This window comes from Salvelinus alpinus, chromosome 25 (genome assembly GCF_045679555.1).
Source record: "Salvelinus alpinus chromosome 25, SLU_Salpinus.1, whole genome shotgun sequence".
Taxonomy (NCBI): Eukaryota; Metazoa; Chordata; class Actinopteri; order Salmoniformes; family Salmonidae; genus Salvelinus; species Salvelinus alpinus.
Genome location: NC_092110.1, coordinates 3,090,627 through 3,201,953, shown reverse-complemented (window position 1 = coordinate 3,201,953; position 111,327 = coordinate 3,090,627). Strand labels below are relative to the sequence as shown.

Here is a 111,327-nt window from a genome sequence, read left to right as displayed (position 1 = left end):
TGGAATATTAAATCCACAGAAGATTAAAGCAAAAAGAAGTTCCAGCCACCATCCCAGAGCAGAATCATCCTAACAAATACATGTGGACAAGCAGACACATGCACTAACAAACAAATACACACGCAGTTTATGCAAAGGCTTTGTGTGTGTGTGTGTGTGCTCAAACCCCTAGAGATATTATCTTACACACTGTTATCATTTTTTAAATAAAATATGCGCCGTTCTGGCTCGGACAAGGCTTACTTACTTAGTTATTCTTCATTCCCCAGACCTTGTGTATCCCACATTTTCTGTGAATCACCATTTCCTCAGCTCCATTCATGCTGATGTTATCCTGTGTGGAGAGTTGCACATAGCACACACAGAGAGAGAAAGGGAGAGTTTTTTTAAATTCAAGTGTAGGCTATTCTTATTATATGTTTATAGGCTTCATTTAATTTAGCCTAGATGTGTGCATTTCTATTACATATTTGTATATCTATTATTCAAATATTGTTAAATTGTAATACATTTTTAAAGCACTGTAGGTAATTTGAGCCATTCATTTATATTACAACATTAAGTGGACGGTGTTGTTTTCGTGCTTATTGATGCACATGTGTAGCAGGTTAGGGTTCCATAGCCGCAGGCAGAACAGTTGAAACTGGAGCAGCAGCATGACTAGGTGAACTGGGGACAGCCCGGAGTTATCAGGCCAGGTAGTTCTGAGGCATGATCCTAGGGATCAGGTCCTCCGGGAGGGGAGGGAGAGAGAAATAGAGGGAGCATGCTTAAATTCACACAGGACAAGAGACAGAAGAATTACACGAGATATAACCCCCCGGTACATAGACAATTGCAGCATAGATACTGGAGATTGAGACAGTCTGACGATGCCCCCAGACAGGGCCAACCAGGCAGGATATAACCCCACCCGCTCTTCCAAAGCACAGTCCCCACACCACTAGAGGGATATCAACAGACCACCAACTTACTACCCTGAGACAGGGCTGAGTATAGCCCACGAAGATCTACTCCACCGCACGAGCACACTACTCAATAAAAAAAACAATACACAAACGTAACCCCCTATCAAAATATAGCTACAAATGTTTTACTCCATCATCCAACCAATCCTCCTTTATTTTTTTAAATATTTATTTATTTATTTATTTTAATCCATTTTTTCATGTGACGCCCGTGGGCCTCCCGGTCGCAACAGAGCCTGGACTCGAACCCAGAATCTCTGGTGGCACAGCTAGCACTGCGATGCAGTGCCTTAGACCACTGCGCCACCCGGGAGGCACCAATCCTCCTTTATGGCAGTGAAATACGGGGCGCATATTACAGTCAAAATACACATCATGGGGCAAAACACCCACAGAAAAACTGCAAATTACACATCATGGGCCAAAACAATCCTACATGTAAACAGAAATTCAACCAACCACGCATGCAGAGCAGAACTAGGAAGACTTCCTCTTTTACTGCCCACTGAAAAAAGGGCACGGGAATGATGGGTGCACCTAGCCCAATCTGACGAATGGTCATACAAGCACAGAGTATTTATGGACAAGCGACTGCCCAGAGAGTGACCCCTTAACAAAACTAGCCCCAAAACACAAGATTAAAATTAACACAAGTGATCTGACCCCAAGGACAAAATGTACAGCTGGAGGTGAACAATATGAACGCATACATTAACTACTGGTGGCGTGAAGTTGAAGGTCAGAGAATGATGGAATGCTGCCAAACATTGGAAAGAGACTTCACTTCAGCTGAATACGTAACCCATTTAAAAGATCCCCAAAAAATAAAAACCTTGACCAAATGCAGAATTAGGGATCATAGCCTGGCAATTGAAACTGGACGGCATCAAAAAACATGGTTGGCCAGTGAGGATGTCCTCACTGTGGGCTAGGAGAAATAGAAAGCGAAGGTAACTGCCAAATTAAAGGAAACACTAACATAAAGTGTCTTTATAGGGCGCTGAGCCACCACGAGCCAGAACAGCTTCAATGCACCTTGACATAGATTCTACAAGTGTCTGGAACTCTATTGGAGGGATACGACACCAGTCTTCCACAAGAAATTCCATAATTTGGTGTTTTGTTTGATGGTAGTTGAACATGCCGTCTCAGGCACTGCTCCAGAATCTCCCATAACTGTCCAATTGGGTTGAGATCTGGTGACTGAGACAACCATGGTATATGGATTACATCATTTTCATGTGGATGAGGGCATTGTCTACCTGGGTCCATAGCATGGTAGCCAAAATAATGGCCAAAATAATGGCCTGCCCAGAGTTTTTATACAGTACATGACCCTAAGGATGATGGGATGTTAATTGCCTAATTAACTCAGGAACCACACCTGTGTGGAAGCATCTGCTTTCAATAGTCTTTGTATCCCTCATTAACTCAAGTGTTTCCATTATTTTGGTAGTTACTTGTATATATACAGTGCCTTCAGAAATTATTCACCCCCCTTGACTTTTTACACATTTTGTTGTTTTACAGTCTGAATATATAATTCATTAAATGTACCTTTTTTATTTTAATTGTATTATTATAGCAACACTTAACAAAGAGCTGCAGTTAGTTTCAGAATGGGTGGCAAGGAATAAGTTAGTCCTAAATATTTAAAAAACTAAAAGCATTTTATTTGGGACCAATCATTCTCTAAACCCCAAACCTCAACTAAATCTTGTAATGAATAATGTGGAAATTGAGCAAGTTGAGGAGACTAAACTACTTGGAGTAACCCTGGATTGTAAACTGTCATGATCAAAACATATTGTTACAGCATTAGCTAGGATAGGGAGTAGTCTGTCTATAATTAAGTGCTGATCTGCGTTCTTAACAGCACTATCAACAAGGCAGGTCCTACAGGCCCTATTTTTGTCGCACCTGTACTACTGTTCAGTCGTGTGGTCAGGTGCCACAAAGAGGGACTTAGGAAAATTGCAATTGGCTCAGAACAGGGCAGCACGGCTGGCCCTTGGATGTACACAGAGAGCTAACATTAATAATATGCATGTCAATCTCTCCTGGCTCAAACTGGAGGAGATATAGACTACTACATCACTACTTGTATTTGTGAGAGGTATTGACATGTTGAATGCACCGAGCTGTCTGTTTGAACTACTGACACACAGCTCAGACACCCATGCATACCCCACAAGACATGCCACCAGAGGTCTCTTCACAGTCCCCAAGTCCAGAACAGACTATGGGAGGCGCACAGTACTAAATAGAGCCATGACTACATGGAACTCTATTCCACATCAAGTAACTCATGCCAGCAGTAAAATTAGATTTAAAAAACAGATCAAAATACAGAGGTAGATGTGGTAGTAGAGTAGAGGCCTGAAGGTACACACTTAATATGTTGTGAAATCTGTTATGAATGTATTGTAATGTTTGTAAAATGTATAACTGCCTTAATTTTGCCTGAACCCCAGGAAGAGTAGCTGCCTTGGCAGCAGCTAATGGGCATCCATAATAAATACAATACAAATCTTTTGTTATGGCAAATCTAAATAAGTTCACAATTAAAAAGTTGCTTAACAAGTCACATAATAAGTTGCAGGGACTTTGTGTGCAATAATAGTGTTTAATATTATTTTTTGAATGATTACCTCATCTCTGTACCCCACACATATAATTATCTGTAAGGTCCCTCAGTCGAGCAGCGCATTTCAAACACAGATTCAACCACAAAGACCAGAGAGGTTTTCCAATTTCTCCCATAGAAGGGCACCTATTGGTAAAAATAAAGGAGACATGAAATATCTCTTTGAGCATTAATTACACTTTGGATGGTGTAACTCACTACAAAGATACAGGTGTCCTTCCTAACTCAGTCGCCGGAGAGGAAGGAAACCGTTTAGGGATTTCACCTTGAGGCCAAATTAAAACAGAGTTTAATGGCTGTGAACGGATAAAACTGAGAATGGATCAACAAAATTTTTGTTAATCCGCAATCCTAACCTAATTGACAGAGTGAAGAGAAGGTAGCCTGTACAGAAGAAAAAATCATCAAAAACATGCATCCTGTTTGCAACAAGGTACTAAAATAATAACACAACAAAATGTGGCAAAACAATTAACCTTTTGTCCTGAATACAAAGTGTTATGTTCTAGGCAAATTCAATACAACCACTCTCCATTTTTTCGAGTATAGTGGTGGCTGCATCATGTTATGGGGATGCTTGTAATCGTTAAGGACTGGGGAGTTTTTCAGGATAAAAAATAAATGAAATGGAGCTAAGCACAAGCAAAATCCTAGAGGAAAACCTGTTTCAGTCTGCTTTACACCAGACACTGGGAGAAGAATTCACCTTTCAGCAGGACAACAACCTAAAACACAAGGCCAAATCTACACTGGAGTTGCTTACCAAGAAGACAGTGAATGCTCATAAGTGGCCTAGTTACAGTTCTGACTTAAATCTACTTGAAAATCCATGGCAAGACCTGAAAATGGTTGTCAAGCAATGATCAACAACCAATTTGACAGAGCTTGAATAATTTTGAAAATAATAATTGGCAAATGTTGCACAATCCAGGTGTGGAAAGCTCTTGAAGACTTACCTAGAAAGACAGCTGTAATCGCTGCCAAAGGTGCTTCTAGAAAGTATTGACTTAGGGGTTTGAATATTTATGTAAATGTTATATTTCTGTAATTCATTTGTTTTAATGACGTGAATGCAGTGGCGTCTATTCATGGATGCCAAGGGAAGCCAGGCTTCTGTGTTTCATAATTCTCCTTCAATTCAAGAGGCTGAATGTATCTCACAAGAGAAAACATCTGAGCGAGCATAACAGCGCCCATCTGTCTCTCTACGTGTAGGCCATCTTTCTGATGCTGTCTGGTCCAAACGAGTATGACATTGTTGCTGCCCGTAGCATTGAAGGCAAGGGAAGCCAGCGAGCATCTGGCGTCCCTTGACAAAAAAAGTGTAAAACATTTTCCAATCAGCGTTGATCTAAACTGAGCGAGCTCTACTGTGAATGATCGTGGTTAAGGGAAGCCAGTTTGGATTTGGTGTCACTCCTATCAAATCCCATTGAGAGCATACGTCATTGACAGAAACACTTGAATTGTTTCATCTTGTTGTGTTGTTTTCCTCCACTGGCTAGCTAGCTAAAATTAGCCCTTTCCTAAATTAGCCATGGATGGAGATAGCGATTTGGACTTGTGGTTTTACTTAATTCTTCATTATGGCCAATGATTATAATGGCGATTCTGATCCAATCATTCATTTGTACATTGTTGTGCCCCTGGCCTGAGAGGATGGAAGTTAAATATGTAGCTAGATGTAGAGGGCTAATGTTAACTAGCTCACGTTGCCCATGATTGGAAATTAGGCTAGCGAGCTAGCATTTTAGCCAGGTAGCCCTAGGACAACAGAAAAATAATTGTGTACTGTATGACAGAGTGATAGACTGTTTCGTCAAGGAGGATGGCATTGGCGTTTCTCTACAAGTAGGGAGAGTCAACATGTTTTTCTACTTACACACACACACACGCACGCACGCACACACGCACGCACGCACGCACACACACACACGCATACACACGCATACAGAAATCAGAACCATGGACAGCCACATCATATTTAGCTTACGTTGATTGGACTAAATCGTTTTTGGTATCTTTTAGTTGTCACTGTATTAGACTAAGCAGAGGTGATTTGATGATGTTGAGATGTTAAAGTTGAAATTATGCTGGAATAGTGGAGGCAGCTCCTGTTTTCTTTACATCATGTGGCGCAGTGGTCTAAGGCACTGCATCTCAGTGCAAGAGGCGTCACTACAGTCCCTGGTTCGGATCCAGGCTGTATCACATCCGGCCGTGATTGGGAGTCCAATAGGGTGGTGCACAATTGGCCCAGCACCGTCCGGGTTTGGCTGGAGTAGGCCGTCATTGTAAATAAGAATCTGTTCTTACTGTAACTGACTATCCTAGTTCAATAAAAATTAATATATATATATATATATTTTTACAAAAACTTCTCTGTGGTTCTAAATCAATAGTTTAGATATAGGTCCGAAAATGTCAGAAAAATTAACTTGCATGACCATCATGTAGGTCATGTAACTGTTTGTTACTGTACATGCAAAATGCTTAGTGGACTTCACTGGACAGAGGTTGCTATCCGGTTTTGTGATAAAAAAAAAAGGTGTGGTTGAATTTATTCTGCCACTGTGTCTTGCATATGAATTAACAGGTTTAGAGCAAGCAGTGGTGCCACCCCACTCAGTAGTGGGGAGGGGGGGGGCACCACTACTGAGTGAATGACAAGGTCAATGTTGCCAAAGTGAAGTGATAACAAATAAAATTATGAAAACAACAGCGACAACATAATCTTCATAATTGTTGTGTGTATCACTTCACTTTGCAACATTGACCTTGTTATTCATGCCATTAAACCATATTGGATTTGAGAGAGAGGGGGGAGAGACACACAGAAAGAGAGAGAGATGAGAGAGAGATTTTTATTAAAGTGTAGGCCATTCTTTTTATATATTTATCGGACGCCTTTTTATTTAGCCTAAATGTGTGTATTCTTATTACATATTTGCATATGCATTATTAAAATATTGCTGTTTCGGCAACAGAAAAGACGGGAGTACTAGGGGAGACCAGAGAGTATTTTTTGTTAGCTAGCAGGTTTGGAGTTGATTCCATTTTGATTCAGTCAATAAACTGAATATTTCCTCAATGCTTTTCAGTGACAGAAACTGGAATCAGATTCAGAATCAACTGAATTAAAATGGAACGGACCCGAGACCTGGCGAGGTGGTGTGTAATTCACTCAGTAGTGGTTGCTCTGGAAGAGGGATTGTTTAAAGCCAGGTCCCAAATGGCATCCTTTGCGTCCCAAATGGCATCCTATGCCTATTCTCTATGTAGTGCACTACTTTTTAAGAAATGCCAAAAGTAGTACACTACAGAGAGAAATAGGGAGTCATAAGGGACACAACTGCCAGAGAGAGACATCAAAGTTATAGGCCACAACCTCCACGGAATACAACAAGATAAAGCATGAGATTTGTTGATTTGTAATCTGATTATCGTGTCTTATTATCGGCTCAAGGGATCATCTCTGAACCCTGTTTCGGTGTCACTGAGGCTGTTTTAGTTAATGAGCTAGTTTAATAAGCACTGGATTACTAATCCCTCGGATAGAGGACACTCTCTCCCAGATATGGCTATTACAATTATACATTGGTATAGTGAGGGTAGACTAATGTTTGTGACAGAGGAGGGAGAGGGGAGAAGAGGAGCAGAAACAGTTCCTCCTTCCCAGATATACTACAGGCTTCTGTTTTATTTTCATAGTTATTAGGATACTGCAATTATACATTGGTATGGGGTGGTAGGCTAGTGTTTATGGCAGAGGAGGGAGAGGGGAGACAAGCAGCAGAAACAGACATTCCTGAAACATAAAAAACCAAAATAAGAAGAAGCTTTGACAGAAAAAACGCTATCCGAATTCTAAGAGATAGTAAGAGGATGTATGCTTGAATGGGTCTCCTGTTGAAGAGTGTGAGTGTGTGGGCAACAGGCCATGGGGCGGGGTTGGTTTGGTTGGCATCAGGGAGGGGGTAGAGAGGGGGTTGGGGGATTTCAATTCTGCTTCGTGACCATCTGGCTCCAGCAGCAAGCGGTTGTCCAGGACACGGTAGGGGAGAACGGTCCTGCCCTGATGCCCCATGGGATTAATGAGAGGTCAGTCAGCACGGTTGGACTGGAGACACTACAGTCACCTAAACACACAGACATGCACACACACACACACACGTCTCTAATGATCTGCCAGCAGCCTTTGTGCTGAATTTCGGAATCATCCTGCGCCGCGTAATCATATAAAAAATATATGCATGTTTAGTAAGAATTACATATTATTTGGTGAGACAAAAGACAGAGAAAAGAAGAGAGCGAGAAAGTAATCGAGACATGGGGAGAGAGAGCGAAAGAGAGAGAAAAGGAGAGAGGCTGATAAAAATTGATTTCCCCGTCTGTGTTGCCGTGGCGACAGTGGTGGATGGTGGATGACTGATTTCCTGTACAGCTGTGTAGCTGGGGGAGAAAGGGGGGAGCAAAGCATGAGGAGGGGTGAAGAGAGAGGGGGACACTATTGACGTCATAGGCTGGGGGAGGAGCTTAGATGTCCATGTTTCCTGTAGATTTGAAACCACATCTGATCTCTCCACTCCTCTGTGTTGTTGCATGGAAGGATTGGCTTCTTGAATTGACAGTTATTACAATTCACGACGGAATTTGTCGGATACAATAGTGAATATACAAACAATTGGGAGATGAGGTTGAAGATGATGTTGAATGGAGGGTTATGATGTTCCAACCATCATACTGAGAGAGGAGAGATAGAGGGAGAGAGAGAGAGGGGGGGGGGGGGGTGTCCCTATTGTGTACAATGTTATTCATGTTCTCTTTAACCTATCCACCCACACACAGCATCTCTCTCCACGAGAAACACTCATCCAAAGCACAACACAACTCTCCATCCCACTCAAGTACTGTAGTGTAGAGCAAAACTCAACTATTGGGAACCCTTGCTCATATACTCTTACGCACAAAGTGTGCTATACACAGTTCCCTCATATACTCATATACACATGCTTATAGTTATAAGAAACCAATGTAACTTTTTATCACACTCAAGTAAATAGTATACTGTACAGAAAAGCCAACCACTCTCGTACACTCACACATGTACACACTATTCCCTCTTACACATAGGCTATACTAAAGTCATACTACCTCTGAGGAAGTACAGTTCCCGCTCAGCCCAGTCAAAACTGTTCGCTGCTCTGGCACCCCAATGGTGGAACAAACTCCCTCACGACGCCAGGTCAGCGGAGTCAATCACCACCTTCCGGAGACACCTGAAACCCCACCTCTTTAAGGAATACCTAGGATAGGATAAAGTAATCCTTCTAACCCCCCCACCCCTTAAAAGAGTTAGATGCACTATTGTAAAGTGGTTGTTCCACTGGATATCATAAGGTGAATGCACCAATTTGTAAGTCGCTCTGGATAAGAGCGTCTGCTAAATGACTTAAATGTAAATGTAATATAAGTAACAACTATGACTTATATCCTTGGAGCCGGAGCACATAGGGAGGGACTAGAGAGAGATAGGCATGTCACATCTATGTGCAATGTGTGTGTGATGATGTTGCTTCATGTTCCCGCATCTCCATTCGACCCTTCTACAGACCGCACTGCTCTGCCTTGGTGTTATAGGAACACAGCCAACACTGTCACCTGCTGGCTAACTAGGGTATGACAAGGTAGAACAACTGCTGAGGTAAGCTCTTCTCTGTGGGCAGCAGAGGGCAGCATGTCTTCATGGATACAGCATCTTGGCTTTTCCCAGTCTTCTCAGAATGTCGATCGGGAGAGCAGAGGACTCAGTTTGAATCCTTTAAAATACCCTACTTAAAGTAATTAATGATCTAACATTATTTGGACGGGTGACTCTACTACATAGCTTTGCTTCGATAAACCAACTGTTAGATCAGTGAATACTTCACGGAAGGGTTAAACTATTCACTGAACCTAACAGTTGGTTTACATTTGAGTCATTTAGCAGACACTCTTATCCAGAGCAACTTACAGTCATTGCATTCAACCAAGTTAATTAAGTAGGGGAATCATAGTCATTGACAGTAGATCCATCTTCGAAATAGCCGCTATCAGAATTGGTTTCAGGAAGAAAATAAGGTCAATGTTTAAAGTCTTCAAACAGGGCCAGTGTGTTTGACTGTCTGCTGTTTTTATTGCTCTGTCTGTTATATAATAATGGCTTCCACAAGATTGACCAAACATCAGAGAGGACAGGACAGCTCGATTTTGGCAAATAAATGTACCTTTTTATTGAATATTGTTATGGGTATTATTACCAAGACGGCACGCACCAGACTTCATATTTAACAAAACATTTTCACTACTACAGGGTTTGACCCCAAAAAATGTTTTTCCAGAAGGGAGATCCTTTCACAGAAAGGACTATGGATACTTAGTGCAGATATACAGACACTTCCTCAGTGTCAGTATGGCCGTGTATATACAGTGCATATCATAAGCATTCACCCCCCCCCCCCCCTGGATTTTTTCACATTTTGTTGAGTTAACAAAGTGGGATTGAACTGGATATAATTGTGATTTGTTGGTACATTTTTATCACTACCCCACACACACAATTATGTGTAGGGTCTCTCGGTCGAGTAGTGTATTTCAAGCACAGATTCAAACACAAAGACAAGGGGGCTTTTCCAATGACTCACAAAGAATGACACAGATGGGTAAAAAGCAGACACAGAATATCCCTTTGAGCATGGTAAAGTTATTAATTAAGCTTTGGATGGTGTGTCAATACACCCAAGACACAGGTGTCCTTCCTAACGGAGTTGCCAGCAGAGGAAGGAAACTGCTCAGGGATTTCACCATGAGGCCATTTAAAAAAAAGTAACAACGTTTAAAGGCTGTGATGGGAGAAAACTGAAGCTAGACCAACAACATTGTAGTTACTCCACAATAGTACCCTAAATGACAGAGTGAAAATGCTCTAAACAATTCATACTGCAAAAAATGTGCCAAAGGAATGAATTTTTTGTCCTGAATAAGTTTTATGTTTGGGGGAAATTCAACGCAACACATCGCCGAGTACTATGCTCCATATTTTCAAGCATGGTGGTGGCTGCATCATGTTATGGGTATACTTGTCATCGGCAAGGATTAGGGAGTTTTTCCAGGATAAAAATAAACAGAATGGAGCTAACCACAGGCAAAATCCTAGAGGAGAACCTGGTTCAGTCTTCTTTCCACCAGACACTGGGAGACAAATTCATCTTTCAGCAGGACAGTAACCTAAAACACAAGGCCAAATCTACACTGCAGTTACTTACCAAGGAGATGTTCCTGGGTGGCCTAGTTACAGTTTTGACTTAAACCTGCTTGAAAAGCTAATGGCAAGACTTGAAAATGGCTGTCTAGCAATGAACAACAACCAACTTGACAGAGCTTGAAGAAGTATGAAAGAATACTGGGAAAATATTGCACAATCCAGGTGTGCAAAGGTCTAAGAGATTTACCCAGAAAGTCTCACAGCTGCAATCGCTGCCATAGGTGTTTCTAACATGTATTGACTCAGGGGGGTTACATATTTATCTAATCAAGACACACTGTCCATGACATAGACTGACCAGTTGAAAGCTATGATCCCTTATTGATGTTGCCTGGTAAATGCACCTCAATCAGTGTAGATGAAGGGGAGGAGACAAGTTAAAGAATAATTTGAGACAATTGAGTCATGGATTGTGAACGTGTGCAATTCAGAGGGTGAATGGGAAAAACAAAAGAGCCTTTGAAGGGGGTATGGCAGTAGGTGCCAGGCGCACTGGTTTGAGTGTGTCATCATGAACTGCAACGCTGCTGAGTTTTTCACACAACAGTTTCCCATGTGTATCAAGAATGGTCCACCACCCAAAGGACATCCAGCCAACTTGACAGCACTATGGGACAGCATTGGAGTCAACATGGGCCAACATCCTTTTGGAACGCTTTTGACACCTTGTAGAGTCCATGCATAACAAATTGAGGCTGTTCTGAAGGGGAAAAAAATAGGGTGAAACTCAATATTAGGAAGGCGCTCTGTTTTGTACACTCAGCGTATATGTGTGTCCTATTTTCCGTTAATTGAAATGTACATGAGTATTTTGTGTAGATCATTGACAACAATACATTGTGAAGAAATCCACGGGGGCTGAATACTTATGATATGCACTGTAGCCTAAGTCACCAAAGTAGAGAGTTTATCCGAATGCAAAAGTTTTCAGGTTGTGGTTCTGTTTTTATGGCTATGTACCTGGACACACACTGGGTTAATATATCACCAATAATCTACCAGAAAAATATTCATTTCAACATATCTTTCTGTTTCTCAGATACCCATTATTAATGAGTAGAAATAACAAGTAACATCTTGTTGGAAATAAAGTGTTACAGCATTAATTTTTGCTTTGAAATTACACGACGATATCAAATTCATAAGTGTATTAATTATTACACATTTCTTTCCAACAATTGTTTCTTGCTGCCTTGGCCTGATCTGTGTTTCTAGGCCAAGATGCTTTGCTCAGTATTCTAGGCCAACGTGTCCAGCTGATGAGACCAGCTGTGAAGAGAAGTGAAAATGTCAGGTCTCTCCATTGTACCACAGCAGAGCTGCTTCTGAAACATTCTAAAGGTTCTAGAAGGTTCTTTTAGAGGGCTCTAGAATGTTCTAGAATAAAGCTCTCTGGAGCAGCAACGGAAAAGCTCAGCTAGAATGTTGATCCACACTAACAAATTATTGCTTAACTGAGGCACACAGTAGTTTTGAATTCCAAATACATAATGAAGTAGTAATTTGTTTTGTTCGTTACTCTAGAGATATTAGACCATGTGAATGAGGTTTGGAATACAACTGTACATGCCTAATGTACTATTACTACACATAAAATGAGGTCACTGAAACGGTCTTCTCAATAAGGTTTACTGACTGGGGTAGAAATGCAAAAATAGTGAATGCAAGACAAATTTGGAAGACAAACGCTAGATCCAATTTACATTGAGTAGGTACGGTTCGGAGAAATCTCTATGACGATAGCGAATAAAAGAGGCAAGAGAGGGCAGTCTTGTCTGTTTCCACACCTTAACGGGAAGTAATGTATAAGAAATCTATATTTGTGTAGTGTTGGGTTTCACACCTTGGCTCTTGGCCAATTAACTGAGCAAAGCAAAAAATGATTAGGTATCAACGTTCTTCAGCTACTGTAAATTGAAATTACGACTATTCCTGGGTAAAAAGGGGCCCAATATTGAAAATAAGTGAATTTGGTGTCACAGGGTTGAAACACTGTCACATTACACTCCCCGGACAGTTTATTAGGTACATCACAGCGTCTAAGGTTTACATCCAGTCAGAGGAAGTCCTGTGGGCGAAAACAGCTTGTTGATGACGGAGGTCAAAGGAGAATGGCAAGAATCGTGCAAGCTAACAGGCGGGCCACAAACAGATAAATAGTGGCGCAGCAGTGGTGTGCAGACCGGCATCTCGGAATGCACAACTCGTCGATCCTTGTCACGGATGAGTTGGAACAGGCTGTTTGCAGCATAAAATGTACCACCATCCAATCTACAGCGTGATGCCATTGCGAGAACCAACATCTCTGTGGAATGTTTCCGACACCCAAATAATTCAGGCTGTTCTGGAGGCAAAGAGGGGTCTGACCCGGTATTAGATGGGTGTACCTAATAAACTCTCCTGTGAGTGTACTTTGCGTATAATACTGACACACACCAACTGCACACAAAGAATACCTTTTCAACATATACAACAAATCTCACAGTTCTAAAACACTCCATACAAAAAATATGACACTTTCTACTTCCAATCAGCTAAAATTATGAAATGAAAACAAACAAATGTAACAAGTTCCAATTTAAAATAATTATCGAGACAAAACAAACAAAAGACAGTTTTAAAGGACTAACAAACACAGCCGAGTAAAAAAGAAAAAAACTACCAACATATAGAAAGAACTAAGTCAAAATGTCAGTGTGTGTGTGTGTGTGTGTGTGTGTGTGTGTGTGTGTGTAGATTACATCTAAGCGCTTTCCTCAGCTCTGTACACAGACAGACAGGTGAGGGCATGTAGAAACTCATCTTGCTCCAAGCATCAGACCTGGCACAGCCAATGATGTAGTCGGGAAGTCTTGAACCAGCCCATGACGTCATCTGGGCTACATTTCACATGACAGGTACCTGACTACCACAGATTTAAATAACTCTGACACGTTTAACATAAAGCTAGGCTAGGGATGGTAGATGACATTAGAGTAATCCCCTTCAATGATTATTGGTTAATCTGCTAAAACTGTTTGAATAACGATGTTTAAACTCTGAAGTCAATGATTAAAAGGTCCAATGCAGCCATTTTTATCTCAATATCAAATCATTTCTGGGTAACAGCTAAGTAGCTTACTGTTAGCAGTTAAAATGGTGAAAAAGAAACAAAAATAGCTTCTTAGCGAAGAACAATAACTTTGCTAGGACTGTGGGAGTGTTCTGAGTGGGGAGGGGAAAACTAACTGTTATTGGCAGAGGTTTGGAACTCTTTCTTATTGGTCTATTAACTAATTTACCGCCTGGTGATGTCACCAGGCAGGCTAAAACTCCATCCCACCAAAACAGGCTAAAATATCAGGCATTCTTTTTAAACAGCTTACACTAAAAGGGCATTATCATAATTTTCACAGTATTGTTCCATCACCATAGTGTGGCAATGTATAGAAAAACACAGAAAAATCAAATTTTTTGACTGCACTGGGCCTTTAAATACCAATGTACTTCTGACCAAGAATAAAGTTACAGATGAAGAGCTTAAAATTGACATTAAAACTGATCTCTGTGACTCATGTGGGCGTGTTGCGTTGCTTAGGGAGAAGCTGTGATTTGATTGTCAAGGCATGGTTGTGGTTCAGGGCCTGCATAGGTGATGAAGGCACATTGGGTGTGTTCATAATATCAGTCTAGTCGTTACACTAGGACACAACTCTACAGGGGAACTGTTGACACATTGCACTTCCTTGTAAAGAGAGGAGCGGTGGCGCGTCACTTCTAATCCCTTGTGACAGACTAGCGCACGCTGGATTTGGTTCTGGGCTCCCAGATTATGTCACATCATACATACTTCATACTAGAGACAGAGGGATGGAAGGGAGACACACGAGAACAAGGACATCATTAGCGTTCCTTGTTCTAAAATATTCTGAGACCAATCCAAATTCCCTCCTCTGGATCAACCTCTAGATTCTGAAACGATACAGAACCCGCTCATGGTGATGTCATATCCTGTCATGGATTCAGGAGGCTGTATCATTTCATTGGTTGGTTGGTTAAACACTAAAATAGTAATAATGTGGACATGAGGACTTGGAGCCAAGTGGCTTTTCTTTTTGTGTTTAGTGTAACTTGTCTTTGGTTCATAGCACATCTAGCTTGACTATCAATGAGAGTTCCCTTCTTTCTGTAGGGAAAGAAGAGTGGGATCTACTCTCCATGGCAGAATATTTTGATATGTCGGCTGTGTGTGTGTTTGTTTGTTTGCACTGCATTAGTAAAGTCGAAGTAGGCACACGCAAGTGTGTTAACATCAGAACTGAAGTATTATAAGAATCAGATCCAGAAAACATCTGGAGAGAGTACATGCTTTGGAAACGCAGACAGTCAGAGTTTGTTTGAATAAAAAAGTGATGGTGAGATATTTCGACATTCCCTTACTTTTCCTTTTACACTCCATTCCCAACCAGCATCGGTCCAATTAAGGCGCAGATAGGTTTTCTTGAAACCCAGCAAAGGTTGATCCTTTTTTATTTATTGCCGTTTTGGCTAAAAAAATAGCTCAAAGGGCTTTCACTGTCAGTTATTTGTCTCTGTAGTGTGTTATGTATGTCGTCTCAGGTGGTTACATGGTTATGTTGACTGGTGATGTCAGTCTGGTGGATGTAGGGCTTTTACAGTCCATCTGACTCTTCCCAAGTCTGGTGCTGACAGGTTATGGCTGACAGGTTATGGCTGACACAGGTTATGACTGATAGGTTAGGGCAACAGATAGACAACCAAGTATCACCTCTCCAAACCTCCAACCCTCTTCTTTCGTCCCATTCAGTTTCCTGAGGCACCTCCAAATCTGAGATGTGGAGGCAGGGGAGCAGGGGTCTTGATGTCACCCTTTCTGCCTCATCCATTCCTCTTCATCCCCGTCTCCCCCTGTTCGGCCATCACACCACAAATTCTGGGACCTCTTCACTGGTCAGGTCCAGGGAAAAGTACTTGCTGGTCCTCTTGATGGGGAAGCAGTCAAGCTGGTCACCGCGAATACCAGCGCACTGCTCGGCCAGGTTGCCCTGGTAACCACTGCTGTCGCTCAGCTCCTGGGCGCAGCCGAAGGTGTAGCTGTGGGCGGTGTCCTGGCATAGCTCGGCCCAATGGAGACATCCCTTCTGGTAGAGACGCACGTCATCTAGGGATTGGCTGTGACGGTCAGTTGACGTCTGAGGCTTCCTGCACACGGAGGTCTGGGGAATGGAACAGAAGCAGAACAATCAGTAAATGTATTAACTTAAACAAATTACGTAAAAACTGCTGTTCTGTTCTGCTGTACCTTTTCCTTTATTCTTTCTAGCAATGATTTTGCAGAGAGCAGGTACAGTTGAAGTCGGAAGTTTACATACACCTTAGCCAAATACATTTAAAAATCCCTGTTTTAGGTCAGTTAGGATCACCACTTTATTTTAAGAATGTGAAATGTCAGAATAATAGTAGAGATAATTATTTATTTCAGCTTTTATTTCTTTCATCACATTCCCAGTGGGTCAGAAGTTTACATACACTCATTTAGTATTTGGTAGCATTGCCTTAATTGTTAAACTTGGGTCAAACGTTTTGGGTAGCCTTCCCACAATAAGTTGGGTGCATTTTGGCCCATTCCTCCTGACAGAGCTGGTGTAACTGAGTCAGGTTTGTAGGCCTCCTTGCTCGCACACACTTTTTCAGTTCTGCCCACTAATTTGCTATAGGATTGAGGTCAGGGCTTTGTGATGACCACTCCAATACCTAGACTTTGTTGTCCTTAAGCCATTTTGTCACAACTTTGGAAGTATGCTTGGGGTCACTGTCCATTTGGAAGACCCATTTGCGACCAAGCTTTAACTTCCTGACTGATGTCTTGAGATGTTGCTTCAATATATCCACATAATTTTCCTCCTCATGATGCCATCTATTTTGTGAAGTGCACCAGTCCCTCCTGCAGCAAAGCACCCCCACAACATGATGCTGCCACCCCCGTGCTTCACGGTTGGGATGGTGTTCTTCGGCTTGCAAGCATTCCCCTTTTTCCTCCAAACATAATGTCATTACGGCCAAACAGTTCTATTTTTGTTTCATCAGACCAGAGGACATTCCTCCAATAAGTATGATGTTGTCCCCATGTGCAGTTGCAAACCGTAGTCTGGCTTTATGGTGGTTTTGGAGCAGTGGCTTCTTCCTTGCTGAGCGGCCTTTCAGGTTATGTAAATATAGGACTCGTTTTATTGTGGATATAGATACTTTTGTACTTGTTTCCTCCAGCATCTTCACAAGCTGTTGTTCTGGGATTGATTTGCACTTTACGCACCAAAGTACGTTCATCTCTAGGAGACAGAATGCGTCTCCTTCCTGTGCGTATGACGGCTGCGTGTTCCCATGGTGTTTATACTTGCGTACTATTGTTTGTACAGATGAACGCCGTACCTTCAGGCGTTTGAAAATTGCTCCCAAGGATGAACCAGACTTGTGGAGGTCTACAATTGTTTTTCTGAGGTCTTGGCTGATTGCTTTTGATTTTCCCATGATGTCAAGCAAAGAACCACTGAGTTTGAAGGTAGGCCTTGAAATACATCCACAGGTACACCTCCAATTGCCTCAAATTATGTCAATTAGCCTATCAGAAGCTTCTAAAGCCATGACATAATTTTCTGGAATTTTCTAAGCTGTTTAAAGGCACAGTCAACTTAGTGTATGTAAACTTCTGACCCACTGGAATTGTGATACAGTGAATTATAAGTGAAATAATCTGTCTGTAAACAATTATTGGAAAAATTACTTGTGTCATGCACAAAGTAGATGTCCTAACCGACTTGCCAAAACTATAGTTTGTTAACAAGAAATTTGTGGAGTGGTTGAAAAACGAGTTTTAATGACTCCAACCTAAGTGTATGTAAACTTTCAACTTCAACTGTATGTTTTATGAAGGTTTTACTTGATCGTGTAAAGGAATCAATGATCATGATTGTTTTATCTACTTTAGTTGAATGCACTCATTCTAAGTTGTTCTTGATAAGAGTGTCTGTTAAATAACTAAAAACGTAAGTACCAAACAGGAGATGCCATCACTGTCACTGACCTGAGGGAGAGACACAATGCTCTGGCCTCTCATCTTGACCACGGTCTCAGAGGAACTGGAGGTGGATGAGCTGACGTCCTTCACTATGAGCCCTACGGTACAGACAGAGAGGATGACATTTATTACTACTACTTCTTACTACTACTTCTTACCTCTACTACTACTTCTAACTACTACTACTACTTCTAACTACTACTACTACTACTACTTCTAACTACTACTACTACTTCTTACTACTACTACTACTACTACTTCTTACTACTACTTCTTACTACTACTACTACTTCTTACTACTACTACTACTACTTCTTACTACTACTACTACTACTTCTTCTACTTCTTACTACTACTTCTTACTACTACTACTTCTTACTACTACTACTTCTTACTACTATTACTACTTCTTACTACTACTACTACTTCTTACTACTATTACTACTTCTTACTACTACTACTACTTCTTACTACTACTACTACTACTACTTACTACTACTACTACTACTTACTACTACTACTACTTCTTACTACTTCTTACTACTACTTCTACTACTTCTTACTACTACTACTACTACTTCTTACTACTACTACTTTTTACTACTACTACTACTTCTTACTACTACTACTACTTCTTACTACTACTACTACTTCTTACTACTACTACTTTTTACTACTACTACTACTTCTTACTACTACTACTACTTCTTACTACTACTACTACTTCTTACTACTACTACTACTACTACTACTTCTTACTACTACTACTACTACTTCTTACTACTACTACTACTACTTCTTACTACTACTACTTCTTACTACTACTACTTCTTACTACTATTACTACTTCTTACTACTACTACTACTTCTTACTACTATTACTACTTCTTACTACTACTTACTACTACTTCTTACTACTTCTTACTACTACTTCTACTACTTCTTACTACTACTACTACTACTACTACTTTTTACTACTACTACTACTTCTTACTACTACTACTACTACTACTACTACTACTTCTTACTACTACTACTACTACTACTTCTTACTACTACTACTACTACTTCTTACTACTACTACTACTACTTCTTACTACTACTACTACTACTTTTTACTACTACTACTACTTTTTACTACTACTACTACTTTTTACTACTACTACTACTTCTTACTACTACTACTTCTACTACTACTACTTCTTACTACTACTACTTTTTACTACTACTACTACTTTTTACTACTACTACTACTTCTTACTACTACTACTACTTCTTACTACTACTACTACTACTACTTCTTACTACTACTACTACTACTTCTTACTACTACTACTACTACTTCTTACTACTACTACTTCTTACTACTACTACTACTACTTCTTACTACTACTACTACTACTTCTTACTACTACTACTTCTTACTACTACTACTTCTTACTACTACTACTACTACTACTACTACTACTACTACTACTACTACTACTACTACTACTACTACTTTTTACTACTACTACTACTACTTCTTACTACTACTACTACTACTTTTTACTACTACTACTACTTCTTACTACTACTACTTTTTACTACTACTACTACTTCTTACTACTACTACTACTTCTTACTACTACTACTACTACTACTACTTCTTACTACTACTACTACTACTTCTTACTACTACTACTACTACTTCTTACTACTACTACTACTACTTTTTACTACTACTACTACTTCTTACTACTACTACTTTTTACTACTACTACTACTTCTTACTACTACTACTACTACTACTTCTACTACTACTACTACTTCTTACTACTACTACTACTACTTCTTACTACTACTACTACTACTTCTTACTACTACTACTTCTACTACTACTACTTCTTACTACTACTACTACTACTTCTTACTACTACTACTACTACTACTTCTACTACTACTACTACTTCTTACTACTACTACTACTACTTCTTACTACTACTACTACTACTTCTTACTACTACTACTTCTACTACTACTACTTCTTACTACTACTACTACTACTTCTTACTACTACTACTTCTACTACTACTACTACTACTACTACTACTACTACTACTACTACTACTACTACTACTACTACTACTACTACTACTACTACTACTACTACTACTTTTTACTACTACTACTACTTTTTACTACTACTACTACTTTTTACTACTACTACTACTACTTTTTACTACTACTACTACTTTTTACTACTACTACTACTTTTTACTACTACTACTACTTTTTACTACTACTACTACTTTTTACTACTACTACTACTACTACTACTACTACTACTACTACTACTACTACTACTACTACTACTACTACTACTTCTTATTACTACTACTACTTATTACTACTACTACTTCTTACTACTACTACTACTTCTTACTACTACTACTACTTCTTACTACTACTACTACTTCTTACTACTACTACTACTACTTCTTACTACTACTACTACTACTTCTTACTACTACTACTACTACTACTACTTTTTACTACTACTACTACTACTTTTTACTACTACTTCTTACTACTACTACTTCCTACAACTTCTTACTACTACTACTTCATCCAATGACTGCCCAGCCAAATTACAGTTCAACCAGTCTCAACGCACTGAGATAGGAGGCTATCCTAAGACAGGGGGAATGAATACAGTGAGGTAGTAATTGTATACCTGAATATCCATTGGTCTGGTCAGGGGTCATGGTCAGCATGTCCTCAGTGATGTGGATGCACAGGTCCTGGTTCAACTCTAGGGCCAGCTCATGGAGCTCCTCATAGTCTTTAGGGTCGTCCACTAACATCTCAATCTCTGGAGAGACAGACAGACAGATAGACACTACTATTATTCTCTGGAGGGACAGACACCTAGAGGGTTAGTGATGATCACTAGTTGAGCAGGCATGACCAACAGAAGAACAATGCCTTGCCACATTGAACAAGAGCAGAATATCATTTTCTAAGAGGGGAGGTAGATTCAGTCTTGCTCTCAGTGTGTGTCTGCATGTGTGTGTTCCATGTGTAATTGTGAAATAGTTTGCCTTACCATCATCGTCCAACATGCGCTCCTTGCCTCCACTCTCCACCCCCGAGGTGTGTGAGCTCCCATGGCTAGTCGTTGAGGAGCTGCAAGTCCTCAGGGCTCGGTGTGGGGCCCCTCCGGGGGCCCGGAAACTGTCTGTCTCAATGCCCGAGGTGTGTGAGCTACCGTGGCTGGCGGTAGAGTGGCGAGACAGGTGTTTGAGGTGAGACACAGTGCTGCCGGCACTGCTACCGCTGGCCCGGGAACGCTTGTCCAGCCCGTCCATATCCAGCTCCAACGCATCGCTGATGTACGACTCACGGTACTGCTTCTTCTCTGGAGAGGAGGGATAGACACACACAGAGGGTTAGATACAGCAGTACCAACGCTGTTGTTGGTCAGAGAGGCCCACACAACACATACACCATTACAATTGGCTAAGTTGAGGTAAGCTGAAAGACACAGAGAAGCAGAGACAGGATATAAGAGCCAGTCTGCTCTAGTATGGAAGCATGGCCATGTAGGTAGCCAGAATGCTCCAGTATGAAGGATGGCCAGGAAGGTAGGTACTAGGTACAGGTTATGACCAGGTATGACGAGGCAGGTGAGTACCAGGTGTGTCCAGGTAGTTTACCTTCGTTTTCCTCCAGCCTGCGGACCTGTTTGAGGACAGGCTGCAGGTTCATGTAGAGGCGATGGCTGTTACTGAGCAGCTGCAGGAGGTGGCGGGAACGCAGGGGACAACCGGTGTAGTAGATCAGCTTACGGGCCGACGGAAGACCATCAGGCAGGATCTCAAACTTCTTCCCCTGAAACAGACAGACAGAAGACTTAGAATCATTATAGGATATCTTCATGCTATATGCCATCCAGATGACGTTTTAACTCTGCAACTGATTGATTGCTTTATTTATTGAAATCATTGATTGATTGATGTTTAACTTTATGATTATAGAATATTTTTGAGCCTGAGAAACAACCCTGTCTGATTCCAGTGTGAGTGCTGCATCTTTGTTCATTTTCATAGTCTTTGTTCATTTTCTGAATCTTTGTTCATTTGCAGAGGGGATGCATGAGAAGATTCAGACCAGGCCAGATACATAGCCCACACGCAAACCACACAATAGGAGGGAGAGCAATGAGAGAATGGCATCTTCTTGAAAACTACTTCTGTTGTACTTCTTTACAACCAAAACACACTCTGGAGAAGTATTTATAATATAGATAAGAGCGTAGTCTACTGATTGAGGGACACAAACAAAACTGCGTTAGCATTTCAACATTTTTGTATTTATAACCAGAGAGCAAATTCCAAAGGCTCTGTCCCAATGGCACTGTATTCCCTACATAGTGCACTACTACATAGAGCCCTATGGGCCATGGTCAAAAGTAGTGCACTATATAGGGGAATAGGGTGCCATTTTGGCAAAACCAAAGAGTCAGAGCTTTGAGAAACCCTGACTAAAACAGTGGCCAAATCATTTCTCTAAGGACCTTGGCAGAAGTTTAACACAATAACAGCAGTCTGTAGTGTCAAGAAACAGTTGTATTTTCTATACCACCATATCAAATATTTCTGCTGGGGTTTATACTTTGAAAATACAAGAGGTGGTTTGATGCAGTGTACGAATGCACAAGAGTTGCAGAATTTTCACTCTAGAATTGAATTTTCCATCTACACTGAGTGTGCAAAGCATTAGGATCACCTGCTATTTTCATGACAGACTGACTCGGTGAATCCAGGTGAAAGCTACAGTATGATCCCTTATTGATGTCACCTGTTAAATCTACTTTAATCAATGTAGATGAAGGGGAGAAGGCAGGTTAAATAAGCATTTTTAAGTCTTGAGACAATTGAGACATGGATTGTGTATGTGTGCCATTCAGAGAGTGAATGGGCAAGACAAATGTTTTAAGTGCCTTTGAACGAGGTATGGTAGTAGGTGCCAGGCGCACCACTTTGAGTTTGTCAAGAACTGCCACGCTGCTGGGTTTCTCATGATCAACAGTTTCCCGTGTGTATCAACAATCGTCCATCACCCAAAGGACATCCAGCCAACGTCAGACCAGTGGTCGAAAACGGGTCATTGATGAAAGAGGACAAAGCTGGCTGTCACAATTTGTGCAGAGCAACAAACGGGCTACAGTTAGTCAACTGACAGTCCAGTACAACATTGGTGTCCAAACACCAATAAAAGAATGCACAACTCGTCCTACCTTGACACGAATGGGGTATGCCAGCCGACAACCTTACAGAGTTCCACTTCTTTCAGCAAAAAACAAGAAACTGGAGTTGAAGTGGGCTAAGGAACGAAAACACTGGACACTGGAGAATTGGAAAAACATTGTCTGGTCTAATGAATCCTGGTTCCTGCTGTTTCACACTGATAGGACGACTAGGGTATGGAGAAAACCACATGAGTCCATCCATCATGCCTCATCTCAACATTACAGGCTGGTGGTGATGGTGTGGGGTGTGTTTTCATTCCATACATTGGGTCCCTTGATAAAAGTGGAGCAACGTTTGCCACAGGATATCTGAACATCATTGACAATCAGGTGCATACCTTCATGGCAGTGTACCTGTAACGACTGTCTTCGGGTGAAAGAGAGGAGGACCAAGATGCAGCGTGAATATCATCCATATTTAATGGGAAATACTTAAACACCGAACAAAACGACAAAAAGGAACGAAGACGATAAAGTCCTGTAACGTGAACACTAAACACTGGTACACTGGAACAGGAACAATCACCCACAAACAAACAGTGAAAACAGGCTACCTTAATATGGTTCCCAATCAGAGACAATGACAAACACCTGCCTCTGATTGAGAACCATATTAGGCCAAACAACAAACCCAACATAGAAACACAAAACATAGAATGCCCACCCAGCTCACATCCTGACCAACTAAACAAAGACTAAACAAAGGAAATAAGGCCAGGAACGTGACAGTACCCATCTGCAAATTTAGTTTTTCAGCTGGATAATGCCCAATGCCACAAGACATTGTCCAGGGATGGTTCCACGAACACGACAGTGAATTCAGCTTACTGCAGTGGCCTGCCCAGCCACCAGCTCTCAATCTAATTGAGTATCTGTGGGATGAGACGGAACAAGCTATTTGGAGTAGAGATCCACTACCAGCCAACTTGGCACAACTGTGGGAAGCATTGGAGTCAACATGGGCCAGCATCCCTGTTGAACGCTTTTGACACCTTGTAGAGTCCATGCCCTGATGAATTGAGGCTGTTCTGAGGGAAACAGGGGGCGCAACTCAATTTTAGGAAGGTGTTCCTAATGTTTTGTACACTCAGTGCATGGCGGTATAGCTACCCATAGAGGGAAAAGTGGTTGCACAGTGGTTGCATTATCAAGCATGGAAAAGCTAAATTAGCCCCGTCTGGATAGTAAACGGATGATGACGATCCCACATGAATACACTCTGGGGCTGTACAGTTGAAGCCGGAAGTTTACATACACCTTAGCCAAATACATTTAAACTCAGTTTTCCACAATTCCTGACATTTAATCCTAGTAAAAAATCCCTGTTTTAGGTCAGTTAGGATCACCACTTTATTTTAAGAATGTGAAATGTCAGAATAATAGTAGAGAGAATGATTTATTTCAGCTTTTATTTCTTTCATCACATTCCCAGTGGGTCAGAAGTTTACATACACTCAATTAGTATTTGGTAGCATTGTTTAACTTGGGTCAAACGTTTTGGGTAGCCTTCCACAAGCTTCCCACAATAAGTTGGGTGAATATTGGCCCATTCCTCCTGACAGAGCTGGTGTAACTGAGTCAGGTTTGTAGGCCTCCTTGCTCGCACATGCTTTTTCAGTTCTGCCCACAAATTTTCTATAGGATTGAGGTCAGGGCTTTGTGATGGCCACTCCAATACCTTGACTTTGTTGTCCTTAAGCCATTTTGCCACAACTTTGGAAGTATGCTTGGGGTCATTGTCCATTTGGAAGACCCATTTGCTGCCAAGCTTTAACTTCCTGACTGATGTCTTAAGATGTTGCTTCAATATATCCACATAATTTTCCTCCTCATGATGCCATCTATTTTGTGAAGTGCACCAGTCCCTCCTGCAGCAAAGCACCCCCACAACATGATGCTGCCACCCCCGTGCTTCACGGTTGGGATGGTGTTCTTTGGCTTGCAAGCCTCCCCCTTTTTCCACCAAACATAACGGTGGTCATTATGGCCAAACAGTTCTATTTTTGTTTCATCAGACCAGAGGACATTTCTCCAAAAAGTATGATCTTTGTCCCCATGTGCAGTTGCAAATCGTAGTCTGGCTTTTTTATGGCGGTTTTGGAGCAGTGGCTTCTTCCTTGCTGAGCTACCTTTCAGGTTATGTCAATATAGATACTTTTGTACCTGTTTCCTGTATATATCATTGATCTATACAGAGAAAAGAGTCAGCCCGAGAATTTAACCCTGTGGTACCCCCATTGATCTATCATTCTGACCAGCTCATTTGAGATAAACAACTATAACAGATCCCTGGTCCAAACCAAAGCCACACAAAGAGTGGAGCAGTGTCAGATATCAGTTTATTAAAAGGTTAGCCTGGCACTCCTTAAGTGTCTCTCTCTCATTCTGTCCATCTGCACGATCAGGACCATTTGACCTCTCAAGAGTGTGACAGTTGTCAGAAGAAATGTCTTCCTCTCCCCTTTCTGGACCTCCCAGACTGAGCCCACACACAGTGGAGTAGGAGATACCCTGCTAATGACTGTAGGGCCATACCCCCGAGGCTCTGCCCTAGCATGCGCCTGTCCCGCCCTACTCTACTCGGAGACCTTGTCCATCCAACCCTGGGATCTCCAGAGACCAGACCTGGGGCCAGGCCCAGAAACCTCCTCTCTGTCCATCAGATTCACACCCCCAACATTAGTGGGTGTCCAGGAGGAGCCAACCTCCCCCCTGCCAATGGAACAAGCCCTGGCCCCCCTTAACCATCAAAACTCAGACCCTGCCAATAAAACAAAGCTTATCCACCCGCTAACCATGACAACATCTGGTGGTATTTATTGACACGTCCCTCCACCCTTCCCTCCCTCCGCTCCCGCCCACTGCTGCGCCGGACCGGCTGACGTGCTCAGGGTGGAGCAGCAGTGGAGTGAGAGAGAGAGTCTGTTATTCAGAAGAAGGGTGTGACTGACGGTCCCCGCTGTAAGAGGCCCCTTAGGTCCCTATACAAACCACATCCACCACTACTCCATGCTTTCGTCAGTCTTACTATATGAATAGAAAGGCTATACAGGGACAAAGACAGAACAAAACAGGATCTCTTATCGTAAGTGGCAAAGCATTGCGGTGGCATTGATAACTGTACCACTAGATGAACTTATACGGTATAATTCGTCATTACACAAGCTATACTAGAGGAACCAATTCACTGAGACATCCTGACATTTACGGTGTGATAGTTGTAAGAAGGGAGCTGTTACATTTTGGACACCGCATCAACGAACAGTTCAAATATTATTATTATAATTTGGTGGGTGTGTATATTTGTCCTATTTCACATATATACAAGTGTGTATTGGGAAGGTGTTTTTTTGCATATCCCAACTCCCCCTGAGACACCCTCAGTGGCTGCGGTCAAGGCCAGGGTCTGCCTGGAGTAATTAGGGTTAGGTGCCTTGCTCAAGGGCACTTTAACAAACTTTTCACCTTGTCGGCTGGGGGATTCAAACTAGCAACTTTTCGATGACCGGCCCAAAGCCGGTCATCGCTACGCTACGCTACTTGTCGCCACGGTAAAAGCAGCGGCTTGGTGTCAATGAGCGGTGGCTGTTTGCGCCGATTCAACATGTAGAATAGCTGAAACATGTTGGCCAATATTCTGATCAGAAGCACTCAGTTGCACTCAGCCCGTTCCTCATTGTGGTGTGTGTTCTGCTTAAGACTGAAAAATGGAGACATGGTAAGCTGCTCTCTCTGATAATAGACCCTAGGGTAAGAAGACTAACTAGCTTTCGTCAAGGAAAAATACACACACATAAATCTGGTCTGTTAAGAATTAAATGGAGAAAAGAGAGAAGACTAAACGAGACAGAAAAAGGAATTGAGATAATGCTACTGATTTTGTGTGTGTGTGTTTTCTGGCCAAGGGGAGAGTCTTCCTAAAGCCCTGATTAGTTCCAGTGGGCCATGGTAGCATGCCGAATGGCACCCTATACCCTTTGTAGTGCACTACTTTTGACCAGGGCCCATAGGGGACGCATTCCTAGCTGTAGCTGTAGCAGGGGTAAGAAGACCCAACTGTAATACGGACAAGAGGAGATCTGCGTCACAATTTCCACAATTGTTGCCTGCGTAAGAGCTGAACTAACCACTGCCATAAGACAGGACTGGCTCCAAGCTCCAAAGACGTCACCACCGCTGGAATCACGAGTGAAAAAACAACAGATCTTCCAGAGAGAGGGATTCCCCTGAGCCTTCTAAGTGCCAAAGGACATCCAACTTCTGACATTTCTGAACGAGGGAAACAGGGAATGAGAAGATGTTCTACTCATAGAAAAATTAGTAAAACACTATATATCAGTGTTGTAGGACTTGAACTCGAATCTGACCCAAGTCACAATTTTCATGACTTATATATTCAATATGTATTATCTCTATGGCTCTACTCACCACAAATACCAGTTTGCCCACGTTGCTCCAGGGAAAATCATACAGGAGCTGTCTCGCTGTCCCCGTGTTCTAAAAGAAACACAGAAACATACAGTACGTGATATTAATCATCATCTAAACCATATACATGAACTGTGTATTCCAAGACACAAGCCATCACAACCACTTCCTTCTTACTCTCGTACCTGGAATATTTGGATTCCACGCAGGGTCAGTCCTAAGGTAAGAGAAGCCTCCACTTCCTTTTTGTCCTGTGGAAGAGATAGAAGTTTACTGGTAAGTTTATTGTGTGTGTGTGTGTGTGTGTGTGTGTGTGTGTGTGTGTGTGTGTGTGTGTGTGTGTGTGTGTGCGTGTGTGTGTGTGTGTTTGTGTGTCCAGGTCGATTGCTGACCTTATAGAGTCTGTAGTAGTGGACTGTGACATCATCCAGAAGGGAACACTCCTTGATGTATTTGAGATAAGCCTCGGAGGCGGTGAGGGCAAACTGGTCTTTGTGCATGTTGGGGATGTGTCTCAGGATGTAGTCCCGGCCTCGCTTGGCTATCACCTGGAAGAGAGCGACAGAGACAAAGGCTGAAAATACATTTTCTCTTAAAAGCATCTCGGTGGAGTGTGATTACTGGCTAATGGTTCTAATTTCAGCTCAATGACAGAAGGCAGGAAGGAAGGCTTGCAGGTGGGGATAATGGAGCTAGATGAAGCCCCTGCCCAGGGGAGGACAGATGTCTCACATACTGAGATGACGTCCCAAAAGGCATCATCCAGCTGGGCACTAAAGGCATCATCCACCCTATTCCCTATATAGTGCACTACTTTTGACCCAAGCCCTATCGTCAAAATTGTGCACTATATAGGGAATGGGGTGCAATTAGGGAGGGGCCCCCAATCCCACTGGTATCTAGAAAGCGGTCAGTGTCAGGTCTGGATTCGGGGTGCTACTCCTGAACCAGCCACTCACCCAGAACCAGTTAGAGAACATCCCAAGAGGAGGTATTTATGTACCATTCGTGATCGTACAACCATTTCCGTCCCTGTGGCTTCAAAATGGAGATTGGATGGCAACAGGCTAATCACAGGACGCGGTTGGTAAACAGAGGGGTGGACCACCGTTGTGTCTGGGAGGGGGGGTCAAGTCGAGTAGGGGAGTAGCCGGATCGCGTTCAGATCCTTTCTCAAAAGAGTCAATCGTGCTGCGTGCCACTTCCAGGGACCAAAATAAAACTAGTGTTCTAGATCCAGCTATCCCAGCATGCACCAATGAGGGAGCGTGTCAAAGTGTTGGAGCACAGTGATTACTAAAACAGGCTATAGACCTACATTTGGACTGTGTGTTAGACTGCACTCAGTTGGTCCCAATTCGCGCCCTACCCCTTCCTCTTGGCCCTAACCCTTCCATGTTTGCAGATCTGTAGCAATATGTTGGATACTTCACCTCTACTCTGATTATACCTATCCAGCCGAGGGGAAGGGGAAGGGGGAGAAAGTGAATTGGGATGGGCTGAATACTGCCTGGGAAACCACGTGGTACCAGTTAGGTTAGAACAGTGGTATTCAAACTTTTTCAGCGGGGACTCCATTGTTTCCCGTATAATTTATTGCGGCCCCACCGCACCCCAAATCGAATGATTTGTACGTGATACCCGGATCTCCCGGGTGGCGCAGTGGTCTAGGGCACTGCATCGCAGTGCTAGCTGCGCCACCAGAGTCTCTGGGTTCGCGCCCAGGCTGGGCTGGGTTCGCGCCCAGGCTCTGTCGCAGCCGGCCGCAACCGGGAGATCCGTGGGGCGACGCACAATTGGCATAGCGTCGTCCGGGTTAGGGAGGGTTTGGCCGGTAGGGAGGGTTTGGCCGGTAGGGATATCCTTGTCTCAGTATGTAAAAATGTAATAAAATGTATGCACGCTACTGTAAGTCGCTCTGGATAAGAGCGTCTGCTAAATGACTAAAATGTCAAATGTAAATGTAATGACAGAACCTTAAATTCGTCACATTTTGATTTTTACATCAACAAATAACCTTCAATTCTTTCCATTTTCATCTCATCAAAATAAAAATAAACCAATAAACACATTTGATCAATAAAATTGAATTGTTCTAATTATCTTTCATTTTATTTTGGCAACAATTACTGCAGTTCCCTCGGGGTCGCGACCCCGACTATGAATACCAAGGTTAGATCTACTCACCCATGGGGGGAAGTAGGCCTCAGGTTCAAAGTACTTCCCAAAGTGCTTGTTGCGTTTGAAGTTGCCCATATCGGCTTGGAGGGCGAAGGCTGCCAGCAGAAAGTAAGCCTCCTCTCTCTGGATACACTGAGACAGCAACACCTGTTTCCTCAGGTGCCAGTAGTAGTAGTACCTGGCCGAGCGGTCACTATGGGGGAGAGACGAGAATAACCTTTAGACACATATAGCTATGTAGTAGTAGATCTACATAACTAATATAGTAGTAGTACCAGGTGCCAGTAGTAGTACCTGGTAAACCTGGGACGATAAACCGAAAATTATCGACACCGACTATACCGATCACTTATCGCAGGCATTTTGCTGATATACTAGAGAAAGGTCAAGTTTGAAACAAGATAAATGAGCTAATATGGATGAAGGGACAATTGATGGCTACAACCATCTAACTAGTAGTAGTAGTAGTTTAAAGGATCATAACATAAAAAAAAGAAACTGTGGTGTACATTCATGTTCTAAACTTATTGTTCTATTTATTGTTATTGCATCAACTCAGGCAATTTATTGCAATGTGGATTTTCATCCATATTGCCCAGCTCTAGCACCTAGCAGAGGCTCTAGTACCTAGCAGAGGCTCTAGTACCTAGCAGAGGCTCTAGTACCTAGCAGAGGCAGAGCAGTCACTAAAGGGGAGGAGAGAGAATATTATGTTACTGATCTTTGCATGGTATTAAAGTAGTAGTAATACCTGGCTGAACAGTCACTGCGGGGTGCAACATAATGACATTATATTAGTACTACTATTTATATACTACGGTAGTGGAGGTACTCGGTGCCAGTAGTAGTAGTACCTGGCTGAATGGTCACTGATAACAACCTCTAGAGACACAGCCCAGCACACTAGGGCTGGGACTCAATCCGTAGAGCTGTTTAAATGAGATGGCATTCACGGTGAACGCTGCAGATGACGGCTCAATCGGAAATGACCTTTACGTGACGAGCGAGCCTGCTACAACACAGTCTTGGATTGAATCCAGGCCTAGGTCTCCATTCTATTCATGCTGTAGTCTCAGCATCTATCAGAATCAAATTGCACATTACTATTGCTAATAGTAATTTCTAGGATCTCTGGGGGATTACTTGCCTTATTAATCTCCCATTCTCAACGTAATACTGAGCCCTGAAGTGGATAATCATGGGAGGCCCAAACTGGTCGATGCCCTGAAAACAACAAGATACAAAACAAACATTGTTTGGTTATTTTCGAGCAAATCAAACCATCAGGACAGTGTATTCATTCTATCAATACAATATCAAACTACCATCCTGACAGTGAAATCAAAAGCAGTTGCTGACATCGAATTTAAGTGTACTATGTCTGTTGCGGTAATCTTGCAAACCTTGAAACCCTGATGAAGACAGCTTAGCTGTCGAAATGTTGGTTAAATCAATCATTGCATCGGAGCCCTTGGTGTGCGGCTTTTCCTTTTCTTTTCTAAAGGGCTAATCTTACAAGCCATATTCCACGTCTCTAGAGAGATACTACTGTTGTCTTGTACTGTAGACCGGTGGTTTACAACTTTTTTGGTTACTGTACCACAAACTGATTTTTGCTCTGCAAGGAGTACCCCTGAAGTGTCCATTCTCAAGTACCCCCTGTGGATAGGCCAAGTATCCCCAGGGGTCCTAGTATCCCCAGGGGTCCTAGTATCCCCAGGGGTCCTAGTATCCCCAGGGGTCCTAGTATCCCCAGGGGTCCTAGTATCCCCAGGGGTCCAAGTATCCCCAGGGGTCCTAGTATCCCCAGGGGTCCTAGTATCCCTGGTTGGGAACCACTGCTGTAGATTGACTCACCTTGCTGGCCTCTCTCTTCCACTCCTTGGGACAGTACTTGGACAGCTTCTGGCCCAGCTCCATGTAGATATGCTCATTGTCTGGAGGGGGAAACAAACAAACCAGAGTTACATACAGAAAGCGGCTGTGTTAGAGAGCATTAAATATGTGATGCATTGTGGGTAATTGCGACGGACTAATCTATAAAAAATAATGAGTAGTGAGTATGATGCAAGGTAATTTGTAGACCAGTCAGTTGGCAGTCGACTGTAACGTCTAACAATGGGTGCGTTCCTCTGCCCAGGTGTTGCTGACCCATGCCAGATCTTTCAACACCTGGATAGTGATACATCATTTTACGTATCGGCAAAACACATGTGGATCAAGCCCATGGGCGCGTTCGACATTTACTGATCTACAAATCACTTTGCATCATGAATAACTACTCAATATTATTTGTAGATTAGTCAGTCACAATTGACCCATAATACATCACGGTTTTGATGCTTTCGACCATGGCCCAGGATTCATCTAAGTTGCTTTTGATGACACAGAGAAGGGTTAGATGGAGATATCACAGAGATAGATAAATAATATTTTCTTTATATATATGTCCCATTAAGGTGTATTTGAGTGCACAGGCAGCGCCACTGAGACAATCTCCATTTTGAAGTAGTCCATTTTCTTCTTCTACTACTTTGATGAGTTGGAAAACAAACTGAAAGTGTGCATACTGCCACCTAGTGTTTGCTCACAAATATAATTAATTGGCTGATCCCTCCTGATGACCCGGATGGAATCACGTGATCCTTCTTTAACCCACAGGATGTCCCACCGAGTTGACTACTTTAAAATGTTGTAAGCCCTCAATGGCAATGTCCATGCCAAAATGGGTTTACTCCTTCTAGAGTCCTCTATATAACTCTATGGGGTTAACCTAAGTCGCTTTATGATGACAGAGTGGTCGTATGCATGGAATGATTGATGCCCCGTTCAAAACAACTGTGAACTCGGAACTGGGAAAACTGACTTCCGAGCGTTTAAGACAACTGGGAACTCGGGGAAGAAAAAAATAATTGCTCAAACTGGGAAAATTATTTTTGAATGGTCATCCAAGTCGGAATTCCAAGTCAGGAACTTTCTGACCTGAAGATCACTTGACGTCATGATACGACCTTGTTTTTTCTCCAAGTTCCTAGTTGGAACTTGGAGAAAGCACCATGAGTCACACATTGACTCCTGTGTAGCAGACATACAGGTTCAGGTTGACAGACAGACAGCAGGTGACAATTGCACTGTAAAAAAGTGGGACGGCACTGTTGTTAATCTGAAGTGTTTTTTCTGATTGGCATGATCCAAAATTACACTTTGGTTCGTTCAACCTATTCTATTGGTCTGAAATCAAGTCACGAATTTGACAGATCAAGGTGATTTTTTTTATTGAATGAAAGCTTCTAAATTGCTTTACACATCTCATGCGCATTCACATTGCATAGCGGTGGGTGCAATGGCAGGTTGACGTTTATTGTGATGAGTCTTGTCCTGGAGGCAGCACTGAGCGATTTCCCCTTAGATAACCCAGCTGCAAAGTCAAAATTGCCTATATTGTAAAAATTCACACCTTTTAGTCTTAATTTAAGGTTAGGTTTAAGAATCAGATTTTATAAATTTGTGGCAGTGGTAGCTAATGACCTCTGCAGAGCTGCCTCCAGAACAGGGCTCTCCAACCCTGTTCTTGGAGAGCTACAGTCCAGCAGGTTTTTGCTCTAACCCTAAACCTATTTGGGGCGTGGCTTTCCATTTGTTATTTTTGGCCACCTGAGAGAGTGAATGTCCTTTCAGGTAATGCGTTCTGTTTTTTTGTGATTACATGCTCACTGCCAGCACGGAATCTTAAATGATATATGTGTAAGTACTGTGATACTAAACAGGCTGGAAATGTTTTCATTGATGAGATGGTCACCATTTAGTTACAATATTGTAACCAGTTAATGTGAAAGTCTAACGTAAAGAAGGTGTTTGGAGTCATTATTTCATGTTATGGAACCAACTTAATATCTTGATTAACAGGAAATGTATTTAACTGTTAATCCAATTGAACAAATGGGTTGTGTATATATATTTATTTGTTTGTATTTATGTTATTTATTAGGTTTTAAGAAAGGGGAAAAGTAAGTTGACTGTTGAAAGAAGTCAGTTGCAACTTGAAATACAGGGTTGTTCATAATAATCAAATATAACAGCTGGCATTGAATCATGTATTTGTTTTCAACAAATGTAGTTTATTTTTTTCAATTAAGAAAACCTAACTTATTTACTTGTAACCATGCAATTGTTTTAGGTTGATCCAAAGAGTAATATTTTTATAATGTCGAAACAACTACAAAGGAAAGCACATCGCAGCAGTGCCAGTCAGACAGATGGCCACCAGATGAGATGAGCCACCAGATGAGATGAGCCAATGTTAAGTCTACAGGACAGGTCTCTGAGCCAATGGCATGCCTGCAGGTCTTCAGTATGAGCCAATCACGTGCCCTGCACGACAAGTCTATTGACCAGGAGCCAGTGGGGCTGATTTAGGGACATTCCTGAGCTGCTTGTCTGAACAGCGTGAAATCACAAGGCAAACAGTGACTATCCACCCCCACCCCCACTCTAACTCATACCCCGACCCCTAGCCCTACCAACCACCCCCAGCCCCAGCTCCAACCCCCTCAGCCTCTGTGTCCCTCGCACTGACCAATCGTCACTCCGTCCCCATGCCTCTGTCACCCCACTCCACCTCTCTCCAGCACAACTAGGGAGCAGACCAGTCAGTTAGCTAAGCTCTGATTTACCAGTCATCATCACTCCTTTTTCTCTCTCCCTCTCTAGTCAGACTGCCTGGTGAAATGTGTAGTTAATCATCTGTCATCTGTACTGCAGGGCTTAGAGTCAGCAGAGTCTCCATACTGGCATACTCGCCTGTCAGACTTCTTCCTCCTTTCTTTTCTGATCCTTGACTTTTCCAAAGGCTTTTAAAGAAGAGACAAACCTGTTGGTTCAGCAGGGAAACTCTCAGCTCATAACACGTATGACTAACAGAGAGGATTAAGATGACAGAGAGACAGAGAGACAGAGCGAGAGAGAGCGATAAAGAGAAAGAGACAGAGAGAGCGCGCACCAGAGGGACTGGTTCAGCCCAGTCAGTAGAACGTCTGACATAATGAGAGGCTGCCTAAGAGAGTCTAATTCTCTGTTCTAATTATCCATCCTTCTGTCCCAAGTGTGCACTTGTTCACTTCCCTTAATTGATTTATAAGGAAAGTACTGGTATGAGACATATGGAAACCACAGGAGGCTGCTGAGGGGAGGACGGCTCATAATAATGTCTGGAATGGAGAGAATGGCATCAAACCCCTGGAAACCGTGTGTTTGATGTGTTCGATACCATTCCATTTATTCTTCTCCAGCTATTACTAAGAGCCCGTCTTCCCCAATTAAAGGTGCCACCGGCGCCTGTGGTGGAAACTCCCTCTAGCCCATGTATACACACCAATCCAATGCTTTTAAATGTGCGGGGTGAAGTACACAAGTGCATACCTCCGGAGAATTGAGGCGTAACTCATTGGGACCTTTCTGTACAGAGGAAGGCTCATGCCTTTGATATGACACACACTAAGCTATGCGGCTACTTTAACCACAGAGACAAGTGGGCTGATATGGGCGAGATATGTCACATATCCATGGACGATGGACACGTGCAAACACACAAACACACAGGCAGACATGCACACAGCGACAACGGTAAACCATTCTTACTCTGAATGACACTGAGTCCAAACAGGTGACAGTCCTTCAGTCGGAGAAGGTCACACACCTGGATGAGCAGCTCCTGGCACAAAGTCTTCACCTGAGCAGAGAGGGAGAACACACAGCAAGAGGTCAAATGTCAGGATGTACAGGAGGAGATCGGAGGTATTTTGACTAGGTCTGACCCCAATTATTCGACTGGTCAATTGTTTCGTCGTTAGGCTGTTGGCCGACCTAAATGGTTTTAGTCGAGCAGTAACACACATACACTACCTTCAAAAGTTTGGGGTCACTTAGAAATGTCCTTGTTTTTGAAAGAAAAGCAACATTTTTGTCCATTAAAATAACATCAAAGTGATCAGTGAAGAGGTGTCTCCGGGATGCTGGCCTTCTAGGCAGAGTTCCTCTGTCAAGTGTATGTGTTCTTTTGCCCATCTTAATCTTTTATTTTTATTGGTCAGTCTGAGATATAGGTTTTTCTTTGCAACTCTGCTTAGAAGGCCATCATCCCGGAGTCGCCTCTTCACTGTTGGCGTTGAGACTGGTGTTTTGCGTGTACTATTTTATGAAGCTGCCAGTTGAGGACTTGTGAGGTGTCTGTTTCTCAAACTAGACATTCTATGTCCTCTTGCTCAGTTGTGCACCGGGGCCTCCCATGCCTCTTTCTATTCTGGTTAGAGACAGTTTGCGCTGTTCTGTGAAGGGAGTAGTACACAGCGCTGGCAATTTTTCGCATGGAATAGCCTTCACTTCATTTTCGCATGGAATAGCCTTCATTTCTCAGAACAAGAATAGACTGACGAGTTTCAGAAGATCTTTCCATCTCTCTCCCTTTCTATAACCACTCAGTGTGAAAGCAAAAAATGTCATGCTCTGATCCAATGGAAACGTCATAAAATCGGCCTAACTGATTACCGCTTATTAGTGCTGACTTGGACGGAAATAGGTTCCAGTACTCATTTTTGGGTGGTGGTACTGTTTATATTTAGGTGCAGGAGCTCCACAATACTTTTGAGCTACTATTCTATAAGAAGAACAGGAGCTCAAGCAGTAGAACATTTGAGGTGCCGGTACTTCGCTCCAGTGAGCTCCTGCCCAAGTCATACCCTGCTTATTTTTCCTTTGCGCAAATAGCCTACAGCTGTGCCTGTCCCGAGCTCACTGGCTAAACTCTGAGGGCCCAGAATATTTTCGCTAGCACTAACTTTGGGGCTGGACCCAACTTAATAGTAGATACAATGTTTTAAATTCGTTGCAGACAGGCTAGGCTATGTGTAGCCAATGGGATTTTTTTAATCAGGATATTTTCTACCTGCAGGCTGCAATGTTTTTATTTGTTAGCTTTATGTAGGATATTTGTACATAGTTGGCAATGGCAAGAGAAGTTCATTTTTAGGTTTGTATAATTTTCATTTAGATTTGGATAGAATTTTGATTTACCACATGACAATGATTTTGTGATTTGAAGACATTATTAGAAATGTTTCACGAAAATGTGCAAATGAAACCCATAACTGGCAAGCAGATCGGTACAAATGTTAAGATAAATTGGCATTCAACATGAGAAAGGTTGCCGACTCCTCCTGTAGCCTATTACCAGCAACTTAAAGAGAGTAACGGCAAAATCTGTGAAAGCCAGGCGGAGCTGTTTTTTTTCTTCTGGTTATCTTGATCTCTGGCGCTCTCGTGAGGCTCTCGTCTTATTTCATCAAAGCTTTAAGCATCAGACAAGCTCAATGCATACAGTTTATTTTATTAAAACACATAGGGTGTGTCTATATATGGAAAAATACACGCGTAACATTTTCGAGCAATCGATTGGTCGAAAGAACAGATGACTTTCGGTCAGGGACAGCCCTAAATTAGACACACTGTGATACAAGGATGAATGGAATTGCCAGTTTGAAAGTCAAATAAAACAATTACTGCAATTCCTGACCCTTGCTTTTGGATAATACACTTTGTCTTAATCACAAATATAATCCCAACATAGTGAGAACAGTTCCACTACAGTCTTGATACCAGTGGTCTGACCTTATATACACCGGAATACTACTGAGAGCCTATATACATGTATATTTATATTATACTCATTGATCAGATGCTCTTATCCAGAGCAACTTACAGTTAGAGCATTCATCTCAAGGTAGCTAGGTGAGACGCAGTACTCACATTGACGATGACGTTAAGCGTGTCGTCACTGGGAAGAAAGACACAGACACAGCGGCGGTCCTGCATAGCTTTGTTATTGTGGAAGCCGGTCAGCTTGTTCATCTTCGTGTGGCTGGGAGGTCGACAGGGCTCCTCCAGGCCCCCGGGTTGGGACACCCACCACCACCGGTACAAGTAGCGGTACCAGTACCAGCAGCAGTAGTACCAGCAGCAGCCCTGGTTCAGCTATTGCCCAGGCCCAGTGAGGAGACGCGAGGCTTAGCAGGCCAGGACATGGGAGGCACCAGAACACAGTGCGGGGCCACACACTGTAGAGGACAGACAGAGGAAGGGACATCACATTAGCACTGTTGCATGGACACACTGTAGAGGACAGATGGACAGAGGAGGGGACATAATATTAGAGCTGCTGCATGGAAATACTGTCGAAGACAGACTGGAGTGATCTTCGTGGGTTATACTCAGTCTCAGGGTAGTAAATTGGTGGTGTGTTGATATCCCTGTAGTGGTGTGGGGGCTGTGCTTTGGCAAAGTGGGTGGGGTTATATCCTCCATGTGTGGCCCAGTCCGGGAATATCGTCGGACAGGGCCACAGTGTGTCCCCATCCCCCCCCTGTCTTCAGTATCTATGCTGCAATAGTCTATGTGCCTGGGAGCTAGGGTCATTTTTTCCTATCTGGTGTAATAATTCTGTCTTCTCTGGTGTCCTGTGTGGTCCCTCCCCCTCCCACTGTTCTGCCTGTGGCTATGGAACCCTGACCTGTTCACTGGATGGCCTACCTTTTCCCATATCTGCTGTTTGACCTGCTCTCTCTCACTCTCATCCGCACCTGCTGTCTCGACCTCTGAATGCTCAGCTATAAAAAGACAACTGACATTTACTCCTGAGGTACTGACCTGTTGCACCCTCGACAACCACTGCGATTATTTTTTGATCCTGCTGGTCATCTGTGAATGTTTGAACATCTTGAAGAACAATCTGGCCTTAATGGCCATGTACTCTCCACCCGGCACAGCCAGAGGAGGACTAGCCAGCCCTCAGAGCCTGGTTCCTCTCTAGGTTTCTTCCTAGGTTCCTGCCTTTCTAGGGAGTTTTTCCTAGCCACCATACTTCTACATCTGCATTGCTTGCTGTTTGGGGTTTTAGGCTGGGTTTCTGTATAAGCACTTTGTGACATCTTCTGATGTAAAAAGGGCTTTATAAATACATTTGATTGATTGAACTGAAGCCAACTGAAGACAGACTTAATAATATCTCACATCAGGAGAATGTCATCATGTTGCCATAGTAGTCCCTGGCTGATTTCTGGGTAACATCTGAACATCTGTTTGCCTGTTTCTGTGTGGAGAGGTACTGAAGGAATGTGGTGGTGATGATTGTGTGACTGGGAGGGAGTGAGATGGGGATGGGCGTGTAACTAACTAACTGACTCCCCTTCTCAGCAGCGATAACACAACTGTGCTTGGTGATCTATTTCATGCGCACGTACACCTAACACCTCAACACCACACACCTAACAACAGCTCTCTGCTGTATCAGGCTCTCATCACAACAAGACGGGAAAGCAAGATTAGTATCACACACAAAAAAGTTGGATGATTGGTACCATTTTACGATGAGGGGGGAAACTCCTGAGAGCGAGTGTGCGAGAGAGTGAATAACAACAGTGGTAAAACACAAGATTGATTATCCTTCATGTCTTTCCTCTTCTCTTCCTACTCTAAGATCATGCCTCTCTCTTCCTACTCTTATGATTAAGATTATGCCTCTCTCTTCCTACTCTTATGATTAAGATCATGCCTCTCTCTTCCTACTCTTATGATTAAGATTATGCCTCTCTCTTCCTACTCTTATGATTAAGATCATGCCTCTCTCTTCCAAACTCTTATGATTAAGATTATGCCTCTCTCTTCCTACTCTTATGATTAAGATTATGCCTCTCTCTTCCTACTCTTATGATTAAGATTATGCCTCTCTAGCACGGCATAATTAAGTTAACTGAAATCAATGACTTATGTAATCAAATATTTTTCTTTGTGCCCAACTGTGTATATAAATGTATCTGTATCATTAGAAATTATCTTAGGTCTTAAGATGTTTCTCTGTTTTGTCCTCCATTGAAATCATATCCTATTATACTTTCAGGCAGGAATATAATCCTCACTCCCAAATTAGTAATAACACTGCTCAGCACAGTTGAGCTAAATGGTGAAAGAGGATGCCAGTGTTGGGCGGGGTGAGGAGGGATAGGGGAGAGAGGGGCAAGGTGAGCCATTTTTTGCATTCAGCATCACTGTTCCAAGGGAAATATAGTATTCTTTCTAACAAAGACATTCACATATATTTCAGGATGTTGTGTATCCCTGGAAATAATCAGAATTCATGTAAAAATGACAGTTTTGAAAATATAGCTTGTCCCCCCCCAAAAAGTGGCATCTTGGCACAACTTACCCCCGGGTATGGGGTAAGTTAAGCTGCTTACAAATGTCTGTACTGAATTAAATATCACTACCTTTTTAAAACCATATCTATCTTTATTTTCCGAACACAATTCAAAACAATCACAATCATTTTGTCTTTTAATACTTTTATGCAGAGGCTTAACACTGTAGCCTAGCGGTTAAGTGTTGAGCCAGCAACCAAAAGTTCGCTGGTTCGAATCCCCAAGCCCCATGGCCATTGGCTCAACTTACCCAAAGGCAAACATGTTGACTATATTAGCCCACACAGCTACAAGGATGCACTTTCATGCTAGGTTTAGGACTTCATTTTAAAGCTTAAAGAGACCCCAACTGATGGCGAAACTTGTCTAAATAATCTTAAAATGGTTTACTTTGGTTTAAATACAAGCATCATGAAAACTCTAACACAAATTCATTTGACTTGGTGATTTGTATTTTTTTTACTGAACTTCCTTACCTAATTTTCCATGTGGTTTCTTCCTTCACAGACTCCATGAAATAGTGACCTCTTCCTAAATATTTGGTAAAAGGATTCATTTTGTGTATGGTGGCTCAACCTACTCCTTTGGTTCAACCTACCCCACCTCTCCCCTACTGTAATTTAGCAGTCAGACTGAGGGAGAGAGTAGTCATCAGATCACTAATGGTTCAGACCCAATAGTGTCATGTCTAGTGAGACATCATGACTACTATACGAGACATCAATGTTCCATAGACTATTCTAGCTCTTGACAGATACCCCTCTCTTATTCCATCTAGCCTGGGATCCACAGTGATATGCTCCTTTTTTCCATGGCTTCAACTTGGCTTCCAGGCTGGGGATCTTCCATCCCCGGCATGAAGGCTTTGTGTGAGGGAGAGGGCTGGATAATAACATTACTGCTGCCTTCCATCACCTATTCATCCACAGCCCAGTAGAATAGTGATGCAACACCAAAGCTGTGTCCACAGCAGTCCAGCCGCCAGACAGAGATAGACCCACTTCCTGCCGTCAGCCCAGGATAGCGGCAGGAACGGAGAAATTCTGTCAACGTGGCAAGCTAGCCTCAGAGGCAGGCAGTCTCATGACACAGAAAAACCACCCGAAATACAAACAGAAAGACAGAAAGTGAGAGAGAGAATTAGAGAATGCCTCTGAGTCTGTAGGTCTCTGTCTCTCCCTCCCAACTAATGTAACATCACAGGGGTGGGGTGCTCCTATGTGAACCTTTCCAGAACTAAAGACGGAGGCTGCGCCAGACCAAAAACTCCGCTGGAACACGTAGAGAGAGAGAGACTGGAACCAGGGGGAGGTGAGAGATGGGGAGTGGGAAAGACATTACGGGAGAGTGGGGTAAGTTGAGCCACCCCTTGTTTCGAGAAAACCATACACTAAATTAATCATTTGACAAAATATTTACGCTGTCATTTCATGGAGTCTGTGAAGGACTAACATCAGTTGGGGTCTCTATAAGCTTCAATATGAGGTCCTAAACCTAGCATGAAAGTGCATCCGTGTAGTTGTGTGGGCTAATTTAAACTCAGCAAAAAAAGTCAGGACCCTGTCTTTCAAAGATAATTCGTAAAAATCCAAATAACTTCACAGATCTTCATCGTAAAGGGTTTAAACACTGTTTCCCATGCTTGTTCAATGAACCATAAACAATTAATGAACATGCACCTGTGGAACGGTCGTTAAGACAATTAAGGTCACAGTTATGAAAACTTAGGACACTAAAGAGGCCTTTCTACTGACTCTGAAAAACACCAAAAGAAAGATGCCCAGGGTCCCCGCTCATCTGTGTGAACGTGCCTTAGGCGTGCTGCAAGGAGGCATGAGGACTAAATTGCAATGTCCGTACTGTGAAAAGCCTAAGACAGCGCTACCGGGAGACAGGAGAGACAGCTGATCGTCCTCGCAGTGGCAGACCACGTGTAACAACACCTGCACAGGATCGGTACATCCGAACATCACACCTGTCGGACAGGTACAGGATGGCAACAACAACTGTCCGAGTTACACCAGGAACGCACAATCACTCCATCAGTGCTCAGACTGTCCGCAATAGGCTGAGAGAGACTGGACTGAGGGCTTGTAAGCCTGTTGTAAGGCAGGTCCTCACCAAACATCACCGGCAACAACGTCGCCTATGGGCACAAACCCACCGTCGCTGGACCAGACAGGACTGGCAAAAAGTGCTCTTCACTGATGAGTCGCGGTTTTGTCTCACCAGGGGTGATGGTCGGATTTGCGCTTATAGTCGAAGGAATGAGCGTTACATCGAGGCCTGTACTCTGGAGTGGGATCAATATGGAGGTGGAGGGTCCGTCATGGTCTGGGGCGGTGTGTCACAGCATCATCGGACTGAGCTTGTTGTCATTGCAGGCAATCTCAATGCTGTGAGGGAAGACATCCTCCTCCCTCGTGTGGTACTCTTCCTGCAGGCTCATCCTGACATGACCCTCCAGCATGACAATGCCACCAGCCATACTGCTTGTTCTGTGAGTGATTTCCTGCAAGACAGGAATGTAAGTGTTCTGCCATGACCAGCGAAGAGCCCGGATCTCAATCCCATTGAGCACGTCTGGGACCTGTTGGATCGGAGGGTGGGGGCTAGGGCCATGCGGGAACTTGCAGGTGCCTTGGTGGAAGAATGGGGTAACATCTCACAGCAAGAACTGGCAAATCTGGTGCAGTCCCTGAGGAGGAGATGCACTGGTGGCCACACAGATACTGACTGTTACTTTTGATTTTGACCCCCCTTTGTTCAGGGACACATTATTCAATTTCTGTTAGTCAGATGTCTGTGGAACTTGTTCAGTTTATGCCTCAGTTGTTGAATCTTCAGACAAATATTTACACGTTAAGTTTGCTGAAAATAAACACAGTTGACAGTGAGAGGACTTTTCTTTTTTTGCTGAGTTGAGCCCATGGCAAGTTGAGCAAATTGAAGTATTTTCTTCCCAAGTTCTTCCCAACTGGCCTATGTTAAAAGTATATATTTTTTAATTACATACTGTTTGTTTGGTTTTGTGCCTGTGTTAAAAGATGCTTAAGATGGTTAAAAACAAAAAAAGTGATTGTGTTGAATTGTCTTTGGGAAATAAAAATAGACATGGTTTTAAAAAGGTAGTGGCAATATTTCATTCAGTACACAAATGCGTAGGCTCCTTGTACCCTGCCCTTATGAATAACTCACCCCATCTACGGGGTAAGTTGTGCCAAAAGAGCACTTTTTTTGGACAAGCTATGATTTCAAAACAGTAATGTTTATATGAATTCTGATTATATCCAGGGATACACAACATTCTGAAATATATGTAGATATGTTTGTTAGAAATAATACTATATTTCCTTCGACGGAGAGATGCTGAATGTAAAAAATGGCCCCATTCAACCCCAATCTCCCCTAACATATTAGAGAGGAAAAGAGAGTGACTCACAACAGGCCAGACTGGAGAAATAGAAACATGTCAGATTAAATACATGTATAGAATGAGAATGAGATGGAGAATGAGAGAGAGAGAGCGAGAGAGCAAGAAAGCGAGGGAGCACTCAAAGTACAGCCGTGAAAAAATCTGCTGCAGTCAGGAGAATTCCACACTAACATCTGCTTCTCATTCCAACAATGGAGGCCTTTGATTCCTGGCTCACACACACACACACACACACACACACACACACACGGTTGGAGAGAAACAGACTACCACAAAAAAAATTGTTTAATCTGTTACGTTATCAGCAAAAAACATTGTAATCAGATTACAGATACTTTTGAAGAACTAGATTACTTCTAGGATTACTTTTAAATTCAGAAAGGATGTTCGTGAATTTTTTTTGACACCTTTCTGTTTCTCAATGACATTCAGCAATGTTCAGTTTGTTCCGCCTGAGCGAGTCTGACCACAAGTCAGAGACCACTATGATGACACATCAAATGTGTTTGATGGATCGCGGGAAAAGAGCAGGAATATGCTTTTGTAGGCTACAGTCCAAGCTATGTCTTCCAATGGTGCGACTGCTGTCGGCATCCAAAGATTATCTAACTTGAATAAACACTCGTTACAATTACCGTAAAAAGATTAGTGATAGTATTGGTACTGTAAAACTGATTACAGTAACATGCTGTATAGGCTTACTGTAAATGTACAGCATTATACTGACAGCGGTTGCCAGCACATTACTGTCATTATATATATAGCTGTATCGCTGTAATGATTACAGTACGCTCATTTACAGTATAATGCATTATTGCATAATACTGCATAGTTTTTCTTACTGTAAACACTTTTACAGCATCCCTGCTGTAAAGCAACATGTTTTATATACTGTAGCTTGAAACTCTGCCAGTATAATGCTGTATATGTACAGCGAAAAGTTTTACAGTTCATCATATGAGCCATTGTGATGCAACACTTTGTAATAAGGGAACTAGGGTGGGCGAATAATGTCCTATCGTGATTACGTACCTATAAACCATTGAAATACGACGGTATCAGTCCCTATTGGCCAACCCAAATAGGGGGCTATGGCGTGAAATCGAATGCTACAACTGGACGAATTATAACAAAAGATAACGTTGTTGAAAGCCTGGGCAGAAGCTACAGTAAGTGCAGTTTCAGCATGGAACAGGTTACTTTTGAAAAACGTAATGATTACTTTGAGGATTACTTTGAAATTCAGAAAGGATGTTAGCTAATCAGATTACAGATACTTTTGAAGAACTAGATGATTACTTCTAGAATGACTTATAAATTCAGAAAGGATGTTTGTGATTTTTGTTGTTGTTGATCAATCAGCATTGAAAAAAGGCGCAAGTTGAAGTTTGTTCTGCCTGAGCGAGTCTGACCACAAGTCAGAGACCACTATGATGACACACCAAATGCTTTTGATGGATCGCGGGAAGAAAAGCAGGAATATGCTTTTGTAGGCTACAGTCCAAGCTATGTCTTCCAATGGTGGGACTGCTGATTACCCAACATGAATAAACGCTTTGAGGTAATGACGACAGCAGTGGTGTAGCCTACGAGCGATCCGGATATAACTTATTGATATCTACATAGCGCATTGAAGTGAATCACAATGCTGCTCTTTCATTTAGCTATTTGCGCCTTACGGATTGTGGTTGTTGTGGATGGCTGTTCACAAATGTATATGTGTATTTTTATCAAATAATGCTTGAATTGAAGTTTAAGCTTCCTAGCAATCATTGTTTATGTGACCAGTGGATAGCCAATGAAAAATGCACTCTTGCAACAGCTGCATAGTAGTGTGGATCCCAGCCTATGGAATACAAAATCTAGACTCCTCTCTGGTATTGTGCTCCACACTGTCAAAAACAAGTTGATTTCAAAATCTAATTTGTACTGCTTCAACCAAAAAAATATCCATAGGGCTAACAGACACATGCTCAAACTCGCCCACTTTTGATAGACTTACTGTAAACGGCTGCAAATCATCGAGATATCGGTTATCAGTGTCAGCAACATAAACTAAAACAATATGCCTATAAGAAATGCAGCGTATGGCATACATTTTTCACATGCAAATAACACTTTTCGGTAGTTCTCCAAAGCATGCCATTGCATTTATGTTTCAACCATGTTTTGAAGCAATGAGCCCAATCAGTCACCCATGACAACTAAATCATCATTCATGAATTCATAAATAGAGTAGGCTAATAAATCCTTAGTTTTGGGGTTATGCTCAGGTTAAACAATTTGGCTAATCTATATTTCCATATTTCCGAGTCGTATTCTTGCAGATCAAGGGGTATTAAATGAATTGGAATGACTGAATCTGACAGACTTTTGGTTTTTAATTCAAAGATATAGCCTAATCTTGTCATTATCTGTAGTAGGAAGCGATGGGTTAGAAGAAGCCTACATAACCAACCCATAAAGTAAAATATGGCCAGCTATGTGAACTCTAACATTGATTTATCTTGCAATAGATGTCGTTCAATTCGTAATACTCATTTTTGTCTTCTTCTAATGCCTCTTAAGGGGAAAGTACCCATAAAAGTAACTGAAAGTAATCAGATTACATTACTGAGTTTGGGTAATCCAAAAATGATGTATCGATTACAATTTTGGACAGGTAACCAACCTAACCCTACGCACGCACGCACACACGCACATACACATACACACATATCTCCATCTCCATACATCCAACTCCAGCACACAAAGGCTACTTGCTAGAATTCCTTACAGCTCCAAGCGATAGAGAATGGTATATTAGGACTCAAACAGCAATGTTAGGGATCTAAAGGCACACGAACATTGAGGGGGAGCTAGATAGCGGGAAAGGAAGACCAGAATGTGGCCAATGATGGACGCATATCATGTTTCTACTATCCCTCGTCAGTGCATTCAGAAAATATTCCACATTTTGTTACATTGCAGCCTTATTCAAAAATTGATTAAATTGTTTTTTTCCCCCTCATCAATCTACACACAATACCCCATATACAGACAAAGCAAAACAGGTTTAGAACATTTTGCTAATTTATTAAAAATAAAACAACTTAAATATCACATTTACATAAGTATTCAGGCCCTTTACTCAGTACTTTGTTGAAGAATTTTGGCAGCGATTACAGCCTCTAGTCAGTCTTCTTGGGTATGACGCTGCAAGCCTGGCACATCTTAAAAATTGGGGAGTTTCTCCCATTCTTCCCTGCAGATCCTCTTAAGCTCTGTCAGGTTAGATGGGGAGCGTCGCTGCACAGCTATTTTCAGGTCTCTCCAGAGATGTTTGATCGGGTTCAAGTCCGGGCTCTGGATCAAGGACATTCAGAGACTTGTCCCGAAGCCACTCCTGCGTTGTCTTGGCTGTGTGCTTACGTTCGTTGTCCTGTTGGAAGGTGAACCGTCATCCCAGTCTGAGGTCCTGATCTCTCTGGAGGTGGTTTTCATCAAGGAGCTCTCTGTACTTTGCTTCGTTCATCTTTCCCTCGAGCCTGACTAGTCTACCAGTCCCTGCCACTGAAATACATCCCCACAGCATGATGCTGCCACCACCATGCTTCACCATAGGGATGGTGCCAGGTTTCCTCCAGAAGTGACATTTGGCTTTCAAGCCAAAGGGTTCAATCTTGGTTTCATCAGACCAGAGAATCTTGTTTCTCATGGTCTGCGAGTCTTTAGGTGCAACTCCAAGTGGGCTGTCATGTGCCTTTTACTGAGGAATGGCTTCTGTCTGGCCACTCTATCATAAAGGCCTCCACAGAGGAACTCTGGTGCTCTGTCAGAGTAACCATCGTGTTCTTGGTAACCTCCCTGACCAAGGCCCTTCTCCCCCGATTGCTCAGTTTGGCCAGTCGGCCAGCTCTAGGAAGAGTCTTGGTTGTTCCAAACTTTTTCCATTTAAGAATGATGGAGGCCACTGTGCTCTCGGGAACCTTCAATGCTGTAGACGTTTTTTGGTACCCTTCCCAGATCAGTGCCTCGACACAATCCAGTCTCGGGTTTCTCTACGGACAATTTCTTCAACCTCATGGCTTGGTTTTTGCTCTGACATCAAATCAAATGTTGTTGGTCACATACACATGGTTAGCAGATGTTATTGCAAGTGTACTGAAATTCTTGTGCTTCTAGTTCGGACAGTGCAACAATATCTAACAAGTAATCTAACAATTCCACAACAACTACCTAATACACACAAATCTAAGTAAAGGAATGGAATAAGAATATATACATATAAACATATGGATGAGCAATGACAGAGTGGCATAGGCTAAGATGCAATAGATGGTATAAAATACATACATATGAGATGAGTAATGCAAGATATGTAAACATGATTAAAGTGGCATTATTAAAGTGACTAGTGATCCATTTATTAAAGTGTGCTATGATTTCAAGTCTGTATGTAGGTAGCAGCCTCTCTGTGTTAGTGATGGCTGTTTAACAGTCTGATGGCCTTGAGATAGAGTTTTTTTCAGTCTCTCGGTCCCAGCTCTGATGCACCTGTGCTGACCTCGCCTTCTGGATGGTAGCGGGCTGAACAGGCAGTGGCTCGGCTTGTTGTTGTCCTTGATTATCTTTTTGGCCTTCCTGTGACATCGGGTGCTGTAGGTGTCCTGGAGGGCAGGTAGTTTGCCCCCGGTGATGCGTTGTGCAGAACGCACCACCCTCTGGAGAGCCCTGCAGCTGTGGGCGGTGCAGTTGCCGTACCAGGCTGTGATACAGCCCGACAGGATGCTCTCAATTGTGCATCTGTAAACGTTTGTCAGGGTTTTAGGTGACAAGTCAAATTTCTTCAGCGTCCTGAGGTTGAAGAGGCGCTGTTGTGCCTTCTTCACCACACTGTCTACTGTCTGTGTGGGTGGGCCATTTCAGTTTGTCCGTGATGTTTACGCCGAGGAACTTAAAACGTTCCACCTTCTCCATGCACTGTCAACTGTGGGACCTTATATTGACAGGTGTGTGCCTTTCCAAATCATGACCAATAAATTGATTTTACCACAGGTGTACTCCAATTAAGTTGTAGAAACATCTCCAGGATGATCAACGGAAACAGGATGCACCTGAGCCCAACTTCGTGTCTCATAGCAAAGGGTCAGAATACTTATGTAAATAAGGTATCTGTTTTTTATTTTTAATACATTTGCAAAAAACAAACCCGTTTTCGCCTAGTCATTATAGGGTATTGTGTGTAGATTAAAATTCAACAATTCATTTTAGATTAAGGCTGTAATTTACCAAAATGTGGAGTCTGAATACTTTCTGAATGCACTGTATACTGTAGGTCAATGGTAACAGAGGTTTATAGCAATACAGTACATAATGCTAATTCACAGATATCTCTGACAGTAAAAGTACAGCTGGACAGAAATCTCTAGCCTGGTCCCAGATCTGTTTAGCTTTTGCCAACTCCATTGCTGTCATCAATAGACGTTTGGCACAAACAGATTGGCACTCAGGTTAGAAATCTCTTCTGGACCCACAAAACCACTTCCTACTCCTTCCTAGTTTCTATCTCTCTCAACAACAGAAAACGACTGGCAGAAGTGGAAATTATCTTTGTGTCCCAAATGGCACCCTATTCCCTACATAGTGCCCTATGGACCCTGGTCAAAAAACAGTGCACTACATAGGGCAGGGTTACCCAACTGGCAGCCTGTAGACCGAGTTTGACCCGCTGGTGGTTTTATTTGGCACCCCATGTTTTCTGAAGAATTTTTTTTTTTAACACGAGGGAATTTTCATTGTTAGACATAAAAAAAGCTAAAAACACCATGAAATCAGCTCCAAGTGATTTTAATTTGGGAAATCTGTTCCCAAGCATTTCCACGCATAATACAGAGAGACCTGTGATCATATACAAATGTAAGCAAGGTTTGAAATTATTATGTTTTAGTCAAATATTATATCTGTTTGGGCTTCTTGCGGTCCATTAACAGTACAAATGATTTGCAATTATGCCATTTGAAAAATACTTTATGACTATGCTATTTATTTACTGCTGTCTTCTAGCCCACTCTGGTTAATCAGCTGAATACAGTCTGCAGTAGGTCCGTTTGGCTGGCAGCGCTTCACTGAAACAGGGGGAGAAGGAGAGCGAGAGAGTACTTGAGAATGAGAGACAAATAGATATAACAATTAAATAGATTGTAGTATATGTGATCTGCATCTGCCTATATTAGTTACTATGCTGTTAGTTCATTTGATTATTATCCTAAAAAAGTAGATTTTCAGCCCAGGCCTAATATTCTAAGAGTTGATTCGGGTTGGGCCGGCACGGGTTTATGGTTTGCGCAACATTGTAACCTATGTTTGAGAACAACCCGTGGCCGTCGCTGTGTAAGAAGCGCGCCAGTATCTCACATAACTATAATGAGATTCACTTTCTAGGATCTCTCTCCCTCTCCGCTCTGATAGACATGAGCCTGCAACTCTCATCTCTCCAGCATTACACTTCATCATTTATTTCCTTATAGAATCATAGCCGCACGAAGGGTTCGGAAGGAAATGCAGCACACCTGATACATTTGCCAAAGTTCTAGAATTACTGCTGTCTTGTTCAGAAACAAATGAAATCATTCAGAATAGCCTACTCCAACATGAGAGGGCCTATAATTTAGTCACAGGGGATCAATAGCTTCTTTTAGCAGTGGATTGTAGCCCGATAACAAGGAATAGCTTACACTCGGGAACGTGCGGCAAATCTGTCAGTGAAAATACTGCATGCAGACAAAACAGGCCTTTCACAATATTTCAAATACAAATCGAGGGGAAACACAGGATGGAAAGCAAATGGCTCCTACTGAAAAGAGAAGACTATGCTGTAGGCTACCAAAATATTTGATCAACTACCAAATATTGTTTTACAAAAGAGAGAGAGAGAGATAGGCTTCTGGTATGAGCGCATCGGCCATCACCGGCTGGTGAGTTGTGCATCATTGGGTGAGTCAGTGAGTCAGTGAAACTGGAGAGGATTTTTAGGACCATAATTTCCTCCTCATATTGTAGCCTACAATATGTGTCTCCACACACCTAGGCCTAGGATATTGATGGACTCAAGACAAGGTCGTTTTTATTGATCTTTGATTCTCAGTTTGTCAGTGTCAAAGTAGCCTGCCATTATTCAAAAATATTCTGCCAAAAGTAGAATTGCATGAAATGCACTTATAAAAAGGCCACATTTTCCCCAGACCCCAGACTATTAAAAATGTGCAAGAGTGCCTCTACTCTTCTGCTCTATGCCCCTACTCAAATGTGATGATATGAATGCAATGCATTATTGTAAAAGTGATTTTCAGAACTCTATTTTTCTCCATTTCCGCCTGACTAACGTGCCCAAAGTAAACTGCCTGTTACTCAGGCCCAGAAGCCAGGATATGCATATAATTGGTAGCATTGGGTAGAAAACACTTTGATGTTTGTAGAAATGTTAAAATAATGTATGAGACTATAACACAATTGATATGTCAGGCGAATATCCAAAGAAAAACCAACAGGATTTCTTTTTTTTTTAGCTCCCTGGTTCTTATAATGGAAAGCTATGGGTTCTATGCAATTCCAGCTACCAGATTGCAATTCATATGGCTTGCACTAGATGTCTTTGTTCATTGTTTCAGGCTTGTTTCTTCAAAAACGAGCAAGAATTTTGAGTTTTTGTACAAAATCAGTCTGTTGGCACGCGAGGAAGAGGACGCGCGCTTACTCATTTTACTTTTCTATTGAACATACTTCTTTCCATATGAAATATTATAGTTTATTTACATTTTAGGATATCTGAGTATTAAATAGAAATGTAGTTTGACTTGTTTGAACAAAGTTTAGCGGTAGCTTTTTGGACTCCTTTACCTGCATGTTGAATGAGTCGATTACTGAAATCGATGGCGCCAACTAAACTGACTTTTTGGGATATAAAGAAGGGTTTTATCTAACAAAACGACCATTCCTGTTGTAGCTGGGACCCTTGGGATTGCAAACAGAGGAAGATCTTCAAAAGCAAGTGAATTATTCAATCGCTATTTGTGATTTTATGAAGCCTGTGCAGGTTGAAAAATATGTTGATGTGGGGCGCCGTCCTCAAACAATCGCATGGTATGCTTTCGCTCTAAAGCCTGTAAATCGGACAATGCAGTTAGATTAACAAGAATTTAAGCTTTTAAACGATATAAGATACTTGTATGTTCATAAATGTTTAATATTACGATTATTTATTTGAATTGCGTGCCCCCCAATTTCACCGGATGTTGTCGACAGGTGTCCCGCTAGCGGGAAGCCTTAAGAAGTAGATTTAAAAGGAATAGTGACGAAACTGGTGCAAAAAATATGGTATAAGGAAAGTCTCTCGCTCATGTTTACAACAATACAATGCTTTTTAACTTTAGTGGTACATGTAAGATACCCCAGCAGATACTGACCACATACAGAGATGATAATCATGTATTTCGCTAACTAAGTAACAATAACTGCAAATTACCCTATGCATGCTGTAATGAATTCCAATAGAAAACCCAGCCTCATTTGAATGCTCATTGTGGTCCATCGCCCTCCTAAACCAAATTACTGCTTTTTGAGTGACCTTGCAGAACTACTCACTCAGCTAAGCTCTGTATCTACTTCTATTCTTCTCATGGGGGATTTTAACATACGCATTGATTACTCCCATAGCAAAATTGCAGATTACCTTTTGTCTGTACTGGACTGTTGTGATTTTCCAACATTATCGGGGGCACATTATGGATCTAGTATGCTGTTCTGGAGTGGGAACTGGGCATCAGCGATCCGACCTCAGTGGACAAGGGCTTATCTGACCGCAAGGCCATTCTCATGACTGCCTCCATCTCAATACCAGCACTTTGTAAAAACAGACTGACAACCTTCCGGAATCTGAAATCTTTCACCCCCAGAAACATTATCTGATGTGCAATGACTCAATCTCACTTGAAATGGAAATTGAACAATATATAACCGGGGACTATGCACCAGTTCTTAACAATATTGCCCCTTTAAAAAGATCTCCTTCAAGCACTCTGCACCATGGTTTAACAAGTACAGTATGTACGTTCTGGAGAGAAGATGGAGGAAAACAAACCTAACGGTGCATGCCCAGGCCCTGGCATATCCTCAGACTGCTTACAAAGAGGCACTGAACACTGCACATAAGGAACCCAGAATGCTATTTTCTGTTGTATAGAAATTTGTTCAACCCCCAGATATATCCCTCTGTTGAGCAATTGAACAGTTTTCTTGAATTTTTTCAATCCAAAATCAAGGGCATCTACTGCACTATACAATCTAGACCTTGCTTTGGTCCTGCCCCTCTGCTTCATACAGAGCCTCCCAGCTGCAGTTTCACCAAATATTAAATTGACAACCTCAACATCTGTCAACTACCTGCCCCTTGGACTCTATTCCCTCAGGACTCATAATATCCAGCCTCCTTCTCAGGCCAACTATAACCAAGATCATAAATTACTCTCATAATTCAAGCACTGTGCCTTATTCCCTGAAAACTGCCTCCATTACACCAACCTTGAGAAAACCTGGACTGTACTCCAACGCCCTAAGCAATTACAGACCAATTTCCAACCTGCCCTTTCTATCAAAGGTCCTTGAACGTGTGGGCTCAACACAGCTACAGAAATGATTTGATTTACCTCTCAAACAACAATCTGCATGAACCCTTCCACTAGGGCTGGGCGATATGACGATATATATCGTGTGACGATAGAAAAACATCTATAGTTTCATATTATGCTCTATCGTTTATTTCGTTGTGTCGCAAATCACACTCTTTACGGAAATATTTTTTTGTCAATTGGACGACACTTTGCGTTCTTCCACACGTGACGTGTGGAAGGACATTTGCAACACAAACATGGAGGAGAGTGACCGTGACACAGAGCACGGAGAAACGGAGCTCGTACCTAAAAAAGGGGCTACTTCGGCCGCATGGACGTGGTTTGGGTATGAAAAGTCTGACACGTACCAGAAAACCACCCTCTGCAAAATATGCCGCAGGCCGGTCAGGCTCAAACAGCACTAACCTCTTTCACCACCTACGCAAGAATCATGTGAAACAGTACGGAGAGAGTCTACAGATGAGACCCCAAAAAAGTACAGTCGGGTGCTCAAAACAAACCCCTGACTCAGACGTTGCAAGAGGCTTTTGCCCATGGCACACTATATGGCAAAGAATCATGAAGATGGAAGGAAATAAGAGCTGCCATTACAACTTACATCTGCAAAGACATGGCCCCAATTTACACGGTCGAGAAACGGGGGTTTCGAGTTGGTGCTAACACTCGACCCAAGGTACCAAATGCAAATTGATATGTGACACACATTAATGCCAAAATAACATGCAAAACAGGCAAGCCCCCATATATATATATAATATATATTTTAGGCCTATATTTATTTTGTTTGCAACTATAGTTGAAGTGTTTTCTATTTACCTTTTTAGATTTTATACATTCATATTTTATATTTTGTTACATGCTTAACTGAAAATTTGCACACAGGTTCTAAATAAGAGGAGAAATAGTTAAAAATGAGTAGGTACCTTTTATTTGTTGAGTATAATTCAAAATGTAATAAGAAATAGGCCTTTACATGTGGTCATTTTATATAAACTATTCATTCATTGAATTTACAGAAAATGTGCTATATCGTGTTATGTATCGTTAGCGGGATATGAAATGACCTATAAATCGGGATATGAGATTTTGGCCATATCACCCAGAACTACCTTCCACCAGTCTGACTTCTGTGCACGCTACAGAACAGAAACAGCCCTGGGCCCGGTTTCCCAAAAGCATCTTACGGCTAAGTTCATCATTAGAACCTTCGTAAGAGCCTCGTTAATTCTCTGAGTGGTTTCCAAAAGCATTGTTATTAATATTGCCCTTGAAAACGCTCGTATTCTAACGCCTGCCTCAGACCACTCGTAGAACAGCAAAGTGCGTTGTTAGATACTTTTTTGCCCTCCCGCGTCACTTTATACACAGATCTCTGCTAAACATAAAATCACATGGTTTATCGTCTCTCTGTGACCGGTGATAACGTCAGAACAAAGTTGAAAACAAACAATGTTTACAATGTCTTGCCAATTGATACAAACAAGCAATGTATAAAAATATGCTTCAAATTAAAGCAGAGATAAATTCATTAAAATATAAATACAGTAAGCTATAGGTCTATTTCAATCATATTGAAATACATGTTCAACAAACAGTTCTAGTTTGCTACTTTTAGGCGACGGTCTGTAATTTGTCTCAATATATTTTATGATGTGTGCACAATAATGTGCCAAATCTGTGAATTAGGCCATTTTTATTGGGTAAGCGTTAGAATAAGCCGCCTCAATATTTGCAGCCGTACGTGGCAATATCTCTCTAGGAGCTGATCCTGAATGCTGATTGGTTAAAACCACATTCCAGCCAGTGACTATTCCACAAGTTACCACCGGCTAAATCTATTCCATCTGACTGTGCAATTCACTGTCTCATCAGCCCAGCCAGGCAATTTATAAACTTGATCTCCACTATAAAAAGAATCTAGACATTATTTCACATTTCTTTTAGACTAACATTTGGGTTTCAACAGCAGAGATTTGTATAAACCTTCCTGTCTGTCTCTCTGACATTTGCAACATTGTTTCAATATTCAAATTCGATCTCCATAGTAATGAACTTGTCGGGAGTCGTGACGAGACAGACAGGCAGGCAGCGTTTCTCTGCCAGTTGAAATCATGAATCAGCTGGCATAATTTTTATGGATATATAAAAGTGCAGCGAGTTAGCAGTCTTTCTAACTTCAGTTTGAAGTGATTGTGTTCACTGTGTTGTTGACTAGCTCCTCTAACCAACAGTGTCCTGGCGCGTGAGCACATTTTCTATGACAGGTGAAATCACTCCTCATTAGCTCATTGTTAAGGATGTATCCAAATAAATGTCACTAGAAAACAGCTTAAACAAATGAAAATGCGCCTGCTTGGCTGTTATTCTGGCTTTTTGACGTGACTAAGTCAGCCGTAGTTGGCTAGCTAGCAAGCAATGGATAAGAACGTTGCCAGCCAGTATGGCAATGGAACATTTAGAACGAACGACTGGGTCGCGTCTATAGATACAGAACAAAAAGACTGAGTGACTGGGTCACATCTCTAGCAACCGAACCGATAGAACGACCAGCCGGCTTGGATAGCAACCCTAGATTTGTGTCGGGATTTTATCTTGTGGATGGATGAAATAGTATAAATAGTATGTTTGGAGGATATATTGGCACGGTTTGCCGCCCCTCGACTTCGTCCCGGGGCTAACAACACCCGTGCCAATATATCCTCCAAACACCGGCTTCTCGGGCATTATCACTTAATTACGTTCCGGGCATTTTTTTCTAGTCCCACAAAAATCGCAACAAAGCGCCCATGCAAAGTCCTCACTGTCATTCAGAAACGTATTCCATTAACTGCATGCCAGCTGGAAATCTTTTCCAGTGGGTGTGCATGTGTGTAGGTTATCTGCACCTTCCCTCTGAAGTATAGGTTATTGTAGCCCACTGTGGTTCATAAATTAGGGAGAGATGTTTAATTAGAGAAGAATGGATTTGTTTTTCAACGCTTGTTAAGTATACTATAGTTAACACGTTTCACATTGGATTTATTAAACTACAAAAAAGTAATTAATTCTAGTGCTGCTCTGCACACACAAGCTTGTTAGTTTTCTTGTTTGCTCTGGTCCAACGTTAAACCAACTCGGAAGTTCAAAGATTCACTGTTCCTCCATAGAAGCCGCTCCTCTGTTGGTATAATTCAGATAAAGCATGTCATAAGATGCCCAGAGCTTCAAGGCAAGCTTCCTCCATCCTCTCTCACGCTCTCCTCAACCGCAAAATTTCAGTTGCATCTCACGCCTTACACTGTGACTGGCAGCACAGTGTGTGTGTTTGTCTTTCATTATGATTAAACCATGCTGTTACGGCAAAATACTATTTGCTCTTAACGACTTTCCTATGCAGATTAAATCGCTTACCCGCTCCATAGCAAGCTGCTCTACCCGCACTGATTGGTGAGGTAATTTAATGTTGAGCTAAATGTAAAAAAAAAAAAATGGTTTCAGAGGTTTAAAAACAAACAGTAAGGAACAATATATACCGCTACTTTTTTGGGTTCGAACCGGTTCAGAACTTTATTTTGTTGATCGGAACACTGGAACGAAACAAAAAAAAAACGGTTCTGTTCAGAACAAACGATTGGAAAATAATTTTGTTTCCAACCCCTAGTTAAAACACTCGTAAGCCTACGTTCCATGGCTATCGGGGAACCAGGCCCAGGTAAGAGTAACAAATGACTTGTTGGTGGCAGCAGATGAAGGTGATACCAGCATCCTTTTACTATTAGACATGTTAGCAGCATTTGGCACAGTGAATCATGAGATTCTCATCAGCAGACTGAAGAACTTGCTTGGATTCTCTGGTAAAGTACTCCAGTGTTTTTGCTCCTTTCTGACTGACAGACAATCATTTGTGAAACTTGGCAAAAACAAATACAACCCTGCCAGTCACTCAAGGGTTGCCACAGGGCTGTTTTTCCTGGGACCACTCCTGTTTTCTATATACATGCTGCCACTTGGTATACTACTCTGAAGATTTGGACTGAACTTTCATTTGTATGCTGATGACACAGAAATATATGTGAGGACAAAGGGGGACTCAGACTGTAAAAACCAGACTGTCTAGATGTATTCAAGAAATTGATGCAGTTGATCTTCCTTAGACTTAATTGTAACAAAACAGAGCTTGTGCTTAGATTAACACTTTCTCACTTTCTCTGGATGATGACACACTCAAAGCTTCCCCCACAGCCAATAACCTTGGTGTCCTTTTTTACTCTAGCTTCTCATTTGAAGCACACATCCGCAACATCAAGAAAGTGTAATTTTTCCACCTGCGTAACGTCGCTCGAATCAAGTCGTTCTTGTCCACTGGATGCTGAGAAGCTTGTGAATGCCCTGGTAACATCTCGACAAACCATCAAACAGGCAAAGCGTCAATACTGGACTGAAACAAGCATGAGAGCATCAGCTGTTCTGGACGACTGTGTGATCACGCTCTCCGTAGCCGATGTGAGTAAGATCTTTAAACAGGTCAACATTCACAAGGCCGCAGGGCCACACAGATTACCAGGATGTGCACTCTGAGCTGAGCTGACCAACTGGCAAGTGTCTTCACTTACATTTTCAACCTCCCTCTGTCTGAGTCTAATACCAACATGTTGTTTCAAGCAGACCACCATAGTCCCTGTGCCCAAGAACACTAAGGTAACCTGCCTAAAAGACTACTGACCCGTAGCACTCACGTCTGTAGCCATGAAGTGCTTTGAAAGGCGGGTCATGGCTCACATCAACACCATTATCCCAGAAACCCTAGACCCACTCCAATTTGCATACCACCCCAACCGATCCACAGATGATGCGATCTCTATTGCACTCCACACTGCCTTTTCACACCTGGACAAAAGGAACACCTATGTGAGAATGCTGTTCATTGACTACAGCTCAGCATTCAACACCATAGTGCCCTCAAAGCTCATCACTAAGTTAAGGTCACTGGGACTAAACACCTCCCTCTGCAACTGGATCCTGGACTTCCTGACGGGCCGCCCCCAGGTGGCAAGTGTAGGTAACAACACATCCGCCATGCTGATCCTCAACAAGGGGCCCCTCAGGGGTGCGTGCTCAGTCCCCTCCTGTACTCCCTGTTCACTCATGACTGCATGGCCAGGCACGACTCCAACAACATCATCAAGATTGCCGATGACACAACAGTGGTAGGCCTGATCACCGACAACGACGAGACAACCTATAGGGAGGTCAGAGATTCCTGGCCGTGTGGTGCCAGGACAACAACCTTTCCCTCAACGTGATCAAGGCATGATTGTTGACTTCAGGAAAAGGAGGACCGAGCACGCCTCCATTCTCATCGATGGGACTGTAGTGGAGCAGAATGAGAGCTTCAAGTTCCTTGGTTTCCACATCCCCAACAAACTAACATGGTCCAAGCACACCAAGACAGTCGTGAAGAGGGCACGACAAAACCTATTCCCCCTCAGGAGACTGAAAATATTTGTCATGGGTCCTCAGATCCTCAAAAGGTTCTACAGCTGCACCATCGAGAGCATCCTGACTGGTTGCGTCACTGCCTGGTATGTCAACTGCTCGGCCTCCGACCGCAAGGCACTACAGAGGGTAGTGCGTACGGCCCAGTACATCACTGGAGCCAAGCTTCCTGCCATCCAGGACCTCTATTCCAGGCGGTGTCAGAGGAAGGCCCCTAGTCATAGACTGTTCTCTCTGCTACCGCATGGCAAGCGGTACCGGAGCGCCAAGTCTAGGTCCAAGAGGCTTCTAAACAGCTTCTAGACTCCTGAAGACTCCTGAACATCTAATCAAATTGCTACCCAGACTATTTGCATTGCCCCCCTCTCTTTTACGCTGCTGCTACTCTGTTTATTATCTATGCATAGTCACTTTAATTCTACCTACATGTACATATTACCTCAATTACCTCGAACAACCGGTGCCCCAGCACATTGATTCTGTACCGGTAACCGCTGTATATAGCCTCACTAATTGTTATTTTACTGCTGCTATTTAATTATTTGTTACTTTTATTTCTTATTTTTTTAGGTATTTTTTTCTTAAAACTGCATTGTTGGTTACGGGCTTGTAAGTAAGCGTTTCACTGTAAGGTCTACCTACACCTGTTGTATTCGGCGCCTGTGACAAATCCAATTTGATTTGACTTGACTACTGTAATGCACTGCTGATAGGCATAACAGTAAAGCTCGTCTAAACTTCAACTCTCACAAGATTCACACAAAACCCACATTACCGATGTTCTATTCAACCTCCATCGGCTTCCTGTTCAATACAGGATAAAATGTAAGATTCTGCTGCTCACCTTTTAAGGCACCAATATAAATATTCCAACTTCTAGAGAACTACTGGCTTGCCTCTGAAGCTAAGCACGGTCAATCCCTGGATGGGAGACCAGATGCTGCTGGAAGTGGTATTGGCAGTAGGAGGCATTCTGTCCTCTGGTCTAAAAAAATATCCCAATGCCCCATGTCAGTGATTGGGGAAATTGCCCTGTATAGGGTGCCATCTTTTGTTGCTGTAAATGAGAAATGTGTTCTCAGTCAACTTACCTTGTTAAATAAAATAACTACTCCCCAGGATGCACACCTACGATTGTCAGACTTAAAACAGCCTGGTCACAACAGTCACAAACCTGTCCATGTGCAACCTGTCCATCTCACATGTGGCCCCTCAGCTCTGGAATACTCTACCTGCATATGTCAAGGAGGCAGCTTCAATTTCCTTGTTTAAAAAACCCAAACCTATTCAAGCTAGTGTTTGATTGCTTAATCTGCTTACAGTCTATCTTTTGCATTAGTGGGTTGTTTTGTCGACTGTGATAAGTATGTATTGTTGCCGTTTAGTTTAGTTTTCTACCTTAAGCGTGGGATTCAGTATTATTATTATTATAAGAAGAAATAAGTTAGCTACCTAGGTGAAAAACTAAAACAGAATTCATGATGGATTTTATTTTTGTTTATTTTGGATTCAAAGACAGTTTCAGTATAGTTTTAGTTTTTCTAAATAATTTGTGAATCATTTTATTTCAGTTTACTGAATTGTTTTTTCATGATTAGTTTTCATTTTAGTTTCAGTTTCATTTACTATAATAACTTTCGTAGGCAGGGCATTGGGCAGGCTGTATCATACACTAAGACTTTCCTGTAACTTCAACAGTAAAACACTGTAGAATGCACAGTAAACTACCTTAAATGTGTTTAACAGAATCAATGCTGTAGATTTTATGGGTAAAATGCAGAAAAAGAATTGTATTAACTGTAATTTTGAGACTCCTGTAAAAATAACTAACATACAGTATTTCCTTACAGTAATAGCTTATGCCTACTGTAGATTAAAACGTTCAGTTTCAGGCGCCAACCGTGCTGTCGGATGAGACACGACGCTCAGACTATTTAAGTTAAAACATTTTTTATCAAAACATCTCCCAAATAATAACTGTTGTAATGATTAGGCTTCGCTGTGCCGCAGCCTCGGTGCCATAGTGAATAAACTGAGTGCCGTTATGTTTGCACCATTACCACAGAGAAAACTAGCACAAACAGTTCAAAAGATGCAGTACATGACCAAAAGTATGTGGACACCTGCTCGTCGAACATCTCATTCCAAAATCATGGGTATTAATAAGGAGTTGGTCCCACCTTTGCTGCTATAACAGCCTCCACTCTTCTGGGAAGGCTTTCCACTAGATGTTGGAACATTGCTGCGGGGACTTCCATTCAGTCACAAGAGCATTAGTGAGGTCGGGCACTGATGTTGGGCGTTTAAGCTTGGTTCGCAGTCGGCGTTCCAATTCATCCCAAAGGTGTTCAATAGGGTTGAGGTCAAGGCTCTTTGCAGGCCAGCCAAGTTCGTCCGCACCAATCTCGACAAACCATTTCTGTATGGACCTTCCTTTGTGCACAGGGGCATTATCAGGCTGAAACAGGAAAGGGCCTTCCCCAAACTGTTGCCACAAAGTTGGAAGCACAAAATCGTCTAGAATGTCATTGTATGCTGTAGCGTTGAGATTTCCCTTCACTGGAACTAAACAAGCCATGACAAGCAACAGCTTTACAACTTTACAGTTGGCAATATGCATTTGGGCAGGTAGCGTTCTCTTGGCATTCGCCAAACCCAGATTCGTCTGTTGAACTGCCAGATAGTGAAGCTTGATTCATCACTCCAGAGAACGTGTTTCCACTGCTCCAGAGTCCAATGGTGGCGAGCTTTACACCACTCCAGCCGATGCTTCGCAATGCGCATGGTGATCTTAGGCTTGGGTGCAGCTGCTCGGCCATGGAAACCCATTTCATGAAGCTCCCGACGAACCGTTCTTGTGGAACTCGGTAGTGAGTGTTGCAACCGTGGTCCTGTTCTGTGAGCTTGTGTGGCCTACAACTTCTCGTCTGAGTTGTTATTGCTCCTAGACGGTTCCACTTCACAATAACAGCACAGTTGACCGGGGAAGCTCTAGCAGGGCAGAAATGTGACACACTTACATACTTGTTGAACGGTTACATCCTATGACGGTGCCATGTTTAAAGTCACTGAGCTATTGAATACAGGCCATTATACTGCCATTGTTTTCTATGGAGATTGCATGGCTGTGTCCTCGATTTTATACACCTGTCAGTAACAGATCCACTAATTTGAAGGTGTCCACATACCATTTTATGACCCATATTATCGGCACAGGTTGTTTTTTTTCTTTCTACAAAATCTTAAATTGCCATGCACTCTGGGTGATTTTAGGTATAACTGGTGAATTGTACTGTAAATGCCACTGAAAAGTTGGTTTAACAGTAAATTTGTTTGTTTTTTAGCTTTTATTTAACTAGGCAAGTCAGTTAAGAACAAATTCTCTATCTGCCTTGTTCAGGGACAGAACGACAGATTTGTACCTTGGGGATTTGATCTTGCAACCGTTCAGTTACTAGTCCAACGCTCTAACCACTAGGCTACCTGCCGCCCCAGTAGTAGTCTATTTCAAATGTTAATGTAATGCCACTCCACAATACAGTACCCCCACCATATTTTGAGTACAAGGTATTGTTGTCTCTGGTTAATTAACATAAACTTTTTCAGGACCTTGTCTTTCAAAGATAATTCGTAAAAATCCAAATAACTTCACAGATCTTCATTGTAAAGGATTTAAACACTGTTTCCCATGCTTTCTCAATGAACCATAAACAATTAATGAACATGCACCTGTGGAACGGTTGTTAAGACACTAACAGCTTACAGACGGTAGGCAATTAAGGTCACAGTTATGAAAACTTAGGACACTAAAGAGGCCTTTCTACTGACTCTGAAAAACACCAAAAGAAAAAAGCACAGGGTCCCTGCTCATCTGCGTGAACGTGCCTTAGGCATGCTGCAAGGAGGCATGAGGACTGCAGATATGGCCAGGGCAATAAATTGCAATGCGAGACGCCTAAAACAGCGCTACAGGGAGACAGGATGGACAGCTGATCGTCCTCGCAGTGGCAGTCCACGTGTAACAACACCTGCACAGGATCGGTAAATCCGAACATCACACCTGCTGGACAGGTACAGGATGGCAACAACTGCCCGAGTTACACCAGGGACGCACAATCCCTCCATCAGTGCTCAGACTCTCAGCCTATTGCGGACAGAGGCTGGACTGAGAGCTTGTAGGCCTGTTGTAAGGCAAGTCCTCATCAGACATCACCGGCAACAATGTTGCCTATGGGCACAAACCCACCGTCGCTTGACCAGACAGGACTGGCAAAAAGTGCTCTTCACTGACGAGTCACGGTTTTGGTCTCACCAGGAATGATGGTCGGATTCGCGTCTATCGTCGAAGGAATGAGCGTTACACCGAGGCCTGTACTCTGGAGCGGGATCGATTTCGAGGTGGAGTGTCCATCATGGTCTGGGGCGGTGTGTCAGCATCATCAGACTGAGCTTGTTGTCATTGCAGGCAATCTTAACGCGGTGTGTTACAGGGAAGACATCCTCCCTCCTCATGTGGTTCCCTTCCTGCAGGCTCATCCTGACATGACCCTCCAGCATGACAATGCCACCAGCCATACTGCTCGTTCTGTGAGTGATTTCCTGCAAGACAGGAATGTAAGTGTTCTGCCATGGCCAGCGAAGAGCCCGGATCTCAATCCCGTCTGGGACCTGTTGGATCGGAGGGGGAGGGCAAGGGCCATTCCCCCCAGAAATATCCGCAAACTTGCAGGTACCTTGGTGGAAGAGTGGGGTAACATCTCACAGCAAGAACTGGCAAATCTGGTGCAGTCCATGAGGAGGAGATGCACTGCAGTATTTAATGCAGCTGGTGGCCATACCAGATGCTGACTGTTACTTTTGACCCCCCCTTTGTTCAGGGACACATTATTCAATTTCTGTTAGTCACATGTCTGTGGAACTTGTTCAGTTTATGTCTCAGTTGTTGAATCTTGTTATGTTCATATAAATATTTACACATGTTAAGTTTGCTGAAAATAAACGCAGTTGACAGTGAGGACGTTTCTTTTTTTGCTGAGTTTATTTTGAGATGTGCCTTGTTAGAGGCTACATTTGTTGCACCCGTGAATGAGAGTGCTGTACCAATTTAACTGGTATGTGGTAATAGTGCCCCAAGCCTTTGTTTAGGCCTCTATAGACAAATACATACTATATATATATACACATACATATATATACACACACACACACAGCAGGCACTAATCCCATGCAATTACAGTACAATACAAACCCTGCCTCCCCTTAATACATGTAATTAATTAATTCATGAATTTATTACAATTACTGTAAAAAGATTACAGTAAAAGTATTAGTACCATAAAACTGATTACGTTACCATGCTGTAGGCCTACAGTAAATTTACAGCATTATACTAGCAGCAGAGATGTCAGCAAATTACTGTAATTATATAATACTCCCGAGTGGTCAGCGGTCTAAGGCACTGCATCTCAGGGGTAGAGGCGTCACTACAGACCTTGGCTCAATTCCAGGCCGTATCACAACCGTCCGTGATTGGGAGTCCCAATCGCACAATTGGCCCACCGTCATCTGGGTTAGGGTTTGGCCGTAACTGTAAATAAGAATTTCTTCTTAACTGACTTGCCTAGTTAAATAAAAGGTTAAATAAATAAGTAAAATACAGCTGTGTTGCTGTAATGATTACAGTAGGCTCATTTAGAGTATAATACTGTATTGCAGTGGTTCCCAAACTTTTTAAAGTCCCGTACCCCTTCAAACATTCAACCTCCAGCTGCGTACCCCCTCTAGCACCAGGGTCAGCACACTCTCAAATTTAGTTTTTTTGCCATCATTGTAAGCCTGCCGCACACTATACAATACATTTATTAAACATAAGAATGAGTGTGAGTTGCCACAACCCGGCTCGTGAGAAGTGACAAAGAGCTCTAATCAAAAATGTTGCTCTTTATTTCGCCATCTTACATATAAAACCTTATTTGTTCATCGAAAATTGTGAATAACTCACCACAGGTTAATGAGAAGGGTGTGCTTGAAAGGATGCACATAACTCTGCAATGTTGGGTTGTATTGGAAAGAGTCTGTCTTAAATCATTTCCCACACAAAGTCTGTGGATGTATTTAGTTTTCATGCTAGTGAGGGCCGAGAATCCACTCTCACATAGGTACGTGGTTGCAAAGGGCACCAGTGTATTAACAGCGAGATTTGCCAAGGCAGGATACTCTGAGCGCAGCCCAATCCAGAAATCTGGCAGTGGCTTCTGATTAAATAAAATTTTCACAGAACCGCTTGTTGCAATTTCGATGAGGCTCTCTTGTTCAGATATCGGTAAGTGGACTGGAGGCAGGACATGAAAGGGATAACGAATCCAGCTGTTTGTGTCATCCGTTTCGGGAAAGTACCTGCGTAATTGCGCACCCAACTCACTCAGGTGCTTCGATATATCTTATTTGACATTGTCTGTATTCTTGAGTTCATTTGCACCCCAAAAAATCATACAATGTGTTGTCCTTCTTAATGCAGACAGAGAAGTGCTCCAACTTTTAATCATAGCCTCAATTTTGTCCCGCACATTGAATATAGTTGCAGAGTCCCTGTAATCCTAGATTCTGATTATTCAGGCGAGAAAAAACATCACCCAGATAGGCCAGTTGTGTGAGAAACACGTCATCATGCAAGAAGACAAGTGAAAATTGTGGTCAGTAAAGAGAACTTTAAGCTCGTCTCTCAATTCAAAGAAGCGTGTCAATACTTTGCCCCTTGATAACCAGCACACTTCTTTCTGTATGTTGTAAAAGCGTTACATGGTCGCTGCCCATATCATTGCATAATGCAGAAAATACACGAGAGTTCAGGGGCCTTGCTTTAACAAAGTTAACCAGTTCCACTGTACTGTCCAAAACGTCTTTCAAGCTGTCAGGTATTCCTTTGGCAGCAAGAGCCTCTCGGTGGATGCTGCAGTGTACCCAAGTGGCGTCGGGAGCAACTGCTTGCACGCGGGTTACCACTCCACTATGTCTCCCTGTCATGGCTTTTGCGCCATCAGTACAGATACCAACACATCTTTACCACCAAAGTCCATTTGATGTCACAAAGCTGTCCAATACTTTAAAAATATCCTCTCCTGTTGTCCTGCTTTCCAGTGGTTTGCAGAAGAGGATGTCTTCCTTAATTGACCCCCCATAAACATAACGGACATACCAGGAGCTGTGCCGCCACATTTGTTGACTCATCCAGCTGTAACGCATAGAATTCATTGGCTTGTATGCGAAGCAGTAATTGTTTCAAAACATCTCCTGCCATGTCACTGATGCGTCGTGAAACAGTGTTGTTTGATGAAGGCATTGTCTGTATAGTTTTTTGGGCCTTTTCCCCCAGCAATGTCCGCAGCAGACTCTTCTAGACCCTTCTTATTAATGGTATCTGTTGCTTTTATATGTCTTACTACTCGAAAGTCTTCTTAATTCTCGCTCAAAAAACTGCCTTGGCATATTTTTCAAATTGGCATGTTTTGTTTCTAAGAGTGGAGGTTTAATCGAGTTGTGAGATAGTACTTTTGCACATATAACACACTGTTGCGGCTGAAGAAAGGCACTACTCCCAATATAAGAGAATCCCAAATCAATGTAGTTCTCATCATATTTGCGCCTCTTCGATGGTCCAACGTCCCTGTCTGTTGTTCGGCGCTTCCCGGGTAAGGGGGCAGTAGCTCTTTGGCTGTATCAGATTCACAACTGTCAGTGTCCATGCTAGCTGGGCTAACAACAAATGTAGAATTACTGATGCTAGCATTGGATGTGCTCGTGGAAGCAGAACAACTTGTGTTATCGACAGGTGCTGGTAGTAGCAGTACTACTAGTAGAGCTCGTATGTGTCTAAGGACGCGGGCCTTATTTTTTTTTTACCATATATCAAACGGAATGAGCAGCAGCTACATTTGGCTACATACAGACTGTTAGCGGAATTCCCGCGAGAGAGTAACGGTTAATGTGATTGGATGTTAATTATTTGACTAGGCTACCTGGTATTTGACATTGTTCGCTAACCACTACATGGTTTAATTGTATTTTTGGCAGTGAAACGAGGATACTCAGGCGAGAAAAAAGCCTCACCCAAATGTATAGCCCCGTTGTAAAATATAAATGGACTGTTTGAAAATGTGAGGAATTAAAATGTTTATTTCTTAAGATAAAAAAATATATTTAAAAAAGTGAATCACATTTTTATTTGGCATACCCCCGACGGCATTGCACGTACCCCCAGTACCCCAGTTTGGGAATACCTGCTGTATTGTATAATACCGCACAGTTTATCTTACTGTAAAACCTCTTACAGCATCCCTGCTGTAAAGCAAAAAATTGTATTTAGCTCTGAAACTCTGCTGCCAGTATAATGCTGTAAATGCACAGGGGAAAGTTTTTGCATGCATCATATGGTCCAACGTGATGCCACACTTTGTAACAAGGGAACTAGGGTGGGACAATTTCAACCTTTGTCCTATCGTGATTATGTATCCATAAAACATTGTGATATATGACGTTATCAGTCCCTATTGGCCAACCCAAATAGGGGGCTATGGCGCGAAATCGAATGCTACAACTGGACGAATTATAACGAAAGATAACGTTGTTGAAAGCCTGGGTGGAGGTTAAGTGCAGGCAAATCCTTTCTAATATTCATTTCTGGTGGAAGAGCATTTAGCACGGAACAGGTTTGTGTGTGTGTGTCGCGCTCATGATAGAGCAGTGACAGAGTTAGGTTATACAGCATGGTCTGGATTGAAGCACTCTACCATCTTGAGAACTGGATAATAAATACTTTATTTGCGACATAAAATAATAGTAAATAAATCATATTGTTGGTTACTTCTCGAATGCAGTTGTGATTGAGAATAGCTTAGGCTATAGACGTTCATTCTTAATTTTGAAAGTGGCAACTTTAGGACAACCCCTTCTTAGGCTAGAATTTGTGGGAAATAAGCTACTGTTCATAACTTGTCTTAAATCTTTTATGATAGGCCTAGTACGGTGATAGGTTATTGGCCATTTGGCATTCAACTTTGCATGGAGGGATTTTCCAGGCCCGCAAGGATAATTTATCTTAATAAGCTTAAACTTGTCATTTAATTTTTCTATAGGCTATTTTGTTCTTGTTTGCTCTCTTATTATTAGTCCTCTGGCTACTTTTTAGGCTATTCAAACAACTTTTTGAGATGGAACTCAGTTACATTCATTGTTTGATCAAGAGAAAGCCATGCATAAAACAATGAAAGGGTAGCCTATAGCCCAAAGTCATATTCATAGCCTATTGAATGGAGAGAAATGTGCATTCCTCTCTTGCTAAAGCAAATAGGAATAGGCAAATTACTCAGAATGTCACTTGTGTGCCGTCCTGCTGTGCGCTGCGAGATTCCGTTCTTTACTGCGCGGGGCCAGTCAAGTTCAAATAAACTAAACCATCGTCTGTCGCATCACAATGTCATCACCATCGACGATGGATGTCAATCATTGTCGATAAGACTACGCTATTGTAATATCACCCAACCCTATAGGGAACACTACATCACTCATTCCCTATGCCAGCCTGCAGGCATGGTCATGAGAGTATGCACTTCAGGTTGTCCTCTCCTCTTCTTGTCTTACTGATATTGATCTTCTACACCTCAGACAATCAAGATAGACACTGTATCTTATAAGCCTCAGACAAATAATTGTAGACATGAAAAGAGTTGTTGTAGGGCTCCCGAGTGGTGCAGTGGTCTAAGGTACTGTATCGCAGTGGTAGAGGAGTTACTACAGACCCGGGTTCATTCCCGGGAGTCCCATAGGACAGTGCACAATTGGCTCAGGGTTGTCCGGGGTATGGGAGGGTTTTGCCGGTGGGGCTTTACTTGGCTCATCGCGCTCTAGCGACTTCTTGTGGCGGGTCAGGTGCCTGCCACAGTTGAACGGTGTTTCCTCCAACACATTGGTGCGGCTGGCTTCCGGGTAAAGCTGGCGGGTGTTAAGGAGGGCGGGTCATGTTCCGGAGGAAGCATGACTCCACCTTCGCCTCTCCAGAGCCCGTTGGGGAGTCGCAGCAATGAGACAAGATCAAAAATTTGAGAAAACGGAGGTAAAATACAACAACAAAAAAATACAAGAAAATAAAAAGAGTTGTTGTAAATGTTGATAGAAAGTGTTTCCTTGGTAACCAAATAGGGCTGACCCCAATTAATCGACTCGTCGATAGGCTGTCGGTTGACCAAGATCTTTTTTATATATATACACACACACGAGACACCTGTCTGATCCATTGCAGAGGCCGAGACTAAGCCTTTGCGGAGGCCGAGCCTAAGCCTTTGCGGAGGCCGAGACTAAGCCATTGCGGAGGCCGAGACTAAGCCATTGCGGAGGCCCGAGACTAATCCATTGCGGAGGCCGCGGGGATGGCACAGTCCAAGAAGAAGGGGAGTGTGGATAAGATGCACATCTCTCTCCAGAATACGCTCTCTCCCAACAATTTGTGCACATTCATTGTTTCATAACTGCATTGTGTGAATCGTTTCCATTTGATTGTTAGTGTATATCAATTCCCCAGTACATATATCACCAGTAATACATTTACCAGTAATTCCTATCATTTCTAATCTACAATGTTTGTGTGGTTATAGTCATTTCTGTTAATGCAGTCACTAATGAGCTGAGGAGCTTCTCAAAGTAATGTTTTCTTCACCTCAAACTGCAAGCAAATGGACTCTGTTTTTCATCCATTGGGAATGACAACGGTTCCTCAATGTATTTGAAAAATGTTTCAAACTCGATAACCACTCAGCGTGAAAGGGAAAAATGTCATGCTCTGATCCAGTGGAAACATCATAAAATAGGTCTACCTGGTGAGCTCTTATCCCTTACGCAAAATAGCCTACAGCTGTGTCTGTCCCAAATTCACTGGTGCTGGAAACTCTGAGGGCCCAGAATATTTTATACACTGTTGCAAGTTTGCTAGCTCAAGAGCAAGATTCTGGCCAGACTCAAGATGATAATTGATAAAATGATTCAAGTTCATTGCAGACAGGCCATGCGTAGCCAATTTTGATTTCTAGGATATTTATTTTTAGCAGGATATTTTCTACCTGCAGGCTGCAATGTTCTTAATTGTTGGCTTAATGTAGGCAATTTTTTACATAGTTGGCAATGGCAATAGAAGTTACTTTTTAGGTTTGTATCATTTAGATTTGGATAGAATTTTGATTAACCACAGGACAATGATTGAGATATGAAGACATTATTAGAAATGAAATGAAACTGTTCCACAAAAATGTACAAATAAAAACCATAACTGGCACGCAGATTGGTAGAAATTATAAAATAAATTGCCATTTAACATGAGAAAGGTTGCCGACGACTCGTGTAGCCTATTACCAGCAACTTCAGGTGAGTAATGGCAGAATCTGCGAAAGCCAGCAGGAGCGGGAGGAGGATGGCCGGGTCGGGTTAAGTTTTTCTTCTTCTGGTTATCTTGATCTCTGGTCATTTGTGTATTATTTCATAAAACAGTGCACTTAAAGCATCAGACGGCATATAGCTGATTTATTAAAACACATAGGGTGTGTCTATATATGGAAAAACACACGTTTTAACATTTTAACCAATCAATTGGTCGAAAGAAGAGACGACTTTCGGTCGGCCAAGATTTTTTTTATTTTGGGGGACAGCCCTATAATGAAATATAATTATCTCCAGCATCTAACAATCTGCTCATGATTCAGAGTGGAGGTGGAGGGGCATCTCTGCCTTTGCAAAGCATCCTTTGAATGTTGTTCAATATACAACTTTGTAACTGTACTATTACCATGTTATTACCACTTTATTCCGTGCTGTAATATAAAGTGCTAGCCTGCTGGTATAAAGACATTCAGGTCAACATAAGGGTAAAATGCCCTTACATTCCACTCCATTAAGATCAGCCTCCAGAAATCTCCATGTTGACTGTTACATATCCTCCTCCACTTAAACTATGCTCAGACAGGAGAGAGTCAACAGTCTGTTCTGCACTGAATCAGTCTGACTGAACAGTCTGTTCTGCACTGAATCAGTCTGACTGAACAGTCTGTTCTGCACTGAATCAGTCTGACTGGAAAATAAAAGCCTCAGGCTGTATCCCAAATATTCCCTATTATAGTGCACTACTTTTGACCCAGTTTCAGTCTGTTTTGGAATGGGTGGCCAACAATAAACTGGTCCTGAACATCTTTAAAACTAAGAGCATTTTATTTGGTACAAATCATTCCCTAAGTTATAGACCTCAGCTGAGTCTGGTAATGAATGGTGTGGCTGTTGAACAAGTTGAGGAGACTAAATCATTTGGTGCTACCTTAGATTGTAAACTGTTATGGTCAAAACATATAGATGTAATGGGTGTAAAGATGGGGAGAGGTCTGTCTGTAATAAAGAGATGCTCTGCTTTTTTGACACCAAATTCCAAAAAGCAAGTCCTGCAGGCTCTAGTTTGTCTTATCTTGATTATTGTCCAGTCGTGTGATCAAGTGCTGCAAGGAAAGACCTAGTTAAGCAGCAGCTGGCCCAGAACAGAGTGGCACGTCTTGTTCTTCATTGTAATCAGAGGGCTGATATGAATACTATGCATGCCAGTCTCTCTTCACTAAGAGTTGAGGAGAGACTGACTGCATCACTTATTTTTATAAGAAACATTCATGTGATTAAAATTCCAAATTGTTTGCATAGTCAACTTACACACAGCTCTGACACACACTTGCCCCACCAGACATGCCACCAGCGGTCTTTTCACAGTCCCCAAATACAGAACAATCTCAATAAAGCGTACAGTATTATATAGAGCCATTATTGCATGGAACAACCGTTGCTTAAACCTAAGCAAAGCTCCTTGGTTCAGTCCCTATGACCGTTCCCTCTAAGCTGCGCACTTCCTCCAGGACTGCCACGCAGAAGAAATACCATGCCGCGCAGAGGCGCAAGAGATTGAACTTCACGGAGTTCGCCCCATTAGTTTGCAGTATATAGATCAATGTTTTTTCTGTGATCGAATCAACATTATATATCAGCCCCTTTCCAATGCAACAAACCAAAACAAAGCGAACTTTGCAAGATTGAATCTGTGATTTTGTTGTTAGCAGAGCCAGAGCGCAATGGAGTCGAATTATATTGGCGGTGTAGCCCAGGTGGGGTCTTTCAATCACCCGCAAGTGAATATGCTTTTCAGATCTGACGATCAGAGCGCAGAGCCGCACGTGTGTGCACATTTGTTGATATTATTCGCTAGTTGGCGAGTTATTAGCCCAGTTATAGATAAGTATAGGTCATCAATGTGAAGTTACTGCTTCCTACAACAGCACAAAATGTGTAGGATACATTTCAAGCTGTCTTTGAAAAGCCAGTCAGGTAAAAAGCTTACGTCTTAATTAAATTGGGCATTTTGTATTTTGAGACAGGCTTGAATATGCAAATAAGCCAACAGGCAGAGGGGTAGCCTACACGATCTAATTCTCTGTATGGTAATAGTAATTCATTTTATGTTGTAAAGTGGTTTCTTGCATCATACAACCCAATACAATGCAATTTACAGTCATCTATTTGGCCCATGGTGTTACAGACCAAGTAAAAAATAATGAATTAATGTAAAGCCCTTCATAATGTAAAAACGTTTTTTTTTTTTGTCTCATGCAATGTAGGCCTGCATTGAACACCACATATATCATATAAATCAAAATGTTATGGGATCCGGTCCAATGGTTTTGTTGGTAGGCCTAAATTATGCTCAAATAGCTACAATAGCCTATTGGCTACTGTCTAAAACTGTAACGTTACAGCTTCCGTGTTTACTGTAAACATTCGCACAATGTTCAAGTGTCTGCTTACAAGACCAGTGCCCCCGAAAATGTGAGGGAACACTGGTCCCTATGCAGCATTAGCGACAGTGCGGCTCAGACAAAGCTGCTTTGTCTCCACAATACTGATCTGAGAAGATTGAAAGCGTAAACGCTTAGCTAAGAGTCTTATTGGATCAAATGTCACGTCCATTATCAAAGCTCAAGTCTGTACACAACAAAGCCACAACCTCATTGCTGTAGTACGACCACATCTGCGACAACATGCACATCTGCGATAAGCAGTTGGCGGGAATGGTTCAAAGCAACAACTGTAACACTTATATTAAATGATAGGCCTATAGTACCTCAACTAATCCAGCGTAGCGTTAGCCTATAGGCAACACAAAGTTTCAAGTGTCTGACAACATCGTAAGTCAACAGGCATTTTGATCTCATCTGGATATGCATGGTGGTGTCACTATGCTTGATAATGATGTGTGTTATTCAAACACATAGCCAGTTAAACAGGTTAAGGAAACCGGCCAGGGCATCGACAGGCAAACGTCTGTGGCAGCAGTCAGTACACCTGGCTTGTGTCCCATATGACACCCTATCCCCTATATAAATGCACAGCAAAGTTTACTTTCAGATTTTCTTTTAAAAGTACTGACTAGCGCACACACACAAATTACTATACACACACACACATACCTCAAAGTACTACACACACACACCTCAAAAAACTATACACACACACCTCAAACCGCCAGTCGCCAGACATGTTTGAACTGTCAGCAGCAGTCTCTCTCTCTCTCTCTCTTCTCGCTCCCTCCCCTCTCCCCCTCCTTACTCCAGCCCCATGGAGCTCCGCACTCAGCCCTGTGACACGCATGAGTAATCCGCTCAACTATCACTGGTAGCTCTGAGAAACCCTCCCCCCCCACAACCACCCCGACCATTATACATCCGCTCAAAACAGAAGAGGATGTGGCTGCAAAGAGAAAATGGTTGGGAAAAACAGACGTGTCATTCATACACACCCAATGGCTGACGTTTTCAATGAGGCTAATCCTGTCAGAAACAAACTCAGCGGATGAAAGATGTTTTAGAACGCAACAGAATATGCAGAGTCATATCAACAGCAACACTAAACCGGGATACTCCCCCGGTTATAAAGATCATGTTCACAGCTACAGTGAGTTGCACGTGATGTGAGACACTGTCCGCGTCCCAAATTGCACCCTCTACCCTCTGGGGTACTGTGCTAAATACGGAATAGGAAGGACGCAGTGTCCGATTTGCCTTCTTCTCCTTATGTAGTCCCGGTGATAGATTTTTCACAAATGAGGATAAGTCTAACCACAGTGTTGGATAAAGAATAGACAAGGTACTGCAGCATCTTTCTGCAATACAACTTTACAGTGAGAGGGAGGTTGGAGTGTGTGGGTGCACGTGTGTTGGAACCCAACACAGACAGGCAGAAGGGACAAGATAGTATTTCTCCATGTCAATAACAGTAACCCAATCCTTTCTCATGGTTGCTATGCAATATTGTCCTCAGACACTAATACGATTCCCTCAGACACTTTATACTCCAATAACACAGTTCACTGATATGATTTGTACATAAAGGGTAAAGTAGACTCATGGGCTGTGTTCCAAATGACACCCTATTCCCTATATAGTGCAGTGGGCCCTGATCAAAATGAGTGCACTACATAGGGAATGTACTGGCATTTGGGATGGAACTATGGTCAGGGAACAGGTCCCAGATCAGAATACCTTTACATACAGTTGAAGTCGGAAGTTTACGTACACTTAGGTTGGAGTAATTAAAACTCGTTTTTCCACCACTCCACAAATTTCTTGTTAACAAACTATAGTTTTGGCAAGTCGGTTAGGACAAGGCTAATTGACATAATTTAAGTCAATTGGAGGTGTAACTGTGTATGTATTTCAAGGCCTACCTTCAAACTCAGTGCCTCTTTGCTTGACATCATGGGAAAAACAAAAGCAATCAGCCAAGACCTCAGAAAAAAAATTGTAGACCTCTACAGTCTGGTTCATCGTTGGGAGCAATTTCCAAACGCCTGAAGGTACCACGTTCATCTGTACAAACAATAGTACGCAAGTATAAACACCATGGGACCACGCAGCCGTCATACCGCTTAGGAAGGAGACGCGTTCTGTCTCCTAGAGATGAACGTACTTTGGCGCGAAAAGTGCAAATCAATCCTAGAACAACAGCAAAGGACCTTGTGAAGATGCTGGAGGAAACAGATACAAAAGTATCCATATCCACAATAAAACGAGTCCTATATTGACATAACCTGAAAGGCTGCTCAGCAAGGAAGAAGCCACTGCTTCAAAACCGTCATAAAAAAGCCAGACTACGGTTTGCAACAGCACACGGGGATAAAGATCGTACTTTTTGGAGAAATGTCATCTGATCTGATAAAACAAAAATAGAACTGTCTGGCCATAATGACCATCGTTATGTTTGGAGGAAAAAGGGGGATGCTTGCAAGCCGAAGAACACCATCCCAACCGTGAAGCATGAGGGTGGCAGCATCATGTTGTGGGGGTGCTTTGCTGCAGGAGGTGCACTTCACAAAATAGATGGCATCATGAGGAAGGACAATTATGTGGATATATTGAAGCAACATCTCAAGACATCAGTCAGGAAGTTAAAGCTTGGTCGCAAATGGGTCTTCCAAATGGACAATGACCCCAAGCATACTTCCAAAGTTGTGGCAAAATGGCTTAAGGACAACAAAGTCAAGGTATTGGAGTGGCCATTACAAGGCCCTGACCTCAATTCTATAGAAAATTTGTGGGCAGAATTGAAAAAGCATGTGCGAATAAGGAGGCCTACAAACCTGACTCAGTTACACCAGCTCTGTCAGGACGAATGGGCAAAAATTCACCCAACGCATTGTGGGAAGGTTGTGGAAGACTACCCGAAATGTTTGACCCAAGTTAGACAATCTAAAGGCAATGCTACCAAATACTAATTGAGTGTATGTAAACTTCTGACCCACTGGGAATGTGATGAAAGAAATAAAAGCTGAAATAAATAATTCTCTCTACTATTATTGTCACGTTCTGACCTTAGTTCCTTTGTTTTGTCTTTTGTTTTAGTATGGTCAGGGCGTGAGTTGGGTGGGTTGTCTATGTTAGTTTTTCTATGATTTTCTATTTCTGTGTTTGGCCTGATATGGTTCTCAATCAGAGGCAGCTGTCAATCGTTGTCCCTGATTGGGAACCATATTTAGGTAGCCTGTTTTCTGTTGGGTTTTGTGGGTGGTTATTTTCAGTCTTTGTGTGTCTGCACCAGATAGAACTGTTTCGGTTGTTTCTTTGTTGTTTTGTTGTTCAGTGTTCAGTTTTGATGATTATTAAATATCATGAACACTTATCATGCTGCACCTTGGTCCTCACCTTCTTCCACCGACGACAGCCGTTACAATTATTCTGACATTTCACATTCCTAAAATAAAGTGGTGATCCTAACTGACCTAAAACAGGGAATTTTTACTACGATTAAATGTCAGGAATTGTGAAAAACTGAGTTTAAATGTATTTGGCTAAGGTGTATGTAAACTTCCGACTTCAACTGTAAATATGAGATGGCAGTAATTGATAATAACAGACAGTTCCGGGCCTATCTGTCGTTAAATTGTGCATCATTCAAAACCAGATGATGCTTCGAGTCAGTCTAAATGATGACATTGTTTATTAATTATGTCATCTCAGATAAACAATGTAAAAACAGGTTATTCCTCAAGGGGGGGACACTACATGTCATTGTATAAACAAAGTGTATGAAAATGCAGTGAGTCTCTCTCCGCATCTGTGCACTGTCTGTGTCACATGGATGGAACTAAAGATAACAGAGTCAGAGAGATGAGGGAGAGGTACAAAACAAAAACAAAAAGACTTGAGGGGGAGATCAAGAGAGAGTGAAATAGAGAGGGGGACAGCGAGAAAGGAGAGAGAATAAAGAAGAGATAAGAGAAGACAGAGAGTGACATATTGTGAAAGAGAGAGGGGACAGAGGTGTGAGGGAGAGAGAGAGACACTCCATAACACGTTGCAAGGGTCTCTCGGTCAGGCAGCTTAGCTAGCTACAGAAGCAGCATACAGAACTATTTGTCTAAGGTAATCACTGCAGAATGGATTATGACAACAGTAGTGGAAGAGAGAGGGCCCTGAGGCTATGGTCTTTGGGTGAGGCAGTGGTGGTGAGGAGGAGATGATCAGTGAATCAGTCAGGTTTTACACACAAAACCAAACAACAAGAGTAAGTCTGGACTGAAGATCCTCAGGAGGACATTAGAGAGAAAGTCAGAGACAAGACTTAGGAGAAGAACAAATATAGAATAAACTCACAAGGCAGGTAGGTTGCTTCCTCCCACAGATCGTCACCAAACTAGGTAGGATGACATGGGCATGGGCAAAAACAAATTGGTTCTCAAGCGAAACAGCACAAACAGCTGCTCAGAGGAAAAAAAGGTCTGTCTCAGAAAGACCTACTTAATATTTTTACCAGCTTGACTGACGGTGATGTTTTTGTTTCGTTTCCTGCTCAGGCAGGGGACACTTCCTTCCTGTCCAGACAGAGACAGCACCTGCACCATTTACTTTTCTGTGTGTTTCCTGTGTGCCTGAGTCTCTACACACTGTGTCTACTCCCTACACTAACTCTACTGTGTCTCTACTTTCTATAATCTTAGAAAAAAAGGTTCCAAAAGGGTTCTTCAGCTGTCCACATAGGATAACCCTTTTTGGTTCCATGTAGAACTCTCTGTGGAAAGGGTTCTACATGGAACACAAATGGGTTCTACCTGGAACCAAAAAGGGTTATCCTATGGGGACAACCGAAGAACTCTTTTAGGTTCTAGATAGCACCTTTTTTCTAAGAGAGTGTGTCTCTACCGTGTCTCTCGTCTTACCAGAGGACATCAGTTTGGAGCACGGGAGCCGCTCTATTTCCTCAATCAACTGGACAAATAAGCACAAAAACAGGCATTGTTTTTCTTCTGCTTTCTTCCAACAGCTGGAGAAGCTACAGAGGAAAACAAGCATGTACAGTGGCTTGGAAAGTATTCACCCCTCTTGGCATGTTTCCTATTTTGTTGCCTTTTGGGGGGGTTTGTATAATTTGATTTACACAACATGCCTACCACTTTGAAGATGCAAAATATTTTTTTATTGTGAAGAAAACAAGAAATAAGACAAAAAAACTGAACTTGAGCATGCAGAAACTATTCACCCCCCCCCCCAAAGTCAATACTTTGTAGAGCCACCTTTTGCAGCAATTACATATGTCTCTATAAGCTTGGCACATCTAGCCACTGGGATTTTTCCCCATTCTTCAAGGTAAATCTGCTCCTTCAAGTTGGATGGGTTCCGCTGGTGTACAGCAATCTTTAAGTCATAACATAGATTCTCAATTGGACAGAGGTCTGGCCTTTGACTAGGCCATTCCAAGACATTTAAAAATGTTCCCCTTAAACCACCCGAGTGTTGCTTTAGCAGTATGCTTACGGTCATTGTCCTGCTGGAAGGTGAACCTCCGTCCCAGTCTCAAGTCTCTGAAAGACTGAAACAGGTTTCCCTCAAGAATTTCCCTGTATTTAGCACCATGCTTCACTGTGGGGATGGTGTTCTCGGGGTGATGAGAGGTGTTGGGTTTGCGCCAGACACAGCGTTTTCGTTGATGGCCAAAAAGCTCAATTTTAGTCTCATCTGACCATAGTACCTTCTTCCATATGTTTGGGGAGTCTCCCACATGCGTTTTGGCGAAAACCAAACGCAAAACACTTTTTTCTAGCCACTCTTCCGTAAAGCCCAGCTCTGTGGCGTGTACGGCTGAAGATGGTCCTATGGACAGATACTCCAATCTCCGCTGTGGAGCTTTGCAGCTCCTTCAGGGTTGTCTTTGGTCTCTTTGTTGCCTCTCTGATTAATGCCCTCCTTGCCTGGTCCGTGAGTTTTGGTTGGCGGTCCCCCTGGTGCCATATTTTTTTCATTATTAAATAATGGATTTAATGGTGCTCCGTGGGATGTTCAAAGTTTCTGATATTTTTTTATAACCCAACCCTGATCTGTACTTCTCCACAACTTTGTCCCTGACCTGTTTGGAGAGCTCCTTGGTCTTTATGGTTCCGCTTGCTTGGTGGTGCCCCTTGCTTAGTGGTGTTACAGACTCTGGGGCCTTTCAGAACAGGTGTATATATACTGAGATGATCATGTGACAGATCATGTGACACTTAGAATGCACACAGGTGAACTTTATTTAACGAATTATGTGACTTCTGAAGGTAATGGGTTGCACCAGATCTTATTTAGGGGCTTCATAGCAAAGGTGTGAATACATATGCACACACCACTTTTCCATTTTTTATTTTGGGGATAAAAAATAAAAAAATTGCCCTTTGTGCTGTTGTCTGTGCCCAATAATGTTTGTACCCTGTTTTGTGCTGCTGCCATGTTGTGTTGCTACCATGTTGCTGTCGTCATGTGTTGCCGCCATGCTGTTGTTGTCTTAGGTCTCTCTTTATGTAGTGTTGTGTTGTCTCTCTTGTCGTGATAAGTGTTATGTCCTATATTTTTATTTCATTTTTTAATTATTATTAAAACAATGTAATCCCCCTTTCCCCGCAGGAGGCCTTTTGCCTTTTGGTAGGCCGTCATTGTAAATAAGAATTTGTTCTTAACTGACTTGCCTAGTTAAATAAAGGTTAAATATTTTTTTTTATAAATACAGAAGATAGCCCTATTTGGTAAAATACCAAGTCCATATTATGGCAAGAACAGCTCAAATAAGCAGAGAAATGAGAGTCCATCCTTACTTTAAGACATGAAGGTCAGTCAATGCGGAAAATTAAGAACTAAGAATTAAGAAAGTTTCTTCAAGTGCAGTCGCAAAAACCATCAAGCGCTATGATTAAACTGGCTCTCATGAGGACCGCCACAGGAAAGGAAGACCCAGAGTTACCTCTGCTGTAGAATTGCAGCCCAAATAAATGTTTCACAGAGTTCAAGTAACAGACATCTCAACATCAAAGAAACCACTACTAAAGGACACGAATAATAAGAAGAGACTTGCTTGGGCCAAGAAACACAAGCAATGAACATTAGACCGGTGGAAATCTGTCCTTTGGTCTGATGAGTCCAAATTTGAGATTTTTGGTTCCAGTCACTGTGTCTTTGTGAGACGCAGAGTAGGTGAACGGATGATCTCTGCATGTGTGGTTCCCAATGTGAAGCATGGAGGAGGAGGTGTTATGGTGTGGGGGTGCTTCCTAGTTACACTGTCAGTGATTTATTTAGAATTCAAGGTACACAACCAGCCTGGCTACAACAGCATTCTGCAGCGTTATGCCATTTCATCTGGTTTGCGCTAAGTGGGACTATCATTTTTATTTCAACAGGACAATGACCCAAAACACACCTCCAGGCTGTGTAAGGGCTATTTGACCAAGAAGAAGAGTGATGGAGTGCTGCATCAGATGACCTGGCCTCCACAGTCACCTGACCTCAACCCAATTGAGATGGTTAAGGATGAGTTGGACCGGAAAGTGAAAGAAAAGCAGCCAACAAGTGCTCAGTATATGTGGGAACTCCTTCAAGATTGTTGGAAAAGCATTCCAGGTGAAGCTGGTTGAGAGAATGTCAAGAGTGTGCAAAGCTGTCATCAAGGCAAAGGGTGGCTACTTTGAAGAATCTCAAATATATTTTGATTAGTTTAACACTTTTTTTGGTTACTACATGATTTCATATGTGTTATTTCATAGTTTTGATGTATTCACTATTATTCTACAATGTAGAAAATAGTAAAAAATAAAGAAAAACCCTTGAATGAGTAGGTGTGTCCAAACTTTTGACTGGTACTGTATATGTGACCGACCTCCTTGATTCAGTCTTATGTATCAACATCTTAAATTGTGTGCTTCACATTGGATAAAACCAGAGACACAGAGCTACAAAATGGTATATCATAAACTGCATTTGAGGAACATTAGGAAAGTTATTCTGCTTTGAAATTTGAACAACTTGTAACCTCACTTTTGAGGAAATGGCCTGCTGGAAAATGACCTGCTGGACAGCTCTTCTTTGTCTACACCCATTCAGCATCATTCACACCCTCTTAAGCCTTAGCCCCACCCAATCTCTGACCATTTTACTCGCCCTAGCAAAACTGGTTAGGCTGTTTTCATGTTATCCAGAGCGTTGGTGACTACCTGTGCTGCTGGCAACTAATCCAAACTCATCTCTCGGCATGTCCAACCCACTCATTATCTCAGCCAATCATGGCTAGCGGGAAGGTTGCTGGCTTTTTTTGTGGCTAAACCAACTAGGCTCGTAATTTAACAATTTTATTCCTATTTACAGATTGCATACAAGTTTGTTATCAAGGCACATGAAAGATCACATGTTCCATAAGGCATTTCTGCCAAAAAACACATTTTGATTAAAAAAAAGTTTACGTTCAAATGGCTCTCCTGTGAAGTAGTGACCCGCGACGTACGCCTAGTTTCCTTAAACGGGTCACATATACAAATACCCAGATCAGCAGAATAAACTCAAATAACATTAAGGTATACATTTTTTGCTATTTTGGCGCAGATTAGTTACAAATTAGTTACAAAAATAAATGTTTTGGGGTATGAAAAATGTACATCTGGTAGAAAGATTGTGATTGAATGTAGGAAAATATACATAAGGATACAAATGAAAGTGCAGCCATATAGTCATTCAGACCATACAAAAATGGCATGCACAAGAAATCATAATTTAGACCTCGAGGATGCATGGTATTTAATCTATCAGTCCAAAGCATCTCTCGTTGTGAGAGCATTTTAGAGGTTGCCACTTCTGATGGATGTGACCTGTTCCATAAAGGGATTTTCCACCAGAGGCTGGCGCATCAGCTCTGTTTGTAGAATTGGCCAGTGTTTTAGGATTGCACTTTTGATTTTGTTTGAACGCTGATTGTTACAAAGCACAGCCATGACGTGCTGTCCTTTTGGGGCTTCTGAGCTAGGAGGTGGGAGCGCTGAATGACAGGACTATAATATCCTCTGTTAGCAAACTTGTGTGTCATTTCCTTTGCCAGAGCGTCAAACTCTTTCAGTGTAGAGCAGTTGCGTCTCAGGTGTAGAAACTGGCCAGTTGGGATAGTGGTTTTGAGATGTCTCGGATGATAACTGTTGAAGTGGAGGACAGTATTCCTCTGTTGGTTTACAATAGATCGTAGTTTGGATTTTGTTAGCATCAACCTTGAATATTTTGAGATCTAGGAAGTTAATACTGTTGGGGCCACTTTCAACAGTGAATTGATGGAAAGTCGTTGTGTTGTTCAGATAACGGACAAAGTCATTAAGATTCTCTTTGGATGAACCGCAAAATAAAATTGTAGTCAACGTAGCGCTTCCAAAACTTAATATGGGGAAGAAAAAGTTTAGTCTTTATTTTTAACATAAACTGCCTCCCATTCTCAAGAGCTCCAACAGAAAGTAATCAGGGGGATTTACAGAGTCGTCACGTGACTTTAGGAATCTGGCAATCAATTGTAGGCCTTCCGCATGGGGAATAACAGACTGGCCACATCTAATGTAACAAGTAGTACATCGGAATCAATTTGGCAGTCATTTAAGCAGTTGAGTAGATCTTTTGTGTCTTTTAAAAAGGATGGCAACTTGAAAACCATAAATTCCAGAAAAAAAATCTCTGAATTTCGAAAGGGGCTCTGTGACTGATCCTGTCGCTGATAATAGGTATGAGTGAAGGCTGAGTCCGGCTCTTATGTACTTTCAGAAGGGAATAGATAACTGGGGTGACTGGATAGGTGACATTTAGGAACTCGTTTTCACGCCTGGTGATGCAGCTTTGGTGAGACGCATGTTGTAACATGCTATCAATTTCTGATTTTAAAGAAGCAACAGGGTCACTTCGCAAGGGTTGATAGGAACAAGACAGTTTCAGGTGCTTTCCATTTTCAGAATTATAATAGTTCATGTCCATAACAACTATCGCGCCACCTTTGTCCTCAGGTTTTATGACCATGTCCTTATTCTCCTGGAGATCTTTTAATGCTCGTCTTCCGGCTGGAGGAAGATTGTGATATTGGGGTCCCTGGTCATTTTTTTTTATATATACAGTTTCCCATTCATTTTCAACCAGTCTGCCAAACAAGGTGACAAGTGGGCTTGTATGGGTATGGAGTACAAACGATGAGGGTTTGGAGAAAGAACGAGGAGTAGGGGAGGGAGCGCTGTGTTGGGGTTCCCCTTTCTTTGTAGGGTCTTCCGATATGTAGCTTGTACTGGATCTGTTCAGAGGGGAAAATAAACAATGCAGGTGCAGTTGTTGCATGAATTTGTAGGTATCCACTTTCAATTTGAAGGCTTTCATGTTTTGAGTGGTGGAGAAAGACTGTCCCTTACTTAGCATAGACTCCTGCGTCAGTGTCAAGAATGTTTTGTAGAGGTTCAGGACAGGAACTTGCCAGTCCTGGGTGACCACCTTAGTGGACCCCATGCCCCATCTGCCCCTCCTGGTCTTCTTCTTCTTGGTGGTTGGTGTCTGGCTGGGTGGGTGGATAGCTCGGTCTTCCGCAAAAGGGGGTGCATGGTCTCATTGTCTGTGTCACTTGGAGTGCTCATCTGGTCATCGGTTGAGAAGAGATTGCCACCTGCCTGTCTGCAGGTGTATCTTGTGTTTGTTCCCTGGCGGTTGTTGTTATTCCAGTCATAGACTGTTGTCTTTGTAGCCCTTTAAGTCTCTCATTTTATCCCCCAATACTGCTGTAATTGTTTTTTTAGCATCTCAATAGAGGTGGTCATTTCTCAAGCAAATTCAGCTGCCTCGTCTGATTTAGGGAGTTCTTTGATTTTGCTCTATACCATCTGTATAGCTCTCGAAAACTTTAAGCGGCATTCTGCCTTGTCCATACAGTTTTCAGGCATTCGTTTTCAGCCATGAACTACAATCCCGACGCTGGGATTTAACCTTTAGAAACTTAAATAATCGTTGCTTGCGATGCACCTTATCTTTGATCAATGAGGAAGAATGCTTAAATAAAAAAGATGCACTTACTGTAGTAGTTTTGCATAGATCCATATAGCTATGGGTGCCTCCGTCCGACAAAACTACACTTCCCAAGTTACACTTTCACACGTGTTCAGAGCATGCTAGATACCTTTTGTCATGTAGTGTATGTGGACACCTGCTCGTCAAACATTTAATTCCAAATTCATGCGCATTAATATGGAGTTGGTCGCCCCTTTGCTGCTATAACAGCTTCCACTCTTCTGGGAAGGCATGCCAATACAACATTGCTGCAGGGACTTGCTTCCCTGCAGCACTATTGTTGGGCGATTAGACATGGCTCGCAGTCGGCGTTCCAATTCATCCCAAAGGTGTTCGATGGAGTTGAGGTCTGTGCAAGCCAGTCAGGTTCTTCTACACCAATCTCGACAAACCATTTCTGTATGGACCTCGCATTGTCATGCTGAAACAGGAAAGGGCCTTCCCTAAACTGTTGCCAGAAAGTTGGAAGTACAGAATCATCTAGAATGTCATTGTATGCTGTACCGTTAAGATGTCCCTTCACTGGAACTAAGGCGCCTAACCTGAACCATGAAAAACAGCCCCAGCCTTATTCCTCCTCCACCAAACTTTACAGTTGGCACTATGCAGTTGGGCAGGTAGCGTTCTCCTGGCATCCGCCAAACCGAGATTTGTCCATCGGACTGCCAGATCATGAAGCGTGACTCATCACTCCAGAAAACGCATTTCCACTGCTCCAGAGTCCAATGGCTTTACACCACTCCAGCTGATGCTTGGCATTGCGCATGGTGATCTTAGACTTTTGTGTGGCTGCTTGGTGATCTTAGACTTTTGTGTGGCTGCTTGGCCATGGAAACCCATTTCAGGAATCTCCCGACGAACAGTTATTGTGCTGACGTTGCTTCCAGAGGCAGTTTGGAACTCGGTAGTGAGTGTTGCAACCGAGGATATACGTTTGTTTACGCACTACAGCCCTCACCTGTCCCGTTCTGTGAGCTTGCGTGGCCTACCACTTAGCTGACACGTTGTTGGCCCTAGACATTTCCACTTCACAATAAGAGTACTTACAGTTGACCAGGGCAGCTCTAGCAGGGTAGAAATTTTGCGAACGGAATTATTGGAAAGGTGGCATCCTATGACCGTGGCACCTTGAAAGCCACTGAGCTCTTCAGTAAGGCCATTCTACTGCCAATGTTTGTCTATGGAGATTGCATGGCTGTGTGCTCGATTTTATACACCTGTCACCAACGGGTTTGGCTGAAATAGCCGAATCCACTCATTTGAAAGGGTGTCCACATACTTTTGTATATATAGTGTAGCTAATTAGCACAGGTGGACGCCTCGTCTTCCGCCTGTTTTCTTTAAACAAGCCCTGTAACATGGAGATAAGGCTGTGTGGGAACACTAACCCTAACAAGGTGTGTATCAATTTAACCTTCTGTTTTTTGAAAATAATTTCTTGTTGATATGAAAGATAAGATCCTTATGCTTCCAAAACAGTACCGCAAGTGACGGGTGTTGATGTTCAGATTGAGCGTCGGGGCTCTTAACAACCCCCCCCCCAAGAATTTGAAATTATTTTTATACTTAAGTATATTAAAAACGAAATACTTTTACTCAAGTAGTATTTCAATGGGTGACTTTTACTCGAGTCATTTTCTATTAAGGTATCTTTGCTTTTTCTCAAGTATGACAATTGGTTACTTTTTCCACCACTGACCACAGGGAGGAAATTGTTGGCATTCCTCAATACTGAAGCAAATATTGCAGTTTGTCCATAGTGGCACAAGAGGGGGGAAAGTACCCAACAAGCAAACACATATTCCCACACCCACACACACACACACACACACACGATTCACGGGCTAGCCTCTTCTACCGCCTAGTTATACTATGCTACTTCTACCTCTCTATATTACTCCTATACGGTCTACCATTCAATAGCCTACATGTCCCTCCGTGCAGTCGTTTCATTACAGAGCAGTAATAATGGTATGCCAGATTCCATTCAGAAGGAGAAGAAGCCTAAAATAATTCGTCCAAAATAAAGGAGTGTGTGACCCGTTTCAAAATGGAACAGCGATAATGTTATAGGGAAGACATTTAGCAATGCGCAACTTAATCCAAAGTTGTGCATGCTGGCTGATGTTCTTACGTTGATTTACAAGACTTCCACATACTAGCCTACTTCCAGATGCCATTTGATTTGACACGACCATACTATACCACAGGCAGACAGTGACAACATCCTACAGGACACTTGGTGTCAGTCAGTTTTTATGAAGAGAGAACGACTATAGCCAACTATAACAACAACAATACAGTAGGTACTAGAAGGCGTATGGAACCAAACTGGAAGGGGAGAGACGTAAAACAAAAACCATACGTCGAATTAATAGATGAGCATTAAATAACGATGAACATATGGTTAAAGGGGTGGTCACAATGTGCAGAGTAAACATCACCCATAGTGAGAAAGGAAGATCGACACATTGTTGCAACAAAATGCATCCCGTCTCAAGTGTCAGGTCCATAACGTAGCCTAAAGGATAACAGCAACATTCTGACAGCATCGCTACATTGTAGACACAATACTTATTCTGGTCCGGGTTGTTATGAACAACCAACCGTTGACCAAACATTGAAATGTTGTTTCACTAACTGTTTGAAAACATATTTTAACCGTGGAACAAGTGAATACATGTTATAACACTCATGTAAAATACTGTATTAATGAAAAATAACTTCGTACATACGCGCAGAGGAGGTGGACCAGTTCAAGGAATTAGCAGCGAGGGAAATTACAGAGATGTAAAATGTACACTTTTTTAATATAACGTACCTTTCATGTGAAAAACAAATCCCAATTCCTTTTCAAAAACAATGAATCCGACCAAGTTGTATCAAAACGCTGTAGTACATCCAATTTGTCGTCAGCAAATGCAAACTAAAGTTTTAAATATAAACGGAGATTACACGCATGTGTCGAGCGCCAGACCTCTTTCCCTTTGGAACAGTAATAAGTAGGAATACATGTGGAAGGGTGGCTTCAAACCATGGATAGGGGGGTTAGTACAGATTTTATATACTTTAGTAGTTTGTTTTAATAACGACTGTTCTTCAGTGAAAATATTCGTAAATGCATGTCTATTTTAATAGTCCAAGTATTCTCCTAGAGATATTTCGTTGCTCTTTTGATATCTATAAAGACTATGTAGATCGTAGGCTACTGCTCCCCCCTCAACGACTACCAGTTGGTATCGCTCACGGCTGCCTGTCATTCCATTCCTCCGGTCCCATAATTCCACACTGTAGCAGTGCAGTAGTATTTTGGAAGCCTGGTGGCACGGAGGGGGTAATACTGTATTTAGTAGTCTATTCTTGAAGGGAATATCCACTCAAAAACGAAATGTTGGTATTTTTTTCATTAGTCCACTGTTGATAGTCCCTAGATGTTTGACTTTCAAGAAGCAAAGTGTCACGGGCCACATCATCACGATAATGCAAAATTACGTTTATAGGTATAGAGTTTGAAACCGTTAACGTTTCTGCTTGATTTTAGATGTATAAATCATAGGCTACTGGAATCATACTATGGATAGGGAGAAGATAATAAATACACCACATTTTTTAAGTAGGGATCATCCAAGAATGTCATCAGAATTTAGACTACCACAGTAGACTATAGGATAGTAGGCTATAGGCTGCACATGTCTAAACATTGCAGAACTGTTTCGGTTTTAGAGAGAAGCTGCTTGTCTGTATTTTCCCATTGTGAAGAAATTACATGTGGTGTGGCCCTAAAAATCTCCTGATACAATGGACTCTAGAGGACCATAATACTTAATCCCAAATGGCACCCTATTCCCTATATAGTGCACTACTTTTGACCAGGGCCCATAGTGCAGTAAATAGTGCACTACAGGGGATAGGGTGCCATTTGGAATGTACAGGTGATCTCTGATCTGCCCCTCTTTGTTGCTCTGTTGACATGTAATTAGGGCAACCATAGAAATATAATTACTAGAAAAGAAAAAGCCCCTCAGACAACAATTAATTTATACTTGAATGGGAGTGCTCATTCTAGTAATTTTATTTATATGGACCCAACCCAGTGCAGACTGCCTTCCTGTCAGTGTAGAGAAATGGAGTGGCCAACATGAAAAGGGGCATGGTCGGAAGTGTGCCTACTCAGGCCATGCTAAACCCCCTTGGCCCTGCTCCTAGTGCTTTGATGTGACTGTAGAAAAGCTGGGCCCTGTGAACTACAAAGCCACCGAGACCATTCACCCCGGGACCCATAGACCACAAATCCCCATTCCCTGTCCTGTCTGTCTCCACCGCAGAGCTACTCAGGTTACCAGGCCTACTCTGAGACATAGAAGTAGGGATCGTAGCAATCGAGGAAACACAAGCTAATTCATTAGGACAGGATCCAGTGGAAAGCTGAGTCACCTGTCATTACTGTTGTTTATATCATATTCAACAGACTATTACAACAGGTAGCCTGGCTTACTGTACATCACAGGTGTTGACTACAATGCACACACACACACACACACACACACACACACACACACACACACACACACACACACACACACAAATATACCTGGGCATCACTTATCTTGTTACCTTGTGAGTGATTAAACTCTGTTACTAAACACATTCTATCCCAGAGCCCCCACTAATGTGATAGTCCTAATGTGCTACAGTCATCACACATCTCCCCCTCACCACCCTACTCCAACCCACCCCTCCTGTCCGCCTCCCCCACCCTCCTGCCCGTGTCTGAAAGATTTGTCTTGATTTGATTAGTTGCTCCAAGCCAGGCTGTGTGTGGAGGGAGAGGAGAGAGAGGTGGGCTTTTTGTTGGGGCATAATCACACTAATTGATATGAGAGAGAGAGAGAGAGAGAGAGAGAGAGAGAGAGAGAGAGAGAGAGAGAGAGAGAGAGAGAGAGAGAGAGAGAGAGAGAGAGAGAGAGAGAGAGAGAGAGAGAGAGAGAGAGAGAGAGAGAGAGAGAGAGAGAGAGAGAGAGAGAGAGAGAGAGAGAGAGAGAGAGAGAGAGAGAGAGAGAGAGAGAGAGAGAGAGAGAGAGAGAGAGAGAGAGAGAGAGAGAGAGAGAGAGAGAGAGAGAGAGAGAGAGAGAGAGAGAGAGAGAGAGAGAGAGCTCATGGTTGGGTGATATGATCTGAATAATTTCACTTGTGGTGAGGCGTTGGTTATCTCCCTTTTATTATCTTCTCTTATTTTAGCTCTTCTCCGAAGATCTAAATACAAGTGCTGTCCATCGCAACACATTCAAAATTCTCAGTACCACAGTTATTATGTGTTCCATATCACACCCTATTCAGTCTTTCCTTTAGAATAACACCATTGTCACCAAGCTACCTGCTTGAAGTCATTCTGCTTTACGTAACACTTTGTGTCATTGCCTTGAGTGGAATGCTTTGGAGAATGCTTCTTTTCTACTCCGACAACAACGGGCATCTGTTTTTCCAAACCCTTGGAGCCTACTTTGAAATCAGAGAAGGCAAGCAGTATAAAAATGAACGCCGAGCAGATGTTCTCTAATTGCTGGTCTTTGGGGCTGAGTCTTATGTAAGAACGATGTGGATGCTACCATGATTACGGATAATCCAATATAAATGAATGGTAAATAATGTTTTGTGTCATATTGTAGTCACTTTTATTGTAAATAAGAATAAAATATGTGTCTAAACACATATACATTAATGTGGATGCTACCATGATTATGGATCATTCTGAAAGAATCGTGAATAATGATGAGTGAGAAAGTTACAGAGGGTCAAAGATCATAACCCCAAGACATGTTAACCTCTCACCGTTACAATAACAGGGGAGGTTAGCATGTCTTGGGGGTATGATATTATTCACGATTCATTCAAGATTATCCGTAATCATGGTAGCATCCACATTAATGTATAAGTGTTTAGAAACATATTCTATTCGTCTTCCTAATATTGAGTTGCACCCCCTTTTGCCCTCGAAACAGCCTCAATTCATCGGGGAATGGACTCCACAAGGTTCGAAAGCGTTCCACAGGGATGCTGGGCCATGTTGACTCCAATGCTTCCCACTGTTGTGTCAAGTTGGCTGGATGTCCTTTGGGTGGTGGACCATTCTTGATACACGCTGGAAACGGCTGAGAGTGAAAAACCCAGCAGCGTTGCAGTTCTTGACACATTCAAACCGGTGCACCTGGCACCTACTACCATACCCCGTTCAAAGGCACTTAAATATTTCGTCTTGACCATTCACCATCTGATTGGCACACATACACAATCCAATAAAGTCTCAATTGTCGTAAGGCTTAAAAATCCTTCTTTGACCTGTCTCTTCCCCTTCATCTACATTGGTTGAAGTGGATTTAACAGGCAACATCAATAAGGGATCATAGCTTTCAACTGGACTCACCTGGTCAGTCTGTCATGGAAAGAGCAGGTGTTCCTAACGTTTTGTACACTCAGTGTACATTTTACATACATTTATATATATGTTGGAATGTATTTAAAATATATTAAATATATATATTTTTAAATGCATTATTTTGCCAATCCTAAAATGTTTTAGCAAAAAATATATTTTACATAGATTTTTTTTCCATATGGGTACCACCAGAACTTTTATGGGCCTCTTGATCTAGATCTTAAAGTAGTCTCTGAGCTCCAAAACAAGCCCAATAAAAATGGTCCTTGTTTTGGTTGGGGTTTGCTAATTGATTTGAAAGCAATTTTTTTCCTGTGTGTTCCACGACAAGGTCCCCCTGTACTCCAGCCTGCTTTCAAATGGAATGGTTTCATTTCACTCCACAATATTGTGAAGGGAAACAGAACAATTATGTCTCTAATCTAAGCTACTTGTACTCACCAAGTAAGTCACAGTCCAACCATTCCAAGTATTTTCTAAAATGGCATCCCTGCATGACCCCAATATAGGATATAATATTTTTTGTCCCATCTATTGTGGCAGCAGTACCCATCTCTACTCATCTCATCAGGCAAACAAGGGGGCAGATGGTCAGTCAGCTGAGAATTCAATCCACCCCATCATCTTACCCCTCTGGGGAGTAACAGGAGGTTAGAGGGGGAGATGGGGGAGAGGAGAGAGGGTGGAGACAGAGAGAATGGAGGAAGGTAGGAGAGGGAAGAGGGGGAGGCAGGTAAGAGGGTTGAGGGGGAGGCAAGGAGGGTAGGGGGGAGGTGGGGAGGTTAGGCAGGAGAAAGGGAGGAGGGGGAGGTTCAAGAAGGAAGAGAGGGAGGCGGCAAACTACGGGAGGGGGGAGGGGAGGACAGAAGGAGAGGATAAACAGTGTCCAGGGGTGAAAAAGGGTCATTGAGCTGATTGAATACAACTCCACACTAAATGATCTGCTGTTATTGGGTTTCTTACATGATCATGACATGGTAATGGATTTAGCCATCTGACTAAAACGATCAAAAATGTGTCTAACTGACTGGTGGCCATTAGGTGCTTAGAGAGAGATGCACTCATGGAGAAGCAGTGTCACTACGTGATCGAAAAGAGTAGTAGGAGCAACGTAGAGATTTCAAATCTACTCACAATAGTATCTTGTTAAGTTAGCCGTAGTTGTGTACAAAAATCCTCATCTGATGGAGATAAGAAAAGATGGTGATGATATCTGTGTGCGCAGAGGCCCCGGCGCATTGTACAGTCTGTCTTACAGAGACACACAGAAGTGGATCCCTGCATAAAGAAAGAAAATAAGAAAGAAAGGAGGGATGAGGAGACATTGATTTTAGTCATTATGCCAAAGCCTTTTTCCTTCCACTGCTGTCGGCAGAATCCATTTGTCATTAGTCTCCCTCCACAGCACTGATGCCATAATAATGCTGTAAGTCATCAGGCATACGTTATCTAGCCTCATGACATCTAGCCTCACAAATTCAGCCTGTTTTTACTGTGGTTATATTAAATGTATATACCAGTATTTATATTATTATTTGTAAATGTATGTGCTATTAATATTATGTATATAATACTACAGTCTTTTTTGAGTAAGCCCTTTGCCTTAAAAACTGCATCATCACTGGTACAGAGTACTGAGTACAGTACTGTACAGTGCCTGGGACATTGGGCAGAGAAACCATTACATTACTTAAGTGTAGAGTAAAACATTTGAGCTGAAAGACGATTGTTCACCAATAAAAGACTCATTCAGGAAAAACAATAACTACCTTGATGGTGTTATTGTTAGGTTCAGACAATTCCCTCTGTATCGCCAAGACAAAGAGGTCAGGCATCGCTAGTGGAAGCCATGCCACACACACACGCACACAGACTGTCCTCAACATCATTCTATCTCTCCTCTCTGGAGAATGGCACCACAAAGAGCCAGAAAGCCCAGCACCAGACGGTACAGCAACACTGAAGAGAGAATGGACAATGGGCACCTCTGAACCAGTCCTTTCACCACCATCAGTGCCCATGTACGAAGGCCTGAGGCTGTATCACAAATGGCACCATATGCCCTATAGTGTACTGCTTTTGACCAGGACCCATAGGGCACTATATAGGGGTATAGGGTGCCATTTGGAATGCACACTGAGTCAGCCCAGACCCTCGTACTGCACAGAATGTAGCGTTTTATTGCATCAGGATCCAGTCCTTTCTCTTTTCATCAAGCCTAGGAGCAGATAAAGAAGGCCTGGATAGAGATGATGCCACTGTCTTGTCCTTCTTTATGTCATCCTTGCCTGTGACCGTGCACGAATAGGCCTGAGTCAGCCCAGACCCACTAATAAAGAATATAGTGCTAGGCTCCTTTTCATTGTACTGTGAAAGTAATGTCATACCTTTCATCACTGGGTTAATTAGTAAAACAAAACATTTAGTTTATCTGTGTGTGAGACAGAGCGACAGGACCAGGAAGGCGACCTTAAGGATAGGAACAGTCATGAATCAGACGCATTCCAGCTAGAATAAAATATAACATAATCACAATCTGGAAACCCCAACTTCCTTTCTCCTTGAATCGTTGATATATACTTTCTAAGGCTGTCAGAGTTATGATGTAAAACACATTCTCCAAAGATTTGTAATCTACACGGAACAATAATATGAACACAACAGTGTTGGTCCCATGTTTCATGAGCTGAAACAAAAGATCCCAGAAATGTTCCATACTCACAAAAATCTTATTTCTGTCAAATTTTGTGCACATATTTGTTTACATCCCTGTTAGTGAGCATTTTTCTTTTGCCAAGAAAATACATCCACTTGACAGGTGTGGCATATCAAGAAGCTGATTAAACAGCATTATCATTACACAGGTGCACCTTGTGCTGGGGGCAATAAAAGGCCACTCTAAAATGAGCCGTTTTGTCACACAACACAATGCCACAGATGTCTCAAGTTTTGAAGGAGCGTGCAATTGGCATGCTGACTGCAGGAATGTCCACCAAAGCTGTTGCCAGAGAATTGAATGTTCATTATTCTACCATAAGCCACCTACAACGTCATTTCAGAGAATTTGGCAGTACATCCAACAGATCTCACAACCGCAGACCACGTTGTATGGGCGAGTGGCTTGCTGATGTCAACGTTGTGAACAGAGTGCCTCATGGTGGTGGGGTTATGGTATGGGCAGGCATAAGCTACGGACAACGAACACAATTGCATATCATCAATGGCAATTTGAATGCACAGAAGTACTGTGACGAGATCCTGAGGCCCATTGTGAGGCCCATTTTTTTCCCAAAGGTATCTGTGACCAACAGATGCATATCTGTATTTCCAGTCATGTGAAATCCACAGATTAGGGCCTAATTCATTTATTTCAATTGACTGATTTCCTCATGTGATTTTGTTTATATTTGTGTTCAGTATATATAAAGGAATGGAGTGATGGAAACAGAGTCACACACTTGAAGACCTGAGTGAATAGGTCATCAGATACTGTAAGTCCTCCACATGAAGGTGTTCTAGTGCTACTAGCCTAAAATGTGTATTTTATTAGTATTTATGTTGACTTTGTGTTCTAAAACTCGATAAAGAATCAAATGTAAAAAATGCCCTCAAGACTCGGTTCTAGGACCTTGATTGTTCTCAACAGCTTATGTTACCTTGTGTATAACAACCCCTACCACCCTTATCCTCCAACTCTACTAGTATTACCCTCTCATGTGTATCACGCTCCCTTCCCCGCCCCGTCTCCTTCCTCTCCCAGTCACAAGTCCTATCTCAGCCTGTGGAGACACAACACGAGTGGTGAGGACGCACGGGGGGAAGCTGGGAAACACAGGGGGGTGAAGACGGTGGGAGGAACGTGAGCTCTCTATGATGACACTGAGAAGACAGGAGAGATTTCCCAGCCACCCCAGCCATTGTCCCACGTGCCAACGTGACTATTAAGCCTAAGCACAGAGAGACAGAAAGAAGGGAGATAAAAGAGAGAGGGAGGGAAGGAGAGAAACAGAGAGCCAGAGATGGAGCGAAAAGGTGAGAGAGAGAGAGCATCCTATCTGTCATCATCTTATCCCGTCAGTAGAGATGACATCACACCTGCAGGAATCCAGGTCACAACCAGACCTGCAAGAACACTTTTGTCTTGGGAATACTGACCTTGACACACACACGTGCATGCACACATGTGCACAAGCACAGACGCTGAAATTCACAATCACGTGTGTGCGCAGCCACTCACACACAAACACACACGTGAAGTCACGCAGGGAGTGAAATACAGTGCATGTTTTCGTTTGCGGTCACTGACATCGTCTATGAAATGTCTGATATAGGGAGGCCAGGCAGTTTGGTGGCAGGACAACAAACTCTCCCTCAAGCTGATCGTGGACTACAGGAAAAGGAGGTCGGAACAGGCCCCCATTAACATCGACAGGGCAGTAGTGGAGCGGGTCGAGAGTTTCAAGTTCCTTGGTGTCCACATCACCAACAAACTATCATGGTCCAAACACACCAAGACAGTCATGAAGAGGGCACAACAACACTTTTTTCCCCTCAGGAGACTGAAAAGATTTCGCATGGGTCCCCAGATCCTCAAAAAGTTCTACAGCTGCACCATCGAGAGCATCCTGACCAGTTGCATCACCACCTGGTATGGCAACTGCTCGGCATCCGACCGTAAGGCGCTACAGAGGGTAGTCCGTACGGCCCAGTCCATCACTGTGGCCAAGCTTCCTGAAATCCAGGACCTACAAACTAGGCATTGTCAGAGGAAGGCCCAAAAAATGGTCAAAGACTCCAGTCACCCAAGTCATAGACTGTTCTCTCTGCTACCACACAGCAAGCAGTACCGGAGCGCCAAGTCTAGGTCCAAAAGGCTCCTTAACAGCTTCTACCCCCAAGCCATAAAACTGCTGAAGAATTCATGAAATGGCCACCCAGACTACTTACACTGACCCCCCCACCCCTTTTTTTTTTTACACTGCTGCTTCTTGCTGTTTATTGTCTATGCATAGTCGTTTTACCCCTACCTACATGTACAAATTACCTCGACTAACCTGTACCCCCACACATTGACTCGGTACCGGTACCCCCTGTATATAGCCTCGTTATTGTATTGTTTTATTTAATTTTATTTTTTACTTAAATATTTTCTTAACTCTATTTCTTGAACTGCGTTGTTGGTTAAGGGCTTGTAAGTAAGCAATTCAAGGTAAGGTCTACACCTGTTGTATTCGGCTCCGTGTGACAAATACAATTTGATTTGATTTGATATACCTTAGAAGAGATCAGAGAAGGGTTCAACCAGTTTCAAACCTGCTCTTTTCATTCTCACGAGTCCCGTTTGGGCTTCATCGAACTTTGGACTACAGATGCAGCCGAAACCCAAACACTTGTACAGCAAAAAGGCAAATATTTACTTTAACCTTCTTTTCTATTTCCTTTCTCTTACATATAACGGTCACCTCTATAGCCTAAATCTATTTCAGATATAACCTTCCCTTCCCTATCCTGTCTCCTCTACTGTTAAGGTCATGTGTGTGAATTGTGTTGGTTATGGTTTTAGATTTAGTTGACAGAATCAGGGCAGTAAGCCCGTGTGCGGGTGTGTGTGTGTTTGATTATAATATCCTTGTGGCGACCAGAAGGCCTCACAAGGATAGTTAAAGAAGAAGAATTGTGACAAATGAGGACATTTCTCCATTCCCCACGAGGAAAAAGGCTATTGTAGGCTTAGGAGTTAGGGTTAGGTTTGTGTTAAGGTTAGGGTTAGGGAAAATAGGACTACATTTTTTGGCTCCCACAAAGATAGTAAAACAAACGTGTGTGTGTGTGTGTGTGTGTGTGTGTGTGTGTGTGTGTGTGTGTGTGTGTGTGTGTGTGTGTGTGTGTGTGTGTGTGTGTTACTATCCTTGTGGGTACCGGAAATCCCCATTTACATGTAGTCCCCACATGGATAGTAAAACAAGGAACGTTTTCCCTCGTGGCGTCATGTCCAAGGTCCCCACGAGGACAAAGATTATTTTAGGGTAACATTAAGGGTTACAATTATGGTTAGAGTCAGGGTTTAGGGTTAGGTTAAAGGGTTAAGTTTAGAGTTACAGAAGGGTTAGGGGAAGGGTTCGCTAACGTGCTAAGTAGTTGCAAAGTATCTAAAAAGTAGTAAGTAGTTATCCACCCACCCATCCATTTCAACCAACTACCCTCCTTGGTTGGTTGAGTAACGTTCTGTCTTATGTAACCACACCAATCATAACATATCATACTGATCTGAGTGTCCCGGATTTTTATTTACTATGTTACATCTAGTCTATAAGAGCAGACTGGAGTGTGTGTGTGTGTGTGTGTGTGTGTGTGTGTGTGTGTGTGTGTGTGTGTGTGTGTGTGTGTGTGTGTGTGTGTGTGTCTGTCCGTGTGTCTGTCCGTGTGTCTGTCCGTGTGTCCGTGTGTCTGTCTGTGTGTGTCTAACAGTGTGTGTGTGTGTGTGCCTTGTGCTGCACACTATGTTCCCTGAGTGAAGCTCTTTCATAGTGATCACACAGCAGGACCAATGGTGCCCCTCTCTTTCAACCTTGAAGGGCTGAAAACTTTTCATCCATGCTGCTATATTTGGAATCTCCTTTGTTAGTGTGAAACGCATTAGAGGAATGCATAAGATGATGAGATTCAGGCTCTCTTTGTATAGAGACCTAATGGGCTTTACAGAGCAAGCGGAACAGAACAGAACAGGACATCCCCGGTATTACCCACAATGCCCTGCAGTGACCAGAGTTCTGACCTCCACTAATACACCAAAAGTTCCTTTCATCCATTTGAAGCAAAGACTTACAGTACAGTGAGCGTATACGTTTTAAGTATGTGTATGTGATCCCTGTGGGAATTGAACCCATGGCCTTAGAGTTGCAATCCCACACTAACAACTGAGCGACTAAGCAACACACAAAAAGTCCAGCTAGTACCAGTACCTCGTGCCCTACCTTAGGGAACCGAAAACTCACACTATCTGTGTGTATTGTACAGTGAAATATGCCATGCGAGGCTTCATTCCTTCACATCCACAGAAACCATATGCTGTGTGTGTGTGTGAAGTGTGCCACAGAGAGTAGAGTGTTTGTGTACGTGTGTGTGTGTGTGTGTGTGTTTCATGGAAATTGAAAGGAAGTGTAAATGAACCATCTGATTTGGCAACAGACAGTTGAGATGTGTTGTTTTGATAACATGTTAGCGTACAGGCTAATGTAACAACCTGGGGTCACACCATGCTGGTCTGGTGACAGCCTGACTCAGAAATAGACTGGACGATTCTGTCCGTGTGTGTGGTGTGTGTTTATCATACCAAGTGTGATCACACCAGATTGACTTCAGTATTCAACGTTTGTCCAAGTGCCCAGGACGTCGGGAGAAGCCTTCAGTACTGTGCACTAGGGGCAACGTCAGCACGTATTACCATGTAATACGCTCACGGCTTGCTATGGTGTTGTGAATGGAGTTAGAGGATGAGCTTAAACCGTACGCTTCGGCTCCGGGAATTGTGGGTTCAGTCCAAGTGTTTTAACCTTATCCCAAACCTTAACCAGTCGGAGTTAATGCCTCAACTTAACCATCAAGTTTGACCTGTTTTAACAACCTTAACTTCACCCATAGACATGTATCCCCCCTGGACAAAGGTTGAATACTGAAGTGAGACCATGAGGTCATACTGTACCTGGCCTTGTACCCATTCCTCAGATCTAATATAGTAATAATTTGGTGGGTGCTTATATTTGTCCTTCACATACAGTACCAGTCAAAGGTTTGGACACACCTACTCATTCCAGGGTTTTTCATAATTTTTACTATTTTCTACACTGTAGAATAATAGTGAAGACATTAAAACTATGAAATAGCACATATGGAATCATGTAGTAACTGAAAACGTGTTCAACGAATCAAAATATATTTTCTATTTGAGATTCTTGAAAGTAGCCACCCTATTCCTTGATGATAGCTTTGCACTCTCTTGGCATTCTCTCAACCAGCTTCCTGAGGTAGTCACCTGGAATGCACTTCAATTGACAGGTGTTTTCACGACTTCCGCCGAAGTCGGCCCCTCTCCTTGTTCGGGTGGTGTTCGGCAGTCGACGTCACCGGCTTTCTAGTCACCACCGATCCATGTTTCATTTTCGTTTTGTTTTGTCTGTATTACACACACCTGGTTTCAATTCCCATATCATGTTCCTTATTTAACCCTCTGGCATACATTTCTGTTCTGTCCGTTATTGTTGGTGTCTTAGTGGTTGTAGTAGGTGTTAGTTTGTATGTATTTTCCTATTTGGAATATTGCTTGAATTTTTGTGAGTAAACTCAGTTGTGTTGCTCAAACCTGTGTCCTGCGCCTGACTCCACTACATCTCTGCACCCAATCGCTGACAGGTGTGCCATGTTAAAAGTTAATTTGTGGAATTTCTTTCCTTCTTAATGTGTTTGAGCCAATCAGTTGTGTTGTGACAAGGTAGGGGTGGTATACAGAAGATAGCCCTATATGGTAAAATAACAAATAGGGCTTGCTTGGGCCAAGAAACTTGAGCAATGGATATTAGACCGGTGGAAATCTGTCATTTGGTCTGATGAGTCCAAATTTGAGATGTTTGGTTCCAACATCTGTATCTTTGTGAGACGCAGAGTAGGTGAATGGATGATCTCTGCATGTATGGTTCCCCCCGTGAAGCATGGAGGAGGAGGTGTGATGGTGTGGGGGTGCTTTGTTGGTGACACTGAAAGTGATTTATTTAGAATTCAAGGCACACTTAACCTACCACAGCATTCTGATGCGATACGCCATCCCATCTAGTTTGCGATTAGTGGGACTATCATTTGATTTCAAAAGGACAAAACACACCTCCAGGATGTGTAAGGGCTATTTGACCAAGAAGGAGAGTGATGGAGTGCTGAATCAGATGACCTGGCCTCCACAATCACCCAACCTCAACCCAATTGAGATGATGTGGGTTGAGTTGGACCGCAGAGTGAAGGAAAACCAGCCAACAAGTGCTCAGCATATGTGGGAACTCCTTCAAGACTGTTGGAAAATCATTCCTCATGAAGCTGGTTGAGAGAATGCCAAGCGTGTGCAAAGCTGTCATCAAGGCAAAGGGTGGCTACTTTGAGGAATATAAAATACACTTTTTGGTTACGACATGATATTGCGTGCCCAGCGGAGACAAAGAGATGAGAGGCGGCATCGGGCACACATTGATATATAACCAAATAAGCAACTAATTCTAAAACACTGACAAATATAGAAATTTCATCAATTACATGACCCTCCCCTGGACTAGATTAACAAATAAACTCAGCAAAAAAAGAAACGTCCCTTTTTCAGGACCCTGTCTTTCAAAGATAATTTGTAAAAATCCAAATAATTTCACAGATCTTCACTGTAAAGGGTTTAAACACTGTTTCCCATGCTTTCTCAATGAACCATAAACAATTAATGAACATGCACCTGTGGAACGGTTGTTAAGACACTAACAGCTTACAGACGGTAGGCAATTAAGGTCACAGTTATGAAAACTTAGGACACTAAAGAGGCCTTTCTACTGACTCTGAAAAACACCAAAAGAAAGATGCCCAGGGTCCCTGCTCATCTGCGTGAAAGTGCCTTCGGCATGCTGCAAGGAGGCATGAGGGGCATGAGGTCTGCAGATGTGGCCAGGACAATAAATTGCAATGTCCGTACTGTGAGAGGCCTAAGACAGCGCTACAGGGAGACAGGACGGACAGCTGATCGTCCTCGCAGTGGCAGACCACGTGTAACAACACCTGCACAGGATCGGTACATCCGAACATCACACCTGCGGGACAGGTACAGGATGGCAACAACTGCCCGAGTTACACCAGGAACGCACAATCTCTCCATCAGTGCTCAGACTGTCCACAATAGGCTGAGAGAGGCTGGACTGAGGGCTTGTAGGCCTGTTGTAAGGCAGGTCCTCACCAGACATCACCGGCAACAACGTTGCCTATGGGCACAAACCCACCGTCGCTTGTCCAGACAGGACTGGTAAAAAGTGCTCTTCACTGATGAGTCGCGGTTTTGTCTCACCGGGGGTGATGGTCGGATTCGCGTTTATCGTCGAAGGAATTAGCGTTACACCGAGGCCTGTACTCTGGAGCGGGATCGATTTGGAGGTGGAGGGTCCGTCATGGTCTTGGGCGGTGTGTCACAGCATCATCATACTGAGCTTGTTGTCATTGCAGGCAATCTCAATGCAGTGTGTTACAGGGAAGACATCCTCCTCCCTTCCTGCAGGCTTATCCTGACATGACCATCAAGCATGACAATGCCACCAGCCATACTGCTCGTTCTGTGAGTGATTTCCTGCAAGACAGGAATATCAGTGTTCTGCCTTAGCCAGCGAAGAGCCCGGATCTCAGACCCATTGAGCACATCTGGGACCTGTTGGATCGGAGGGTGAGGGCTAGGGCCATTCCCCCCAGAAATGTCTGGGAATTTGCAGGTGCCTTGGTGGAAGAGTGGGATAACATCTCACAGCAAGAACTGGCAAATCTGGTGCAGTCCATGAGGAGGAGATGCACTGCAGTACTTAATGCCGCTTGGTGGCCACTCCAGATACTGACTGTTACTTTTGATTTTGCCCCCCCCCTTTGTTCAGGGACACATTATTCAATTTCTGTTAGTCACATGTCTCTGGAACTTGTTCAGTTTATGTCTCAGTTGTTGAATCTTGTTATGTTCATACAAATATTTACACATGTTAAGTGTGCTGAAAATAAATGCAGTTGACAGTGAGAGGACGACTAAGCCCTCCCCTTGACTGAAATTGAAAAAGCATGACCCTCCCCCATTTTCCTCCAGGTAACCATTCTGTCAAATTTCAATCCATCCCTTATAGTATCTTGTCTACTCATATGAGCTGGGCACTTAGTAAATGAAATAAAACAATCAATCAAATGTAACCACAAAACAAACCAAACCTGATGCACTGGGGTGGTTCCATCAGAATGAGTCAGAGCCAGGGTTTAAAAGGTCACACAGAGGTCAGATTGGTCCTGGCAGCTGCCTGGTGCCTGCCCGACCGTGCCTGTTGGCAGCAAGGCTGATGAGAAGGAACGGATGACAGTACAGTAGCCTGGTTAACCATTAAACGCCACATTTAATGATTATTCTCAATTGCTCCAGGCTAGGATAACAGAACAGGCGTCCTTGTACCAAATTCAACCCACAACCTCACAACCCCACTATCCAATATACTGTATCACCCGCTATACCCACTACTAGATAACAGTATGTCCTTTCTCTGCACAGGCATTATAAGAGAGATTGAAAACACATAGAGGCATTTATTGAAATCAGAATAACACTTCTTTGCCAAGAAGAACAGGAAGTCCTACCTCAGGTATCCTGAAGTTAACCTCACTGTCCACTAGTAATGGTCTCATTATGGGTAATCCTCTGAATGGCCAGGGTTGAACGGTTGATTGTCACCCACTTCCCAGTAGCAGGTTCAGGAGCACCACAACATTCGCAAGTAAGTCCATCAGCAGGACTAAAGTTAATGGGTTTACTCTGGGTGAGACCTATATAGCACAACTCAGTCACTAGGTTATTGTGTGTCCTGATAACATGTCACCGCTAGTACAACACAGTTACTAGGTTACTGTATGTCCTGATACAGGTCACTGCTAGTTTCTTGCTGAGTCATAAATCAAGAGCATTATAGAACTCTCAAAAGGGACTCTTGACGCACAAGCTCTCTGTAACTTTCATAGGAAACTGAAAACAATGTCAATGTAGCCAGACGCCATGAAGAGAAAGGCTACAGGCTGTCTGCCTTAGAACAACAAACACAAACACCCCCGTACATTTCCTCCAGTCCCCAAACACACACACACACATACACACACGCACACGCAAGCATACATTTCCCTCCAGCCCCCGCCCGCAACCATGGAATGTGCTTGTTTGTTTCTTCTAGCCTGCATTGTTAGCCATCAACATGTGTCCATGGCTGCCTGTCCCCTGCCACCAATACCACAAAGACCAACATGCTTCTGCAAGGCTTCAAACTCTCTCAAACTCACTCCTGTACATGCATCTTTATGTACTCTGAATAGTAGCTCAGTATACTGTACTCATTGAACACTGAGAAGTGAATACTGAGTAATTTGGTAGAGAAGAGGTAGAGCAGGAAGGTAGAGAAGTGGGTCTACCATTGCTCCCTCCCCCATCCCTCCTGCAGTAAAAAACATTCCCAGCAGTAATGTAAGGGGGGTGAAGGAGGGAAGAAAGGAGAAGGGGATTTAAAAAAAGGCAAATCCTGATGGATAGAAGTAGGTTTCAGAGTAAATTCTAGCTTTACTTTGCCAGTAAATGGCTCAGTGTATTTTCTCTCTGCAGTGAAAAGTAAGGTAGTATTATATATCATTTCCCCGGTTTGATCACCAGAATCCCACCCCATATGTGAACTTTCCAACCTCAGGGAGGATATGTGGTGATGACACACTCATTTTAGGTAATAACCTACTCTATATCATGTATTATACTCTATATCATGAGTTACAGAGAAGTGTATCTCAATTTCAGAACATACTTGCTTGCATAAATTGTGCTCAAGGTTATTCCTGTTTTGTGTTTTATATTAGTCTGCTTAGTTTCAGTTAGTGTTCAGATCGGATTTACTAGTTTTTATATAGTTTAAGTTTTAAAAAAACTATTTGGAAGGGGACAACCATGTAAAAAGGGAAGGGGACAACCATCCTCCTCAGTGAATTTAATAAAAAATAAAAACAGACAAACATACAAAAAGTTATAATTTTTTAATTAAACTATACTAAATATATTCAAGTCACCAAATAATTTATTAAAACACATTATTTTGCAATAAAGGTCTACAGTAGTCTCAAAAGCACTCTTTAGGGTAGCACCATAGTGTAGTCGGATGACAGCTAGCTTGTCACGGATAGCTAGGAGTGGTGGGTGTGGAGTCAGGCGCAGAGAGCAATGCTTCCAATGGATACGTTTATTAAGCTGGGTCTAGCCAACAAACAGGCAAAAATACCAATAAACAGGTATGTTCCCAAAACCAGGGAAAATAGCAGACAGCAAAATACGTAAGCACAACAATCTCCCCACTGACAGTGAGAATAAGCCCGCACAAAAGCAGACGGGCCCTGGAAGTTTAAATAGGCCAATAATTAACAACAAATAAGTAACAGGTGAAAACAATCAAGACAAAACTAACAGAAAAGGCAAAGGAATCGGTGGCAGCTAGTAGACCGGTGACGACGACCGCCGAGCGCCGCCCGAAGAGGGAGAGGAACCACCTTCGGTGGAAGTCGTGACATAGCTACCATCCTCCTCTGGGTACATTGATTTCAATACAAAACCTTGGAGGAGCATGGTTCTCAACCCCTTCCTTAGACTTACACAGTAATTATGACAACTTCCGGAGGACGTCCTCCAACCTATCAGAGCTCTTGCAGCATGAACTGACATGTTGTCCACTGAATCAAAGGATCAGAGAATTAATCTAGTACTGAAAGCATAAACTACAGTTAGCTAGCACTGCAGTTTATCAGTTTACCCCCCCCCTGTTTTGCAAACAGAGGAGGTGCTGATTGAAAAAACGATTATTTGTGATTTGTGTCATCATCTGGCTCATCTGTCTCTGGTAATTACAGCTAATGGCAGTTTAAAATAATTGCATGTCCCAAATGGCACGCTATTTACTATATTTTTGCACTACTTTCGACCAGAGCCTTATCGGCCCTGATAAAAGGTAGTGCAGTAAATGGCGAATAGTGTGCCATTTCAGTCCTGCAGGAGGGACACTGCATTCAACTGAACATTTCAGCCTTTTATGGTCAAAATACCTAAAGCAGTGTCAAAGTAAAGAATCTGAACTTTCTTAATGACTAAGTGTTTCGTTCACTTAAGTGTTTATTCTCTTTGTTTGCTTGTTTGTTTTAATCCCAAAAAGGATTGGACTAACTTGAATGATCAAACACACAGTATATTGTTTAAAACTCTTCTTAATGGTCATTCGAGACAGATAATGGTCCTCGTACAGCTAATCTAAGATTTTTGATTAACCATGTGTATGAATGGAATCATCATCTTTTTTCAATGGAACCTTTGGCGAGTCTTCTAACATCACCAGGAACTGCTCATAATTATTCAGATTGTCATGCATTGTCGTGTTGCCAGGAAGAGTATGTGGGTAGGATCTTCCAATATTTTGGAAAAATCCAAGTTACAAATGCCAGATGTCTGGATGGAAAACATTCCAAACACATGAATTAACAACATTCTGATTGACTAGGAGGGTGAAATAGTTTCAGACTTGAATGTGCTTGTGAGGCATTTATTAGTCAGCTGGATTTCTAGGCGCGCACACACACACACACACACACACACACACACACACACACACACACACACACACACACACACACACACACACACACACACACACACACACACACACACACACACACACACACACACACACACACACACACACACACACACACACACACACACACACACACACACGCCTACAGTATGTGCCAGTCAGACATCCTAAAGGAGCATCACTCTGTTTGACCTCTCTGAACAGGACAGGACACGACAGGGAGAGAAAACATTCTCTGTCATCCTGTAATTTCCCCAGAATGATGTGTGTGATTTAGAAATTAAGTTCTGATTTTCTTTCTGTAAATCTTGCCCTTGAATCGGTTTCACCTGTACTATTTGGATGGCATTTTGAATCTTCTGGAAAGTGCAATACGACTAACGTTACAGTACAGTACAAAAATGTGTGTTATTCCTACTGGTCTCTCAAATCCCAACACACCATATCATAAACCTAGACTCGGGTTACAATATTTTTGTTTATGTTACCCTGTGCCATAGTTGACAGATTTCATCATTTCTGCATAAGATATTAATGACATGTCACCAGCTGATAAGCATTCACATCATTTAAAACATTTCCAAAAGTATAACTTCACTTTAACCATTCACAATCAGTGACAGGGCATAATTAGGGCCATGGTTACTATTTACCGTTTTTTTTGTTTTTTTACAGAGCCACTCCTCTCATTGCCACTTTATGGCACCTGGCTGGGTAGTCAATGGTGGAGGGAAAGAGCAACAAAGGGAGTTCTGTGGGCTATGAATCTCCTAGAGGTTGGACTGCTTCTGTCATCTCGTTATAATGGGCTAATTAAGGAGAACAGTAGCCTGTGGGAACACCACCCACCTTGTGCTGCTTAAAGGCCCACTCCCTAATTCGTAAAATAACAAAATAGCAACCCCGCCCCTTAGTTTGCTATAAAGCTGAAGGATGGGACTGGAGAAGTAACCCGTAGGAACACCACCCATCTTGTACTCCGTAGTGTTGTAAAATAAGACAAGAAACAGATACAATTCTTCTCTACCGAACCTCACAGCACACTCCCTTCATAACACTGAACTAGGGAAAGGAATCATGACACTGCATTCACCAATGAAGACACATGGGGTTAGTGGAATATTACAAAAGCAGCATTACAAAATGTTTGGGGATGATGACACATTTTAGATTTTTGGGTCATTCGCTATCCTCTTATTTTTGGAAACGTCAAACGAAACCAAAGACCTGTTGCAGTTACTCCTGTTAAAGCACATTGGGGAATGATTAACCAGAGTAGCCTATAACTGGCTCCTCTCTGTGAACAACTAGACCCTCAGCTCTGCATTGTCTGGTCTCCCACTGTGCTGCTCTGTTCAGACCCCAGCCAGCTTAATTCCAAATCGACCCCTAGCCCTACAGGCACTCCTGTTGACTAACATCCCCCAGCCAGCCCCAGCCCCTGGCCTCTGTCCCAAACCCTAACCCCAGCCAAATTCTATCCCCAACCCCATCCAGCCAGTCAGACCTCAGCCCTAACCTTCTCCGGCCCCCAGCCCCAGCCAGTCAGACCCTAGCCCCAGCCAGCTCAAGCCCCCATCCCCAGCCAGCCTGCAGACTCATTCAGTTAGCGCCAGCACTAATCAGGAAGTCTGCTTTAAAGTACCTGTGGCACAACTACCTTCCCTGCTCAGTCCTCACGTCCATGCTACAGTAGGTGCGCTCTCTTCCTTTCAAAACACTTAACCTTTGTGGTTGCCATGTTTGTTCCAGCATGCTGATGATGTTCATCTGTTAATGATATCCTTTGATGTTGAATGAAACACACCATGGTGCAGAGCCAACTGGGGTTTGAGGCTAGACTAGCTACTGTACCTAGAAGGCTAAGTGCAAACACACCTCCTTGAAATGAAAATCTGGGAGGTGTTCCTCTTTTTCCCTCCACAACGATAGGACAGAGAGTGCTCAACATTTAGTCTGACGAAATACATACTTTGCTGTTGACGACAGGTATAGGAAACTACAGCCATAATCTGTAACTTCTAAGTACTGAAATACTGTATCATATGAGCCGTACTGTATGTTTGGTTTACTGTCACAAAGTCTATGCTTCAATTAGAGTTTCCACTTTCACTTTTCAGTTTCAGATGGAGATTAACATGGCAACTCTGAATTTAGTTGCTTGCTGTAGGTACCGCTGTATACCTACATGCAAATGCTCATAATCTGACATAAAAAGGTTTTGAATTTATTCTTTCTACCTAAGAAGGTGATGCATAAAGTTGAGCTCTGATAATCTAACTGTCAGTGTGAATCGGACTCCGACTCACAGAACTGAATTCAAATCAAAATGTCAGCTATAGGACTGCACCTTGGTGCCAGTACACTATAATATTATAAAGATGATATTTGTTCTGGGTGAAGGTTTAACACTATTCCTGACAGTGATGTAACTGCCATTTATCTTGTGTTTACCAAGGCCTAGCCTCAATTCCTGTCTATGACTTTCCCATTCAGTATGGGAAGTGGAGCATTGTTTTTCCTTCTGTTGTTTTTTACTTTGCCATTGAAGACCACTAGTCTGGGTGCCAGTGCGTCTCTGCGTCAACTAACTTATCAAACTAATACAGAACCAGACAGGCTCCCAGGCCAGATGACCTAAGACTTCCACGAACAATCATTTCAGTCTGTGCAGCTAAAGATATCTGATATGTTTACATGCTTTTCTTGTAAAACATGGGTGATTGTGTCCCTGCAGCTCCTGATACCACAAACAGCAGGTCACAGTGTCTGGTAAACAACATGAGGTCAGGGGGCAGGGACCCACAGCATGCCAATGCTGGCTGAAGACACTTCCTACTACTGATAGTCAGGAGGATTGGTGAGAAATTCCTGATAAAAGAGGATCAGGAACTGGGTGAGAGTGGACTCCACTGGAGTTGATGCTGGTACTGAAGCTAGGGCTTGAACCGGGGTTGATGCTGGGGCTGGTGTTAGAGGTTATATTGGGCTATGGAAGGTAAGTCAGAATTTACCTCAGGACAATGTGGTGAGCAACAGAGAGTAGAAGCATGTGCCTTCACACTTTCTGATTCAGAAGTCAACCTGTGTCATTTCCCCCCACATAAAACAAATGCCTGTGTTTAAATGACTGTGGATACTCGTAGCCTGTGCCAGTCTGTTTCTGTTCTCTTGCCAACCCCTTATGGAAGTGTCATGCAATGTTTGGCTTGCCAATGACAATAGAGTAGGCAAAAGCAGATCTGGAACCAGGCTAGTATGCTTGGGGGAAAGCAACAGATTTCTGTAAATACAGTCAGGGTTTTTTTCTAGGCAAATCAGGGACCCAAGACAATGAGACATTGGAGGATTTGAGCAGAAAGATCCAGTTTTATGGTTAAGGATAAGAAACACTAGAACACTTTTTTTTTTATATATCAGAGGATGAGAAGAGCTTTAGACTGACTGTCTCAAGGATGGACTCCTGGCTCTGTGTTAATAAAAAAACTATCATAGCAGGAGTGCTGATCTAGGATCATTTCTGCATTTTAGATCATAATGAATAACATAACATGAACAGGGTGGACCTGATCCTAGATGAGCACTCCTACTTTGAGAAGCTTTTTGAGTACAGCCCCTGGCCTGTATTTCTCTTGTCTCTGCAGAGGCAGGGGGAACCAAACGTATTATAGCTAGTCCCTGGAACAGAGTGGAATAAACACACTGGGACTAACTAGAACCACATGTTCCTCGAACTCCAGCCATGAACTGGGCTCCGTCCCGAATGACACCCTATTCCTTACATAGTGCAAATTCAAAAGTAGTGCACTATATAGGGAATAGAATAGGGTACCATTTTTGGACACAAACCTTGGAGCGCTGAGTGCACTGTGATCCGTGCCTCTCAGGGTTGGGCTGGCTGATCACCATGAACCGTCTCCAAGGCCTACAACAACCCCTGCTTTAAGGCCTTGGCTAAACAACAGTCTTCCTGACTGTGCCTCTTTCTCTGTGGTGTGGCGTTACAACGCTCTCCAGTTCACTGTCTATTCATACAGCTACATTTCTTTCGTAAGGAACCTTAACATATAAAATGATCCAAACGGAAATGATCAATATGCCGAGCAGTTTACTCTGATGTTGTTCTGGAGTAGTATGAGGCCTGTTTCCTGGAGGAAGGGTTCTCAGCAGTGTAATTCAGTCGGATTCAACCCCTCATGGGTAGTACTCATCCAGGGTGTGAACTCAGTCCGTGTGGCAACGCCAGGGTTGTGGGTTCGATTCCCACGGTCATTTCTGCCTTTTAGATCATAAGGAATAACATAACATGGACAGGGTGGACCTGATCCTAGATGAGCACTCCTACTTTGAGAAGCTTTTTGAGTACAGTTGTTCTGGGGTAGTATAATGAGGCCTGTTTCCTGGAGGGACCAGTATGAAAATGTAACTACTCACTACTGTAAGTCGCTCTTTTTGTAAGTGATGTAAACGTAAACTCTCCATTCAGAGAGTTGGACTCGCTGACACACACACACACATATTCCAACCGCTGTCCAGAGAGAGTGGGGTAACCATAGAAACAGAAAACCAAAACAGAAAGGTGGAGACAGCAGTGTTTTCTCTCTCATTGTATAGGTGGGACAGCCCCCCTCACTTACCTTTGTTGGTTTTAATTGAAAGTGTTGGTGCCAGAGGACGTGGATGTTGCTCTTGGGCATAAGCTCCCAGCCTGGAAAAGAATCTAGTGGAAACACTGGAAGACAATAGACACAATAGGTGAGAGTCAGACAGGAAGAGATTAAGAAAGAGAAAGGGATAGATTAGTTTAGTTAATTAGGATCCCCATTAGCTACTGCACATGCAGCAGCTAATCTTCCTGGGGTCCACATAAAATGTACACATACATGACAAAGTACAGTACAATGATAGACAAGAACAACAAGACATTACATTAAATTTTAATTTTTTAATAAAATAAGAGTTATATATTGGAAAGACACCAAGAGACAACAAAAATACTATTTACACATTATTCAAATATTCATATTCATATATACAGTACAGTTAAATTAGATCTTTAGAAAGAGGAAAGGTGCTGTGATACAGTATGTTTTTTATAATCCGTTTTTTAAGGGTAAACCTGCTTTTTACCTGAGTAACCTCTGGTGGCAGAGCATTCCATGATGACATTGCTCTATACAAAACTGAGCAATGCATTAAATCTGTTTTTGGTTTGGGTACGGTGAAGAAACCCATACTGGCGTGTCTGGTGGGGCATGTATATCTGTTTTAAAGTGTATGCAAATAAATTATACAAGTGGTTAGACATTTTCAACACACATTTTCAACACATTTTCAACACAAAAAAGGCATAGGTTAAGTCCTGAGATTACAGACTAGTACTAAAACACTTGAAGTAGGCATTCTAGAGTTAAGTCAACAAGTTACTATATCATTGTGTTTATTTGATAGCTACCTACACAAATAGCTAGCTAGAACAAAGTGTTAATAAGATTTAAAAAATAATTTTCAGTTTCTTAGAAAGACTAGAACAGAAGTAGTCAATTCCTCCTCAACCTTCAACCTTGAAAGATTATCATGCATGTTGTTGTTAGTTCTGTGTGGGCAGTTAAGGGTAAGATGTGCTGCTTTGTTTTGAGCCAGCTGCAGCTTTACTAGGTCTTCCTTTGCTACACCTGACCATTTTACCGGACAGTAATCAAGATGGGACAAGATCAAAGCCTGAACAACTAGTACAGTTGATCTTCGTGTCAAAAACGCAGAACATCTTTTTATAACAGACATACCCTCTCCACATCTTCACAACAACTTAATCAATACGACATGACCATGATAACTGACCATCCAATGTTACTCCTAGGATTTCAACTTCTTCAACTTGTTTAATGGTCACACGCTTTATGCACAAGTTGCAGAACTCCAGTTAAGCTTTTGGGTTTACAATACAATGCTTTTGGGTTTTAGATTTATTTAAGACCAGTGTATTGTTAATGACCCATTCTGACACGGACTGTAACTCCTTGCTAAGAGTCTCAGTGAGATCACTGGCTGTAGGTGCTAATGTGTAGAGTGTGCAATCATAAGCATACATAGTCATTTTAGCTTCTTGTAAGACAAGTGGCAAATCATTTGCAAAAATAGAGAAGAGTATCGGCCCAAGGCAACTGCCCTGAGGGATACCGCACTGAACATATCTGATGTTAGAGAAGCTTCCACTGATGAACATTCTCTGGGTTCTATTGTATAAGTAACTGTCCAACCATGTAATGGCAGGTGATATAAAGCCACAACAAGTGAGTTTTTTCAATAACAAATTATGGTAAATAACCTCAAAGGCGGCACTGAAATTGAACAATTATCAGATCTCTTTCACTTTTCAGTTTGTTGACTTTACCAGTGAGATAGTTATTGAAATGATTGTCTATATCAAAGGTTTTGTTATAAATGACCCATCAACTTCAACGAACGATGGAGATTAAATTAGTTTTCTGCCCAGAATATCATTTAAGGTGCTCCAATGTCTTTCATCATTGTTTTTTATGTCATGTATACTTGTTTTGGTAATATAATTCCTCATTGTTTTGTTCAGCTGAGCAGCCTGACTTGTTTGCCACCTTTTTTGCATAATTTATTTGAACCATACAATATTTCAATTCATCGATCCAGGGCGTTCTGACAATTCTCACTTTCTTAACATGTGCATGTTTTACAATAATTTTACAAATCCTCCAAGTACTGCATCTGGATTCTCCTCCTTATAAATATCAGGCCAACATACATGTTTTACATCTTCAACAAAAGAGTCCTGAGAAAGCATTTTGTATGATCTCTTATTGTCA

The 111,327-nt window shown here is 42.4% G+C and overlaps 1 protein-coding gene across 2 annotated transcripts; it reads right to left on the bottom strand.

Annotated features, from left to right (window-relative positions):
- Positions 1 to 15,393: 15,393 nt before the first annotated feature.
- LOC139553177 (FERM domain-containing protein 6-like) lies at positions 15,394 to 86,616 on the bottom strand. 2 transcript variants are annotated; one of them, XM_071365205.1, is made up of 14 exons: positions 86,463 to 86,616; positions 37,696 to 38,003; positions 35,533 to 35,623; positions 31,753 to 31,832; positions 31,043 to 31,119; positions 29,902 to 30,088; positions 28,107 to 28,262; positions 27,900 to 27,965; positions 27,715 to 27,783; positions 21,692 to 21,866; positions 21,082 to 21,393; positions 20,710 to 20,847; positions 18,000 to 18,091; positions 15,394 to 16,134 (listed from the first exon to the last, which is right to left on the bottom strand). In XM_071365205.1, the coding sequence occupies exons 2-14, from the start codon at positions 37,795 to 37,797 to the stop codon at positions 15,838 to 15,840; spliced, it is 1,842 nt and encodes a 613-aa protein (XP_071221306.1). In that variant the 5' UTR covers positions 37,798 to 38,003; positions 86,463 to 86,616; the 3' UTR covers positions 15,394 to 15,837. The 2 variants fall into 2 exon arrangements, with proteins under 2 accessions (XP_071221306.1, XP_071221307.1); XM_071365206.1 differs by lacking the exons at positions 27,715 to 27,783; positions 27,900 to 27,965; positions 28,107 to 28,262; ... (4 more) ...; positions 37,696 to 38,003; positions 86,463 to 86,616 and adding an exon at positions 23,625 to 23,986.
- Between the last annotated feature and the right edge of the window lie 24,711 nt (positions 86,617 to 111,327).

Excerpts from the sequence above, each read along its gene's own strand:
- LOC139553177 (XM_071365205.1), bottom strand. The coding sequence starts at position 37,797 with ATGAACAAGCTGACCGGCTTCCACAATAACAAAGCTATGCAGGACCGC. Across the intron at positions 30,089-31,042 it reads GAGAATGGGAGATTAATAAG|TGACCGCTCGGCCAGGTACT; the intron begins GCAAGTAATCCC and ends TCTCCCCCATAG. Across the intron at positions 27,966-28,106 it reads ACTACTACAGACTCTATAAG|GACAAAAAGGAAGTGGAGGC; the intron begins GTCAGCAATCGA and ends TCTCTTCCACAG.